This window comes from Motacilla alba, chromosome 13 (genome assembly GCF_015832195.1).
Source record: "Motacilla alba alba isolate MOTALB_02 chromosome 13, Motacilla_alba_V1.0_pri, whole genome shotgun sequence".
NCBI classification, from domain to species: domain Eukaryota; kingdom Metazoa; phylum Chordata; class Aves; order Passeriformes; family Motacillidae; genus Motacilla; species Motacilla alba.
Window position 1 is genome coordinate 6,524,587 of NC_052028.1, and position 111,659 is coordinate 6,636,245.

The 111,659-nt window shown below is 37.0% G+C and overlaps 1 protein-coding gene and 1 long non-coding RNA gene across 2 annotated transcripts; one reads left to right on the top strand and one right to left on the bottom strand.

The window, feature by feature from the left end:
- Nucleotides 1-4,321: 4,321 nt before the first annotated feature.
- On the bottom strand, nucleotides 4,322-69,280 carry GABRG2 (gamma-aminobutyric acid type A receptor subunit gamma2). The gene is made up of 10 exons (XM_038149801.1): nucleotides 68,392-69,280; nucleotides 44,200-44,348; nucleotides 42,520-42,587; nucleotides 41,542-41,762; nucleotides 38,926-39,008; nucleotides 38,112-38,249; nucleotides 11,399-11,551; nucleotides 9,560-9,765; nucleotides 7,733-7,756; nucleotides 4,322-6,291 (listed from the first exon to the last, which is right to left on the bottom strand). The coding sequence occupies exons 1-10, from the start codon at nucleotides 68,496-68,498 to the stop codon at nucleotides 6,016-6,018; spliced, it is 1,425 nt and encodes a 474-aa protein (XP_038005729.1). The 5' UTR covers nucleotides 68,499-69,280; the 3' UTR covers nucleotides 4,322-6,015.
- A 1,545-nt stretch (nucleotides 69,281-70,825) lies between these two features.
- On the top strand, nucleotides 70,826-87,551 carry LOC119706316. Its single transcript, XR_005258505.1, has 3 exons — nucleotides 70,826-70,901; nucleotides 72,773-72,838; nucleotides 87,440-87,551. It is a non-coding gene; the product is annotated as an uncharacterized LOC119706316 (long non-coding RNA).
- The last annotated feature ends 24,108 nt before the right edge of the window (nucleotides 87,552-111,659 follow it).

A 111,659-nucleotide genomic window follows, 5' to 3' on the forward strand; every position in this document is an offset into this window, starting at 1 on the left:
CAGCATAGAGGGGTGGGCCTTAACATGAGCTGACATCAGCTCTCCTGAAAGCAAGTAAAAGAAAGGTGAGCTTGAAGTTAGCAACTGGTCTGTCTTACAACTTTTGTTTCCTGATATCAAGTCCATTAACTTTATTGTTCCATTTATAGCTTCTTTACAGTAATAGTTTTCAAATTGCAATAGGTTTTCAGGGTTGAAGTGGAATCACCGATTTAGGTGAAACTGTGGGGTGGTGATTTTTGGGACAGAAGCATTTGTGCAAGAAAGATGCAGCACTGCTAAATCAGCAGGAAGCCATCAAATTCAGGTGAATGTAACTGAGGGCCAAGGAATTGGAAAGAGCACAAGGAAAGTGCTCTCCTCTATAAAAAAATCTCACTATGGCAGCAGATTAAGGAGTTGTGATAGAAGTAGAACAAGAATGAGAAGGAGAAAAGCTTTTGAAATCACAATAGGTTTGTTAGATAGTAGAAGTGCTAAAACTGTCTGTCTAATTGTTCCCTTCTAGTCCTAAAGGAAGCACTGAAATGAATTCTGAGAGTTGATGGATCTGCATTGTTTTGTCAATACAAACATGGAGACTTTTTTTTTAATCTCAGTAAAAGCTTGGTAAATTGGAGGGTTTTGTTCTTTAATACAGCATACAGCAAAGTATCCAACTATGTTAAATCCTCTCTATCAGGTCTGTCTGACTTTCAAGCATTTATAGCCTGATTTGCTATTTTTATAGGCATCTTGTAAATATATTAGCTGTGTGGATGTCTCTGTGCTTGTCTCATTTTAGGAATTAAATGAGAAGTCTTGATTTAGAGCCTTTTTGGGGAAGGTTGGTAGAGGTTTTGCGGGGGTTTGGGTTTTGTTCCTCTTTTTTAATGAGTAAATAAGGATTAGACTTCTCACAGCAAAATAACTGAATATGTAGACAGTCTTATAGCCTATACTTGAAAATTCTAAAGAGAGTGATGGCAGATTAAATCTCATCAGATATAGGTTTCAATATACCAGTATTAAAAAGCATGTTTCTGGTGGAAAGATCAATATTTCTAATGTTTTTCATACTGGCTGAATTAAAGCTACCTTAATATTTCCTTATTTCTTGTTTTCTCTTTTCTCATTTTGATAATCAATATGAATTTTATGTGAATCCAAATGAGAATATCTTATTCAGTCTTATATCCTGTTACCTGAGTATTTTTCTTTTAAGAAAGAAAACCTTTTTAAATATATTTTTGTGAAGTAAATTGACATTCTGGAATGAATTATTCAAATGTGTTTGCTGACTTGTAAGCAAGCTTTTAGTTCATGTCTGTTATTCAAGATCTTTTAAAGGTCATGAGCTTTCTTTTACATATTGAGTAGGTATGTTTTTCATTGTAAATCTTGTCTTTTAAAAAAAGCCTCACAATAATGTGTAAGTAGGAAGTCTAAATCTTTTCATCTACAGAATTCTTCTAAATAAGGAGGGAAAAGTGCACTGGCTCATAATTTTTATAAATGGAACAATAGATCTCTCATGGGTATAATAAATGGATTTATCTGTGAAGCTTTTCATAAGATTTAATTAAATTCTCAGCAAAGTAACTGAAATTTTGTTTGAAAGACAACACTTGCTTTTTAAAATGTTATTTTGTCCCCTGGGCTGTAATTAGATTGCATTCAGATGGATTCTTCATATTTTACTTTTCTTCTTTTCTTCACTCTTACTGCTGGGTTCTGCCCTGGATGCTCCCTTAGGTTAAAAGAAGAGGCTTCAGTCCCTCAACTGCAGAAGCCCCCAAGCAGACTTTATTTTTCATTAAGACCTCGTCTTGTAGCTATTAATTTCCAAATAATATTACCTTTCTACTATGGCTACACTAAATGCGATCCTTCATGCATGTAGATGAAGCCTGAATCCCAAGGGTACTCTATTAAAAGTCCAGAGAACTGCAACCTTCATTATTTTAGCCTTGAAAATTTTCTGTAGATCATTTTGCCTCTAATTTGCCTTAGCTTGTTGTTCTGGGCTGCCTCTTTAGTTCATTAATGTGCAAATTCTTTTGCTTGCTTGTCTAATTCAGTTCTCAGCTGCAGCCTGGATCGAGCAGATCAGCTTAATATTGACTTCAACCTCTGTGTCATATCCAAGCCTCAGTTTCTCTCTTTAACTACCAAATTCTCCTACAAATTCTTTTTTTTTTTTCTCATTGTCCTGCCTTTTCTCTGAAGTACGAGAAACTCTTCAGCAAACCTGGAAAAGTCCTTGCTTACTATCTTCCAATCCTTTTTTGCAGCTCATCTCTCCCATGGTCTTACAAAACCCAGATTTGGTGGTAAGGCAAATAATCCAAACCCTTTTTTGTTCTGTATAAAACAATGCTATCCACTCCAATTTCTGCAGTTAACAGAGCTTTCTTGCTCCTTTTCTGACATTATTCACTTGCCTAATTATTTTATAAGTATGCTTTTTTCTTTTTCTACCTGTTTTAATACTGAAGGGCTTTGGACTCACAGGTGGCAGGAGGTCTAAGTATTTGGATCTCTAATAGTTGTTGTAATAGCTGTGTCATTGAAACTGGCACATTGGTATTAGACCGGTCCAACCATGTTATAGATTTATGTAACTGTGGGAAAATAAGGTAGAGTGGATTTTAAAAAAGACTCCCTGATTATTTTTCCCCTTTTTAGTGTGTGTGTGTATCTTTGGCATTTTTTATTGTACAGAGGTGAAAATTATCCCATACTTGCTTGGCAAAATATGGTTTTTTGGGGCTGGCTAACATAAAAAATAGGAGAACTATTGTTGAGTCATGATCTCCCTGAATTATCAGCTCTTTATTTACAATCTGGGTTTGTAAATGTTATAAATGCTTTGAAGGTGTCCTGTTTTGGTATAATCCCTGGGACAACAGTGTCTTGTCTCAGTCAGGATATTACATCCTCTTGGAATGTAAATAGCAAGTAAATAATTGTGCCACTAGAGTATACTTGATAAAACTTCCAGTGCCACTCTGAACACCCTCAGACACATCCCAGAGCAGTAATACTTATTTGCAGTGTGATGAGCTTGAAAACATCTCAGCAAGCCTGGTGCACCAGGAGTGAGCTTGTTCCCTGGAATACAACTGGGAGAGTTAGTGTGTAGAATGTGTATATTAGCATAATGTTTTTTTCTGATATGTATACATGAACATGTCTCTATAGATAGGTTTCTGGGAAGTTTTCTTCTGAACGATAACCCTTAGTGTTTTGTGTACTGTGATGGCAATCTGGCTTTACAACACACAGTTTTTTTTCTGTACTGAATCGGTAAATAATCCCTATTAGAGGAACACTTAGATTGCACTTTGATGTCAGTTTCTTGCTGGGAATTACATGTTTCTTCATGAACAATCTTTTAGAATTTCCTCCATTTTCCCCAGAAGGAAATGACAAATCCCCTCAGTAAGTGTGGCAGGAGGGAGGTTTTGGGTAATCGCTGATTGGGGTCTCATTTCCTTTACTTTGTGTCATGATACATGGTGAGAAAAGTTCATTCACCTCCTTAGGGCAGATGTGGCACTCTTTTCCAGTTTCTGTGGCTTGCATTATTGAGGTGGGGATATATAAATTCTTAACTCCTCCCTTGCTGGAAGGAGAAGCCAAACTTGCACAAGTGAGAGATCTGATCATTTGTTGCTCATTATTGCATCTAGTTCATCAGTACTGCAGGTTTGCTTAGGCTCAGCTAACCTGTGAACTAGGATGAACTAGGGTAAAGTGCTTAGTGTCACATTTATTCTGCAGATCATGACAAAAAAAAAAAATTCTATGTATATTAACCAAAATGCGCTTGGACTGAGGGCATTAACGGGCTGGTGTGTTTCATAGCGATTATGTGTAAAACCTATAAGGGAGCAGAGAAAAATTGAAACTTTAAATGTGTAACATTAGTCACTCTTATTAATTGCAAAATGAAAGGAAGCTCTTAAATCACTGACTACTGGGGGAAAAAAAAATTAGAGCTCAGTTTGGTAGCAGTTGAAACACCTTCCTGTATGGAAGGTGATTGACACTCATTCAGATAGTGGAGACTCTCTAAGTAGATAAAGGAAAGTTATTTCTCTTTGGAGTACTTCCAATTCAGTGATTTTAATTTTTTTTATTATAATAAGATAACCTTCAAAAGAGTTTGTCTCCATTCTATAAAGTTATGTGTGAGCCATTTGACTGCAAAATGAGACAATGCAGAGGGTTCTATGGATTACAATCACTTATATTTAGGCAGCGGATGAATCCAACCGGTCAAGTAGTCTAGTTCTCAAAGCATGCTTTTAACAAACTCATCACAGAAAAACTGGAGTTGAGTGCAGTAGTTTTATTGAAAAAGTCCACAGGTGTGTGCAATTCCTTTATTAAAATGTTTTCAAATACATTGGACTAGGAGCAATTGATGATCAAGAGATATTCCTTTTTTTTATACATTTTTATTTCCAAAACTATACAGACATTGGAAAACTCTCCTTTTCCTGCATTTCAATTAATAATAATTCTGTAGTGATAAGCTATAGGTCTCCCTTTTCAAGCTGCAAGCCCACTTTTCTGGAGGTGGTATTTTGCATCTTTGACAAATTAAAAAAAAAAACCAAACCATCAGTCATATTTACATGTGCTTAAGGTTGCATAATTGAGCATCATACAGGTTCTGAAAACCAGTGGTTTTAAATACATACATAACTGCATACATGGGATTTAGTATCCGAGACACCCTCTGTTCCCTTTTGTTTTCAAGGCTATCTATAAGTTCTGTGCTAGCCATGGTAAGGGTTTGTTTTAGTAAAGGTACTCACTGAGTGAAAGCAGCACTGACAACAACTATTGCTGATCGAGGACATAAATGGGCAGAGAATTGTGTGTGTATATACAATAGAAGGACTAATGTTTCAAAATTAACTTGAAGCTCTTATGTAAAAGTAACATCTAGAATTAAAGCTATTCCCTGTACTGGATTAAAGAATAAAAGACTCCCACAAACACTTGAGTAAGGAAAAAAGTGGAGCTCAACATGGGAAAAGAACAATAGAAGCACGTGGATTAAATTCGGAAGCTGATCTTGCAATGTATAATTACTGGAGATTCAGTTGAAATATAGCAACATTAACAATGGGAAATGAAGGCTACAACTGCAGAGGACACATACATTACACTTTATGAGCTATTATATTGGCCAAACAGATTTGTCTATACGTTATTTAGTTGAATCCTTAAGGCTTCTCTAATATCTTGCATGACAGTGCTGTCTGCTTGGATCTTCCATGCATGAGGGAGAGGGGCAATTTTTCAAGAAAAAAGAAAATTAGGTTTGTCCACATTTCAATTACAATAGCACATCCAGAGACACAAAATAAAAGACAAAACTTTATAGTACCTTTTTTCATTTATTTTGGCCCCCAAAAGATGCATGCACTAGGCTTTATGTACTATAAGGTATTGAAATATTTACAGCATTGTACATGTGCTCTTAAAGGGATGGCAAAGGGAAAGGTCTGTTTTCATCTTGGTGGGAGTAGAAGTTCATTTTCCTAGCTTAATAATACCTACTCAAAGTGAGAGATGACTCTTCCAAAAAGAAAAGCCCACAGAGGATAAAGCTATAGCATAATTATAGCCAATGTTAACAAACTGTACAGCACTATACCTGGGAATTCTCCTCTCTCTCACTCCTGTTTGGAATCACAGTATCAACTATTAAGTGATGTTGCTATGCTCCCCTTGTCCTGTCTGCCCTGATTCTCTCTATTCCAGCAGGTATAGGTGTATATTACCTATCGACGTGATTTTATTTTTAAATTATTTTGGCATGTGGAACGGACATGTACTTCACAATAACCTGATGGCAATTTTTGGACAAATGATATGACTGATATTTACGGGATTATGGCACTAAAGAATTCAGATCACTATAAAGCGCGTCATAAATACTTCAAGTGGATTTAGGAAACCATCTCTCTAAGAAATTCAGTGAGTAAGGCTCATATCACTGATTTCCTACTGCTTTTAAAGGTACAGATATGATACCCAATAGACCAGGTTGAACAAGCAGAAGGCAGTTGGGAAGAAGATGCGGGCGTAGGAGTCCATTTTGGCAATGCGGATGTGTATTCTGCCGTGCCTCCACGCCCCCGTCCGACAATCCTCAAAGCAGCAAAAAAAACTGGCACAGTCCTTGCCATCGAGACACTCATAGCCATACTCCTCATCCCTTTCTTGGAGGTGTGTAGCATTGTTCATTTGAATTGTAGCTGATCGGGGACGGATGTCAATAGTAGGTGCCTAAGGTGGAGTAGCAAAAGAAGAAAAAGATGGCAGAGGGAGAAACTTGTTATTGTCACCAGAACAAGCTAGGGGATGATGGTCAACGCGTGCGTGATGGTTCTGGGCGGGGCACATGGGAAATTGCTGAGGTGTTCTAGTGACAAAATTACCTTGAGCTTATTAAAAGCAGTTACATCATACCCTTTAGAGGAAAGCAGCACAAACCAATCTAAAGTTAACAGCCATGGGAAATTAGCTTCAAAGCTAAACTGAGTAAACATGAGAGGTTAAATGAAACATCCAGGAATGTAATTGATGGGATTTTGAGTTTTTGTTTTATAGTTTATGTAGCTGCTTGATATCTGAAGGCAATTTGTGTATTGCACATGAAAGGAACTGAATCAGTTGGAAATGCAGGATTTTAAAAGGAATGGTTCATGTTGAGAAAAAAGGATATGTGTACACAGGAAAAAGGCAAAACCTAGATTTTTTTGAATAAGATTAGGAGAATCTCTATAAGACTCTCCAATTATTTGAATATTTGCAGCTCACCACCTACTAATGTTCACCAAGTAGAAGGTTCAGCATGTTCTGAATTTTATATAGTAGCTGTACATGTATATCTGCATACATATAGTTAGAATTAATTGAGCAAGTTAAGTATTTAAAATGCATTCACTGAGTGAATGTTGGTAGACATCAAAATTCATGCTGATAGTTGTTAGGGAAACATAAAAATTCCATTCTGTAAGTATGTAAATTCAATGTCATTTATTTTATGTGGTTTCTACCCCCCTGCCCACACCCCTCCCCCCTTTAAATTTTTTTTTAATAAAATCTCTGCATTTCTGAATGGAGATAAGGTTTCAATGTGGAACACAACTAGATATATTAGGTAATTTTCTAAGTGTGTTGATCCAGTGACAACATTAAAAAAATCTATATGCATCTTAAACCCTTTCAAAACTCTGACTGGTTTTTTTGCACAGTGAACAGCATTTGAGTGACTGATGGTCACATTGAGTTTTTTTCAGGTCAACATCAGAACAGATTTGGCTTTATAATTAGGAGTGAATCACAAAGGTTAAAAATCCAGGGTCAGAGTTGAGTTCTAAAAGGGTGTGCTGCAGATTTTAGGCTAGCTGGTGCTATTGGATCCCATGGCAAATTGAGAGAGAGTAGCAGAAATGTTTTAATGTTAAACTCTCTTAATTCATGCAATCCAATAATGTTGGTCACTCCTGAACTTAGGTAAGTTCAGAACCATAATGTTATATGGGCTGCTGAATCAACTCTACAAATTTTTTAGGAATTTATAATCATTCTACTTAATTAGGAAGTAGCTTGAGTAGTTTTCTCATTAATTAAAAGACCAAACAAAACACCACTCTCATCTAAGCTCTACTAGTTAAATTCAGCAGTCGCATGCAGTGAATTTCCATTCCAAAAAACATTATACCTTGAAGGAAAACATCCGAAGAAGCTTTCATTTTGTAGACAGAAAAGAGAATCAGAGGGTTTTGTTTTAAATTAAAAAAAGGAAAGAAAGAGACAAAAATAATGTAAATTAAAAATATGTTTCTAAAACACGGTAAGTCAAAAAGAACTAAATTTATAGAGAGATTGGGATTACAGCAATTGAAACAAGTATCTGTAACATAAAATCCCCCACATTTTCAACTTGTCACTGCCTTGTTTACAACTGGGCCAAAGACACAAGATATCAAACTCCTGTTAGATTTTCAATTCCTGAGGGAATTCTAGTCTTTTATGCTGAACAGTTTTGAAAGAGACCATTCACAGTTCATAGAAGCACCTTTTAGAAAGAAGATTTTTTACCTGCAGACTGTGCCCTGAATACTCTACTTTTACAGTTTTTAGACTCTGTGATTAGGATTCTGGCAAGCATTTATAGTTCTGTTTCTTCCAAGATGCTCACAGCTAAGCAATGTAAAGAACAAGTTGTTCCTCCTCATGTGGATGTCTTAAAGTGAAATAATTAAATCTGAAGTACATTTAGTTTTGCTCCTTTACCTGACTGCATAAGACTCACACACACACAGATATTTTATTTCCGTCTAACACAGGACACATCACTTGATCATTTCACTTTTTTTTACAGTCTATCTCTCAGAAGCTTGAAATTATAGGAAGAGTATGTAGTTAAATGTTCCTTAATTCCATCTGTTTTTTCTATATCCATTTTTGTGATACATTTAAAAACTAAAAAGAGAATATCTTCAAAAGTCTTTGAATATGTTAGCAGAGCAAATAAAAATTACTTCATTCTTTGTTAGAGGCCTGCCTGAAAAGGAGATGAAAATACTCTTTATTAATGTAAAACATTTTTCCTTCACGTTTTTCACTTTTTTCTTTTGTTTGTTTGGTTTAAGGGTTCGTGGAGATTTTTTGGTTTTTTGTTTGGTTGGTTTTTTGTTTTATGGGGGTATTTTTTTAGTTCAAGGGTTTGTGTTGTTTTTTCGGGTTTTTTTTTTTTTTTTTTTGATAGATGATTAGGCTAAATGTTTCAGAGATTCTAGACAACGCATTTGTCAACTCAGTTGCCAAAGGCAAGGAGAAATCTGTCCTGGACAAAATAAGCATTAAATTCTTCCCCTGTCTGGGCAAAAGCCCAAATCACTATTGAGGGTGTTTCCAGGATTTTTTTGCTGTTGTTATTATATACATTATTTTTACTATTGGGTAGCATATATCCCTAAGTATCATTATAAACTACTGCAAAATCACTTTCTAAGGCAGAGAAGTAGGTAAATAAGGTAAGAAATATACAAAAAAAAAAAAATATAATTTAAGGAAACAATGGAAAGGAAACAGATGCTAAGGGGAAGTTGGGAAAAGCACAACAAAGTTTGAATATAAAAGTTTAACAGTTTAACTGTAGTCCTGATAAGCAAGGTAGTCACGTCAGTAATGTGGACGTAAGTTAATGGCATAGAATATTGCTAATACTAATACAGAAAAACTGAGATCTTTTCTATAAAGAGATCTATATATAGCATAAATAATGGCTTTGGTAGTTGTGGCTTGCAGAACACTTTGGTTAAAAAGATCTTTATCCTAAGAAATTAGTTCATCTGGCATCCAGAAAGCTCTAATATATGAGCTTTTGATTCTCAAAGTGAATGTTTGCATTCCTGTTTTACAAAGGATGGGTGTATAGGTAATAGAAAAGTATGGAAAATAGGGACAGTTATAAAGAGGGATTTAAATGCTCTCTCAGAAAAATTAATTAAATTTTAGGCCTTGCTGGTAAAAAGATACATACTGGGTTTTTCTTCTTTTTATCTTTATCCTTGCTTGGCTTTCTGTTGCTGACAAAGTAATGCAAAGTTCCATATTCCACCAGTGCAGAGAACACAAAAATAAAGCAGACTGACACAAAAAGATCCATGGCTGTCACATAGGAGACCTTGGGAAGAGATTTACGAGCAATTGTACTTAGGGTGGTCATTGTCAGGACAGTTGTAATTCCTGGTAAATAGAGAGAAAAAAACAGAAATAACATTACTTAAAGTAGAAAATTGATTTTGCCAGTTATCTCTCAGTGATTGGTTTTGAAGTGTGCCTGGAGTTCAAATGCACAGCAAAGGTATTCAGTAGCAGTGAAATGCCAATTCAATGGGAGCTTAGAGGATTAACAGAAGTAATGCAACATTTTTGCATGGTCACTGCCAGTGCTGCTCTGTAGCGTACTTTGGTTAGATGAATTCTAAGAAATTTAATTTAAGGTTTTGGTTTTGTAGTTTACTTCTGGGGAGTTTTTATTTTTATTGAAAGTTGAATGCATAAACAATAAAAAATGCACTCAAATGCATAAACAGAGCAAGAGAAACATCTACAAAATAGAACTACTGTGACGTGCCTCACCATCCCTTCCCTTTTAGAACATTATTGCATGTTCTGTGATATGAAAAATGTTAAAAATGCATCAGAACAGTTAAAATCTACCACATTTTTTATTGCAGTGTTGTTTTTAATTTCTTACTCATGCAAATAGATTAATTCTCACCAGAGGGACAAGTCTGTTTTGTGTATCTAGGTAAAATTTACAGTAATTTTACATTACTGTATTTTTAATACAGTATTTACATTACAGTAAATTTTACATTACTGTATTTTTAATAATGTAAAATTACATACTGTAATTTTACATTATTAAATTTACAGCTGAATGCCTTTATTCATTTTGTACTTCTTTAAATCAGATTTTATAACCTCTTTTTAAAGAGGATGTGAAAAAAACAATAAAATGCTTAAAGCTTTCTTTTATGGAAGCCACTGGTCCTCTGTTATGTTCTTTCTAGGGAGTCTGGAATTAAAATTGTGTACCCTATTTTACACTCCAGTGCTCTGTGCTGTGGTTCTGTGAAGAAATGAAAATGCAGAAGGAAAAACTGAAATAATTCTCACTTGTGTGGTTTTAATGTAGAAGTAGAAAATGTGTTAAAGTTTCTCTAGCTGAATGTTTCTGCTTTGTTATTTCTTACTGTTTCAGCTGCTTTGCAGAAGCAAGATTAATTTGGTCTCTTAGTTTATTTGTTGAGCAGTTGCTAAATGTGTAGAAATTTCTAATTCTGATTAATTACATGTCACATTTTCATGTATAAGGTTTTGGTTACCACCAAATTCAGTTGATTTTTTCCCCTGAAGTCTATACTTGAAAAATTGGTTTCTAAAGTAGTCATGGTGCTGCATTCTCCTCTTGTTAGCACTTGGACACACAGCCAGAAAGGTGGATTCCTTCTGGGTAATTATTTAATTTGTGTTGCCAGTCACGTAATATGAAAGTAGAACAAGTGAAACTAATGCATCCTGCCTCTAATCCCGCTGTGTGTCCCCATCCTCTTGATGTTTATAAAAAATAATTCTGTAATCAGTAAAAAGCTTTGATTGTTGACAATCTACAATAGTCAGAATCTGACACGGTAAAAAGGAAGAGATGCAAATATAGGTCAGTCTGTGCTGTTCCTTGGAAATTACTGCATTCCTCTAAATGAGGAGAGCTCGTGTGAAGTTGTCTGTTCTCATTTTTACAAACTGGTGATCTGTAGAGGTGTCAATTAAACATGATAAAGCTTGAAGGAAACAGGGAAGATAAACTCACCCAGTGATGTTCTGGCTGGAACTGCATCCTTATTAATCCAGAAAGAGACCCAGGACAAGACAACAATAAGTGTGCAGGGAATGTAGGTCTGAATAGTGAAATAACCCATTCTCCTGCTCAGGTTAAAGAAGACAGACATGACTACATAGTCTCCTGTAAAACAAGAGCAGAACAAAAAGAATAATATGGTAGAAAACCAACATAAAATTTGTATGTAAGAGCTAGGACTTTTCTATTCCACATCTGGGGTGTGTGTGCATAAATATTAAACTGATTCACCAGATGTACTGATGGCAAATACTACACACATCTTCAACACAGCTCTAGCTCAAGAACCAGTGGATTTTGCACACTAGGAAAATTAAGTCGTGCAGATTCACTCAGGGAACTTTGCTGTATGATTTCAAGGGTAGCCTGCCTTGCATGGCAGGACTTCTACCCGAGTAATTCCTCATAACCACACCTGCCTGGTGTGATCCTCTTGCAGCAGCCCAGGGTGTGGTGAGGGTCCAGCCTTCCTCCAGTCTCTGTGTCCCCGTAAGTGTGCTCCCAGCTCCACTCTCAAGTGTTGCATGCTTTCAGATTTACTTCCTAAATTTTTTGTGTTCTTAACTCTTCTTCAGGGCTGTGCTGCGTCAGTAATTAATTTTTTTTTTATTTGCCTGCTGATCTTCTGCTGTATTTTCTTTTCTAAAATGATTTGAACCCATATTTCCTAAGTGACTCCAAAAGCTGGGCTAGAAGTTACTCAGGTATACACAGAATCACACAGAATCACAGAATTTTTAGGTTGGAAGAGACCTTTAAGATCATCGAGTCCAACCCATGTTCTAACACCTCAACTAGATCACGGCACCAAGTGCCACATCCAGTCTTTTTTTAAACACATCCAGGGATGGTGACTCCACCACCTCCCTGGGCAGAAGATTCCAGTATTTGACCACTCTTTCTGTAAAAAACTTCCTCCTTAATTCCAGCCTGGATCTCCCTTGGCACAGCTTGAGACTGTGTCCTCTTGTTCTTTCTGTTGTTGCCCGGAGAAAGAGACCAACCCCAGCTCAGCACAGCCACCCTTCAGGAAGCTGAAGAGAGTGATAAGGTCACCTCTGAGTCTCCTTTTCTCCAGGCTAAACAACCTCAGCTCCCTCAGTCGTTCTTCACACGGCTTGTGTTCCAAGCCCCTCACCAGCCTCGTTGCTCTCCTTTGGACACGATACATAACACATCATTCTTATTCAGTAGTTTTTGACTGTCTTTCCAGGTTGTTTTCCTCTCTCAAATTAAGTAAATTCCATCTGGGTTCAGGAACACAGCCAAGCTTCAGTTTTTTATGTGGTTTGTTTATTGTTGTTTTGGGTGGGTTTTCTTGGTGTTTTTTGGTTGGTTGATAGTTTTTGTGGGGCTTTTTGTTATTGTTTGTTGTTGCCATTGTTGTTTTTTGTTGTGTTTTTTTTTCCTAAACTAAAAAAAAAAAACCTAGTTCTTTACTTCAGATTACAGCACTCCTGGGAAAAATCTTGATTGCAAAGGAACTACAGAACCCCAGGGTACACAGACTTCATTGCAATTCAGTGAAATGCAGCCCAGAGAAGTTTCTAATGGAAACAGGATATGATTTGCAAAAATAGAGTGAGCCAGTTTTCCAGCATTATCAAAGAGTCTCTGTGGCTAATGCAAGTTCTGCTTAGATCAGTACCTTTAGTTAATATTGAGTTTCTTCTTTTCTGGCATAAAAAATTTAAATTTCTCCCAGAAAAATCCCTTTGAACCTGACCACAGAAGAAACATCAGAGATGTTTTTCAACTGGTGCTTCTTTGTTTTGTTTTTTTTGTTTGTTTTTTTTTTTTAATTTGAATGTCCGTATTCCTGGGATTGACTGGCTTTAGTTTAATTATATTATGTTATAATTAAACCAAAAACATAAAGCTCCCAAATTTTTGATCTGCCGTTTTTAAGTAATACATCTGAATATAAGCAAACAAGTGTAATAAGTACAGTCTTATGATTTCCTTAGGTCACAGATAATTTTGCATTGTATGTTCATGTCCTTCATATACCAGAAAAGTCCAACCAACCTATCAAAAAAACAGCACTCATCAGCAGCACTGCAAAGCTGAAGCCATAAAATTACAGTATGACTCATTCTTCATCTCTCTGGATCATACATTAACTTCCTAAGGAGTGATTATTTTTCAGTTTTTAAAATTATCCCTTTATTCATTCACCTTCATATATGCTATTAATAGCATTGCTATTTCAATTTTATTCTGCTATGATATGGCAGCGATCACTTCCATGCAAACATTTTTAAAGAGAAAGATTTTGTGATCACTGTTATAATGTCAATTTAATGGGACAAAGAATTTCCAGAAGTAAGAGATGAACTATGAACCCAAATACAGATTAGAACATAAAAAGGTACAAAAGGCCTAGAATTGAAGTTTAAGAATTAGATGTTTTATTGCTGTTCTTGTTTCTTTCTACTGAAGTTCCAGCTGCTGTGGGCTCTTTTGGAGTAGATGAGTGAGGTACCAGATCCCAGGTAGCTACGTGCTCCTTATTTTTTGTCCTATACTTGCATGGGTCTTGTTGCTCAATTGTTTGGCAGCTGTAGCATTTCTGCCTTGTACTCAAAGGAACAGAAAACATCACACTTCAGTACACAAGCCATAATTTTCCTATAGGTATTAGATTTAAATCCAAAACTCAGCACCTGTGCTGAGAAAAGCTAAATCGAGATGATCTGGGCCAAGGCATAGTGCAAGCCATCCCCTCACACAGCTGTGTGTGCAAACCCAGCCCGGGGGTGCTGTGGATAACATATGAATATACATCTCTGTGTGTAGAGAGAGAGCATCCTTAGTCTTCTATTTTATAGACCATTTCCAAATACTTCTTTTTTTGTTTGGTTTTAGTGGTGATCCCCTGGTGTCCATGGAGACTTGGCTGGATTTTTCCCTTAATCCAAGGAATGCTCTTAATACAGTAAACTATTACAGTCATATTTTTACAATATTGTATGCGTTATTTTAATTTTTTTGTTGCTGTTCATAACATAATCCATAAGACCTTTGAAAACATAAACCAAACTTGTAAAGGCCTTAGTCCAGCCACAGGCAGTGAAACACAGCTTTGAATTCTCTGTCCTCTCCAAGGTGCACTTCAGAGGGCAGGTCATTCCCATAGAGCATTAACAGTGTCCACAGGACATTTGCTACACAAACTGGAAACACTGTAGGTGCAATTGTTTCCTATCTATTCAAATAAAATTCCCTCTGCTTTTCTTTTTTCTTTTCCTTCTATTTTTTTAATACACAATTCATAAGCAAATATGCTAAGAAACATCTCTCTGATAACAGGTTCCCAAAGTTCAAAAGTGATATGATTTTTGTAGGACTTTTCAACCCTCACCAATATTGTTGCCCATTCCTTTATGCAAAGACTTTCTCCCCTAACTGATACTTGCATTTAAAAAATCCAAACTACTGCAGAATTATATTTGTAGGAAACTCTATCAGTTTGTTATTTAAAGGTCCACAGTATTGTTCTGACAGACCTTATTTCTCATGCATTGTAGAATTGGAAATGTTTACCTGAAAGCTCAAGGAAATAAGACACCATATATATTTTATATGGGTTTTAAGGTTTCTACTAATGGAGAAGTTAAATCAGGAGATGTAAAAACTTCAATGTCAACTGTAACTTGCCAGGCAGTGTGGAATTGACCAATATGAAGTGTCATTCAAGGATGCATAAATTCTTTTAAATTACATCTTACTTTCTAATCTGAAAACCTGTTGATGCTGCAGGCACTGTTGTGTTATGGAATGTTTCAGATCCTTACAAAAGAAAGGAATAATGTTTATATTTTACCTTGCTTTCTTGGGGTTTCAGGAAGTGGGATGTACAGATGACTTCCTTCTTTTTTTTTTTTTTTTTTTGAGGTAAAAGTAAGAAAAACAAACGAAGTTTAAGAATTGCCAAGACAAAGCAAGTCAATAATTCTGTAATGACCTTAAATCTCTTCTAGCCTTGAAGTAATACATTCTGGTTTTGTCTGGGACAGGGTGCATTTTCTTCAGAGTAGCTGGCACAGGGCTGTGTTTGCATTTAGCATGGAATGATGTTGATGCCACTGATGTTTGTTGGTGCTAAGCAGTTCTCCCCCCAAGTTCAGGAGCTTTCTGTCTCATGCTCGGCAGGTGAGCAGCTGCAGAAAAAGCTGGGAGGGTGCACAGCCAGGACATCTGACCCAAACTGGCCAAAGGGATAGTGCACACCCTGGGATGCCTTGCCCAGTACATGAACTGGGGGAGTGGGCTGGGAGCTGCCAGTCACTGCCTGGGGATGGGCTGGGCATATCAGTCTTTGGAGGTGACCAACTTCATCCCCTGCTTCTCTTGGGTTCTGTCACTTTCTCCCCTTGTTATTGCAGTTATAACTAGTGCTATTGGCATATTTCTGATAGTAGTAATATTTTGTTTTAATTATTAAGTTGTTCCTGTCTCAGCCCATGAGGTTTACCTTTTCTTTTTGATTTTCCTTCAGCTGGGGAGGGATGGTAGGTGGGGAATGACTGGAAAGCCACGTGTACTCAATTGCCAGCCAGGGAAAACTGTGACAACAATGAGATAAGGAAAAGAGGACTAAGTGGTGGAATGCTCCAGAGAGGTATCTTGCTGGGACTGCCAAGTTTACTTAAGTGATGTTGGAATGATATAACAGCAGATCTTCTGAGATTTTGAATAAAAAAAGATCTCTGAACATACAAAATAATGCAAGACTTAGGATGTGAAGTTTAGGACTCAGTTTCAGTTGTCGCAACACATACATCCAAAACGTCAAATGCTTTAAGTCCCCTGTGGAACGTGGACTTGACAGTGCTTTGCTTTAATCACACCTTTCTTGATGGAATCTTGCCCCAGCCCTGTTTTTATTCAGATTTGGTTTATTTTCTGGCTTTATTTATGCATTTCTCAGCTCTTTAGCTGAGACCAGCTTAAATACCCTGCTATTTTCAGATTATCTCTGTGCCTCAGGTGATTTTTCACTCCTGGTGTGATGCCTGCATGAAGCTGTCAAACTAAGACATTAGTTTAGCACAAAATGGCTAGACTTGATCCTCAGCACAATGTCATTTATTAGTCCTTGCTTGGCAAATTTATAATCTTTTCATTATTATTTCATCCTCTTTCCCTGAGCTCTGTCTCTTGTTTGTCCAATATTGTTTGCTGCAGCCAGAAAGCTTCTCAGACTGCCAGATTGCTGTTTGGAGCATTAATATACTTTTGGAGTTTTCTAGAAATGAATGATAGTGCAACCTGACTGTATCTTTGTAAGACAACACACTTCAGCACTCAACATTTGGCATTGTAATTAGAAGATTTTGGATTGCTTAGCCATTCCCCAGAGACCTTACATTCCTATTGTCCATTCTGAGGTATATTTCTATTACATGTGTCTAGAAAATAACACTTCTATAATTTTCAATTTTTAAAGAAATACAAAATTTCCCTGGAAAAATAATCTTATTATACTGAGGAGCATAATAACTGTTCCTTCATACATTTACACCCTTCCTCTCTTTCTCTGAATGTACACATTTCTCCTATTCCTTTGTAGTAATCTGTGTTTGTAAATGCATATAGACAGACATACTCTCCTTCACCTGAAGATACAAGCTAACCAGTTTCTTCAATGACATATATTTAAACCAGAATGCACTCCCTCAGGAAAATGGTATCCAGGTCATATTTATCCTCATATATAAATGCTCGTATTTTCTACTAAGTGCATATTCTTCCCCAATTATGTTTGGAAGATCAAGAGATGCCAAGCAGTGTTCTGACTTGAGACACAGCATCTTCATGCTGCCACACTGAATGGGAAATTGAATATTTCTCTTGGGGCACACAGAGGAAGTACATGAACCTTAAGTCATTTCCAGAGTAGGAGATAATTTGAAAATTAGATTAATGCATCAATATTCAGTGCTTGTGACCTTAGTAAACCCTTGCAAGAGGTTTTATTTTTAACGGTGCTGTTCCATCCTAATTTACACAGGCTCATAGCAGTCTGTATGAACTTTGGAAATTGTTGTCTTCCTCCTACCCTACACGTGTGATTTGAATACCAGGATTCTGTTCTACAGCAGGGGAAGTGAATTCCTGATTGGAGGAACCATCTGTGCATATGTGCTGGCCTAGGTCCCAAAGGTTCCATAGAAGGAATTAGTCGTGCCAGGAAGCACAGCCAGAGGGAATGTACACCGTACTTAAGTGATTTAATCAGCTCAGTGGGTGTGATCCTTCATTGCTCCCTGGTTGAAGAGTCATTTGTACCTGTGCAAAGCGAATGGGGAATTACACCCATTAGTGTTCTCTTTATGCATGTTTAAGTGACTGTGCAAAGTGTAAGGTACTGGGGAAAAAAGCCTCTAATTTATACTCAGAAGTGATTTGGAATCTAGTGCAAATGCAAGAGAAAAGAACACCCTTATAACAGCACAAGAAATTGTTGTCTTAATTATAGTTCGGGTAACAGAACTTAGAGCTAAGATTATCTCACACTTAGCATTATGAGATTCTTTCTGTTGTTTAAAACATTGCTGGATTTAAATTATTAAAAGAACTGCAGAAAAGCTTCAAAAATCATATATTGGCCACACAGTCAAGTTACTTGTATGTGTTACTTCAGTTCATTCTCAGATGGTTTTTGACTGGGGAAAATTCAGTGTTTCATTTCTGCTAAGTTTTGAACAGGGAAATTCAATTAGGTGAAGGGCTGGTCTTTATATGTGTTCACATTATTAAGTCATTCATGGCTAACTTAAAGGCTTTGGAAAACAGTGAATGTGTGCACAGACATGTCCATATGAATAAGGTTTTTGGGAGTTTTTGAGACTTTATTTCTCTCTGTTTCTTACAAAGCTACACACCATTCTGAATGGCAGAAACAGAGGGATGGTAGATCTGGCTCTTTTCTCAAACTGTGTTTGTTCCTTTATATATTCCACTACCTAAAATCTCCAGAATTTCTCTGTGCTGCTGAGGGTTTACAGCGCATGAGCTCATCACCTCATGCTGGCTCCAGGGTGTCAGGAGTTTCATCGTGGAGATCTTCTCCCCAAGTAATGACAAGTCTTCTATCCCATGGTCTTAACAGGATTTTCTTTCAGTGTTTGGTTACCTTAAATATTTTTGTCAATGCTTAGTAGTATAAAAATCAATCTCTGTTTTAGTAATTCTGACAATGTTTATAATCTAGAGCTTTTTGTGTTTAAAGTTTTAAAATCTGTGGAGAAAACAAATTATGTAGGAGAACATTGGTAATGAACCAATAATTGCCAACAAAAGCTACCAAATACCTTTATTATATCCTTTTAAAATCGGAAGTTTTTCTTCCCTACATGAATTTGTTAAACTGCCAAAAAAAGATCAGATAGAAGAGTAATGCATTATCCAAACTGTCCCAGAAATTCTAGCCATTATTTGCTCCTTAAGGACAGATCAAATGACTAAAAAATACTAGGATTGGTGTAGATTACAGATTATATGGTATGTAATAGGCACAATTTTGTTTGTGCAGCAAATGCCAACCACCTGGTCCCTGCAGACAGAGATGCACCCACTGTTCAGATTCCCAATGGGCTTTTATCCCCCAAATTTATGCAGAAACCATACAGAGTGGAGCAAGCACTTTTTAAAATATTTGTTTAAAGGGATATGTGAAAATATAGATGGAAATGGAATCTTTTATCAAAATTACTTCATATAAACAACTATATACATAAATGATGTACTTCTAGATGCAAAACTCTATCCAGTTCATTTTTCTGGATGGAGTATATATAGGGGAAAAGCAAAAACAAAACCTTGTGCCACAGGAGGGCACTGTCACCTCAGAATAGAAATGAGAAAAGCTTGCAAGTCTGCCAGTGGAAAACCATATCTTAAACATTTCTATTTTTTCTTGCCTTCGAGTGTTTATACAAACACTGAAATGGCACAACTGACTTGTGTGGGCCTGGTATTGGAGGAGCACTTTTAAAGACCAAACCAAGTCTCGTGTGATAGAAATATCCCCAAAGTAGCATCACCTTTATGCTACAAGTAATGAATATAAACTGAATCAATTGTTAATGAAGAACAACTGTGGCAGCAGAATTTATCTTCTTTTCCTCATAAATACCTAATAGATACATCCTTCTTCTCTCTCTCTTTTGCTGTCAGCATGGCCAGCAGTCTCCTTTTCTGTTAGATAACACAGTTAGTGCTCTTGGTTTGTTTTAATAGAAGGAATGGTAAATGGTAGTTTGATGGAATAGATGTGTTTTCTTGGGTTTAGTCATGGTACCTGGAAATACCATTAAAACAGTGGTGCATGATGTCTATGAACATCTCCTGTAGGAGCTTCTAAATCTCTCTAGTTTTAAAAAGTTGCTGGATTAATACAGATTATGAAAATAATAGTAAATGGGACCAAAAGGATTCAAAATTCATCCCTCATAAACAAGTTAGACTTGGTGCCATTTTTAGAAAGATATTCTGCAATAAAAGAAAATAACTAATTGGTAAACTTGTGGGGTATTGCCTGCAAAGCAGCAGATTTCCTTCCCACTGTGTGCCCTGCTGGCATGCTGGAGGGCAGCAAGGTTACCCAAAAGCTGCTGCAACTGGAGAGAAGATGAAAGAAAAAGAAAAGAATATGGACAAAGCCTTTTCTCTTTCGTGTCAGTCAGGTGTTGGTACCACAGTGCTGGTGTATGTTCTGCTCAGCAGGGGCTGAGGCAGATCCCTGCCCCCAGAAAAGGCAGGAAAAGGGGAGAAGGTGGAAGTCAGGAATCAGATCTCTCTACCACATCAAGCAACTATCAGAGTATGGATTACATTGTACAGTGCAGCTCTAAACTAGGATGAAAAATCACATAAATAGCTTTAGATTGGTATTAGTATTTGTCCTGATGAATCTTCATTTGGCTTTTATGCCCATCTCTTTTCTTGCCTTGACAGGGTCTATATTTGTAGTTTTGCTGGCATTTACTGTCCTGGTGGGGGTACTGAGTCAGCCTGCAGATACAGTTCAGTGAGATGTCTTACACTGCTACAGTGGCATAAAGAAAACATGATATTTGTTCTAAACACACAGTTTTCTATGAGGATTCAGATTTAACCTATTCTAATAATTATCTTGAGTGAAACCTAAAGTGACCTATTTTTTTTTTTCATTTTCTAACAGACAAGTTCATTAGTCTGTCAAGTTCAGTACCGATGTCCTTCTAAAACTGGTCTTTTGTCATGTGGAAAAATTATATTCTCTCTTACAGTGCAATGTTTTTACATATATGGCACAAAAATAATTTTGGCCGAAGTATTTGATTGCTGGGCACATGACTGAATTCATTTTCCTAAAGACAGGACAGAAACTTGATCACAGTAGTAATTATATGCTGATATGTATGACGTCTTTTTGTTCCCACAGCCAGAAATGAGAAGTCTGGGGAAAAGGTAAAACCAGAGGGAACACTGTTCCCCAGGTATCTGACCTCGAGACCTTCTCCTTATCTCATTCTTTGCCAAATGCCCTTTTCATTGGTTCTGTCCTTCACAACTTTTTGTTCTTTCATTGACAGATTTTTAGACTGCATAAGGGCCAGAGTGTTAAAAAAAATAAGTCTCTTCCTTTCCAAAAATGCTCAATAATCTCTTTTCCTCTGAAGTTTAGCTGCAAAATACCACTAATTGTGTTATAGAGAAGTCATGATGTGAAGTGAAAAAAAAATGGTGTAAATAATTAACCTTTAGGACAAAGAAAGAAAATGTGCCATGGCATTGCAGGTATCTGCTTTGAACAGACTTGTATATGGAAGCAGTGCCATTCCCTACCTGACAGCTGGCATTACATAAAAATGGGGTGAGCCATGGTCACTGCTGGTACAGCACAGCAACTGTACTGAGTGATTTCCCCCAAAAAAATCTAATAATAGAAAATCTTAATATCCATTTCTAAGCTGTGATTATAGTTTGATTATGCAATGAGGTAAAACAATACTAAGATTTTGACAAAGCTTGCACAGTAGTCCATTTATATAAGATTATCTCTGGGATTCAGATAGCTGCAAGCCTGGTTTTCAATTTACATTCCAAAGGATGAATCCTAACTGCATTGCACAGCTGGATGGAGGGCAGGAGATGGGAGGAGATCTGCTTTTTTTTTTTTTTTTTTGGTGCAGTTTTTAAAAAGTGAGGCAGTAAGGTGTATGTCTGTGTGGTAATATGTCTGACATTAAACACCTTGCTTTCCTGTGGGAGCAGGCAGAAGAGAACTGCAATTAATTTATGTTTGTGGAATGACAATCTCAGTGGATGAAAATTCTGCAAAAAGAGATGAATCATTACACTCATCCAAGCAAATGAAATTTCTTTATGTATGGCATGACTTTCTGCCCAACAGTTCTGGATTTTGTTTGGTCCTTGGCCACTCATTCCACTTCAAGTGGAATGTTTTCTCAGTTCATTTGACAGAATGTGTTCCGTTTCTCATTAGTTTCTAATTATAGGAGGAAATAATGTAATGACACTAGGCAGTAATTAAAATCTATTACTGCTGTCTGCACCTTCTCTTTGGAATCACAGAGACAAGATTTAGCCTGAGAATTTTTAGTTGCTGAAAAATGTCAGTATGTGGAAATGTATTGAAAGGAAACTTAGGTGTGTTTGTTTCTAAGGTTTTATCTGTGAGTGCCAGAATTCTGAAAGGAAAATGAACATTACTCACTGTGTGTGTTTGCCCATGATATGACTTTTTTTTTTCTAGTTTGTGACATAATTAAAAACAGCTCTTTTTTTTTTCTTGTCTGTGAAGGTGAATAGGCTATTACATTGGCATTAGCAAACACAGGAGGGTTTTTAGTGTGCAGGATTAGTATTCAGATGTGACAGCAGCAGCTTGCAACTTCTGTGAGTGAACCATTATGCTCCAGTGTGCAAATAATCTTCAAATTATAGTGCCTTCTGCTCTCTTGCCCATTCCTCCTTGCCTAGGAAGAATCAACCAAGAATGAGAGCTCAGTGTCTCATCTCTGAATACTCAGGAGTTGTTCAGGTTCTAAAGAACCTCTTTGCCTCACTGTGATAAAAAGTCCATCCAGTTCAGAGGTTAGAAAATATGAGGATTACAGGAAATCTCAAGTAAGGAGAGAAAGTAGGAGAGTCACCCTTTCCAGGCAGCAGCAGCAGCTGGTGTGCTGTTCTGTCAGGAATTTTGCTCTTCCTGACACATCCTGTGTCCTTGGCTTCTTTGGATGTCTGGTTGCTATCTGAATACCTCAAGAAAAGCTGTCTGCTTCAAGAAATTTATGCACCTCTAGAAGGGATCTCTGCATGTTTAAAATAATCAAAATTAAGCAAGTCATTATTTAACCTATTGCCATAATAATACAGATTTTTATATAATGCAGTCATCAATGTAAACAACTAAGAAATATGTTTCATTATAATAAAACTTTATATTACTTATATTACATTTCTTTTATATTACATATTTAATTCATTTCAAGGTATCCAGATGGTGCAACCACTTTCTGACAGCATCCAAACCTGCCTGCTGCAGGGAGAACTGGAAATAACTTCTGTTTCTGTGCTTCAAAGCATGAAGTACAACACATCCCTGGTACTTTAGATCAAACACACTATCAGAATTATGAAATGGCATGGAATAAGGATTGTCAAAACGATGGAAGTTTTATCATGTTGAAATTTTCAGCAGTTTGTGTCTGAGAAAGAAAGCACAAAATGGTGATTGTTTTTGTTTTATGGGGTGGCAGAGCACAAGATTGATACCATACCATGGGTCTACATATTTGGACTTTCTAGGTGACTCTGCTAAGGATTTGTCTGAAAAGAGAGTCTGGGCAGGTCCAGGGATAATAAGAGAAATATAAGATGCAAAAATGGGAATTAAATAAATGTGACACCTTGAGGTCTAGGTTAAAAACTGCTAATAAAAATTAGATGCAGGCCTATTTGGTGAGTGCAATGAGGCAAAAAAAAATCAAGTATTTAATAATGTTGGTCTAAATAACAGCAGTCCTACAGACACGTTGGAGAACTCCCTTGAAATTAGTACTGTTTCATGAGCTGTGTGCAAGTCCTGGTTGCTAAAATAACTGCAAATGACTAATATAGTTCACAAACATCCCTTCTCAGATTTGCTTTTATATCTTTGTGAATTGTCTTGCACAGCAGAGGTCATTCTTGAATTCCTCTGAATGCCTTTCATTTGGGGAGAAGAGGAATTTGAGGATACAGTACATTTAATCTCTAGTTTTGATATTTCCAGTTATTTTCAAGGCCAGGAGACAGTAGTACATAACCTGGGGCTGCAATAAAACTTGATGTTTCCTTCTACTTCCTCTCCAGAGGAGAGAAGGCACAACTGCATGGAGGCAACGTTCTGCAGGGGAGCCACAGATTTCACAGATTCATTCTGTCTGAACGCCCCAGCAGAAGAAATATTTATACAAGGAAATACCACTCAAACACCAGCATCTCACTTCCAGTGGGTGCACAGGGAGATGACTGGGAAGACAGCACCATAAACAAAGAGCCCAAGGGGTGCTTGGAGGAAGGGATTCATCTGTCTTTATTGCTCAGCTTCCAGTATTAGACAGACTTTTTTTTCCTTTTTTAAGTGTTTCAATTCCATTTATTTTTAGCTTCCATTTAATATTTTAGGATACTTCATCAGTGGATATTTAGTTTTAAACCTCCAGGAAACCAATTCAACTAACCAAAAAAAGACTAAATTTTACTTGAGTATGAGAAGCCTGGAAGACAAAACATCAAAGAGCAAAAATTATAGAGATCAGATCCAAATCAGGGTGGTCACCTACCAAATGTCCAGGGCTTCAGAGAGCTCAGTAAGAAAATAATGTATTATTAGAGCATCTTTGAGCACAAGAACCTAACAAAGATGCATGGTAAAATGGAAATAGTCCTCTTGGAAAACACTGTGCGCTCACTCCCACGTGAGCTGTGCTTTTCTCCTGCTGGACATGGGAAAGACTATACAGGAGCAGGCTGCTCCCATTGGTAGGCACGTTTCAAGAAGGGTGCCTGCCTCGTAGGGTTTAGAGCTGTAGTTACATTTTTCCTTGAACTGAGCTCAATGAAAGGAATATATAAATTGCATGAAGTCATATGTGTTACAGAAATAAGAAATGTGTTACAGATATACATACGCATGACTACTGCTTTTAAAATACCACAAGTCCTGCATACGAAAGCTCAGAATGAAAAATATTTTCACTAGACACATCTGGGTCTGTGTTTAGGTTCACTTGTTTGAGAGTAACTCATTTATTGTCAACATTTTGTAAGCATCTAAAATCTGTTAAAACCATAACATATAAAGGGATTACCAAATTCAGTAGAAGAAAGTGCTCCAGATTTCACATCTCTCTTAAAAATACAACGTTCTTATTGTTGGTGTTTAGAACTACTTAGAACAATTTTTTATAAAAATATGATATATTTTTCAATTTGAGATGTTCTAGAAGAAACTATTATGGACTGGTATTTGAGAGGAAAACACGATTTTCATTCTCCTGCTATCAGTTTGCCTGAGGACAAGGCCTGCTCTGTGTGCAGATTCCAAATTGTTTCTCATTTATTAAGTGTTTTGTCTTGCAGAAGCCAGGTGCACACCTTCAGCAATGTGCAAATTAATCTTGTTCACAATCAGAGGTAGCAGCAGAAACATCCGCTGAAAAAGCAGGTGTTGCAAAATTTTCTAAGGTGTGATTGGTGAGGAAATGAAATGGGGAAAAAACTCTAGGTCTAATGGAACAGTTATTTATAAGCTAAGAAAGGAGATGGCAAATGTGTTTGAGTATGTTTTTAACCTCTTTAAGCTTTCTAGGAGGATGTTACTGACATCAGGTAGAAAATAAAAATGTTGAAGGAAAGAAAAAGCCTTTAAAACCACTATCTCTTTAGCTGTTAGAAGGGGGAGAGAAAGGATTTTTTTTTTTAAATCAGAGAAGAAATAAAGATACTGAAGTAGAAGGAACTAGGGTATTATTAAAATAGTAAATAAATGTAGAGTTTAAAAAAACATAGAAGATGTTCAAGAAACTAAGAAAGAAAGAAAGAGTGAGAAACTATGAAAAATGGCAAACAATGAGATGATGTTCTAAAACTGTACTAATACCAAGAGTAAGGCCACAGGCCTGAAGGGAGGAACAGAAATAAAGAGGAAGCTTGGTTTGAAGATCATGCCTCAAAAGAGACAGCTATGAATCATGAATAATTTATACCCAGTATTGCCATTTGAAGTCAAATAGATCAAGCTTAGGACGTGAAAAAATCTTTAAAGACTACAGATCACCATCTTGAAGCTTCAGTTAGCAACTTCACAGATAGAGGTAGATCTTCTAGGTGTATGTAATCACCCCAGTCCAAATCCTACAAGGTATTTAAATGGCTCACTCTTTTCAAGAGGAGACCTTTGAAGAAGTATTTGTTTCTCAGACAGACATATTCAGGATAAAAGTTCACAGCTACTACAAACCTGGTTCCCCTGAGAGTCTCCATTCCATGTCACAGTGTGTATTGCCATCACATTGTATGTTTTCAGGCCCAAAAGTGCAACGTGTTAATATCTGCCTAAAAGCGAGATTACAAAAATGTGAACCCCATGGGTGTCTTTTTAAGACTTTTTTTTCTTTTAACATTTGAAAATGTTATGTCCTGGAAAGCTTTTAAAACTGAACTGACAATTGTGGATCCAAAGCACTGAGACAAACAGAGAAGGATGCATCTGGAGTCCCACAGGACTGGTGAGGGAGCTGTGGATTGAGCTGTACCACGTAGGCTGGGCTGCACCCTACACGTGAAAATGTGGTGTGATGGCCCTGGAAGCCAGATCTCTGGGGGCTCTCCTATGTTATTTTTTTAGAAGTTTGGGTGCTGTGTTTGTAAAAGAGAGGTAAGGTTACAACAAGTGACAGGCATCAGAAAAGGCTCCAAACAGTCTTTCAAAGCATTTCGCATTTGTCTTTCTACAGAGATTGCCAGACTTCAGGGTGGAGTGAGAGGTTGGATGCAGAAATGATGCAGTGGTCATTTACGTTCTCTGGGACAGTCATGAGGTTACCTCAGATGCCATAAAGAGAGAAGGATACTCAAAGCCCAAGGTAAAGCAATAAAATTGCAAACATTAACTTCTCACACCCAACAAAATATTTTCTTTGAAGGGGCTCATGAGTTTCCTAGAAGTGATGTAGGTATGGAAAAACCATCCGGTGTTCTTCAGGGGTCAGAGATCCCCACCACCAAATGCAGCACTGCTCTTCCATGGTGCCATGCCCAGCAGCAGGGGCTGCTCCTGGCCCGGCTCTGCTGGCCACAGTCCCTAGGAAGCACTTTGCTGTTGATGTGCAAATACTGCAGGTGGGAGAGAAGGAGTAACCAAAAGAGCATTGAAAACACTGCCTTACTCTCTTTCATTCTCCTGAACTCAGAGGCTTAATTTGTAACGTGACTTTCAGTTTTTAATGTATCAATGATAGTGGTGTTTTCAAATTGCATCCCAGCAGCTCCCAACCAGATCAATTTTAAACATTTTATTATTTCTAGAAGTTCAAAAGAAGCTGACTGATGGTAGTCTTTGAAAAATACATGTTTTACTGATGTAGTTTCCCTCTTGTTTTTTGATCCTAACGTCTCTATGTGAACACATTTTTAAGTCAAATGAATGTTGGAAAACATGAATACAGGTATAAACAAAGTTCTTCAAGCAGCTCTCACTGTGAAACAATTTATCTGTTGTTCATTTGTATTACCTTGAGCAAGCAACCTTGATTTTGGAATACAATTCCACTATCATGGGAATTTTATCTCAAAGAAAAAAGAGTTTGGATCTCCCAAGTTTACATTTCCAGAGTAAATGAATTAAATGTCATAAAATTAATGCTCCTCTTTGTGCTTTTCTGAAAAGCTACTTTTTTCCTTTAAATTTGTTTTTATATTGTATTGTAAGATTTCTTTTCCATGGGTAGTCTCTGATATTCTCTAATAATAAATTCTTTTGATGAAGTTTTTACTTTTCTTGTCACCAAAGGTTTTTTTTTTCTCTCAAAATGAAAGGGTATCCAAAGATTTTCCTATACCTATGCTTGACTTTATGCTAATTTTTCTCTAAATATTGTCATAGAGTTGTTGACAATCCTTGTTTTTTTCAAAATAACAATGGGAAGAAAATTAATTTTTTCCCATTTTCAGTAATATTTTTGCTTTTTCTAGGATGAAATCAAATAATTTAATTAATCAAGAGTGTTTTTTTCTTAGCTCAAACCCTTAGCACTAGAGCAAAATGTAGTGACAATATGCTGTCATGAGTTCCCTGGTTATTGCTCTTGCATTTGTATAACCAAAATCAATAAGTGCAGTTCCAGGATTTTGCTGTTTCACCTTAGGATTTTGTAATCCTCAGGGGGACGATCCACCAGCTCAGTTTCAGACCAGACATTTGCTATCATAAGACAAAAAAGGAAATTTTGCTGAACTACTAGAATGGTTGAAAACATTCAAAGTTGTTTTCTTCTGGTTTTGCATAAGTATTACTGGGTAGCAGCAGAAGTTAATCAAATCAATGCTTTTTCTTTGTTGACTGTGTGTTTTTGCATTTTGCATTAGTAGAGAAGGAGTATTAAGAAAGGTCAAATAGTTACTGCTCTTTGTGATTTGAATTGGCAGAGTGTGAACTCACTGCAGGACTTTTGGAGGGAGGCGAAGGAAGTGAGGTGTGGGGAGTATTTTTTAACCTGTGCACTGAGAATGGAAGCAAGTTTGTAGGATGGGTTGTTACATGACTCTACATCCTCTTCAAAGTCATGCTCTCAGATTAAAATAGAAGAAATTGAACTCAAATCAACAAGATAACATTATTTGCATTAGTAAATTTTTTTCATCATTTTCTCAATTTTTGGAACAACAGACAAGAAAGAAAAAATAACAATTACTGACCAGTTTCATAAACATTTCTAGTCTCTAGCATTAAGACACACAAGGGGTGTTGTGGCACTTTACGCATTAAATCTTGAAAAATATTTTCAAATTCTCCTATATAGGGCATGATACAAGAAAGTATTATTACATAAATTTTATCCTGCAGCTCTTTAGCCTTAATTATGCAATCTTCTCGAGAGTAGCAAAGAACTCACTTAATAGACTGTATCACTTTTCCAGATAAGTGGCATATTTTTAGCTTCAGTAATGTACATTGAAATGAGGGCAATTATGCCTTGTTTCAAAAGGCAACGTTAAAACACACAGTATTTACAATTCAGAATTTGTTTTAACAATACTAAATGAGGGAGTTAATGTTTGAGAATATACAATGATGATGATGATAGCTATTTGAACATTAGACCATGCTTAGTGTTAGGCTACTATATTCCTCTGTGCAAATGTGTTGACAGCCTTGTAGGATGGGATTTGGAATTGTAGGTAACATATATCTAAAAATGTAAATAGAATATTTTGTAGTCACAAAGTACAGCAGAGAGTTTCAGTAGTTTGTACATCTTGTACACATTTTCATTTAACACCCTAGTGTATTCTCTTTTTGTTTCTCCCAATTTATTTGATAAAAGTAATTAACAATTACTTTTAAAGTCTCTTCAAAGTTAGTGATGTTAACTTAGTTTTATTTCCTTTTTCCATGTCTTTTTTTAACATATGGCTGAATTTGAGTATTATTAGCTCCCATGGATGCTGCCTGGCTCTTTTTACATGTGACACAGGCTTGTATGTTTTATTTCCAACGAGCCTTTCAATTATATCTATTCAGATACAGTGACAACAAAACAGCATCTTAGCTAAGTAGGTTACTAAAAATGCAGTGTAATGACAGGGGTTTGAGAAACTAGAAATTGCACTTGCAAAGTGAAGGGATTTACTGTGTAAGAACAGCCTTAGAGGAATATGTTTATTATTTAGGACATATATGTGCCCCAGGCAAAACGAAACCTATTTCAAATGAACTATCCCTGCTCTATGCACATTATGAACACTAAGCTGTCCTCATCTTCACACATCCTAATGAATTAATTTTTCTCCACTGAGAAATGAGGAAGATGGTGAATAACTAAATCAGGCCAAGGGAAGAAAATATCCAAGATGTTATCTTATCATCATTGTACTACAAACATGGTTTTTTGACATTAAAATGGTCTGGAAGTGAAACATCAGTACAGAAATTGATCATCAGTACTGCACTGATCAGTTTACAGGCTACAGAGATTATCTAGTACTCTGCAGATGAAAGGATAAAGTGGTCAGGAACCTTATCACAGGATTGCTTGAACTTTAGTTATTTGAACAGTCCACTAAAAAAGTATTTATTTATATCAGTGATTTAAACATGCTCATTACTTATTGCAAAAGTGCTTAATACTCAGACTTATTTTAATTCTAAGTTAATTGTGACTGTACATTGTTCTTTCACTGCTATGTCACCTGGTCTGATCCTTTTGAACCAAAGATTTCTGCCTGCAATTCATTATAATTAGATTTAGCTGCAACTGCAAGAGTGACATTGCAATTTTCTCTTGTGATGTTTCTGAAAAAACACTCAGTGTGAGCGTTTGGCAATGATTTCATTGCCAAACAGGAATTATAGGAGGGAGCTGGGACAATATGCTTTGTCTCAAGGAGTCACCAGCACTTATGAAAATATAGTCATAGGGCATATAAGGCATCACAAGAATTTTTATGCTTGGTTATGTCCAGGAAGTGTTTTCAGATATAGACTCACCCTCTTAACTTGCTGACTTTATCATAAAATTAGAAACATTCAAAATTCTGTTTTTTCTTTCTTTTTAATAATTCAAATATCCTAAAAAAATCTAATTATTTTCTTGCTATTAAATGAACAAATATTATTTAAAGGCAGTGTTCTATCATATCTACACAAGCGTATTTAATGCAAAACCAATCTTGCTTGTAACATGTGTGTTTTTGTAATTACCTAGCAATAAGTTCAGTGAAAATGCTTGTAAGATGCCACATTATCCCTTATTCTCTGGTTACTTGTATATTAATTCTTTTTATCCTTATCTGACCTTTCTGAAGCTCAGTTTAAGCTCTCGCAGGCCATGCTTTTAGATATAGAAACTCTTATGAAGGACAGACTCAGAATGAAACCTTGACCCTCAAGAATCTTTGTTCAGTTGGGGAGTTATTAGGAGGAGGATTTCAAGCCCCAGCAACTCTTTTCCTCAGGAACAGTCATAATTTTGTTTTGCTGAGGTAAGTCAGTTGCCGTTGAGTCTAGGAAAATCTGAGAGAAAAAAAAAGAGGCTGAAATAATGTCACTGGAATTGGAAGAAATTCTTTAACCTGTCTCAAAAAAAAGAAAAGTAATCATCAAAGAGCCTTTCAAGTCTTTATATGATTAGGTAGAAGCAGGTGGATTTCAATGCCTGAATCTCTGTAGATACAAACCTGAACAGAAAAGTCAGATTCTCTCAGTTTCTGAGATTTTTAAACCTACTGATTCCCTAGGAGTAGTGTTTGGTTTTTTTCCTGCCTATTAAACAAAAAAAATCTAGTCTGTCACTGTGAAAGAGATGGCAAAGTGGAGGAGTTTTGGCTCTGGGCGCTCTCTGCACCACCTCCAAGGGTGATGTCCCTGCAGTGCCAGTCCTGGCTGCCGTGGCCAGATCTCTCTACTCTCCATCCAGACCTTTCCCAGGAGTCCCACAGGGTGATGGCAGTGGCTGTGCCACTACCCCTGCCACAGAAACTGGCAACACCATTTCTGTTGTGGTCACAGCTGAACACAGAGCTGAAACCAGGCAAACCCTGGCTATTAATTACCTGTATTGCTTGGATCCACTGGGTTTTTGTTGGATTTGGTATTTGTGTTAAATTCCATGGCCTCAGCCCGTGCTGTTAAGATGCTCTTGTTTCCTATTGCTCTGCTACCACAGGGTGGGTCCCCAGTGATTTGAAAAGAAACTACAGAGCAGAGGATGAGCAGAGGGGTGCTTCAATGACTAAAGAAGTGGGAAGCCAACTGTAGATTTTTAGCCAAGGGCTGAAGCAGCGAGTACAGAAGAGACTCAAATGTATCTGCCCTGAGCCCTTCCCAGCCATTCCAGGTCAGGCCTCTGTCCTTCTTGTCTGCTATTCATTCTCTGTCCTGGGAAGTCTTTGGTTTGTCCCTTTTGTCCTGTCCATCTCTACAGGGATGATATAAGGATAAATGGCACTAGGGAGTTCTGATTTTGCAGTTCTAAAAAAAAAAAAAAAATGCATTCATAGATCTTGGAAGTCTGCATGACAGGAAGGATTCAAAATGCCAGTTTACTGAGTTAGTTTGTTTATTTAATCATGCACATTTTAATGGAAATTCTTTTTTGCCACACAACTAACCAACTGGAAAAAAATGTAGAACATACAAAAGTTAGGGATTGGAGGGAATTGTTTTTCAGTTTTACTCTTTGAAGACGCAATCTTGAAATTTAGATTACTTTCAGTAAGCCAATTATTCAACAGTTAAACTTTAATAAATTTTCATTGATTAATATGATTTGATGCATGAGGGACCAGCAGGAGTATGTGGATTATTTTAGGAAAAATTCATTGTTCAAATTTTAGAAATATCTCTTATCCATTATTCTCCAAAATATGCAAGTGTACTTATCTTAGGCTGGTTTTGATCCCATAAGAGCAAAATCAAACTGATGTCAGCTGCCACCATGGCTGAATTCCTACTCACAGAAGTGTCTGTGACCCTTTTTGAAGGTATTATACAAAAGTCAAATAATTCAACTCCTCCCGTGTTTTCTTTTCAAATTATGATATTTGAATGCCGTAATGTGGTGGTTCATGCAAGTTGAAATAAGGGAGAGTTTGAATAAAAAACAAAAAAAGAATTTATAAGCAAAAATATTCCATGTTGACTCTTTTACTAGGATATGTTGCTATTCATAATGGGAGTAAAATCTTAAGGTGTAGCTATTAATGTGTTTTAGGGTTGTCTTAAAGATATTGGCTTAGAATTGAGGATTTCCATTGAGGCAGCAAACACAAAAATTGGCTTTTCAGTTTATTGTGTCTGCCTTCTGTTTTAAGTGTTTCACTGTCCTACAGAGACAGTATTCTTTTAGCAAGCATGTTTAAGGTAATAATTTAATATAGCTTCTTCAAAACAAGGATATTGAGATAAATACCTTCCCATACCATAAAGAGATCAATAACAACACACAGAACACTTTAATAGTCATCTGGGTTTCCTAACTTCCAGCTTATGTCATTATTTGATCCTCTGTGAAGTGGATACAAACGTGTTCAACTTCTGCCAAAAGCAAGATGCAGGTAGTAGTACCCTGTACCCATTCAGTAGATCAGCATCTTCAGACAGGAAATGTTTGGAGCTCTCAGACAGAACTCCCTGGCAATGCCATATGCTACAGTCAACCCATGCTAGAGCCTGAGGCTGTGTGTGGGGCTGCCAGGGATTTCTAGGTGCAGTGGAGATCCACTTATGCCCATTATTAATTTCAGGACTATTTCCCAATGCAGATTTACAAATCTGATTGCAGCTGTCATATTTTACCTTAATAAAGAAACAGAAGATGACTCCTGGGTTTTTTTGAGCATTATGAAACCTCTGGGGACTGCATATCTGCCAACAGTTCAATTCATTAGGAAACAACATTGAAATAAAGTATAAAAGCCTGAAAATACATCCTCTTCCACAAACTAATAGCCCTGACTATATTTTCCAGATAAAACAGAAACCAGACCCAGATTTACTTATGTGGTTTAACAGATGCACAGCAAGAGGAATATTTAATTATCCATTTATCAGTTCTGAGCAATGCACTGTCTCTATTGCATAGCTCCCATTAGCTCTCTAAAACATGGAAAAGGAAGAAAATAAAAGCTATTTACAAATATTGCCTGACCAGTCTTGTGGCTCCTCTGCAGCTTGTTGAATTGCTATTTATTAGTCTTCTAATGCCTTTGTATCTAATTAAAAATTCAGGACAGGCTCTGTAAATAAGCAGTAGACAATATCTGGTCTAAAAAAAGGAACTACCCAGTCATAGAAATGAACTGGGAATACCAGGAACTCCATCTGTCCTGAATAATTACACACTTACCAACTGTTTTGCATATTACAATGTTTTATATGTTCAAAAAAACTGGAATAGTGAGTAGAAGTGCAATTTATGTAGGACTTGTATGAAATTAATGGAAACCTATTGATAGAATTTCAAGATTTAAGCTACTTATTTCCTCTTGGTCTGCAGAAAGATTTCATAAACTCTCTGATTTTAGGGTTTCCACTATTTTCCTCTCTACCAGCAGTGATCATTGTTATGATTCAAAAATGGTATGGTTGTTCTACTCCTTTGGTCATCAATAATCTTTTCTTCCAGACTAGTTCCATATTTCCTAGTATTTCTATAGGTCATGTTTTCTGAGCATTAACACTGTTACATTCCCCTGCACTATACTGTGTTTCTCAAAATATTGCACTTAAAAGTGTTTTTTTTATTAACCAAGCAGAATGCAACAACCTTTTGATGTAAATTTTTCACAGAGCAACACAGTGAATATCTCTCCCAAGTTTACACACAACACTGAGTAACACCTCCCAGGGGCAGGGTTTTGCAAAAATATCACATTCTCTGTCCTTTGTGGACTACTACAGCTCCCCAATTATTTTTTTTTTTTTGCAAAACTAGTGATGTTTTTTTGTATTTGTGCAGTTGATTATTTCCTTCCTACAATCTTTCCCTCCTAAAGTAACTAATTACAAATTTTGAAATGTCCTTTTTTTCCCGTTCCCAAAGTGCAACATATCCTTCTTGATATAATCCATGTGTGCATTCTATTTGACAAATCTTATACCACTGTATCACTTGTTGCTTTCTTTGTAAGAACTACTCATTAGTTTGTGTATTAGTTTGTTTTAGCAGTGTGTATCCAAATTTTGCAAATTGGTGAATTTTTGTTCTCAAGACTTTTCCATCAGTTCATCCCTTTTTTATTGGATAACCTCATTGCCATTCACTGGATGGGGCCTTATACTGTGAGCAAAAATATCCCATACAAGAAGTGGTGGTTTCTTAATAAGATATGCAGTCTTTGAGCACTGATTATTGACATACATCGATAGTAAAAAAGATCTTACACCCATCTCAGTTTTTAAGTGTGTGAAGCCAACTGTAGTAGTTTATATAACTCAGATGATATCAAGTCTCAACATGTTCTCTATTGGAAATAATCTAAACTAAACCAATACTGTTTGCATAAGGTAGATTTTAGTGAAAAAGCAAAAAAATAAAACCCATACAAATAATGTATATGGACTATTTAGTTATTTTAATGAAATGTCCATAAGGCAGAAGGTTTATAGTTAACTTGTTTTTAAGAGTCTCCACTATTACTGGACTCTTAAATTGGATTCCATTTGCTAAGTTATTTCTTACTGCTCGGTGAGTGACTTTCGAAGAAAATTAAAGTTGCATGTAAACGTTCAGTTTGGAGAGAAACAAGCTGGTAATTCAGGATGACTTACTGCAGATAAGAGAAACAGAGGGACGGCTTGTAATATTCCAGTTGGGTTTTTTCAGCTGTTTCTGGGATTTGCTGGGATTTGCTAACTAAGGGACAGAATTCTGACATCTGGCCCTTTGAGTTAATCTTGTATTTCTGCAGTGCGTGCAAAGGAAGAGCAGCAGATAAATGTATTAATTTCAGCAAGAGCCATCAGGTCTTAGGAAGCTTACACTCAAGCCTTGTTCTTCTCTGCCCATAACCCAGCCCACAGCTCAAATGTTCAGCTTTGACACGACAGGAAGAGAGTAGTGGAGTTTGTAATGGCCAAATCTCAGCCATCCTGATTCTCTCTCCAGACACAAAGCAAGTATTGTCTTCAGGGACCAGAAGGTGTTGATTGCTGGGAGGTATAAAGCTGGAAACAAGAATTTGTTTTGAAATTGTGTAGATAGAGACACTGAAGGTTTACTCCAGTTTCAAATGCCTTAACACTAGCCCCAAGATCCTTTTGTTCTCTAGCTGTTCAATTTTGTATCTCTAACACTCCTTCTTTCATTCTGGTTTCTCTGGGTTTTTTGGTTTTTTTTTCAACTAAATTTAATTTTGGAGAAGAGTTTGTGGCAGTATAGTATAGCCCTCTTTCCAACACCTCATTAATTTTTCCATTGCCTCCTCCACTGTACCTCAGATTCTATCTCCACCAAAGCATCGGCATTAGTTTGTACTGAAATTCTGCACTGAAAGTAACTGCATAAAGTGTCAAGATTATTTTAGCTCTATGGGTACTCAAACATTTAACCAGGGTACTCTGGCTGTACCTAGTTTGCTATTAATCTTGGAATTTTTTTTTTTTTTTTTTTTTTTTTTTTTGGTCCTTGCTGTTCATAAAACTTTTGAAAATATGTGCATGCTAAGGGTGTGTGGTGGAGTGTGGGCCTGCCTGAGGAGTACTGGACTTAATGTAGTTTCCAGCATGCTAATAAGTCACTTAAGGAAGCCATGAAGATCCTTTAGGATCTGCTGGCTTTAAGAAAATATTTTAGGAAATAGACCAGATTCACGTCAACTGCTATGTTATTGGGTTTTTTTCCTACCTTCTATTATTTAGATGCCACAGCTAGATCAAAACAAAATCTAGTTTTGCATATCTGTGGTTATGAAAACAAGAGGAGCGATGAGCAATGAAAATCAAGCACATGGTCACTGCAGCAAAAGAAATACATACACAGGACATTTTTCCAAATTTTTATACACAGCAGGTTTGTGAATGCAGCAGCAGGCTGAGTAGCTTTCATGTGCCTTTTAACTTAGGAATTGAGTGACAACTTTTTACTGCTTTAAAGTGCATGCTGGCTGCTAATTACTTTATTTTAATGCAAACAAAATGGACTGGTGTGTGGTCATATTAAAAATTATGCCAAATTATGGGAGTACTGCAGGTGAGTACTAACAGCTTGAATGACTATACACTGAAAAAAGAAAGGGATATTTTGCTCTTTTGTGTTTTACTGTTTATTTCCCAGTACGCACCTCGTTCACATTAACAGAACATTAGAGAATGTTTCTGAGTCACCAGTGCACTCAATCAGGGTATAGGAAGCTTGTAGCATGTCAAGATTTTATTATTTTCTATCTCTGGTCAAAAATAAAAAGAGTTGATTAGAGAATGGCTCAAGCAGAAAATTAAAGAAAATAGCAAATAGAAGAAACTCAAATTAAGGCTGAAATATAGATAGTTTTCAATGTGGGCAGGATGAGACTGGAAGCACACTTGGGTGCAATGCTGCCATTTGTGCTGTCTGAGGGGAGATGTTTTTATCGCTGCTGATATTTTTGCTTTGAGAGCCCTGTGTAATGGTGGTTATTAGCAGCTATGGCTGGCAAGCATGCTGCTCTCCTGTCCTCTTTTGCACCTTTATGTTTGTTTTCCTGAGAAAATGAGAAAAGTTAACTGCTTTCTTCAGTACTTGACTAAATACCTTCCTCGGCTACAATGGCAGAAGACTCCATGAGGCATACATTGCTGCATTCTGCTTTTGCCCTGCTCATGAGCCTGAACACATCGTTGGTGCTTAATGCCCAGAGATTAAGGAGTTGGAACTTGAATTAATTCTCCATCTCTTTGCTTGTTCTCCTGTGTAATGTACAGCAGGCTTCTCTCAACTCTAGCGCATCTCACTTTCCTTTTTGAAAAAAACAGCAATGCTGGCCTTTTAGAAATCAAATGGGTGGGGGTATTTCTGAAGTCAGAATAAACACAGTTGTCTGAATTAAAATTAAGATACTTGCAGAATTATAAAGCAAGGTAAAAATTGGAAGCAGACAGAAAAACCCCCAACCTGCTTACATTTCCCTGTTCTTTTTGAAAGTAAGAAATAAAAGACAAGAGATATCATGCACATACAAGGATATTAATACGCAATTCCTCTTTACATCCCTCCTCAAAGTCACTGGTTTTCTTTCCACTGAGAAATAAAACAATACATATGTCTAGAAAAATATATTTTTCTGTTTAGTTAGTAGGGTTAAAATTGTATTTTTATTAAACACTGAGTACTTCCTCATTTATCATTCTGAATTCTGTTGCTTGTTTCCAAGGAGATAAAAATATGAAAGAAGGCCATCTGAGATTCTGATTTGAAAGGCTGTTCTCTCTAATGAAAGTTGGATATGCCTTATTTCAGGGAACAAAACAAACTTGGAGCTTCTGTAGTAAAGAAGTTGGGACTTTGAGTTTCACTACTGTGCAGGCTTACTTTCTGTGTCTGGCAGTGGGAAGGGTATTGTAACATGTTCAGTGCAGCGTCAGATCATCCTTTAGTGGCTCAGCTCTGCTGATTCTGCACTGAAGCAGCGCAAGTGCCCTCACCCATCCATCCTTTGCAGCAGTGGCTTTCTCCTGACAGAGGTTTTTTATGGAGAATAAGAATGGGCAGTAGGCAACAAGTAGTTTTTCTTCCCGTGAGGAGTTCAGAAATGCCAAAGGCTGGATGGTTCCATAGGTATTGAAAAGCCTGTAATTGTTCAGTGCACTGTAAATGCTAAGTTCCAATCAGAGATATCTTTCTTGGTTTAATTCTGTTAATAATACCCTACCTGAGCCTGGAGGCAAATTCTTCAGCTGTCTTACCTGAAGTAGTCTTCACCACCTCAGTTGTGTTTCTCAGTCCTGTGAAGGCGAACTGGTAAAGCCTCCAGGAGCGGGTGTCCCCCACCTCCACCGAGCTGCGCTTCCACTGGTAAATGATCTCTTCCCTGGGGTAGCCATCTTATTGCAATGGAAAACACACAATGCTTTGTTTCAGTCACTGCTGGGCTTTAGGGTGCTTTGGGCAGCAAAAATACTACTAGCTATTTCTGGAAAAAACTGGGGAAGCATATTGCAAGTAAATTATAGATATGTTTTTTTTAAGTTACTTACTAGTGCCTTTTACTTAATGTCACATTTTATTAATTATAAATTATAATAGCACTTGAGATACATTTTTCAAAAATAGGTTTCCCACTTTTGTGGACCTAATAGGATGCAATTTTGCCCATCTTCCAGATGCATCTGCAGCTGGAACAGGAATTCACACCTTGATCTAACCACAAAATGTCAAAACTAGTGCAATAGTTAAACACCCATGCACAGAGAGAAGGTGGAAGGCCAGGACACCTTGATGCTGAAAGTAAAAACTTTCTTGTTTTATGGTCAGATATAAGCATAAATTAATGAAATAGGGTCCAGAAATGTTATAATTTTTTATAGCAGTCCTTGATGATTTGTGATTTGTGAACATATATGATATGTGAACTGAAAAAAAAATCAAAATAAAAGTAAAAATTGGTAGGGTATGTCTAATTAAGAACATAACCTTCACTGACTCTAAGTACTTGAAAACAAATTTATAATTAGTTCGGTGTGGGTCAGAAAAAGAAATATTTTTAAGCATGTTACTTACAGCTTGAAAATTCCAGTGGGCAGGAGTGGACATCCATTGGGAAGTTGTGTAACTGTAGCTGACACTCAGCATCAATTGTCAGCCTGAGAAGAAAGAGATCAGGAGATATATACATATATGTGAAGTAAACTATTGCTATCTATGTAATTGCTGGAATTTTCCAGTCATAGGAAGACATCATGGTTACTGATAAGCAATATTTCTCTTTTGGTTCCATCGACCCTGATCATGTACTTTCTGGACTGTGTAATGCAAGAAGGTATTAAAGTTCTGTTCCTGTGCATCTGAAATGGCAGCATTACTCACGACTGACAAATCCATAGGTAGGTAGATATACAGGTCATCTCATGAGCAGTGACAAATCTTTGTGTCACAACATGCCATAAAGCATTAAGAAAATGTATTTTATGTGACAAAGATTCTATTTCAGAAATGATGGATAGGAGTCCAAATTTAGACATCTGCATCCAAGACATCCATCTAGACTCCCTTCACAGCTAGTGCAGAGGCACTCTGAGGATACACTTCCTCTCACTCCAAAATAAGACATTCAAATTTAATCAGAATAAAAATGTACCAAAAGTTGTTTGTCTCCACTGATTATTAGGAGAGCCTCCATGATAACGCAGGTAGTGTAGATGCTAAGCTCAGGTAAAGACAATTACTTTCAGAAATCCCAAGTAAGATGAAATGTACTCTCTGGTGTTCCTGCTAAAAATGCCACCATTTTCATTCCCTCCCAGCCCAGCCATGAGCTGCAGGATACTTGGACTTTGGAAGAGAGGGAAGAGGTGGGGTGAGAGATGGAAAAAGGAAAAGGGTGGGGTAAAATGTTTGTTCCATGAGTTGTGTCTAGGAAAGCTGTGGGTTTCTGGTCTTTTCTGATTCTGGTATGTCTAAATGATGAGCCCTGGTTTGTTTCCAGGCCCCTGAATGAAGGTGTTATGAGTCTCATCCTATGGGATGCAGAGGAATGCTGGGACCATCAAGTTAATGGAGTCCAAAGGCAACCTTTCTGTGTTAGGGATTTAAGAAGTAATCTAATTTCCCTGTTCCCCTTCCTCTTCTCATTTTCATCATCTTCAGTACCACAGGTACTTGATCTCCTGCTGGGCAGGGTGGTTCTTAAACCTGGGGGAGGTGACTGAGAAAACTCAACCAGCCCTTCTGGATCCCTCTTGAGGACAGAATCCCAGCTGTGTGATGCTAACACATTTCATTTCTGGGTTAACTGTGGTTGAATCCTTGGTGCTTTCTGTGATTCACCAGCACAACTAAATATACATTCATAGCAGATACCAGTTTCCAAGTTCTACCAGACACGTCTCCTTCTAGTGAGAGAAACCAAGGAATTTGAAGAGAAAGGTAATAAAACCCAAGCAGACAGTAGTGCAGCCAAGTCCAAATTTAACATTTAGAAAGTTGGTCTAGGCTCATCTTTATCATCTTTATCTTTAACTTTGATTTGCATTGGATTTCAATTCCGACTATTTTATTATCTCTTCTGGAAATGCAATATGCAATAAATGTAAAGTAGCTATGAAATAAAACTCTTTTATAATTCAGACAGTTGGAACATTAAAAGGTTATCTTAACCAAAGCTTCACATCTATTCATTAAAATTATGAGTGTACTTTTCTTAAAAACTTTATTTTTGGATACCAAGAAAGTAAAAGCAAAATAAAACTTTGACAAAATATAGTCTAAAACTCAGATAATTTTATGTCTATCACCTTTGAGTCTAGAATCTCTTTTTAAATTACAAATTCTCTTGAAAAAAAATACTGTGTTTATCTATATTTTATATAAATTCTAACATTATGTCACATGCAAGAAAATATATGTTAAAAAAATCCACAGGGATTTTCACATTTGGGAAGTATCTTATGATCATTTGGGATATGATATTTGAGTTGTTACATATGGCACATGCATAACTTAATTATTGAAAAGGTAATTTGTCTTAGAAGAAAAACTGTACACATGACTGAGGAACCTGGACAGGTTGACCACATCAAGTTCAGATCCATGAAAATTTTGATGGAATGGGGCATATCCATTGTTAAATATTCAATGCTGGGATGGCAAAATCTTATTTGCCTGAGATATTTGAGGAATATTATTTGAGGAATATATTACTTTTTCAGGGTGGAGTTTCATCCTGTTAAATTGTAAGCAATTCAGAATACGAGGCCTTTGAGGTATGTAGTAACTCCTTTTATACCATCTACTTAATTCAAGGATATTTCAAATTTATCAGTTTAATGCAATAAAAAAGTAAAAGGAACAAAACCAAAGGCAAACAATAAAACACATCTGAAAGTGAAGACTAATTGCTATAAAAATGCCTATGTTAATGTTAGTAGAGGAAGGTGACTGTTGTGGAGTAAGACAGTACAATCTATAAGAAATAAAACTTCTTATTGTGCCAATATAAAATAAATTTCATGCAATTGATATCTTGTAAATTCTTCACTTTTTCAGGGTTGTTTGCATAAATATATAGGAAAACTCAATATTTTTTCCCTTCAGGTTAAAGTCAAATGGCCTGAATTCATAGGAATTTTCTCTTTGGCTTCCCTAAGAGAAAATGAAATTAAAGTTAGGTATAAATACCTCAATGTGTACAAGACTCTGCCATCATTCCAGATCCTGAGCATCCTATTAGGAGTTGTTATCCAATGAGCATCAGCCTTCTTGGAATTTCGGAAAAACGTGTCTGGTATCCAGATCTTCCCGACCATGTTGCTGTTTAATCTGAGCACTTTTATAGTGCTGTTGAACTTCAGACGTCTGTCATACCACGTTTGGGCGAAAAATATATCAATTGTATATTCCTGTTGTGTTAACCAGAAATACTGATGAAAACACAGCACTCAGCATTCCACATAACTCCTGATATGCTTTCCTTAATTTCAACTGAACAAACTGTGAGCTACAGAAAGTGGTACTAGAACTGATAAAACCAGTCTCTTTTGGTGAATTTTTGAGGCATGTTTTACCAAAGATTGTTTTAAAACAATTTATCATTTTACCATTGAGGGTAAAATGAAGGTGCAAGTGAGTATTATATGCACCTTTCTAATTGTGTGTCCCCACATCTCAGCACACACCTGCTCAGGTCAGAGAACAATGATTATTTCCTTGGATCTAGGACAGGAAAAGCTTGAGGTGACTAGTTGCCTGTGCCCCCTGGTTGATCTCAGAAATGGTGAAGTCTCTGGAGAAGTTCTAGGCCTTTTACTTATTATCTCATGGCGACAAGAGTGGTAATATCACTCATTAATGGTTTTCCCAATTTTGTAGCAATCTGGAAGATTGGTTTTTCTGGAGTTAAACTGTTGCAAAGCATTTGAGAGCAGAGCACACAAAAAATGTGAGGATATGTTAAAAATATTATTTTTGTGTTTTTAGCATATAGCTCAATTTTCTGACTTGTACAGATTTATAGCTCATAGAGTCCTCCCATCCATAATTATAATGAGATTTAAAAAATAATGTAGGTATGCCACAACCTTAAGAACTAATGGAAGCTTTGTAATGTCAAAATGATGGAGACTTTGTAACAAGGCAAATGGGCAATCCTTTACCTACCATATTGATAGCATTCACAGGGCCAATGCTATTTACGTACATGTCAGTGTGAATTATTGTCGGTTTAACTGCAAGAGAAACAACAAGAATCAGTAACCAGTGAAGGTCAAAATCAACTACGTGAAAGACAAGCAGGAGCATGCTCCTATACTATGGCATCTCTCCTCTGTGGTTGCCTCACATTTAAATGGGCATACAAAATACAAATACAAACCATGTCTTCAGTTCGAAATTAGTTGGAGACGCTGTGGACGAATTCTCATATCATTTATTCTATCAAAACCAATTCCCTTATGCTGTGAGAACAAACACTGAAACCAGTGTTCACAGCCTAGAGAGGCTTGTCTGACTGAGTGGATCTGCATTTTGTCTCAGGTCACAGCAGAGCATCAAAACAAAACGCTATCAACAAAAGCAAACTATTTCTCTTGTGATGCCTTGCATCACTTGTTTTACATTGTAATGCCAAATGCAACATGACTGCTGTGGCCTGCATAGGTGGCTGTAGATATGTAACAATTTTGTGAGCCCAAAGCCAAAATACTTAAGGCTCTAAGGCAGAAATTAAGAATAGTTGTTACAATAATTTATTTTGAGATTACTCCATTTCAGCTTTATTCTTCTTATATATCTTGGCTAACGGCATGATTGTTTTTATCCCAGATGATTTTAGGAATGCTTTACTTCTTTTCTGTTTCTAAAGTCTTGGTTTAAGTGAAGACAAATGCCTCTGCTAATTTACACTGTATACATACACAGAAGGTTAAAGACTCATGTTATCCTTCACTGTGAAAAATTCCTTAGTTTATAAGCCTCTATAAACTTGTTAACTTCCTTCATTAACCTTGCTGCTCTCTGCTTTCCTCTGTCTACCTCATCCATGAAATCTGTGCCTTTTTCTATAATCTTATTACTGCTGTATCCTCTTCTGCAGAGGTATTGTCTGCCTGCTCTGTGCTCTCAAGGGGCTTCTCAAACTGACTTTCAGCAATTCAGGGAGATTTTTGCCTTCGAGTTACCTCAGTAATCAGAGGAAAGGAAGATCTCTCCTAAAGGTGATTGAGTCAAATAAGACTGAGTGCAGGCTTGGCTCTATATACCTACATTGGCTGTGGGAATCAGCTGGGCAGATTGGCTTTGCTTTACTGCAGTTGTCTTTTGTGAACCTCCTCCTCTGTGCCCTATTCTGTCACTTCTGCCCTGCTGGGCAAGTGAGGGCCCAAACTGCATCAGTCTGTGCAGGCCTGCTGCTGTTGGAGGCTCTGTATCCATCACATCATACAAGAATTAGGCTGTATTAGCCTCTTTTTGGCCTTTCTTTCCATTGTAATATTTGTGATTCTCTGACAGAATCTCTTAGGTACAAAAAAAAAGATAAAAACTTGCTTTTTCTTTCCCCAGAAGTTTAATTCTGAACATCATATGCAGGTAAATCATCACAAGCTGCCTGATTCAGCAAATTATAACACTCTTATTAGACGTCTTAGGATTGATTCAGCCATATTAATTTATGCCAGCTTCCAAAATCATGACTAATTTACATGCCTCTGATGTTTTTCTGCATTGCATTTTAGTCTTGTACTTTGAATGGATTCTGCTTTCTGAGTATTATAATATGACATGAAAATTCTTTCTCTTCCCTGCTTAATTGACAGTGGTCTAAAACCAAAACCAACATACCTCCAATGTCAGGTCTCAATTTGTTGTCATATCCTTCCAGCAAACCATTTAAAATAAGAGTCACATCACTCTCATGGACTTTGGGAGTCAAAACCCAAGTCTTATTTGAAGTGTAATCTTCATAATCATCATCTCCCTTTTGTGTGGAGCTATTAAAGAAACAAAAATGAAGAAAAAAAAAAAGCCTTGAAAAATACAAATTTGAAGGTAACTTCTTTGGAAGACAACACAGACACATTTTAGATTTTAATAATACTGTAAAAAAATTGTAAACATTTCTCATTTTCAAAATTAGACTCCCAGTACAGATGCCAAATAACAGTTGAGGTTACAGTTCACTTTATCAGCATTTCCTTTTGGTACGGTTGAGATCACATTCTGTCTGTTCAGAGGAACATCAGTGCTTATCACCTTTGTCATGGCTATTTTTTCTCTCATTGACTCAGGTGGGACCTGTTATGAAACAAATCTGTCACTTAGCTTATGCAACTCTCCACCAAAGCATCACTTATTATGTACACATTGTTGTTGCTTTATTTCTTGGAGTAAAATTCAAATTCATTGGAGAGAATGATTTGATGAAGCACATTACTGACAAGACCAATAATTATATTTATTCAGACAAACTTCTCATGCAGCTTTTCTCCACTCTGATGAACTTGAGTTTATTGTGCATTTGGAAAATTGAGCACAAATTTTTGCCAAGGGTTTTCCTTTTCACTTTTGCTAACCACAACCCACAGAGGATAAAAAGTCTGTCTGCTGGGGTTTTTCTGCTCCTCAGGACTATGACAGCAGGCCTAATTCAACCTGCTTAGTACAGTAAAAAAAGCAAGTTCAGAGTCAGAAATGTGTAGACTAGTCTTAATGGATGTTTTGTTTTCCCAAAATCAGTGCCTCCAGTTCTAGAGGAGAACATTGAAACTACTTTAGAATATGACATAAACAGATATTTTCACTTCAGAATCATAGTGGTAATCAGCTGAACAGTGCTAGGCAAATGTCTGGTTTTTTGCATAATATGCCAGTGCCCTTCTTTCCTGCCCTGCTTCAGTGACAAAGTTTAAGCACTGCTGGCTAGATATGGAAAATCTTAATGATACTACAAATGTCTTAAGCCAGTGGATAGAGTGATAGGATGAAAAGCAGAAAAATTAATTATTTTCCAGTTGCAGCTGGAATCTGGAGTGAAAAAGAGCTCAGAGAAGCAGATTCTCCTGGGGGCTGGATCTTCTGCGTGGCACACAAGATTGAAAGAGGCCCAGCTGGCCATGGCCATGGGTGCAGGAGGGAAGGGACCAGTCCTCCCAGAGCCTGAGAGCACCATTTTGTTAACAGTGATCTTTGCTCAGCTGAGGTCGTGCCTGCCCTTCCCTGTAGGGCTCTCCTGCTGCGTCCAGCTTGTACCACCCAGAGTGGCCCAAAGGCTTTCCAGTGTTGGTGTTTGGGAGCTGTAAGCCAGCTGCACAAATACAATCTCATTAGGAAAGAGGCTTTGGGTTCTTTCTTCCCCTGGCACAGCCTGACAGGGAAGAGCTGTAGCCCTTTCTGTCCCTCAGGGTAGGACACTGCCTCCCAGGAGGTGCTGCAGGCACAGGGACAATTGAAGCAGCCTGAGATTGCATAGGGCAGTAGCAACTAGGCCTGTGCAGCATGGAGAGAGAGCTGGTCTTGCTCTGAGTTGGGCTTGGAAGCTGCTAATGAATCTGATCTACACCTTTGTAATGTGTGCTGGGTACCAGGCACCGAGTGCAGCCTCCAGCCACCGCCTCACCCATGCTGCACCAGCCATGGGGGTCTGGGAGCTTCCCGGGTCAGGAATTGCCAGTGCAGCCTCTTCATTCTGCCTGCACAAGCCTGGACTTGTAGTGTTTTATTAGGAATCAAAAGCAAAGTTTTAATTGGCAACATGGTCCATAGTATTCTGCTGGTACTGACAAACAGGCCAATTTAATTAAATTGGGAGGTTTTTATTTTTTTATTCAGTTGTCTGGAGTTCAAAGATCTAATTGTAATTCAGAGAAACATAATTGAAGCCAAGTTCTGTCTCCTGGAGGAAAGGAAATACTTCTAAATAAAGTCCTTGCAAACAGAAGGCACTAGATTATATGTTTTCAAACTATGCAAAGTGAATGAAGAAAAATAACTTTATTTATAAAAAACCTTATTCCTGTTTTATAACCAATTAAACAACCATTCTCTCAAAAGAATATGTTTTTTCTGAATGGAAAAGAAAAATAAATCAAATGCATTCTTTCACAAAGGCAGTGTGTTACTGAATATCAGTGCAATGAGAAAGCTTCAAAACTCAAACCTGCTGAGTGGTAGAGTCTGGTACACTAGAAAGTGCACGATTAGAAGTGTGTTTGGCTAGAAGTTTTCTCAGATGTAGAACAACCTAATTGAACAGCAGCCCACAGTAACTGAAACTTCTATTCCTTCTTGGAAATTATTTGTATGACAGAAAAATAGAACAGCTGTTTGTTTGCTCATCTCTCATCTCGAGCCATTTTGACAGTCCACATCTCCAAAACCAGCTAATACTTTATGAAATTAGCAGGAGACAGAGGAGGGAAAACACAGCCACTGTAGCTGGGGAAAAATGCTACTGAATTCCAGCTTTTATGAGAATTCCACAAGGATCATAAGTGAGCATGGATATGCAATTGTCTGTCTGTGTAAACCTTCATTTCAGCCAGAAAAATCAGAGGTGCTTCTCTACCCAAATGAGCAGAGCTTTAGCCATACAATGCCATTAATACAATGAAAATTATAATGACAAAACCCTTTTCATCTCCTTAAGATTTTCAGATCAGTCCTTCTGATTATATGGCTGAAATTTTGCAAGTGCTTTTATTGTCCAACCCAAATTTGTTAAAGCCTAGATTATACCCAAATGCATATTGAAATCTATTTTTATTTTTCTGACTGCTAGAAGTTTTCAAATCTAGTAACATAGATATGAATAGAAACACGTATTTACCTATTTGAAGATTAAAATTTAATTTTTTGAAGGTTCATCTTTTCAATACTGATACAAAATCTCACCACTTGAGATATTCCCAGCGATATTAATGGTACTGCAAGATGTCTGCAACACTGCTTTACATAAATCCATAAATCCATACATTTCCTTACTGAAAAAGAGATTACTTAAGAGGTTCATAACCCAAGCTTGAAACTTCAAGCCCTAGAGTAATTAAAGTTGAAGGCACTTTTGGAGGTCATCTGGTCCAATCCCTTCTCCGTTCGCCTGCTGAGTCTGCATGGGATGGCTCTGATGATAATCACTTACAAACACATATATATGTGCGTAACCACAAGTGTTTAATATTCAGGGGGATATTTGTATGTCTCAATCTACTTAAAATATATCTTCACAAAGCAGGAAGAGGGCAGAAATTACTGGTGGTAATAATCATTTATTAATTTAGATCTGATTTTCCTAATAATATATGCAAAGATCTATAAAATGGCTTCTAACTCTACAATTCTATAAAAATCTCATTCTGCCAATGAAGTCTTTACCATGTCAGGGGCTAAACAAATGTTTTTTATCTTCCTTCCTAAAACAAACACATGCTAATCTTAATCCTGCATTGAAGTTGTTGCTGGATTTATAACATTTATAAAGCTCTTTCTAGCGCTCATTGGTGAGGAGCAACTTTAGCACAAACTGAGGTTGATGCAAACTAAGCGTTCAGGAACTTATTCTTCAGATCTTTGCCAGTGCATTTGATCCATTCTTTGCAATACTGTCTGGGCAACATTTAATCATTTTTGGTGTAAGTGTAATCCCTGTGGGCAGAGGTACCCACTGCAGGTGGAGCTGGGGTCACCAACCAAGGGAAAAAGAATTAATGAAATGATGCTCTCTTCCATTGTTATAGCTTCCTTTATGGGCACCTTAGCACTAAAGGCATTATTTCTATATTGGAAATGCATTAAAATTGTAGAAAAGGGTATCTCTGCAGGGAAATCATTGATACATTAGGAAAACAATTTTTTTCCACCTTCTTTATTGATCTTTCTTCAGAAGACATGGTCAAACCCATTACTTAAATGTTTCATTAATGTGCTGATACACCATTCTCTTAGCAACCCAAAGCCACAGAAGTCCACATTATAGTTTGGGAATCTTTTTTTTTTTTTCAATTAGAATCAGCATGAGTTCTTTTCTTTTATGCTTTCATTTTCCTGGAAGTTAGTTTGATGCTTATGTAAGAATAATCTTCACTTTAGTAAAACTTAATGAATAATTATATTAATGGTATATAACTGTCCTACATTATTATGCTTTTAAGCCTATTGGCTTAAGTTCTTTAGTTCAAAAATTGATATAGGTTACCCATTTCAAAACTACTGTGTTTTAGTTAATTCCTAACTTAAAGTCAACATTATAACTTTGGATGACCTCTGCTGTCATCTCTATATCAGAGACACTCTAATGTGATCTCCAGGAGAATCATATGTAATGCTTCTTGGAAAGACACTACCATGTGTTGGTAGAGATAGGCCACTATTTAAACAGTGAGCAGCAACTCTCAAAGGATAGCCCTTTGAAATAAGGTGTTGTTTCCTAATCCACAAAAATGTGATTTTTCACAACTTGTTACAAGGAGTAGAAGGGAAAGGATGCTCTTGTCTGGCAAAAAACTTTCCATGGCTGGTCAGTCTTTCAGCCTTCAGATATGAGGTCATGCATTGACTCATCAAAATCTCTGTAGTTCCAGTGACTTTAAATGAGTTATTCCAGCTTGTACCAGCTGTGGATCTGTCCTTTAATTTTTCTAAATATGCAAAATTAATTTGAACCATAACCAAGAATTCTGTTCTGAAACTTCACTTAATTATATGCTAATATTGCATTGTTTTTTACAAGCAGAATCAGAGTAGCCACTAAGTGCTTAAAGGGAAAGATCTGTAGCAGTACTGAATAGCTAATGACTAAATAATTTTAATCTAATTAAAAATTCAAGTTTATTTATCAAAAAATCTGGGCAATTTCATCTTTTATACTAATTATGCTATAGAGCTTTCAGCAAAGATTTAATAAACTACTTGAACATAAACTGAATGTTCCATTGAAAACACCAATGTTTTATACCTCTCAGGGAAGACCTGAAACAAGGCTTGCCAGTTCACCTAACTGTTCAACAAGCACTGTTTAATTTAAGGAAGAGTCAAGTTCGATTCATTCTCTGATGTGCATAAAAAATTACCTTAATCTATAGGTCATGCATTATTCATGGTGGTGACAGGGTCCGTGGGAAGGCAAGCTGTATTCCAGGGTCCCACTGTGGGTACAGAGATGCTGTGTGCAGATGTGATGTATTAGGATGTGGAGATAGGAGATGTGGAAGAGAATACAGTGTCTCTGGAAATCTAACCGTGTCCAAATTCTCCCTTGCTGACTCACATTTTTTGATTGAAGCAGAAAATGTTTTCACAAAGCTGTGCCATGGATTCTCTTGTCCTGTTTGTGTTTCTGTTCTGTCCATTTCTGTTGTTTAAATCCTAAGGCTGAGTACAGGGCTGAGTTTCTGTTCTAGCCATAAAAATAGCACCTATTTTCTCTTTTACTACTAAATGTTCATCACAAATACCCACCCTTCCATTTTATTAGGACTGCAAATCATGTAATGCAAAAATTAATCTCTTCCCAAATAATTTCCCACAACAAAGATGGAAACTCAGATGCTTTTCTTAGAGGGGATGAGATCCAGTCAGTTATTAGAAGCTCCATAACAGAAAATGAATTTGAAAAATTTGGGCTAAGAAATCACTGAGAAATTGTCTTGTAGTCCTACTCCCTTCACCTAGATTTTTGGTGCTGCTACGACTACAAATCTGGATGAAGCTGTAATGTTCCAGAGGAGCCTGAAATCCTGGATTCACAGAGTTTTCAGCAAAGGCTACGAGGGTATATAAGCTGTATTTTGGCCATTTTTTGTAGTCATGTAGTAAGAGAGGCTGAGGAAGTTCACAGGAGGAAAGAAAATAATTTTTACTTCTATTCAGTGGTTTGGGTGGGGTGGATTTTAGGTAGGTCACCTGTAGAAGATAGTTTATTTCCTAGGCACTGCTTCTGCTGCAGCTATCATTCCATGTACTACTCAAATTATGTAATGTAGTTAAAATCTTGACATGAAATGATTATTTAAAACAAAGCAAAGCTAAATTTTTCTGTCATACCTAAGTCACAGAGGGACTGAAGCACATACGAAAATAATTATTAAAAGAATATTGCAGTTCTCATAAAGAAATAGGTGCAACTGAAACATTTAGATTGTGGGACTGAGCACACAAGTCTCAAAATGTTTTTTTAAGACCCAGAAATTACTAGAGGAGCACAAATGAATGCTCCCAGCAATGACTTCTCCATCATCTTTACTGAACATGAAGGCCCCAAACTGCCAGCAATCAGTCATTCCTGAAAACTGTGCCTGCCCTGAGATTTAAAGGCTGTCTGGATTCCTGGGAGCATTTACACTCTGTTCCCCTGAAGGGATGATACCTGGCAGCACAGCACCTATGGATCTTGCTGTGGATTTTACAAGCTTTCCTGTACTCATTCAGCAGCTCCCAGCAACCTCACTGGTGCTTCTCAGCCATTTTGAGTAAAGCAGTCAGTTCTTAAACCTCTTCACAGACTTCTAAAATATTATATGGCAGTGCTGGTTTTGTATCAGTGTCTATAAAACTGTCAGTCATAGCAGAGTGGTTTAGCTTCCAGTCCTTTCATCTCTTGCCCAAGACACACACTCACATTAACTACTGCACTTAAGATGCAATAAGTTTTAGCTATTTGTAACTATTGTGAATGCATCTATTTTCCATATTTTCAGATTCAGCTGAATTTGGCTGCAGCAAGTGTTTATAATGAAGGGTTTAAAATGAAAAATTTAACTTGGTTTATGTTTTGTTTCATTTCTGTCAGTTCATGAAAACACTTTAAAAAAAAACCCTTTAGAGTGCATTTATTGAGAGTGCTAACAATAAACCTTCTGCTTTGCAGTATTTACAGTGTTTTCTAGCTCACTGTGCTGAAAAATTGTAGGGCAATTCTTGCATTGCACAACTGATTGGATTCAAGTCGTGAGTGACCATGAGGGTTATTGTCTCTTTTAAAATATTTCTAGTTGCAACAATATGGGCTCACAGCCAGTTGTCACAAAAATTACCAGAAACAGAGACCAGTGTTAGCAGCTCTGGCAAAGAAGCAAAGGCTGAAATGTAGCACTCAGTCTAGAATCTGTTTCTCCAGCAGACCATTGAGGTATATTGTTAAATAAACTGATAATAGATATACATTTCCAGGTCTGGATGAACAGATTGGTGTTATTAACCAAAGCTGAATTACACCACAATATAAAACTCGTGGGTATGGAGAGGAATTGTATTGTACCCCGAGGGAGGATAGCAAAGTGTAAAGAGATGAAGGAAACTTCAGGCCAGTAAGGAATAGAAAGATAATTATAGAAACAAGCATACATCATTCATTTTGAACAGCCTGAGCTTGAAGTGCAACATTTATAGTTACTAGAGCTCTGGAGGAGTCTCAGATGTGATCAGATGATTCAGATAAGCCTCCATAACTTAAGATGATTATTTCAAATTTTCTTGTTTTTTGAGCTGGAATTTTGTATGACTATGTTTCTTTATATTTTATTTAGTGGAGGTTATATAATCTACTTCTGTATCTGTTTTCACAGTGGTTATGGATATTCGTGTTAGCAGTGAGCAAAAGCTTTAGAAACAAACAGAAAAGGGAGAAATAGCTGCAGCTATTCTTCTGCATCAGTCATAGGGTTAGCTTGAGTTGATCTGCTTTAATTGAGAGTATCTAGCTGTATCTAAGTGTAAAGGATTTAATCTCTGAATTATGTGAACCTCAGAAGGTTTCTCTTCTGTTTCACTTTCATTTTTTGCCATTCCTCTCCCATCCCATCTCCTTCTCTACCTTTTCAAATTTTTGAAATAATTCTATGCATCTCTGAATGTGAACTCTAAGGCACTTGGAGCATGATTTTTGTCTGTTGCTATTACTCATCTCCTGGAGATTGCCACTATAACTAACAAATCTCAAGACAAGGAGTAAACAACCATTACTGAAATGTGATTGGACTAGGTTGGTTTTAGCTTGAGCTCACTTCATTTTTTCTGGCTGTGTTTTATTGTATTTAATTGTCATCTGTTAGTATTCCATGTGATATCTCTTCCCCAATCATGTACATTGGTTTTATAAATGATCACTCTAAAATCTCACTATAAATTAAAAAGCTCAATTCTCTTCTCAGTGAGTAAGATTAGGAAAACATGGATGCCCTCCAGCCATCTATTTAAAAAAACATTAACTCAAAACCCCCAATCCTATTGCTCAATTAGACTTGAGAAATGAAAAAATAGGTTCTTGTTCTGTAGTACCCTATGAGGCACTCTTATTTGTGTTTTTTCAAAATTCTTGCACAATTTTTTTCTGTATTTTGTCTGCATGGAAATTTCACCCAGAAGGAAGTCACTTCTGGAATCAGTCACTCATGATGTAGTCATCTTCTCATCACTATCTGTCAATGTTTAAAAACAAACATGTGAGGTGCTAGAAATGTCAGCCGTTTTGCTTGTTGAGTAGCATCCTGAGCATTTTTTTTCAAATTTAAAGTACTTTATTTTTTTCCATTGGTCTACTAGCACGAGCTATAAATTCAAGTTAGGCTGAACGTAAATTCATGTTAAGCTGAATATAAATCCTTACTAGAATTAAATCTATCAGGGAGTGTTTTCATTCTCATCTTCTCCTTCTCAGTACACAGAAGAGCTCCATAATGAAGTGTTCCTGGCGTTGGGCTGGGAGCCAGGAACATGGAATGCTTACCCCAGCTAAAGGACTAGTGTCCTACTTGCTGTGCTAAGCCAAGTGATATCTTCTAAGCATGTGAGTGTAAACCTTTCTTGAGACATTAATAAGCACATAAATGTCCCTTATGATTTGTGTTTGATGAAGACTGGCAATGATGCTGAACTATCTCATGATGGAGGAGGAAACAATCCCTAACCTTTCCTTAGGGAATGACTTTGCTTACCAGCACAAAAGCCCTTATTGTTGGTAAAGCCCTTATTGTTGGTATTAAAGCCCTTATTGTTGGTAAAGCAAGTAGGTCAGGTAAGTCCTCAAAGTTTAGGGAGCCAGTCAAAAATAAATGAAACTAGTATAGGTTTATTCTGAGTATATTAATAATTCTTATTTCTCTCAGATCATGGAAGTATCATTACTGAAACATTTTTAGATAGAAATGCATCTGAATAAAGAGCTGAATGAACAGAAAATAGCTGCTCAATACACATGTCTGCAATTACATCATGATGTAGCTAACTCATTCACAAAATAAGAGTAAGCAAATGGTGAAAATTAAACTGGTTTTTGTTGTTTCGTTTTAAAACAATGCTTCTGATTTAACTTCATTTTTAATGCATGGTAACCAATAGTAACCCATGTGTTCCCACATAAACCAACTTATATCATGCAAGACGCTGTTTGCACTCATGCTCATAAAACAGACTGTGCAGAGGTGGATGTGGAATTTAGTTCTGATAACAGGGTAGATGTGTGATACATTAAGAATGTAAGTGGCAAACTAATGTCTCTATGTCAGCTGAGTAGGAAAATCGTCAACAAGTGTTCTGCAATTCCCCTATGGAATTTATTTGTTTTGATGGAATTTCTTTGGTGGTTGGTACCATCAGGATGGCTTCATGTCAGGGTCTCCTTAATCCCATGGGACACATAAGCATGCCAGCTTCTGGGTAAGGACTGTCAGCACCTGTGCTCTAAAATGCACCCAGGCAGGGTTTCTCAACTCACCCCATACCCTGGAGAAAAGGAGGCTTAGCGGGGGCCTTATCCATCCCTGCATCTCCCTGACAGGAGGTTGTAGCCAGCTGGGGCTCAGTCTCCTCTGCCAGGTAACAAGGGACAGTACAAGAGGGAACAGGCTCAGGTTGCAGCAGGGTAGGATTAGGTTGGATGTTAGGAAAAATTTCTTCACTAGAAGGGTTGTCGGGCGTTGGAACAGACTGCCAGGGAAGGGCTGGAGTCACCAGCCCAGAAGTATACAAGCCATGTGGCTGTGATGCTTGGGGACATACTTTAGAGTTGAATGTGGCAGTGTGGGGTTAATGACAGGACTCAATGATTTTAGAAGCCTTTTCCAGCCCTAATGATTCCATGATCCTGTGCCTTTACCCTGCCATGCTGCATTCCAAGTCCACTTCTCAGTGCCTCTGCTGTTGTAGTAGCCTTGTATTTCTCTGCACTGCTCAGTGATGTCAGTAACTCATTTTCCATGGAGTCATGGCTTGTTATTATTGTCTAAATAAAACTCTCGTTGTACCACACAAAAAGTCAAATAAATTAGCCATAGATGCCTGGTCAATTAGATAAATGGCTGTGGCAGCTAAACCAAGGAAAACGGAGCTGTGGGCAGGTCAAGAGGAGTTCAGACCCTGACGAGCCTCTGTCCTGAGGCCCTGCAGGCTCAGTGCAAAGCATGCCTGTGGTGTGTTGCTGGGCTGCAGCTGCAGATCACACATGGTGCTTCCCAAAATCATCACATAAATCGTGATGCAAAGCTGCTACATCTTACTTGCCTATTTATGTCCCACTTTTCCAGACACAATTTCAAAAAGAAATGCTGGGGTCCTGAAAATTTTCTAAAAAGCTTATTTTGGATATGTAGTCTATAGAACAAAAATCTCACTATCCAACTATATTCAGCCATCTCACTATATTCAGCTTTTTATGCAAGAATTTCAGAACCTTTTGTCTGAAAAAACTGTGAATTGTTTTAAAGGTCCTAACTAATAAATATGATGGTGAATCTGTCATTTAATTTTAGTGAGAAGAAACTGTGTATGGGCTCAGTCAGTGTCTTATCTTTCTTCTTTTTTTATCAATCTCCAGTAAGTAAAATGTAAGGCACATAACATGCAAATTCTACCTAGCTCTGAAGTTTTTGACGTTTGAGTGGGCTAGGCATAATGATTGCTGCAAAGCCAATCTTCCCATCCCTTGCATTTGAATGTGACTATTAAGGCTCGTCAAAACACCAGGAAAGTAGGAGCAATTTCTATTCCATACACATACAAACATGTATCTCCCAGAATTCTTTTTCTCCTCCACAAATATTTTGGCATACCTTTTTTTACTCTCGTCAGCATTATAGAATTTTACTTTATAAATTGTCACTGCTCTGATTGTGGTTGGAGAATTTTTTCCTTATAAACAGGAATGAAAATTTTACAGAGAAAGATACTAGAAACTTCTTTTACAAGCAGATGTTATTCAGGGCTAGAGAAAGCTGGATGCCTCATAACTGGAAAAGAGTACAAGAACAAGAACAAGGACAAAAACCAAGTAAAAGCAGAAGCTATGAGTGGGTTTGATTAATGTGTATAACTGGCTACAAGGGTCAGTAGTAGTATGGATGTAACCATAGACACATTTCAAAAGCATTATTTTGAAACACTGCATTGAGAGCCAAGTTTATCCAGCATTATTACCAATTTATTTCTGAAATTTCTGGAGAGAAGAAACCATGTTAAGGTCTAAGAGAGGTAGACTCATGTAGCTAGAATTTCAAAATGTGTTTAGCAATGGAATAATACAGGGTGCTGAAGATGCTACAGAGAATGATGCAAAGCTCAGAAAAACATCCAGTGACGAAAATATTTCCTTCAGTTTGAGAGATTATATAAGAGGATTTTCTTTTCTCTTTGTCTCCTCATCTCCTGCAGCTCTGTACTGTGGCTAAAGTCGAAGGATCCACTAAATGTGCTGCAAGACTGTTTCAGTTGAAAACCCAAGTGTCCCTGTATTCAGGCCACAATGTCCAGTTCCCGTCAGGTTTCCTTGGCTCCACCAGAGCTCTGTAGAGCAGCCGCTGTGGCACAACAGCAAGGAGCTTTAAAGACCAAGCAAGGATAGACAGATGTTATCATCTGGCATTACCAGGTCATGTTGGATTAGTCCATGGCCAGCTGTGGAGTGTCCTTGGAAGAAATGTAAGCACTAGCTACATGTGGGGTCATTTGTGGAGATTGTACTTGTCAGCATTGAAGCAAGGTCCACAAAGGAATGTAGGGTAGCTGCAGAAAGCACCATGGCAACTCAGAAAGGGCTCATTGGCAAAATGCAGAGGGCTTCAGACCCCATTTCCTATGATACTGAGGAGGCACCATGAGGCTTCAGAGATTTTGTTGGTTGTTTGAGGATCTTACCCAAACTTACCAAAAACAAGAGTCTTTCCATGACTTAAGCAGATGCTGACGGGACCGCAAGGTGAGGATGGACACTTGCAAACCCCTAAAATTAATGGGAGATGAGCAGAAGCTAAGGATGAAGATGTTTTACTAATCATAGCATATCTCCCATATGGATAAATCCATCTTCAGTTTTCCCTTGCTAAAGATCCAGCAGCTTTTTATGAGCCACAGGCTTATGCAGACTAACTGACAGTGTATTGATAAGAAGAAATTCCACTGGAAGCCACTGAAGTAAAACTCTGCATGCAATTTATCCTCCTGAGATCCTGGGGAATTTGGCAAACACACCTCAGGATAATTTGTTTAATAAAAAACAGGTGCTATTCTAAGCTCTACAGTTTTTCCAGGACAGATTACCAAAGAAATAATTTAGAAGAGAGGACATAAGTGGAATACATTTGCTGGCAAATGTTGCATTTTTAGCTTATATCTGTCAGATTTTCCAGGATTATGCTTTCCATACTGCCAGCTGCTCAGTATTCCAATCCTTGTGCAGAAAACCATGTTGGTAAACATTTAAACACAAATGAAAGTGTTTTCCTGAATAAAAGCTTGAATGCTTAAAACCTTGCAAAACTGAAGCCCAGCTTAGCTGCCTCAGCCTGTTTTCCAAGGTGTCATTGCAGACATGACATCTTTGTTAAAGAAATACATTGTTTACCTACCACTTGGAATTGCTGCTCGTTAACTAAAATGAGAGGTCCTATTTAAAGTATGCACTATTTATGATTGGCTGTATTTTGACTAATAAACTTCTGGGCTTTTCATTAAATCCTTTCATTACTATTTTATTGAGGAGCTCAGAACATTGCATATGCAGGTAATGATTGCAGGTAACAAATGTTTCTCATTTTTTAGTCTGAATATATGTTGCATTGAATTTAATCACGTCTGTGCTTATCTACTCTAGAGAGATGAAGAGAGATAGAGCCTTGGGGATGGTAAGAGAAGAATTTATTTTACAGATATAGTACCTTTCCTCTTTCTTTTTTTTTCCCTTCCTTAATAAATTGTATAATTAAAGCTGCTCACAATTTTCCCTTCTAGTATTCACCATAAGCCTTCACATGCTCAGAACTTTTTCAAAGGTACCATAAGAGCTGAATTTCTTGGTTTCTGGCCAAAGATTAATTTTATTTCAAAGCCTGAAATAAAATCCACTTTTTGAAATCAGTAAGGCTAAAATTATTCCTATTCCCTTTTAATATCAATCTATATATGGGTTGTTTTTGCACATATAATCCCTAGATGACAGAATAGTAAATTTTGGAACTCATTATAGAAATAATCCTTATTAAGAGGTATACCACAGTAAAAGTTCTTGGCTATTAAGTGGTTAAAATGCATTAAATGGGTAAAACAGTGGTTGAAAATGGTCAGATATTAATAGGAGGTAATTTGGAATTGCTTAATTTAATTTCAGAGCAATGAACTGTCCCTGGAGGTGCTGTTGGCCTGTGGTGAGAGGAAAGATAACTGTCCTCTCCCGAACAAAAGAGCAGAACCTTAGATTTACAACCTTTTGACATAAAGGAGGCAGAGCTGTGGGTCTGGATCACAATAACCAGTGCAGAAAAGAATATTTTTATGTTATTCACCATTTAAATATGGCTTTCAGAGCCTTGTTAGTTGTGCTGGACATGGAATTTAGGAATTTGGCCCAAAAGATTTGTCATGACTTTAATCTCATGTGCTACATTAGAGCCTTATTAAGGTTTTAGGTAATTTTAAGTGCATGCAATAAGTCCTTAAAGCAGCTTAGTGAGGTTTTTTAGCATTTCCTTTAGAAACCAGGAAATAAAATGAGAAAAGGCATTATTAATGTATTGTTGATTGTTCCTGCCCCAAAGAACTTACAAATATCCAATATGTTTATTCAATAAAACATGGTCTGTGATAGCAGTTAATTATTTAGCTTCGTTAACAGAGTAGTAATATTTGTAATTGAATTCTAAGGACCTCCAAGTATTTTACTGCTAGTAATCTTCCCCTCTTCCAAATCCTCACCTTGCCAGAAAATAGTGTCTTCTTTACTCCATTACAAAACAAAATTTTAATACTCAAACATGTTTGATCCCTCACAGGTTCAAGGAGCAGAATGCATCATTTAAGTTACATATAGATAAGCCAAAAGGTGTCTTTTCAGTATTCAAGTTCAGCTACTCAGACGGTTCTTGGCAGTGTAAGTATGATTACGTGGGTCACACTCCCCATCTTCCTTCTGAAGCCACTACCAGCTTTCTCTCTTGTGCTCTTCAAGTGTGGAATGGCTCTGACTCCCAACACGTATACCCAGGCTGTTTGCACTTCATGCAAATGGTTGCTCTGCATTTCTCATCTTTGTTAATTTGAACATAATAACTCATCTTCCCAAATCCCTGCACTTGTTTTCTGTTTGAAGCACAGCAGGCTTCTTGTTGCTATATTATAAATGTTATATAATTCTGGTCTTCATAACTCACTTCCAGACCAGGTTCAGTTCTGCCTCCTATTCATACACAGCAAGTGTATAACCCTCCTGGATTCATAGCTGAAGTCCTTACTCCTTGAATTAGGTAACTCTAAGGGCTATCAGCAATTCATCTAAGAAGGTCAAGCTGACTGTAATTTTAATTATATATCAATTATTTGTTGGCATTTGTCATTCACTGACATTTGTGTGCCTGTTTGCCTTTCCTGTTTTATCTGTGTGGGCCATGGTATCACACTTGTCTTGAAAATATTGTCCATTCCCAAAAATAAGAATGAGTGGACGATTTAGAATACAGAATTATGTTATTGATTTTTGGGGATCAGGTGATTATTATTCTGCACAGAGAGTCAGTTCAAAAGCTACAGTTTTGGAAGAATGTCTCTTAGGGCTACAAAAGTAGAAACATTTGGCATTGATCAGGGTAGCAGAGGGAAAAAGTCAGTGCAGACTTCTTGATGAACTGTTTTCCCTTGCCTGTTTCAGTATTTCCCATCCACCTGATTGAAGCCCTTTTAGTGTTGTGGTGTGAAGTCTCTTGTGTCTTCATCAGTTTTTGGAGAGGAAAAGCAGAGTACAAACTCTGCCACCCTTCCGTGGGATGTACACAAAATGTCCAAGAGATAACTGATCTTGGTACCTGGTTATCATGGGCACATTTCAGTCTGCTTTGGTGACACCCTTCTCCACCTCTAGCAAACACGTGTGGTTCAGTAGGTCCCAGAAGTGCATCACTTAATAACACATTGACTAATACATTGATTAGTTTAGTAAAGCTTTCTAGCATTATCTGATTAATTGCTCTTAATGTTTGTGGTTTTTTTTCATTCTTCCTCCTGCTATCTCTTTTTCTCTCTCTTGGAAAATAATCTAAGGGAATTAAATAAAAGTAGAATTAAGTGGATAATCCTCAGTCTGTTGCAGCAGGCAGAGTTCTGTTTGGATCTGAAGATATCTTGCTGTGGATTAACAAAAGCTTCATATGACCAGAACAAGCTATTTGTGTTACACAATATAACATTGAGCCACTAGTGAAGGAAAACACTCATTTTCTCATATCATCCACTTTTTTGGGGGCAGGAATTCTGGCAGAAGTTTATTTGAGGGTATGTATAAGATCCCCTTTAAGGTCCATTTCTCGTCAATGCATAGAACCAGAAGTATTTTTCAGCAGAACATGGAGCATCCAAAAAGTTGAAGAAGATAAATAGCTCAGAAAGAAAGGTGGCCTTTTATCTCAAAGGTTCACATCAAAGTCCAAGATGACATTCAGTAAAAAATACAATTTCATACATGACTACCTGCATCATTTAGAAGGAGCTTATGCAAGCATAAAAAGTAAATAACTTCTTATTCCATCCCTTCCAAAAGATCATTATTATCCTTCATTTATTTTAAATGGCTTTTTTACATATATTGATCTTTTATTTCTGGTAATAATCTGTGTATGTTGGTTTAGGTATGGTAAAAATGCTATTTCTTTAATGTTTTGCTGGCTGTCTGCAAACAGATGAAAGTTTTATCTTGTAAGACTAATATTTAGTTTCATACACAATGGCCAGATTTCACAACTAGGCCTACACATTGTATGGCTCTTTACTGCATGTGTGAAAATGTCCTTCCACCAAACCTGGAAAAAATAGAACTGATCCTCAAGATATGAGAATCTGTTTTAAACAATAGTGATTTTCTGTTTTAGTGGTGATCAGCTGTTCCAATTTTTGTATGATTTACTGATATGATTGCGTGCTATCACTATGCAGTAACCATAATGTAGTAATTGTTCTGGGTCAAATCAGTGGTACTTTGTGCCATGTATTTTGCATCTGGCAGCTGGCAATAGCAGAGGATAAGAGCAAAAGATAAGGGCAGAACTATCCCTGGTAAAATCTCTCCTCTTCCAGAAACATGCTGCTAGAGATTTCCTAGAATGAAGTGCTACCACTGACTTTAATGGATTTTAAAATATTTTTCTTCTCTTTGAATCTATATAAATATTTGGGCTCTGCATCACCCCACTTATTAAAAAGAAAAACATTTTTTTAAGTTTTCAGGGATAATATCGTTGCATGCTCTATGTCCTTTATATAAGAGAGAACAAGTAAAGCTGCTGTAGTCAACTTTTTCTGTGTTGCTTAGGACATCACATGAAAAAACATTATGCAGCTGAGGTAGTCATTTACATGGGAAGGTATTTGTTACATTTCTCTTCTGCTTATGCAGTCACTGGTGGTTTTCATCAGCATTAAAGCCTCCTTTTTTGACAGCAGTTGTGTTAAAAATATTACTGTTATATAAATAAGAGGATATCACCGTGTGTCAGACTGAATACTCAATATTCAGTCTGACAAGACTCGCATATTAATTTTTGTTGCTACTGAACAAATACCCCAGAATCACACTAGATATAATCCTCACTATTCTCTCAAGAGTTTTCTTCAACCTACCGCCATCACCCCTCTTTTACCTCAGTTTGTCTGAGCCAGTTGGCAGGTGTTGGAACTTGTGAAAATATGTATCTCCCTCTACCCACTCTTTTTTCATATGGAAGAAAAAAAATGTACAGTCCTTTTGTAAATTTCTCACATTGAAGGAGATGGTTACACATTATGATATAAATTATGTTCTAACCACTTCAGATGAAAAATTTAAAAGCAATTAATGATATTTTCTATTTTGCTGTTTTCTTCACTTCTTGACTTATTGCAAAGCTAAACTTCTTCTTAATTAGAAGAATCAAATAAGCAGGTTACTTCTGGACATTAAAATGGGAAACCTGACCCAATTCAAATAGCAAAGCTCCTGCTTACTGCACCAGAGCTCTTCTGAGGTAGGTGCTCACCTAAATAAAATGCCCTTAAAGACATTACACCTCCACAAGAATACACTCTAGGTGAATTCAGATTCACACTCTGCTCCTTACAGCACCATGACAATTTAGGCCATAATGCTTTATCACAAGGAAACATGCAGTGAATGCCAAGTTTAAAGCCATCTAAAGTCACTCACCAAATAGAGTCTAGAAAGATCAGCACATCTACAATGGACATTTATACTGTTCCTTTCTCAGCTCTCCATCGTCTAAAATATCTCTTCACCCTGGTTTTTGTGTGTTGGATATTTTCCCTAGGGGCAGTTGTAGTCCCTAATTTCCCTGGTGCTCAATGAGTTTAGTCTCATTCTATGAGAAAGGATCTTCCTTACCCAATAATAATTATAGATACCTGACTATGGTTCTTTCCTGGTACTTTCTGAAGTCTTTTTATTCATTGTATAAGAAATGTATCTTGTTCTAAGTAAAGACCTTCCTGGTTTGAGCCCAGGAAGTTTATATCTACCTCCAGTGAAGTTATCTGGACGTCCTTTTCTATCATCAGCTGTAATATCTTTTCTAAAAAGAAAATGAATACATCTCTTTCTCCTATATTCTCAAAAAGCCTCCCTGGTTCTTGTTCAGAAGTTCCATTCAGAGAACACAGTTCATTTTCTGGAATGGAGAAATTCCTTTTTGTCCAGAAGGCCAGGGAAAGACTTATGTGCCACTTAAGATCAATTTACATTACAGTCTGTGGTCTGAAGTGGAGTATTAGCTGATCATATGTATAGAATAAAAAAGAAGAAATGAAGGAAAAAATATTTAGAGGTATTGTAAATCAGCTGGAATGTAGGTTGAGAGCTTTCTGCAAAAGCATTATGCAGTGCAAGAAACAGTTTTTGAAGATCCTCGCTGAGTTATAATTTAACTTTGGGTGATTTCCCAGTTCTTAGGTAAACACCAAATACATGTATGAATCTATAGTGGATATGCCCTGGCTTTTCTCAGCAATGGACTGACTTCAGTGGAACAGGAATTACTGAGAAGATAAAATGAGGCCTGTCATGTGAGAAGATTCCCAGAACTGCTGAGATTTTCAGCATTAGATGTTGGATAGGATGTTGATTTCTTAGTAGGCAAAATTGGTAAAATGGACAATTATATCTTATCATTCATGTTAAAAGAAATTTGCATTGCAATAGAAATCTGTTTTAAAAAGTACAATATGAAATAGGCTATGAACCATGACAGTGGAAAAAAAAAACCCTCTTCAGCTCTGACATCCTGTATCAGGTTTTTGGAGGTTTTTTCTTAATCTCTGTGTTTATAGGTACGTGTCCAGACTCTTTTTAGTGGTGCCCAGCAATAGGATGAGGAGTTATGGCCATAAACAGAAACACAAGAAGTTCCACTTCAACATGAGGAAGAACTTCTTTATGTTAAGGGTGGCAGAGCTCTGGAACAGCTGCCCAGGGAGGTTCCTGGAGTGTCCCTCTCAGGAGACATCCCAAACCCACCTGGACAAGTTCCTGTGTCACCTGCTCCACGTGACCCTACCTTGGCAGGGAGGGTTGGACTGGATGATCTCCAGAGGTCCTTTCCAGCCCTGATGGTTCAGTGATTCTGTGGTTTTCTGAGCTTGAATTCACATCAATCCACCCTCCAGCTTCCACTTTGTTCTTCACTAGCAGTCTTACACAACTGCCAGTCTCACACACGCCACCTCTCCCTCTGCATTAAAGGTTTCTGTGAGTGGGGCTGCAGGTGCCATGGTCTGCAAAGCTGCAGTTCAGACTGCACCAGCAGAGAACCCCAGAACACTCCAATTAACCCCATGAATGCTAAAAAAATAAGTAATCAAATTATCACCCTAATAGAATGTAGGACTATTCATGTAGGAATAATAATAATAATAATAATAATAAATGTATTTTACAGCTGTAGTGGCTGACACTCCCTGTGACAAGGGGAAGGCTGAAGGGACTGAGCCAGCTCCAAATGAGCCAGTGCATCTCTCTCAGCAGGACAGTGCCAGGCACAGCTAGTGACCTTAAAACTGCCTCTGCTTTGGAGCTCACTGGAATGTGTGTCTGCAAGGTACTGCAAAAAATCAACCATCCTATAAGTATGTGCATCTGTTACTGGTCACCTGTGTCTAATGCTTTATCTAATAATTTAATAATTCATTATTCAATTCACAATTCATTTCTCTATTGGAGAAAGTGGTGGTCATTACTTAAAACACAGAGGAGATTAATTGTACTGGGACTGAGACTTGGAAAGAGTTCCCCTTGACAAGACATTTACTTCTTTCCCTTTCATCCATTCACTTCTCTTCTTCCCTTTTAAATTTTTGTGCAATTTCTACAGAATCTAGTGATATATGTTAATAGAGTGAATATAGCATAAATGAAAACAATGCAAACACAATCCAAATCTACAAGATATTTTTTCCAGATTACCATTAATCATGAATATTTTAAACCCTAAAGCATGGCCATGAAGAAGACATATAATATGAATAATATGGGAAATATTATATTAAAAGAGCAGATTAATTTCCTGGGATATTTTTACTGTAGTTAGTTTCTATAGTTTTTTTATTAGCAGCTTTCACTTTTTAGATTTTGAAAGATTCAAACTTTCTGAAAGATATCTAACATTGCTTTCCGTACTCACTGGAGTATTTTGGAATACATGAGTTTTGGCATGCAGGTTATGTTTAGGTGGTTTAGTCACTACAGCAGAAGTTAGTCAAACATGGGTTTCATCCATGTTTCTGAGTCATATATTTTCAACTAGGGAAATAGTGACTGTAGTCCTTTTTTGCCCCATCAAGTTATTAATAATAGAGTTTAACCTAATTTTCAAATCTACTTTAAGTCAGTGGTTTGGTACCGTTTTTATGACAATAATAGCTGTTCTAAGTTTGTGTCCCAGCATTGCAGCTCCCAGCAGTCAGGAATGCATGGCCATGAAAAACTCATAGGCAGGACTTGCTCCCCCTGCCATGCTCAAGTAGTGCAGGTCCTGTGTCCACACAGCTTTAGCTCTGCTGATACAAGCACTGGAGTGTATAAAATATTCAGTTTCATGGCATCATAGATAAGGACAAAGTGATATTTTAATAGCACTTAGATCCACATCTTCTATCATGATACTTCTTTAAAGGGGACCAATCCTTGTGAGGTGAGAAATTGCCTCTTGCTGAGCAGCTCCTTATTCCAGTAATGGGACCTCTGGCTTGGTGTCAGTGCTACACACTGTAAGAAAGTACTGAAAGTGTATGATTTACTGTAGCTGCATGATTAACACCACCTGATATTGGCAAGTTTTACAGTAATTCCAAGTGACTGTCCATCTGAAGGATATTCTTGTCATTCTTGTTATTGTATCACATCACTTTACAAGAGCAAAATAGTTTTATTTACACCCATGTTCATTAATTTACTAATAAAAATACATGTATTCACATAGGCGCCAGACTACTTTGATTGCTAAAATGATTGCTTTGTTTATGGGGTTTTTTGATCAGTCTTGACAGTCTTCAATTTTAGGCATGTAGTTGCAGAATAAAAATATTGCCATGAAACTACTTGGGCACAAACAAGTGAAAAAAAGTCCAACATTCCCCGTCTGAACATTATTTTCCACTGTATTATGTAGCTTTTAGTGGCAATTTGTTAAAGCTCTGCAAAAATAATTGATAAACCCCATATATAAGTAGTGTGCAGAGGACAGTTTAAATAATTTTGAAACTTTGCTGATAAGTTCTATTACATGCAATGTTTTAAATGCATGTTTTATGTTCAATAAGGAGCATCAAATAATTAGTTCTGATTAAGCCCCATCAGGTGTACATTTTCTTAAATAATTTTAAATTGTCTCTTGATCCGAGGATTTTTTATGTACAGTTTTCAGAAATTGGGAGCTTGATCTGGCTAATTTTCACTGAACAGAGCTCTAAGTCCATGTGGTGGACTGCACACTGCTGTGACACTGATCTGAGGGGTTAGAGGAGGAGGGAACTTTGTGCAAGAAGTTTGCAGTCCAGTTAAGAATGTCGAGAAACCAAGTGGAAAAAAGCACTACCTAAAACTTTAGTGTGCCCAGTTGTAAGGATGTACTTTGTGCATTTGATAAAACTGATAAAAATTCTCCAAAGTTAAAATACCACAGTGTTGTAAAATGACATTTTTTCTGAGTTCATTCATGATTTACTGCAGCCAATGCTAGAATTTTAGCTATTTGCATTAATGCCCGAGTGGTGTCTTAACTTTCCTCTTCTTTCTTCAATCTTCTAAATGCTAATGATTTTGCAGCAATAAATTTCTCTATATAGTATTTTTTTGTATTAACAGGGTTCAAATTTCTGCACTGTAATGGTAATCATTACTTTGATCAAATTCTGCAAATACATCAATTTCTGTGTGTATTCTGATTGATGTCAACACATTTATTGAGATGTTTAACGTGGAGCATCTTTGTTAGTGTTCAATTGGCCTTTCTAAATTTCAGTGTCCAAGAAAAGTGACACACAATACAGTAATAATCCCCTCTTTCTGAAGTGTTGGCTTTTTAACAAAGAAAACCTTTCATCTTGGCTATAAATAAATGGTATCTAAGTTCAACTTTTATAACTCTATCCTGGTCCCTGAGTTTCCAAAACTAATAACAAGGCTTCTTCCACAATGGGAGGAGGAACATGTCCTGATTGTTAGAATTAAAATCGTATATGCATATTGACTCATTTAAAATGTTTCTGTAAAACACTGAGAATAATTTCCCCTTTACTTGTAACTATTATTTCTCGGTCTATGATTTATTTTTCAAAATTATGAGGTTAGGAGCCTGGCAAAAGAAACCATCTTGGCTAACAGATAGCTGTGAACAGAATACAGAACTTTTTGTTGAGATAAAACTGTAAGTTGCATTATGAAGGGTTTCTTTTAAAGCTTATGAAATAATTTTGGCAAAATTCCTCTCCGGCGATGCTTTTCTGAAAGATGAGTGAAAAGAAGGAAGTGTGCTAAAATAAGTATCTGGGATTATTTTAGTGGAAGTTTTATGTCAAAATAATATGAAAACCCATCATAAAATCCTGTAAAAATTGACTTTTCCATTTCTGTATTCAGGCAGTAACCATAACTGGTTCTATAAGGGTCAAAAATACCTCACACCTGTCTTACTCCCAACACCAAGTACCCTCATGGTGGGCTCATCGAGTTTTATCTTATTTTCTACTCAATTTTCAACCACTTTTAGTTTCTTCTCACAGGAATTCTTTACAAAGTCTTTTTTGTGTGGAAAAAAAGTTACTCGAAAACCTAGCAACTTTTCATTTCCCTGGCCAATCTTTTCGGCCTTTTATTTGGCTGAGAACTAAGATCCTACCATTGCAGGTATGAAGTCTGATTTTATTTAAATTAAAAAAAAATAAAATAAAAGTAAGAAACAAAGAGAAAGAACCCACTTTTTGGTATGGTAGTGTCCATGTAAAAGGAAGGAAGGAGAAAGAAGGTAAATTTGAGGAGCCTGTGTGAATTTAGCGTTAGTAGTAGCAAAGAGTGGGCGCTAACTTCTCGAAGGCATTAGTGACAACATGGCTTGTGCAGCTGTGGGGAGGGGTCTGTTGCCTCTTGGAAGGCCACACACGGCCGCGCAGAGATTTTTCCTCATCTAACCTGTTAAATGCACAGTCCCCACATTTCTGCAGGAATGCCTGCTCCAGCGCAAAGCTTGGCACTGCAGCAATTCTCCCGCCCTCCACTTTCTGCTCATCCGCACATGAACTCCCGCTTCCTGTGCTGTCGGGATTTTCACCCCTTCCCGTTTCGGTGCACGATGCACACACACGCAGCATGCCCAGTGTCTGCCAGCAGAACGAGTCGGGTGTGCTGCAAACATTCCGCTGCTGCGAGCCCCAAAACTATCGCATCCCCTGGGGAGCCGCGGCCGCCCGCGCCGGAGGGATGCCTGGGGCCGGGGGCTGTGAGGGACCCGGGGGAGCTGTGAGGGAGCCGGGGGAGCTGTGCGGAACCGGGGGAGCTGTGCGGAGCCGGGGGAGCTGTGAGGAACCGGGGGAGCTGTCAGGGAGCCGGGGGAGCTGTGAGGGAGCCGGGAGGAGCCGTGCGGGACCCGCGTCCCTGTCCTTGGTAGCCGGCGCTGCCCGCGCTCGCCGCACAGCCATGATGGGGCTGGCCGCTCCGGGAAAACGAGCAGGGATGCACGGACATTCTGCCCGCAAAACACAGCTCCCGTATGGAGCTCCATGCACCGGAGCAAGCGATAAATTCGGAGATAAAAGGCTTCATTAATATGGCACCAAATTCCATGAACACACCGGCATGTACCACCATCGCACACACCCGCTGCTCACCCTCCCTCTGTCCGTGTCAGAGCGACAACAATTGTAAGAGAAATAAAACATTCTAAGCTGTGAGCTGCTAGAGATAGATGAATGCAATGCCACTATCCAAACCTCTGGCATTCTCACGACAGCTCAGCAAATTCGCAGATTCTTCACCCCCCCCAGCCCTCCCTCTCCCCCCCACCCTCCCAAACAGAATCAGAAAGCACATCTTACCACTGGATGAGAGAGAAGAACAGAAGTGCCCACACCATCATTTTGAGAGAAAATGCAGGATTCAAGAATGCAGTGCTCCCCAGGCTTGTTGGATTTGGAGGAATCATCTCTATTCCAGCCCCCCCCCCACCCCCCCCCAAGCTTTTTTCCCCCTTTCCTCTCGGTTGCAGATGGATCCGTCCCCTTCTTTAATTTTTTTTTTTTTTTTTTGGTAGTAGTTCTCCCTCCTCCCTACCAGGTCCCGTCAGTGGGATGAGACATTGCGCCCAGCTGCGGGAATTAATATGCAGGGGGAGAGAAATTAGATCTGCACAAGCCCTTTGCAGATATAATCAGAAAACGTCAGCTCTGGCAGCAGGCAGCAGCTTCCAAATCTAGGGAAATAATATAATTGGGAGAAAAGGAAAAAAATGAAACCCAAACAAAAAGCGAAAATCACAGACACTCACAGAATAAAAACAGTCAAGGAAAGGAGCACATACACATTTACGGAACCGCCGACACACATGCAGGAAAATCCAATAAAGCAACAAAGAGTAAATGAGAGGGGAAGAAAAAAAAAAAAAAAAAAAAAAAAAAAAAAAAGAAAGACTAAAGCAATGGAGCTTCTGCCTGAATGCAGATTAACTCTGAGGTCAAAGTGGAAATGATGCACTCTGCTGCAGCACAGATTAACACATGCGTGGTGTCAGCCAGGGTGCTTTTTAACCTTTGATTACACATATGCAGGCAGCCTGGATTTTCATTTTGGAGCTGAGAAGGATTTGGCAGGCATAAAAAAGGAGGTTGGAAGGAAAAGCTCGCCCTATGCTGCTGAGCATCCTCATTTTTCTAAACAGCGTGGAAACCGTGATTGCAAAGGGGGAAAAAAATGAAAGGTTGGATGGGGGAGTGGAAAAGGGAGGGATGGTTGTTGCTAAGTAACTCAGGAAATGGGGAAAGCAGCATTGGTGGAGTCAGTATGAATGAGGTGATTTAGTGTGTGATAGGATCAGGGGGAATATGCAAGGTTTTTATCTTCCCTCCCCCTAATAAGAGAGACTACACAGAAACAGGAAACACTTCCTAGCCAGAGGGGAAACACTAGAGGACTATGGAAGATGAATGCTGCCAAATTTTGGAACCGGAATCCCAAATTCCGTTGTCCAAAAATGCAATTTAGCAACTACTAGTTGAGTATATAATTCAGGGAATCTCATGATTTCCTAAAGTAAGCGTGCTTTAGTCTAAAATAGGTACTTGGACTATGATCTACGATAACATTGTTTTACCTCCCCTATTTTTTCTGTCTAGAGCCAAGTAAATATAGACAATAACAAGCCTACCCAATGGCATATATGAACTGGGAGATTGGGCAAACTAAATCACCAGGAACATTTTTTTTCTATCTCAAGCCCACTTTTCTGAAACTTCAGGGAGAAATAAATAAAAAATTATCCTAAAGAAAACTTAAATGATGGGAAAGTGAAATGTTCCCAATAAAACAAAAGATTCAAAATTTCCCACTGGACTTAGTCTTATTGGAGCCAAATTTGACACTTGGATTCTGCTCAAACCTTCTAATACCCTGGACAATCTGTTAGTTCCCAATGTCCAAATGCAGATGACATTTATACATCTGAATTAGATACAGTAGTTGCTTTCTCAGCGTTTCTAAAAACACAGATCCAGCCTTCAGCTATCAAGTTAATTTTTTCTGTTTCCAAACCCAATGCATTTAACTTTAACAATAATCAATAGATTTATATTATTAGTAGAATTAAATACATTTTGGTTCCTGTATAGTTCGATGATTATTGGAGCCACTATCTAACCCAGTCACTGTATTTTTATCAGTGTTTACAAACAAAGTAACAAGTTGCTAACCTGTTACTTAATATTTCTAGTCAATGGTCTTATTGTTAATTAAGTTATTTCATCAACTTGTGAAATACAGCCTCTTCAGTGATAGACAGGTATGAAATATTTTAAATACTCTCCCCATATCTCTCTTCCTCTCAGTGTTTATATATATATATATATATATATATATATATATATATGTATGTATGTATGTATGCATGTTCAAATATCAACATTTGCTCATGGTTCAATTCATTACCTGTAAGGATGACACTTCTGTGATTTTATTGCTGTAATCTCTCTCATCAGTTATCACAACATTCCTTTGAAGGATGAAAAGTTGTGTATATTTTGGTGAGGGAATCAAAATTGTTGAAAGCTAAGAATTTGAACTGTGCAAACACTTATTTATTGTCTTGGCTACTGCAACCGTGTCTGCACAAGCATGGCAGCTTTACTCTGCACTTTTTTCAACTGAAAATCTGTTCCATTAGCAAAGTCTTCTTGTGTGAAAAGAGCTCCTGGATTCCTACAAAATTCTTATGCACTTTTATTCCAGAGGATCAGCTCATTATTCTTTCTAGGAGAGACAAGGGGTCTGCAATAGAAGAAAAACCTGCTGGTGTCAAAGCTTGAGAAAGTTTTCTGAGCTTCCCGTCACACAGATGGTAAGTCAGAAATCAATGGATACTGTAATATTAATCCTGGATTGCTCAGAGATGTGAAAGATGTAGAAGACATTGATGATATTATTCCTGTGGGTACTTTATTAACTGTACCTTCTATTCACATTGTTGATTGGTTATTAGTGGGTTTTGATAGGCAAGCATACTGTGAAGATTGTGTGGAATTTTTTGCATATTAAAACTTGCAGCATTGTATTATGATCAATTTTTCATCCCAGACACATCAGCTTTAATTTTCATTTCAGCTGCCTGCAATTGACATTTAGGCATTGACTAAGGTAGTGGGAATTAGGATCTTTGGCCTCTGTTCCACTCAGTGGACCACAGAATGGCCAAGTCAGGCTTTTGAGTGCTCCTAGATAAGATCATTTCAATGCCAAAATACTTGACCCCCCCATACATAAAACTTATCCACCAATAATCAAGCAATACCAATTTGGCTCTAAGTAATTTTAAATGCAAATTTGTCCTTGCAGTTCTTTGCAACCTCGGTCTGAAGGAAAGGAAAGTAAACCCACACTTTATGTTAAAGAATTTCAACATTATTATATTAGGCTGATAACCTCTGCTAGGAAAAACTTTGTTTATCTGTAGCAGATAGAGCTGCCTAGAAAACAAAAATGTACCAGGCTGTTTTCTCTCTGAACACACATTGTCTTTGAAGCACAGTGTTCTTTTTTCTGTACCCACAAGCTCTATCAGACACTGATATTTTAGGATTCCGTCATAATAAATTATCACAAAGGATCAAATTTACATGAGGACACTGCCTAGTGTGAAATGTTTTCCTGACACCTTTGGTGTGATAAACCAATCCCACATAGTAACTTGTCCCTGGGCACAAATGTGGTATCTTCACAACAAATCATTTCAAGTTTTTGAAAAAATTGTCTCATGAAGAATAATTAAGCACAGAAGTTATTGTTCCAAAAAGATGCATGCTGTATCAGACTAGAATATTATAGGAGTATCTTGGTCAATTTGGCAGACGCCTTGTTCATTTACAAGGGGGCTCTCAGCTCCTATGATTTCCCTATGTGTCCAAGGAAAACATGGCTTTTTCTTACCCTAAAATTATTTATTTTCTGTGTATCAAATATTAGATCACACATCAGAAAGGAAGAAGAAAAAGATACATGTAAGAAAGCAAATGCAAAAGTAGGTGTTGCAAAAGATGCATAAAGTAAAAAAAGGGGCTCTGCCAATGTCAATATCTTGCCAGATTGTTTTTATCACATGTTCCTATCTGGAAATTCTTCCTGTTTCAGCTTGTTTTTCCTTGTGTTGCTTTAGACAAAAACAAAGCAAACCACCAAAAATAAAGTGCTAATTGCACTCTCTCCCAAATGGCACATGATTTGGGTAGAGGTAACTGGTTTATATGGGTCATGCTGAGGATGCTTTCTTAAAGGCATAAGGAGGGAACATCTAGGTAGTTAAATTATCTATTATTATGTTTTATGAGACTATTTATTACATATCAAGTAATGTTTTGATGCCTAGAAAAAAACATTAACTACTGTTTTTATATTATTCTTATTCTGAAATAAAATATCCTAGTTATAAATAAAAAGACTTTTGAACTGCATGAAAACACATACATTTAAAAATAGCTTGTATAAAGCTATATATAAATATATATTTTATAATAGTAGTTATAACATTGATAGCAATTTGCTTTCTTCAAAGAATCTCTTAGCATATTTTAGCTCTGGGTAAATGTCTTAATACTGAACTCCTAAGGACAATAGCATCCAATATAAAGCATTTCTTTGATGGGATTCTAGGATTTGATATAATCTCTCTTTTTTCCCCATGGTCTATCTTCTGACACATTTTCTGTTCATCAATAGGTGTATAAATGCATATTGAAACATGGAAAACCTAAGAATTAATCTTGAAACACTTCTAGGAGAAAGGTAGGTCATGGTTTCATACATTTATTACTGTACATGTGTGTTCATGGTTGTGCATGGGAGGATTTCATTTGGAACACCCAGACACCTAGTTCTCTTTTAATCCATGTGCTCAAAACACAGTCAGTCTGTGAAGTAGGGGTATGGGGGTGGGCTGAACAAAAACTGCACTAGATAAGTGCTAGACTAAAATCATAGTTTGGAGATGGTTATTGACTGAATCAACATAAAATCTGGACCTTTCAAAGAGCTTTGTGAAGCAAGCCCAACACAATTATTGCATCTGCACAGATACATTCATGTCAGTACCAAGTAGATGAACTCAGAAGTATAGTGCACAGTGTATCCAAACATAGTTCTGTCTATTTTTCCAAATGTAACCTAAATATATCTATTTGTTATAGTATTGAAAAAATAGTGCCATCTTAATATTGAATCTCGCTGCTATTTTTCCCTGGTAAATATTGGATGGAGTCAGAAATATTGCCTATCATTTTGTAGAATATGGATGCCACAGAATTTTGAAGTAGGACTCTAAGGTATATTTATTTATTTAACTGGAAAAATATTGTTTAAGCATTGTTTCAGTCTTGTTTATTTGGAAGATGATTCACTTAAACTGTCAGAACAAAAGAAAAAAAAAGGCTAAGTGGGTTAAAAATAGTAATTCTTTCAAGAAACCCTTTGAGCTGAAGCCACCTTCTTAGAGTATTCAACATACTGCATTTTTTAAAAAAGCCAAAATCTTATGCTGCTTGGAAAATTATTTTTAAAGAATTATTTTAGAGCTTAGCGATTAAAATTGAGAAGTGTTTCCTAAGACACTACCACTTACAGTGATACTTCAGGATTTAATGCAAAGTGAACATTTTTACAGATAGATATTATTCAATCTGCATCACCAGGTTTCTATTCAAAGCAATCATTTCCAAGTACTCGACTTAAAAGAAAGAATTCTGGTAGCCTAATACAACCAAAGCACAACCCTAAAATATCTGTTTGCTTACGTGCTTTGATCTTGTGCTAAAACAGTAAAGAAAACAAGTTGTTGGCTAAGAGCTCTCACACTGTGCTTAGATGTACAAGCTCCTGCCAGGAACAGGCTTACCAAATGTTATTTTGTGCTGCAAACATCTAAGATTCTGTTATCATCAAACTCTTGGAGCAAACTGCATTCCCCACCTCCCTGCACCTGACCTGAATAAGCTTCCTTACCCTGTAACCTTACCTAGAGGGCCCAGTTCCTTCACACTAAATCCTTATGTGAAGAAACCATGCTATGGTACTTTCTGAGGAATAAACTAATGGGGGTTTTTCTGAACAGTTTTGTTAATGCCTAGGAGAAGTTTCTGCTTCCCAAGAGTTTCGAAGAAGCACGATTTTCAGGAGTCATTTATTGATATGTATTCACATTCGTCAGTCTTGTGCACAATATTTCACATGTTTATACTAAGAGCTTAGATTTAAACCCTTCGTTCAAAATACAGCTTCCATCCCATGCTTCCCTTGTGCTGAATCTCTACGTTTAAGACCACTTTGAAACCACCCCAAGAAGCCAGACTCTCCTTCCTGTACTCAAGCTCCAGCCAAAGGAGAAAGGAGAATGTTCGAGTTGTCCAGCTCTCACTCCTGGGGTTGAGAGAGGGTGGCAGTGCTGGGCTCCTTTCTGAGGTGATGGCAGAATCTCTACATGAAGGAGCAAGGGAACCCTTTTTACATAGTTTGCACTTTCAGTGGGACAAGCTGAATTCTATTGTTCATAAATCTGATTATTACCCATGACCACTCAACATACTTGCACCTTGTTTTGGATATCTACCCGCATGTAAATTGTAATTGTATATATTGTCTATTTAGCAATGAGAAAGGAAGAAATACCCTGTGCACAGTCAGCACTGAATACCAAAGGGAAAAACACATTCGAAATTTTGAAAGGGTGCTTTTCCATAACTGTGTTCTAGTACTTGAATATGTGTGTATTGGAATGAAATGAAACAGGTCATCTTCAAACCAGCATCTTCAAATCAGCTATGTAGCAGCACATTTCATGGACCAATATGCTTGCAAATGTGATTTCATCAGTGTATACTCACATTTGGCAGGATTTATGTGTTCTGTAAATGATATGTTTTTGTTCTAAGTCATTATATGTATATTTTTTCTTATTTACTACTACAAAGAAATAGTGCTCTTGAGGCTGCTGCATCTGTTCATTTAAACTGTGCACATCTACAGTATTATTTTTATTCCCACATGAAGAATGAAAATTCTCATAGACCAGGAAATCATTGTTCATTCATTTATTAGTTTTTCGCAATATATAATGCATCAAGAAAATCAAAGTCAGATGCTTGGTTTCTGACTGATAAAAATAACTTGGCTACCTTAAGAGAATGATTACTTCTTTCAAAAAGAAGTGAATTATCAGTTTTCCTACAAATAGATATAATTTTTTTTCAGAAAAATAATCTAGAAATCCTGACAAGAGGCCAAAGGAAGCAGTTTGAAATGCATGCTTAGGAAGTCTCAACAAACCTTGATGCAATTTAGGAGTACATTTAACTGCTGTCTGAGCCCAGGGCTTTGCACAAGGAGGTGCAACCTTCTTTTTCATTATTGCAGGAAAAGGCCACTACTTGACAGAAAACTTAAGCCTCAGAATGTCACTTTTCACAATTGTAATCTCTATATTTTCAGTAAAGATATTTTTGCTGTTTCTGCTTTTCACTCTTACCAAGAAAGTGAGATCTAAAAGTGAAAAAGGTGAGATTTGGCAATATAAATCCTGAATTTGTTCAGCAGTGAATATTTTAAAACATCAGCCTCCAAAGCCTGCGTGATAGCAGACACTCAGGGATGCCACTCCTATCAGACACAGCATCCCTGACGTTCTGTAGTTGTTATCCCTTTTGTATAGAAAATCTGATTTGATATGTGTTGTTAGTCTGGCATTTTGCTTAGTATTCACTAACACTGATCCAAAAGCTCTGTATTTCCAGGCCAGATTTGATATTTCCTTTAGACAGTTTACATAATCTTAAGATCTATTTTGGTGTGTCATTATTTCCTATGATTGCAATATTCAAAGTCTATTTCCAGCGGCAAAGTAGAATCTCCTCCCAAAGTAACTGTGAGGAAATCTTCCTGCCATTTGTGTAGGACCACATTGGGACACAAATATGGTTCCATACAGGCTGAGTGGAGCAGGAATGGCTCCGTGGGAATGGATCCAGGGTGCTGAGGTCTGTGAAAGCCTTACAGCTAGCCCTGCCAAGGGAATGTTATGCCCATTCTGTATAATCATTGCAAATGGTTTTCGATTCTTCCTCCAAAAAACAGGAAGGAATGAAAGTAAAAGGCCATAAAGGATGTTTTCTTCATGCAGAAGGAGGCAGCCCATTGTGTCTGTTTGAGCAAGAAGATAAAACAGAAAAGAATGTATGCTAACTCATTACACTAATTCTGCAATGCAAGGATACACAAGAGCAGAGTTTTCAATACAGTATTAAACATCTATTTTTCATGTCTGCATTTGAGCTATAAGTTTGGTTTATTTTGGATTAATCTTTTTAACTTTCCCTAAAGCTGAAGAAGAAATCTCACAGTTTGGCCATGTTTCTGTTCAGAGTAAGCTCTTTTGATCTTGCAGCATTGGGAAGGATCACTTTCTGTGCAGTGGATGTAAATGCACTTTGGGAAGGATAGCAGATAACAGTACACGTGTGCTAGCAGGAATACATTTTTTGACTCTGGACTTTTGATGTCATGCTATGACAGTCTTATGGGCAAACTGAGGATATTTGTTCTAGTTCTAGAAATTTCTCCTCATTAATTTTCAGTGGTTTGCTTTTCAGTGCAGTTTGGTACTGAATAGGATTATTCCTTTTACTACTAAATATATTAAATAATGATCTGGTAGTATGGTAGTATGAATAGTATCCTTACCATATTCAGTAAGGATGCCAAGCCACAGGCAGAAGGGTGGAGGGAATAAGATTAGACCTGAAAAACAAAAGCTGAAAAAAAAAATTCAGAACATTCAGAAAGAATGGCCAGAAGTCTTGAAAAGTGTTGTCAAAGGAAACATGAGAAAAGGGGGTAAATGCAGTTTAGTCTGAGGAATTATGTCAAGTTTTCAAATATGTGCAGGTATAATTAGGCATAAATAGCTGGTATTTCTGCTTTGTAGGGTGATTGAGATTTATCACAGCTTCTTAGATTAATTATCTTTGGATAAGTCAAAAGAATGCTCTATGGTGGGAATCTCTGAGCACTGAAATAGTTTTCTGACGTAAAATATGAGGTTCATTCAGCGTTGCTTTCTATAACTCATAGGTAAATGCTCTGTATAAGCTAAAAATGGGCTGAAATTAAACAGAGAACTGTTCAGTTAAGCTTTTAAACAAAAAAGAAAAAAAGGCAGTCTCATACATATATTTTTATCTGAAAGAACTAATGGAAATTAATTCATTTGATAGGGGCAACAAAAGCTTTTGTTGCCACAAAAATAAAGGTTTGCAACATTCATGATTTAGATGAGAAAAAAAAAAGTATATTGCTTGCAAGATCAAAAGAAAATGGAATGGGAAAAAGTGATTTCCAAGGATGTTATATAAAGTTCATTGTCGCTTTCCATCTCTGTCTCTTAAGTTCAGTTTTGTGATATGAAAGTTCACCACTAAGTAATGACTTTCAGGAAAATATTCCTAAGAAGAACTTGAACTCTGTTACTTTTCGTGTTATTTGATCTTGTATAACTTACAACATACTCAGAACAGTAACTGCAATGAAAATCTCTTCAAGCTGCTTGGACTACAAGAGACATGTCTTTTATTCTTCTTTCCTGTTTGCATATGGAGTGGATTTTTTTGCATCTCTAAGTGACGTGGCCCATATACTCATGACAACAAAAAATGAGCCTGAATCATCCCTTCTCCTCTGAAATGTAGATTGTGTGATGATCTCAGTTGCAGACCAGATTGTAGCTTTTACCTATGTTAACAGATTTCTGCTGCAATGTCTCTCTATGGTTTTAAGCTTTCAAGAATCCTATAGCCCCAAAATATAAATTTCCTAATATAAGCAGTGACACATCAAGGGAAAAGTGCTGAAGTGATGTAGTTCCATATATTCCACTTAATAAGTCAAACTCATATTGAAAGAAAGTGTGAAGGGTTATACTCACTTCTATGCCCCTACCTGGCTACCACAGTTTATTTTTTCAGATGAAATAAGGCTTCAGAAGCTGCTCTGGGACTGTACAGTGACAGGAAGTATAGAAATTGTAGGAATTTACTATTTGACACTTTTCAGTACTATAAAGCTCTCAGAACTGGGACAGAGAACACGAAATCTCTCTAAAAACCTGTCATAGAAAAATGTAACATCACCAGGCTGAAGCCTGAGGTCTGGGTTGGGATGTACACAGGGACTCAGGCAGGCAGGAAGGGAGGGCATTGTATCCCTCATCCAGCTCCTACTCAAAAGAGCTGTCAGTGCTGATTGAATTTAAACCAGACCTTGCTGTTCAGGTCTAGAAAAGTATCAGGGTTAGAGATTTCACAGCCTCTCTGTGCAATTCATTCTAATCTTTAATTGTGCTGACAGTGAATCATTTGTTCTCCCCCTTTGATTAACAACCCTTATCTCTGGCACTGCCTTCTGACCCCAGAGAGCTGCTCCATGTGCAGCCCCATCCATGATGCTCTGGGTGCTCACTCTGGCTGTTTATCAGTTGAATAACTGTACAATTTCTTGTCTTGAAGCCCCCAAAAAGGACACAATGGTCCAGATGTGGCCTGATGAAGGCCAGGTAAAGGTGAGTGATGACTTCCTCAGGTTTGCCTTCATCCCTGCCATGACTCCTGTTTCCCTGCCAGTCGGTCCCCAGCACTCCTTGGGGAGGGATTATTCCATCCCATTGCAGAATTTTACAGGTATTCTTACTGAATTTCATTTTATTCCTTCAGCCAAATGCAGCCTCTCTGAATGGCAGCCCTTCTCACAAGCACATTGACACCATGCCCTAGCTGCTGTCATCCACAAACTTGATGGGGCTGCATCCAGTTTCTTTTAGTGCCCAATTTTATAAACAACAAAATGCAAAATCTAAAGGCTCTAGCTAAACTAGAGGGATAACAACTATGTTGGTTTTCCTTTTACACTAAAAAATTAAAATTAAAAAATTACTGTAAAATACCATCCCTGGGAGCTTCCCAAGAGTATATTTTAGTTTATTTGTGCCTGCTTTGAATGCTACCTGTTGTGCATCTTCTCATGGAAAAATTATTTTAAATAATTAATCTTAAATACCTTTATTTTCAACGGGTGCTCATTTAGTTTCCTGGTTCTTTTACACTAAGGGCTGTATTATCAGAGGGGCTGTTACAGCTAATGAGACTATACAGTGCTATGCTCATGTTTCAACACAATCCCATTAGCACTTCAGTAAATTAAACTGCATTTTGAAGAGAAAATAACTGAAAAAAATTTCAAAGAAGTTGAAACATATCAAACATTGTAATGCATAATCAAGTAAAGTTACATATTAATATTGCAATGATAATTATTAAACAGTTGTGGTATTATTAAAGTTGATCATGTGATTATCATGATGAGGCAGCCTTGTCTACTTTGAAATTATGTGTGTGCTATCATTCCAGGGGCTTGGACTAAACTAAATATTAATGTGTATATTAATAACAAAACAAATTTAAAAAAATAATTAAACCAAATACTATGAGAAAGCTTGATTTTGAATATCCTTCTATCTATTGTCACTCTCAGATACATAGAACCAGGTAGAAATTAAATCAGGAGAATCCAAAATGTATCCACTTGAAAATGAAATGTCCTCTCTGACATAGCAGTGAATCTACAAGTGAATTAATACAGCAAGAGATCATTCAAAAGAGGCTTTCAAGTGCTTTTTAATTATTGGTTAGATGTTACACATTCCTCTCTATTTAGAATAGTGTCTCAGGAGCTGTAAACCAAGATTTATTTTACTGAAACTTTTGATCTTTTTCCATTCAGCAAATATTGATTTAATCTTTCATACTTCTCCCAAAGAACAAGCCAAGAAACTAATGGACTGCACATTTTGATCTTTGTCAGATGATGTCAACAGCAGCGAATGTCAGGGTGAATCAGAAACAGAGATTAACCTGCTGCTTTCTGCCTGGAAGTCTAGCAGTAGGCACCTGCACCATCATTTAAGCCAGAAGTCAAATGAAGATTAAATTGGTTGGGTTTTTAAAAGGATACTACTTAACTCAGTTTTGTATTGTTTAATAGCAATCCTGAGAAAAAAATGGAATCAGCTTTTTGTACCTCTGAGTTAGCAAGTTTGCATGAGCAAAACGTTTCTTTATTATGCGTTATTCACCACAGGTCAGGTTATAGGAATATAGAGATGTGTGGTGAATATTACACATTGAGAATCAAAACTGAAATTTCACAGACCTCCTTACAGGAGATATGGGAAATCAAAAATTCAGAAATTTTAACTTGTTTAAAGCTGATTATCCTACTGGCCATCTTGAAATAGAGGAGCTCACTCCACTGTGCAGAGTTTGGCTATGAAATACCCAGGAAGGGAAGGATGCACCTGCCCCAGGGTTGTGCATCTTTGGGGTGTGGAAAGATTGCAGGCACAGGGTTCAGGCACTCTTTAAGTTTGTGAGTATCATGTTCTGTGATGTCAGACCACCCTTACCTTCTGTTGAACAAATGCTGTTCTTTGAACCTGCTCCACTCAGTTGCACTTCCCAGGTGTTCATTCCAGGCTGCTGCTGCCGAACAGCAGGAATGGGATATGTGGACATTTTTTTTCCAGGGAGGCAAAATACTACTTAACAGCATTTAAAAGAGACAACAGATGGGGAGACTGTTTCTCAAAATAATCCTCCCTAATGGACATTGCAGTGACAATCCTGCAGAAAGAGGGAGGAGAAAAAATCTCTGCAGCATCTGTGAAAGGAAATCCTGGGAAAACAAATAAATTAGGCTCTTTTGAACAGGCAAATGACTGCCTGAAGTTATTTATGCACAACAACATTTGCTTAGTTTCTTCCTTCCATTTTGTTTATGGATGGTTTAACTGAAATTTCAGATGGGTTCTGTCAGATCATATTCCCAGCCCTGGTTCTTTTGCACTGTTGCAAAATATGGGCAAGAAATTTGCTTAATCAGCTGGGGAATTCCTGGCATCAGGATCCCAAAGGTAATGCCAGCCAAGGTGATGCCATGTGTTTTGCCACTTTTTCTCGTCCTTCTCACCAACATGGAAAGCAAAATGTTGAAAGAATTCTCCCTTTTCTTGCTTTCAATGCCATCCACATATGCAAATGTATATCGTCACTTCTCCTTTTGGCAGTGAATAAACTATTAATATGTAAAACTTCACAGAGATCTAGTGCATTTCTCAAACTTTTTTAGTGTAACTAAATCATATTTTCTCTATTCTATTTATTGATGTGGGCAGTGACTCTTGCATTCCTTTGCATGGTCTAGAGCCTAATCATACTCCTTTTGTTCTCTGTGGTAACATCCATTACAACTGCTCGCTAACATTTTGGTTCTGTTTTTATAAGTCAATATTTTCCTCTTTTTTCACAGCTATTTTTCAAAAATCTTGCTATTTTTAGAATTTGCATATTTATTGTTTGATTTGGTCTATTAAATTGTTTGGAAATAAACATGGATTTTCCCTGTAGCAAAATGTCACAGAATGAGCTCCAGTGCTGCTAAAATCAGTTTAACTAGGGGAATGAAACAGAAAAAAAAAAAAAAAAAGGAGTGGGCTGGAAATAGGAATAAGAACAGATGGCCTAAGTTAGCATTTTTAGATATTATATTACATAAAGTGGTAGGAGGGAAACTAAAAAAGGTAAATACCAACCTTTTTAATAGTAGAAGTTTTCTGTTGATACTCTCTCTGTATTGTATGGATATGAAAACTGAAAACCACACTGCTAAATAGTACAAGTTTCAACATTAAACTGGGTAATTGGTTAAATTGGAATTGTAAGGATACCTAGTACAATTATGAGTATCTCTGTGGTTTTTTGAGACTTTTGCATTTCTTTGAAAGGAAACATTTATTGTTTTTTGTGATCTGATCTGCACAGCTGATATGCAAATTAAGTCATAATAATATTCTTCAGAGACGCTCTGCCACAATGTGTCTTCAAAGGAGTGTCTGCAGTTTCTGGCTTGAAGCTGTCTACCACACTTCATGTGTGACTTCTCCGATGCCTGACTCTTTATTTAGGAGCTCAGTTACCACCCAAATTTTTGTAACATTGTCAGGAAACTTTCAGGTGAATGCTGGCAGCACTTCTTATTTTATTGTGTGAAAAGAAATACAGAGTAGAGCACTTGCATATTTCATTTTTTTGCAGAGAAAGATTGTTGGACATACTGGCTGGAATGAGACAAAAGCTTTTTTTTGTTTTTGTGTGAGTATGTGGAACCTGGAACAATCCTCAGGGGATTGTTAAATTGTCATATTAGACCACATATTAGAACACAACTATTTATATATAAGACTAAAGAATGTAGGTCATGTCTAAAAGTATAAAGAAGAGTCACAGAGATGCAATGTTGCTGAAAATGATCTGGGAGAGTGATTAATCATCCCATCAGTGCTGAGAAAGTGGCAATCCAAAACCCTGAGGTATTTTGAAGTACTCAGCATTTAGACAACAGGTTAGGATATGCTCTTTGGAAGTATGCAGTGTGGATTTTAATTTATTTAGGTATAAGAGGCCTTGAACCTGTAACAGAAATGAATTGTGAAAGCTGGAGTATTTTAATGTCAGAGAAGAAATCAGCCATATCTGAGATTTGTCAAAACACCCTTCCAAACTCACTCAGCAGTGTGATCACCCAGGATGGGACTGGGAGCAGGACACAAAGTGCTGCTTCTGGTGAGGCTGAGGAAGAGCAGGGGCAGCCTGGTCAGCGTGGTCCCAACAGGCACTGGGAGCAAAAGCAGAAGCATCAGGAGTCTCCTGCTGACAGGATCTGAGCCCCCTCCCAGTGACACAGGAGCAGAATGACTGCTGTCAGAGTCCAAAATATTGGTGCCTCCACCTAAAATCAAAGCTCCTTCAAGGTCCTTGAATCCTTTCATGAGTCTGGCAAAATACACAGAATGGAAGACAAAGAAAAGGCAAATTTTTTTTAAAAATTCTATGATAAGCATATACCTACCAATAGTTGAGCATTTTAGTGAATCCTTTAAGGCCCAAACACATTATAAGTTACATCTTTAGATGGTAAACTTAGTCATGAAGTCAGATGTTCTTCACTAATTTATTAGCTAAGAAACTTTTTCTACTTATTAATTTAAGACATCCTATCTCTCTATTCCTGTCTAAAGCAATTCTTGATACAAGTATTAAACACATTTCACTGAACCATTTAGTTTGGCCACAATGCATCTTTCCAGTTAGAGAACACCTGAATAGCTGGTCAGAATTTGGCCATAAACCTCTTTATGACTCTACCTATTTCATATAAAAATCAGATAGTGTCATTATATTCATGGCTTTGAACAAAGTAATGCTCTCCTACATTATAAAAAGTCATTTTCCTTTACCTTTTGATGTCTTTGCCTTTCCAAGAATTTGTCATTTGCAATGGTAGTCAGAATGTCGTGGGAATCAAAGTTCTTCTGTGAGCAGCTCTGTTCATCTGTGCAGTGAGAATGAATGCATAAATTATTTGTGTCATTTTACATTTTGTTTTTGAATTATGTTTAATATCATGTGCTTATTATATATTTCCAAGAAGTATTTTCAAATAGAAAATGGGTAATAAAATTACATAATTTCTTAAGATAACATTATTTTAATGAGTGCTGTGAATGAGGCTCATCATTAACATTTCTTGCTGCCTGAAGAAACCATCTCTTCTTTTAGAAGCTTTGTCTATACCAGGAAAAAAAAAAAAATTAAAATAATTTCCTCTGTTTGCTTCCATTTATGCCACTTGTGTAAAGCATAGGCAAACATTGATAACAGCATGATTCAGATAAAACATAAACATGTATGTTTATCTAGATTAAGTATATATATTCATATATATTCATTAAGTATATATATTAAGAATATATTCATATTCTTAATATATATTTTATTTAACACGTATATGTATATATATATATATATATAAATTATATATAACCAATATATATTCATTGGTTTATTTAGTAGATATGTTAAGAACTAAAATTAAATACATTATGAAACAAAGCTTTACTGTAGCAGGCTAAAGCCAGGGCCTTGCTTCAGCTGAACCTTGTGTTTCTAAGCTCTAGCACAATAAGAGCAGGATGTTTCAGATTTTCAAGCAGTTTTTAGCTGTCTTTCACATTATCCATAATCTTTCTTGTAGACTTTTCATTGGCCTACTTCCCTACTCACTGAAAGAGTTCTGCTGGTAAATTCAGTGCCAGAGCTACACTTTCACCTGTGATTTTCAGGCCTTATACTGGATCATAATTCTGCAATAAATTCTGACTTTCTCCCTAAAGCTTTTTCTGAATATTCTACTGTCTCAAGACCAGGCAAGAATCTGTAAAAAGTAGCCATCAAGATAAAATCCTGCACACCATCAATTTTTGGGGGGATTTACATTGCATCAGAGGCCTCATATGAAGAAAGACCTTAGGAAATGAACCTGTCAAAGCACACCACTCACTACCTAAACTGAACCAATAGTTTTTTATTCTTTGCAGCTTTTTGGAAAGCTTCTCTTTCTATACTCAGTCTCACTTTGTTAGACAATACTGTACTGTAGCATTTAAATATCTTTTCTTTATCAGTGATGTCTCAGAGTGATCAAATTTAATCAAATGCTAGATAAATCTATAAACAAATCTGATCATAATAAATTGTTGCAGGAATTAAATGTATTTTCACATCTGGACTGATTTATTAGCTGTGTGCCGTATTTGTTTCATTTTATTGTTGATACTATTTTATAACACTAAGAGGAGAAATATATCATAATTAAAACAAATATGCATATTTTCAACTATTCTTTTATCTACATGTGCTCCCCTCCTAGAAGGCCATAATAATGGTAATGACTTATTTCCAGGGATGGTAATTTTAATTTGTTGCAAAATAATTCCTATTTAGGCTAGGGGTAGAGGAGAAAAACTGAAGTCAAGAGATAATCAATATTTTTCCCATAGCAATTGAAAAAAATAACATTATCTGTTCAATATAACTGGTTTTTATTTAAATGTTCCCATAAACTTTGTTCAGGCTCTGCTGAGCCTGCAATATATGTTAATGCTATCAGAGGGAGGAAAACACTTGTGGAAATACAATAGACAAGCCTTAAGGCAAGGTGAAGAATTTACCATTATATTATTGATCCAGCAGTGGGTCTGAGAGGAAAAAGAGCTTTAACTGGTCAGATATCACCCATAGAGTCTTCATCTGAATTTTTTTTAGTTATTGTAGGTGTATTTTTGAGAAGAGTGCCTCACTGCCATAGACCATTCATATAATATTATTAAAATAATATTCAAATTTATTTTATGAACTCTCTTATAGTCTAGGAACCATACTCTCTATTCTTTAATTTTAGTTAAGTTTATTCCCTTTGATTGGATCGGCTTTGCAAGAAAACTGGTGGAATTAAGCTGGGTAAAAAGCATGCCACGAAAGTTTTCAGTACTGAGCATATTTGGTTCCTGTGGTTCTAGGAACTTTTAAAACTTCTTGCTGTGTGCGAATCTATCCCACAGCTGCTGCAGTCACAAATCTCTCTTGTGCCAAATCAACTCCTTTCTTCTTTTCAGTCGTGGTTAAAGGGTTTGTAACACAGAGACAATAAATATGCACATCTCTATATCCAGTGTTTAAATATGCACATCTCTATATCCATTGTTTGATGATGAGGCCACAGCAGCAAGAAATGTGAGGCTGATGTATCGAGTCTTTGCATATTGCTGGATATCAATAGGACAACACTGGTTACATTTTTCTTCTCTAGTTGCTTTTGAATTCCTACTTGCATTTTAGCTTTATTTTCACTCTTGTGTTTTTTATTTCCCTTGGTAAAAATTCAGGTTTGTTAGCAATAGCTTCTTTTCTGCTGTTTTGCATAGTTATTTTCAATAATGAAAACAAAGGAGATGTGGATTAACTACAAGGTTTTTTTTTTAGACAGCTATAATGGAACTCAGCAATAACACAATTTTTTCCCATGACTACCTACCATTCTCACATGAATTCTGTTAGCAATTGCAGTGCCAATGACAGATTCTGTGCAGGAGGGTAAGAATGGAAAGTTTCAAAACATTTCAAAGTAAACTAAATCACAATTTAAAAAGAATTAGTAATGTGAATAAACTTGTACTGTGAATAAACTTGCAATAAATAAACTTTTTTGTGAATGGGAAGAGAAATTTGCTACAGAAATTTTCATGACAAGTCATATGCTTCAAGAAAAAATATTCCAACCTATTGCTAGGATTTTAGACATCAGAATACTTTATGAGCCAAATCTAAATCAATATTAACATGAAACATTCACAATGAGTACAAGGAAACACGTGAGTTGATATAAAACATTCATCTGTTAAATAATTTACAGCACGTTTTTTCCTTGTTCATCTATCCTACTTTCACATTATGCTTATGGTTTTTTAAGCATCACTTTTTCTCAGCAATGAATGGAGAGCACCTCTGTATACAGGTTTTGTATTAAAACTGCATAAAAAATGATGGTTTCAGTTCAGATATCTAACAGAAAAAGAAATGTGAATTAGTGCAAACCTTCATATAACTCAAATGTTTCCTTTTTTTTTTTTTTTAAATTATCCAACACTTGAAGCAATAGCAAGGCAACAATTGACAAATTGCCAAAAGCACAGGGAAGAACCTTCTTCTGTTTGCTTGGGAAAAAAAAAAAAAAAAAAAAGGAGAAATAAAAAAAAATTAAAAATAGGATCTCAACGACCTCAACCTATGACACCTACAAAATCCTTCTGCTCAGCACGTTGTGGGGTACAGAGAGAACGATGCTCACCATTTTCCCTGTGTTATGTTACTGATTGTGAAATATTCTTTTAAACAAGGAAGAACTAAGGAAGAGCAGATCTGCAGTGTTGCCATCAGGCTCTTTACTTCTAATCGCCATTCTAAGCCAGATAAAACTAGAAAAATTAATATAGCTTCATCTACCTCTTATGAAAGAATCTGGTAAACACCAGTTTATTATATTAATCAATAGAAACAAAAACGATGTACTTTTATATCAAAAGATGGAGGAGGGTTTACAAGTAGGGAGATAATTTGGGTTACCTCTTCTGCCACCAGCTTTGTATCTCTCATTTCCCCCTCTGTAAAGACAGTTAAAGATCACATGTGTTTCTCTGTTTTTTCAAAGTATATTGTAAGATCTCAGAAGGAATATTCAGATCATGATATACATGTGAACTACATGTGCCAGTTCTGTTCTCAGTTGTGAGTCCTGTTGCAGTAGAGATAAATTAAATAGCAGGAATTTAAATCAGATTAGGCTTATAAATGCCACGGAAATCTTTGTTAACCATTTGAGTTTTCTTCCTCTGCATAGGATCACACTGGCTCTCCCTGAAGCTCAAAACCAAACTGGATCCTGTTAACTACACTGTGACATCATGACAGGAGTTACTGTATGCAGGTTTGCCACTTATAATCAAATCACCATTTCCTCTATCAGTTTGCTTGCATTATTAAGTGACACTTAAAAGTAATTTTGATGATTAAATGAGCTGTTCTTCACAACAAGCATGTAATTTTATTTTTTCCATGAAGCTTTCAAATCAAGACATAATATTCTGCACTTGGCACATCTATGCCAGGTGTAAGAAAATTGGTCTGGAGTTTTACTTCCTTCTTTACCTGCAAAGAAGATGTTTCCATCACTTGTAGTATGTATTTCTCTGTGGTTTTATTTCTTAGGGAGGAATTATTTTGCTCCCAGAGGCAATTCTGACAATAACTGTGAATAATTATTTTTGCAATTCAGACCAGAAGAAAATAAAGGTGAATATGCTGAGAAAGTTGGTGATATTGTGATATCAGGTGGTATCTAAATTTCTAAAAACTTATTTTAAAAGCCTTATGTGAACAAACAGTAGCATTTTTCTTTTCACTCAGGTCTCAGATGTTTCTCACACTAAATTAAATGCCATTCAGTGTAAGAAAATTCTATCTTGTTACCCCTCTTGTTCAATCTGATTGAAGATCTTAGGAAACATAAGAGGCAATTGATATTATGCCACCTCTGATAAATCTTTGTATTACTAATTTTAATTAAATACAAAATATGTGGCCTCTTAACCCTCTTAGTAGCAGGCACGTGTGAGAAATAGCAGCAACTCAGACTATGAAGGACATTTCAAGCACAAATTTATTTGTTTTCCTCTGATGCAAGAGAGCTGAATTTTACTCTCTGCAAATAAACAGCTGTAGCTGCTACAATGATAAATTCTCTTTATTAATTTGACAGGTAAGATTTAATCAAAGAAGGAAGGAAACCAGACATTTATTTTATTAGCAGAGAACAGCTTCATCTGTGTCCATTTTATATTATTTGAGCACTATATTCTATGTTTTGTATGGTTTTATTTTCTTCTTTGCTGGAAAGGCTGGAATTTCTGGTTTTGTAAGAAGTTATTTCAAATTCTCAATCCAAATTCTTACTAAGGAACCTCATACTGGAACACATGGAGGAAAATTCTGGCCTTGTTTGCCCTAGCAGGAGTTTGACTTTGATGACATTTGTTGCCCCTTTTCTAGATGTCTGGCACAGCAGTCACATCCTGCAGGAGCATTTCCAAAGGCAGCTGTGATGATGACAGCAGAACTAACTCCCAGTACCTGCAGCAGGTGGCCAGAGAGTTCCCAACCCACTAGCTCCTGCACCCTCCAGGGTAGATGGGTGAGATGCTCCCCTGTGGGTCTGTGGGTCTGCAGGGTGGGTGAGCAAAGCTGGGAGTGGAGCTGTCCTAGCCCAGTACAGCCAGGAGGAATTCCAGCTCTACCAAGTCAAAGGCTTGCACAAATTGCAGCAGTGCAGCCAGCCTGAGGAACTGAAAAAAGTGCATGCCATGCTGTAAATTACATAAAAAAATGATGAATTTAAGGAAAGAAATGATGTATTCTATTTATCAGTGAGATTTTGCTTTTACATCACATAATCCTGAATTATGCATTAGTCTGAATATTTTTACTCCTGTTTATACATTTCAATTACAGCATGTTTGTATTTCTATTGCTTACTCAGCCTCTGTTGCTTTTTGCCTTAAAGTCTATTTAATTTTATTTTTAATAATGTAATTCAACACAAGCTTTTGGAAAAGTCCAAAAATTATGGAAGGAATTTCTAAAATGACAAGTACTGTCATACTCATCAAAGAAAATTTCTATCCGTTCTAACTACTCTATTATGTCTGTGTCTTCAGAACTGACTGAAGTCAATATCTGATTTCATCAGTTCTTTTAAAAATTAGAGAAACATATACATATTAAAAATTCTGTTCTGTTGGCTGAAAACATAGTATTATTGTTCAAATGTCTGCAGCAGTCTGTTACTTGATTGTTCTTTTTGTAGCTCAATTTCAATTTTAGATTATGTTTAAAATTATCTGCTGTATTCTTGATATCAACTGCCAAGCACATGATATTCTGGAAACTGAAACTGCTAAACTGCTTATACATTTTTTTTCTAAATGTTATACCTAATTTTAGCAATGTTGACATTGTCATCTTGCAATTATATAGGGGCATATACATCATGACCTGCAAATAATGTATCAGCAAAGGGTTTTCCCTCCTACAGGCTTCTATTCCAAATGCTTCATGAAATCAGAAGGTATGTAAAAGTTATTCTGAGCCACTAGCCCACCTACAGCATGTCACTGTGGATTGCTGAAAAGTACTATTTAAAAATAAATTTAAGATGGTGAACAAGATAGGAGCTGCTACATTTGTTGTGACGGAATTTGTAACATGTTCAGTTTTATGTGTCAGTTAAAAGCAAAAGAAATCAAGAATGTCATATTTCAATCCACAGCTTCCCTAAAGTAGTTTCTTGAGTTATTACATTGCCAGCTGCCAGATGGTCAGTGACTTATCTGAGGGCTCAGATAATTTATCGACAACGACATTCATTCATTTCCATCAAAATTTTTATTTAGGAATAACGTGTAGTTTTTCTGTCTTACTCTTTTTCTTCCTACGGAGTGGGTGAAGAAATGAAGAAATTGGAGATGTTTTTCTTGCTTTGCCCTGTCCTCAGGCAGGAATTCATGGGGGTAGTTTGAGCTTCTTCTGGATGACACGGCAGGATGCCTCAAACGCACAATGGCTTTCCAGTTTTGAGTCATTAGGAGATGTCTAGCTGAGAGTATGGAAAAGACTTGAGCTGGGCCAGCTGGTACAGAATTCAACAGCACATCAGTCAGTGTGTATTGACAAGATCCCACATTTGCAGTTCAATAAGGAAAACATTCTTATTTGCAAGAACAGTTACAGTGTCCAGGTGATCATGTGAAGGATGGAGGGGACAAAGAGGTTTTATATGACAGCTGGCCTTATTTTTCCCTTCTGCCAACTTCCCCCTTTTTTTTTTTTTCCTAATTTCACAGCTCTTGTTGTTGAAATTGTTTGTTTTAATTCCTAAGTATGGGATCAGCACTATTCCACAGATGCCAGAGTTCTGACACAATGGTGTAGTAAAAGGTGGCACTTTTGAAATTTTACATGGCTGAGATTTAAAATCCTGGACTATGGATAAGCTTTGAAGACTTGTGTACAGCTGTGACAGAATTGGCAAAACTCCTTAACTTTAATTGCTTCAGAGATTACTCACGAGTTCTTTCTTAAAAATCCCACTCTACAGTAATAAAGGAGTGAACTATTCTACCTGAATACCCTGAGGTACTGTACCCCTTTAACTGGAGGGTTTGAAACAGAAATTATTTTCACAATGCTCTGAGGCAAGTCCAGCCTGCAGAAAGTGTAATTTCACCAGCCCCTACATAGTTTTTCTCTCTCTGTGTAATGTCCTTGTTGCCTGAATAACTTGCCCAGCTGTACTGCACTCACATGATCTTGCTGGAACTTGGGAGGTGATGTACAAGGAAGGCAAGCGTAGCTTTTGGTAATGGTCTTTAAATTGAAGACAGTTTCTATTAACTGCTTGCTTTAGGATTCCACTGGGTAAATAATAATTCTTTTTCTCATTAAGAAGAGGGAGAGGGGAAAAAAAAGAAAATACTAAAACGGTATTATCAGGATTTAAAAAAATAAAAAAAAGCAGCTAAGAAAATAAAAAGGAAGGCTGAATAGTCAAGGGATACGAGATAAGCCACATTAATGAGGAAGGTGAACCTGATTGATTTAGAGCCATTATTTATAGCTGGGGAGGAAGGGAAATTAGAAATAGACCCTATTTTTATATCATTGCATAATAATCTCAATGAACAAAGTGATTCACTAGAAGTTACTTAGGAAATCTAAGAATTTGAGGCACTTAAAGGTCTTAAAGCCTAGTAAAGGCATTTCAGAGCACGCTATCTTCCTGTTAAGGCAGAACCTGTCTTTTGTTATGCACTACTTTGGATTTGAGATTAAGATTTGAACCTAGGTCCCAAGTGCTAATGGAACATGGAAAAAAATAAAGAACTGAGAAAGTAACTATCTACAACATTCACTGGGGCTCCAGAACTCTAATAAATTGTGTGTCTGGGTGGCATGTACTGTCTGTCACAAGAAAAATGGGATATTTTAAAGTGTAAATCCATATTAATGCAGACACCATCATCTGGTAGTCTATTAATCTGTTGAAATCAATAGGAGCTAGACAACAGACTGGGTTTTGATGCCTATGTGTTGCCTTCAGTCACCAGCAATTCAATAGCAGAGAATGTAGTTGAGATCAGGCTCCTCAAGGAATAAACTGATATCCTGCCTGCCAGCCCCTTCCTCTGAATTTGAACAGTGACACTGGAGGGAAGCAGCATGGAGAGATGCTACACACCGTTAGTGACAACAGAGACAACATGTAAATATTCAAGTGTGGTGGTTTATTTATTTTAGAGCCTGTTACTTGCCTCAGTGGGGTTGTCATTCCCTGGGACTCTCGTTGGGCTTGCACATGTGGCAGCGAGGGTAAGAAACCTGCTTATGCTCTAGAAAATTAAATCCTTACTTAGCACAATCGGGAACCAAATGAAAGTGGAATGGTTGAATTTGATGAGCTCCATTGAAGATTTCATATCTTGGTAGAAACATACAAGTAACCAGGAGAAGAATCCTGCAACCTTGACTTTAATAGAAAAAGATAAGAGTGAAAAATGAGATGGCTCTAAAATTATTTTTCTAAGGGCAGGGGGTATAAATGGAAATTGTAGGGTGTTCCATAGCAATTTTACATCCTGTGTGACAGTATTGTGCCCAAGGTTAACAGCACATACTAGTGATTAGTGGGACACACTGATAATGCTGATCTGTCTATCATATAAAAGGGAAAAATATTAAAATAAAGTTATGGAAATGAATGAAGAAAAATAAGTTTAAAAAAATCAGCTCAGAATAATGTATTAATGTACCATTCTGTTTAATTTGTATTCTAGTACTGCTCTTAGAAGAGCACTCTCCTAGTTTGGGGTATTTAGTGTAATATTTAATTTAAAGCTGTGATTGAATTCTGGAAAATCTAACAAGCATTTAGCTTCATTTATTAATATCTAAAGATGCAGTACTTATTCATCATCAGTGATTTTGATTAATGTTCCCCTTCAGCAACGATACACAACAGTGAGATGACCTTGATGAGAGAACATTCCATGCTATTAAATAATAGACATCCAAAAGATTATTTTGATTCCTGTGTCTGCCTGATTCATTCATTCCTTTGGCAAAAGTTGTTCTCGGTAGAATAAAGCCATGCATGCAATGAGACAATTCTTTAAATTTTAATTCATTTTTCTTTAACTTTTAAAGTGAAGTTTAGCTTCCTTTGGGGGCTATCATCACTAGGCATTAAAGGTCACTTGCTGATGAATTGGTTTTTTTTTCCAGCGACTGGCTTATGCTTTGGAATTTTTCTTGTATTTTCTGGATAATTCCGGATAATACATAACCATAAACTTTAAATTATTAAATACTACATATTTATAAGACAAGTTGCATAAGTGCTCCTCTAGGATAATTTGGATGTAATTATTCACTGAACTTAATGAAAAGACTTGAGGGAAAAATATTTTTTACCTGCTACTTAACATAGAAATGATCCAAAGGTAGGGAAAAGTTCAACAAGACTGAGAAACAAGAAATACATTTTTATGGATATGGATTTGATTTAATAAATAATGTTTAATAATACAGAACTTTAAGGAGGCATAAATTATTAAATACTATAAGAAGAAAACAATTTTTCTTGAAAATCTGTATTTTAATTGAACATTGAAATGTTCTACAATTTCAGTGCAGGATCAGTTCCAGTCATGAATAGTATGGGACAAGTCAAGTTCAGTTATGATTGCTGTGATAGTCACATGGAAGAGAGAAATCTTATTCTGGACACAAATACATTGGGCATAACTTTCTTAGAGTGGACTCTCTTGTGCATCTTAGTTCTTTGAAAGGCCTGCAATAACAATACCACAAATGTGCTACCCCCTCCTTCTCGTTGAACTATAAGGTCAGTATAAAATAAATATGAACAGGTTTTGCTTCTAAGCTCCTGATAAGTACCTTTCATTAGTATCACTTGTATGCATTAGCTGCACATCAGTCCTTGAATTTGCTGATGGCTCAAGTGATCGTGCACCACGTGAGGGGAAGTGCTTTGGAAAGTGCACTAAATGTATATTTATGTTCAGACTCCTAAATACCTTTGAAATCCAACCTCTGGTCTTCTGCAACAAAACTAATTCTTGTAGAGGTTTGGTTTATGGGAATACTTGTGGCAGAGACCTCTCCCCTAAGGAGTAGTTTGTATTCAGAAGGTCACATCTGCAGGTGGTTGGTTGTGTCCTTGGTGAAAGTGGGCTCAGGTGTGGGCACTTCGGTGAACCACCAGAGTCTATAAAAGACTGGTACCATAACAAAGAGGTTCAAGATACCTTAAAAAAATGTTTGAAATACTCTTGAAAAATAGAAATACTCTTGAAAACTTGTGACTAAAATACTTGACTCTTGAATACTTGTGACTAAAAAGCTTAAGACCAAAGCAGCTAAACTTTAGCATCAAGACCATAAATCAAAGAATGCTTAGAAAGGAAAATCACATTGGAGAATTCCTTATCCTGTGGTTGAAAACAGTATTGCCAAACATTTTTGCTAAAGAGAAGGGAAATAGAAAACTATCATAGAAACCAATGCAAATTAGACTTATGATGTTACTTCAGAAATTTAACAGCACAATTTTGTAGGCACAGAGTTTGAGGTAACTGGGAGTGGGGCTGGGGCCCAGCCTCATACCCAATGGGCACAGCTGTGAGGAGCAGGTGACAGCACTGACAGCAATGAGCCATGGAGTGCTCAGGGGCACTGAAACCACCAAAGGGAGCAGAGGGCACACAGGTGCACTGCATCAACATGAGGGGATAAAAGGCTGGGCTGAAGAACAAGAAAGGACAAATGTTTGTAGTCTTCTGAATTGACATGATGTTACTTTGTGTGGAAGATGCTTGAAGCCTTCTGAGATTGTGTGGTGATGCTCTGTGGATTGTGGCCGTCTTGACTGCGACACAATTCAACACAAAGTAAGCAAAATTTTGCTTCTGACTTTTACAGGTGATTCATTTTCTATGGTTGGTTTGAAATATCTTTTGTTCTGGCTATAAGAATAGTGATTTCTAGTCTTACCAACCTTTGCAGGTTTGGTGAAATGCATTATATTATAAAACCCTTTTCTTCTACTTAAAAAAAATTACAGAAAAAAAACCAAGTTTGCTGTAGATTTAAGAATTCCTTGAACTCTAATGTCTGTAAGTAGTCTAGCACTGGTGCTGTGTCTGTTATGCTGACTACCCTGAAGCCACCCAAATTTATGAATGTTGAAGTCAATCTGTAATTTTGCTGTCAGTCTTAATGTAAACACCATGGGCGAGATTTCCTTTTAAACCAACACCCTTCCTGCTCCTGTTCCTATAATTGCTCTCTCTTTCATGTCTTATTTGAGTGTAGGTATCTCACTAAAATGTGCTTAGAGTCCAGCCTTTTCACTGCCAAAAGCTCTGAAGTTGAATGCTTGAAGGACATGTATGAGCTTTTTCTCTCTCATAACTTATATACTTAGAAAACTTAAATAATTTTCTGTATAGCACAAACTAACCATCTTTTTAAAGAAAGTCTGAGGAAAAAAGCAAACTTAAAAAATATATCTTCTGATGAGTAGATAATTTTTGAGTTTTGTAAATTATGTAGATTTGGAAACCAGAGTTGTTGAAAACTTGGTTCCCATATAATGCTAATCATGGCGGTCTTCAAAATTTGTAGAACTGCACCTGTTTTCCTTTTTGACTGCTTTCTGCCCATGGTTTTGTTATCACTCTTAATTTCTTTTTCTGAATCCATATGGTCCTTTCTGGACCCTGCAGTAAGACTTGTGTCTCCAAGTTGCACAGTGTCATGGTATTACACTTTCTAAAGCTTTGTGTTGCTGTCAGAGTTAAGTTTAGGATGAGGGAAATTCAAAATACAGGCAGGGTCAGAAAATTCCTACTGCTCCATCACTGCTGTCTAAGGATAGCAGTGGCTGAGGCAGATGCAACTCAGCTGCATCTGATCTGATCCTCTTCATCTCCTTTAGGTTTATAGAGGATTATATTTTGCCACTAGATCACCTATCATTCCTTTTGCAAAACTATCTCAGTGTCTGAAGAAATCTATATTCATGTTTAAGAGAGAGAACAGCATTTTGCAACCTCATTCAAATAGGCTTGTTCTAAGATGGTAACAAAAGGGATTGCTGGGAGATTTCAAGTTTTTTGTTTGGCTTTAAGTGCTCTTTATTTGCCTTTCCATATTTTTTTATAATGTGATTCAGTTCTTCATAAGAGCTTCTTGAAGTATTAATGGGTTTTCTTTTATTTTAGCTTAACTTGGCAATTGAATTTATCAACATTGTTTTTAAAGGAAGAAAAAAAATAATTCTTAGGGTGTAAAAATATTTTTCAAGGGATTAGTTGTTCTAGTAGACTTTCATGAAAACTGGTTCTTGAGTTCTCATCTAATTTGACTAATGAACCCTTTCTACCAAATGCTGATGTTGTCATGTGGGGTTTTTTAAGAAATGTGAAATCACTAAATATGAGTATATGTTAATACCCTCTGTGACTATCCCTTTGGATGAACAGATTTGGAGGTTTTTTTTGAAAGCCTGGCCTGCCACTGCCATTTCCATTTAATTTGCAATGTATGTCCCTTTGGCCATGTCCCTTCACTTCTACTTGAAGACAAACACTTCATAGAATAATCAGACAATTATTTCTTGTAGATGTTTAGGATTAGTGAAATGTTTTGAAATTATTAGTGTGAAGGTTTCTGTGTATTTCTCATGTTCATGTCTGCTTATGTCATATAGGTGTTAAGTTGCTTGTGCACACATCTACGGGAATAAATGTTGATAGTGTGAATGGTCACACAGGGACTGATGATGCATTTTACATCACTGTTTCCTGTAAAAGCACAGCATAAAATGTTTAATGTCACAAAAGAAGGTCAAGTCAATGGCTTAATTAGATTTTTGCAGAAATTGGATAGTCTGGCTTGGAATCAGTGTCATTCAGTAATAATTAAAGAGTGTGGAAAAATTAAGTCATTCGGCAAGAAGCAACTTGTCTTATAGTCAGCAGAAGTAAGCATCCCTTTAGTAAAGGAATGTTAGAGAAAATTTTCTATTTGTTTCTGGTTTTCTAGATACTAAAAATGCATTATGCTATTTGTCATTGTCATCTTTTCTTGACCTTTGATCTCTTGCCACTCATTTCCTCAACATCTTTTTCACATTTCCCAGAACTTTTGCCATTTTATTTTCTAGTCTCATGCCAGATTTATGGAGGTTCTTATTTACAAGCACAGATGTTTCAACCCACCTCTAGAATGACAGTGTGACATGATTCCACCTGTTCAATGGAAAATCATGACATGTTTTTTTGACTTCTCCTCACACACAACTCTATCTCCTCTTTAGACAAAAACACCCATGTTTTCCTTTTGCTGTCTCCTTTCTCAAAGACAGCAGCTCTTTGATTTGTCTCCTGTGCATCACTGCGTTGCTCAGGCTTTTATCAGGGCATTTGCATCTAGGTTGTTATGATTATCATGAACCAAGATCTGTTTGATAGGCTTTCTTATCTGTGCAATCAGTAGGACTTTTCTCCAGTCTCTTCTTCTGGCCTCTAGTTGCTGTAATTTACATTACTGTTGGTCTAAAACACTTTATGGAGTTATCCAGAATACCACTGTGAAAAGTAATTTGCCTCACAAATGTTTTTCCTTACCTTGTAACTTTATTGATGTGCCTTTCCTTACCTCTCACATCAAACACAAGCTGATTATCTCTACTTTCATTTTACAGTCAACTTCTCCATAAGCAGTCAGCCAGAACCAAGTGATCAGTCATCACAGCCTGCACTAGATGTCAGCCTCTAATCTACATATTCAAGCAAAGAAATATCTGTTGATTGTTGGGTGTGATCATATTGCACAAGTACTTCAGGCAGACCTTTCTGGGCCTCTAAGCTCAGATTTTTGTTTGCATGATTTTTCAAGTTTTTTTATAGAATGGTCATAACAGACTTATCTGTCATATACCCATTTTTAAATTTTACCAGAAGAGCTCTGAGGTATCACAACTTTTGTAAAGTAAGCTGTCATGGCTAAATATTCAGAATTTACTTCTAGAATTTCTATAAGAATTTCTATTTCTGGTTAACAGGTATGGTTTTCTAAAACACTGTGGCTACTGATGAACTTGCAGGGTAATATTATCTCATTGTTAGTTTGTCTTCCAGCATTTCACACTCAGACCCCCTGAAATATGATGCATAGTTATGTTAACATTTTTTTTTAATTATGCTTCAGAAGATTGTCTGCAACCACCTCTACCTTTGCTCTTTGAGACAAGGATTGTCTTAATATTTCCAGTTAGTTGTTAAATTGTTGTTATTTACTTATATTAGGTAACAAAACCTTATGGCACAACTGGATTAAAATTTTGCTTTGAACCAACGGGAGTAAATTAACTCAATAGGAGGGTTAGAGTTTGAATCATTCTTTGTCTTGTCAGCCAAATAGTTGTTGCCCTTTGGAAAAGATTTCGTTTTATTGTTTTTCAAATTTTGGTATGTGTTCTGCAGGGTTGTTTATAGGTATTTGAGAGAAACTATGAAAACTCTCGCCTTTGAAAGTAGACTTTCAGTATTGCAGACTTTGTTTTTACAAATTCCTTGAGGTAAATCTCACTTTCTCTTTAGTCTGTAGGAGATGAAGAAATGTGTTTAAAATAGCTTTTAAAATGGTGTAAATACAGAAAAAAAAAAATCCCACAGCTTTCTTACTACATATCCATATGTCCATCAGAAAAAAGAACAATATAGTCAGAGATTGGGAGAAGCTGTTGACACAAATTTTGCCCTCCATCACATTCCTTTTTGAAATAAAGCATTGAGATTTGTGAGCTCTGTGGAGGTTTTGTGTAATACAGCAGATGGCAGGAGCTGAAGAGGGTGAAAACTGCTGAGAGACACTTGATCTAATTTTTCCTTCCCTAGCTTAGCCTGTAGATCTTTCCCAGTAACTGTGTAAGACATCAGTTTGAGGTGCTGTGCAAGGGCTGCTGGCTAGAATAAAGGACAGTAAACCTTTCTGCATTGCACAGAGAGAAGGATTTTATGTATCCCAAGGTGATATTGTACAATGTCTAAGCCAATAACTTCTGAGAAGAAAGTGTCCAGAGCAAGTAGCTTTAGGTGTTTGTCCCTTCATCAGGTGGCAGTTTTTTCTTTATCAGATTATACTTCTGCAATTTGGGAGAAATATGAATAATACTAGAAGTCTTTTCCGTAGAATTAGAATAAAAAATCTAGTGCAAATGAATCAGATATTACCAATGGGAACTCCTCACTGCTGAACTGCTAAATTAAGTTTAACCCTCAGTTTTCCCCACTTATGCAGAATTCTGCTAATTTAGTTGAAGTCATTGTTTCAGTATCTATGATGTGGAAAGAGAATCCTGATCCCGAGACTGAAATTAAACTGTCTATTGCCTTAAAAATTATATTTTTATATATATATATATATATATTTATATGGCCTTGGATACATTATCAGGGTTGAATAAAAAAGAAAGACAAAGAGAAAAAGAAAAGGCTTGAGCAGTTAGACTTATGTAATGCTTTCCAGAACTGACAAATGTTTATTTCACACTATTCTTTGTTACTATTGATCCTTATTTTGGCAGACTTTAAATGTAAGCTTCTTCAAATGAGATACTTTGGAAAAACAAGCACTAGCTGAAACATCCTCTTATTAAATATTTTCATCAGACAGGAAGGTTTATGACACACTGTATCCTACCTTTCTCCAAAAAGTACAATAAATGTTATTTTACTGAAGAAGCTAATGGTTAATTTCTGTCAAGTGGAGTTACATAAAAAGAATCACCATGTCATTGAATGTTAGCACAGCCAAATCTGAAATTTTTATGAAAACTACTGTTAAAATATTAAATCAAATTTACCTTTGAGTTCCCTTGCATCTAGAGATTTTCTAGATTGGACTCAGGAAGAGGTTTACACTGCTCTGATAATATATTTAATAGCATCTAAGCATGTGATTTGACATTTACATATCTCCTCTCCCCCATCCTTTCTCATTTGATTTACACACAGTTCTGCATCTGAAGCAACTTGCAGTAGGTGCTCAGCAGCTGAATATTTTTTTTTGGGGGGGGGGGAGTGTTTCCTTCTTCAAGAAGGGTCAGATTCTCTGTCAGTCAAATAAGAAGAAACATACATTCAGGGCAGCAATACCGATTAGTCAACAATTTAAGTCTGCTGAAGTCAGTAGTGCTGAAATCATCAGTTTTGGAACTGGATGTTGTCTCACCAACCCATCAACATGTAGAGATCCTATGTTCTGGTGATAGTGTGTGAAGAAATCAGTTTTCACATTAGTTCCTTATCTTTGTGTCGTAGGAGCTGGATGAATTCCATTTCATCTCTCAGAGAGATTTCATGTCTCTCAACCTTTAGAGTGTTGTCCATCGAGTTTTAGCAAATATACCAGAAATGGGACCACACAGTGCCATAGTATTTGTTGCAATACCAGAATGTCATGCTACCTTTCTGTGAAGATATATTTTCACTGCTGTCATGCAGAGGGTCTGCTTAATGAGTGACTGTTTCTGTATTTCATGATTTAGAATTTATCTATGTTTCCAGAATATATTTACATATCTATAGAATAGATCTGTGATGCTGCTGTAAGGCTGATGTGTTGTGGGAATGTCTGAAGGTGTGCATATGCCCTGAAACACAAAAACATTAGCACTGGCTTTTTGCTTTTTACTGGCCAGTCTGCTGTCTTTAGGTAATGTTAGTGAAAGCTGTATGGTTAAAGTCATACTTCTTGCAGTTCATTTTGTATTTTAAACTTCAGTGTGTCCCTTCCTACTAGGTGGTGATAAATTTGGATGATACTAGATAAACCAGAATCCCATCCAGGCCAAATACTGCAAGAGCTCCTCCTAATGGAGCTAACAGAAAGAGAAAAAAAAAACAAACCCAAAGGTGGGGGAGAGGGGGGGATGTATGTAGTGGGGGGACAGGGGGGAGAAAAAAAAAGAGAGGAAAAAGAAATGTTGGAAAAGGAATATGGGAAAAATTTCCTGCATTTGCTGCTGTGTGTCTCCTAATTTGAATGGTCTCACCCTGTCACTGAAAGGCTTTGGTACACCTTTGTCTGAAACAATCACGTTTGGAATGTTTCAGAGCCAAGGACACATTTCTTCTGCAGATTATTTTACAGTGCAGTCTGTACTTAGATAGTGGAAAAAAGTGTTCTAGTACTCTTCAGGTGCATGCCAAAGCTGGTGTATTTTTCTTTTGAGGGAGTGTGTCTGGAAGCACTGAGTGCCATACTAAGCTGCTCACAAATGCATCCTCTCTCTGCCTGCATTAGCATGCAGGAACTCGTGTGCAAAGCTGCTCTTTTAGCAAAGTCAAATCTGTATGCAGGGAGCATTTACACAAGGAAAAGATGGCTGGACTAAATCGAATATTTGGCTTACAATAAAGACTTCTAGATTCCAGTCATATAGGTCCCAGTGCTTTTTCAATTCAGCTGAATGTGTGTCTCTACTCACTGGTCTGGGTAAGGAGGACAAAACAGAATCTTAATTTAAGATGACAAAATGTTCTCCACAAACATGGAGAACGTGTTTTAATTCAAGCTGTCACCAGTAAAAGAATGGGCTGGCTGAGTACAACAGCCTGGAGCAGGTTGATAGGGAGAGACTGTTGTGCTTCTCTATTTCTTTGTTTTATTTATTTTTAACAGAGCAGAGTCACCTTGAAACAAATTTGAAATAATCACATCTTGTTAAAATAAATAGTTATTGTAATCTAATGAATTATGATTAAGTGATTTCTACAAGCTGTGACTAAAGACTCATATTTTGTACAAAAGTGTGGTAAGTTTTAGGGCCATTTGAATCAGTGGGACTACGTTTGGCAAAGAAACAGATGGCAGTTATGGCAAAGGCAGTTTTCTATCACAATCTTACTGCTGGGCACTTCAATCACAGGTGTAAATAAGAGCTCCCCGGTGACTGCTGTTTCACATCCAGCTGTGATAATCTCTGAGGGGCTATTTAACAGATGGACACCATCACAAGCCTGCTCATACCTGATGTCTTTCTGCTGAAAGCTGTCAAAAGAACCGTGTATGGCTTTATATTGAGTTCCTCCACCCTTTGGAGTCCTGTGATGTATATCGTTATTTAGATAATCATTACCTAATTTGCATAGTGAGAGGACTGCAAGGTAAAAAGCAGGTTTAACACAAGCCAAATCTGTTCACTAACTTCTTCCATGAGTGTTTTTAGTTTCCTGGCCAAAATGTGTACATATGTTTGGTTCTTACATATTCCAGAAGGGTGTCTGTGATAAATAAAAATGGCATATGTTCCTAACGTCAGAGTTTGAAGACAGCTGGTGATTTTGAGCTAAATCACAGTAGGCCAAATTCTATTTTCAGTCTTCTTTGAAATCCAAAGCACTGACTGAACTAGAGCAATGTATGAGGATCTCTAATGGTCTAATATTTAAATAAATAAATTAGTGGACAAGGTAAGAAAGGGACTAAATCCAGACCAGGCAGACTACAGCATTGCATTTGAATGTGGCTGCTCAGCAGCCATGCTTCTGTGTCTCTGAGAAGTGGTGGTAAAACATTCTTCACAATCTGAGTCAGAAATGAGTTAGAGGGTAGTCATGAAGTATCAGTTTTCTGGCATTGAACAGGGGTGTGTTACAGCTAATATGCATTTCCTGGATGTTTATTCATACGAAGTTTTAGGTCTTACAACTTGTTAGATCTCATACCTGCTGTCTATAAAGAGAGAGGCTCTTCATTCTTCAATCTCCATTCATGAAGAGAGGGTCTTAGAGTAGAATTCATTTATCTAATTATCTCAGTTTGGAAAATGTATAATCTTCCTCTTTAGTAATTTTAGGAAAAGGCCACTTAGAACAGTCAGGGTACATTTGTGTCATTCTGTTTACACAGTCAATATGTTCAAGGTATCTAGATGATGAACTTAAATATTTACCTTTTATTCATGATAATTATGGTGCATAAATCATTCACTAAATAATTTTAAATGAGCAAATTTGCATAGCTTAGAAGTCAGTTCAACTAATTAGTCTGTTAAAATAATTTAAAAGAATGAATTAAACTAATGTTTGCTACAATTAACTTGTCCAATTCTAGTATGAAAAGGGTCACTTAAATTCTAGAATCATGCAGTAGATGACTTATTTTGATTTCTAAATTAATCATAGTAGGACCTACTAATTACATACTTCCATCAATGCTTAATTACTATGTGCTTCTCACTTGCCAGTTTATCCTATGTACTTGGTATCTTCTATTGAGCAGCATGAAAAGTAAGAGGTTTTGTTGTTTTTTTTTTGATTTCCTGTTAGGACAGTTTACTTTATCCTATTCTGCTCTCTTCTTGGGCACTGGACCTTTTTCTAGTCTGCTCTTTTCACTTGTTTGTGTCTTTGTTCTCCCTTTGTCATGCTCCTCTTCATCAAACATTAATTATATCTCCCTATTTTCAAAGCACTAGTACAACTGATTCTTAGAACCTTGCAGCATAATTTTGGGGGAAAATATTTGATTTTCTGCAAATGTCACTCCAGACTTTGCATTAAGAACTACATAATCGAGAGAAAACAGTTGATGACTGTTCCAACAACAGCTAACATTCCGGAAGTAAAATAAGATCCTTTCCAGTGCACCCTATAGGTGATGGTGTCTTTTCTCAACTGGTGTCCTAATTGCAGAGGAACTAGCTTTAGGCTTTTCTGTTCTTTAAAGAATAGAATTCCACTGGAAAGAAGCTGAGACAAGCAAAATCTTTCAATTCCCACAAGCAGTGTCAAGACAAGGTGTGCTGCAGAATAACTTCCTGCAAGACAATAAACAACGTTTAATGTCTAAAAGTCACTGCTGTGCCATTTTATAAACAGTGGCCTGAAGCAGGCTGGTCCTTGTCTCAGTTTTCAATACAGTTGAAATAAAGCTTCAAATTTGGACTCGGAGAATCTTTGCCAAATGATTCTGTGCAGTGTGGTTTCTACCAAATGCCTTCTTTTCCTCATTTAATTTAGTAGAAATGTCTGCAATAATTAATTTAGGTGGGTCTGGTTTATAAAGGGCAGTGCAATTACACTGGTTTAGACATATGAACAAAGATCAAATTAGCTGATTGATTTTCAAAAAACAAAAGCTGATTAATGCAATTGCAAGTTTCATTGCTATAAAAACACCTTTATTTAACATGTGTGCCATTAGCTTGAGCCTTTTAAAGACTCCAGGTCTGTGTTAACAACTCTTTTCATGAGTCTGCAGTTTACCATATACTCATATCATATACATTATTTTGCACTATTTCATATCATTTTTGTTCTTTCACTTTTGAAGATGACCCCTCCTCACACCCTGGCCCTGTTTAAAGAAGCCCTGCTTCACCCAAAATTATCTAAAAGGGAGGTGTACAGGACAGAGTTTTTACAGAACTGTCAGCTGAATATTTTTTCCCTAAACCTAGCAGAAAGTGCCAAAAACAGAGAATTAAAAGAATACTAGGAAGCTGCTGAAGTTGTTGCTTGAGACAGCCTGTCAGACTTCATGGTTTTGCTGCTGGTTTTTGTCCATCGTGTAAAAGGCAGTACAGTTTAAAGAGCAGTGAATGGTGATAAAGACACCACACACTGAATTCTCACTTGTCACTTAATATACTGACAGCTGTCCAGATATCTCAGTTTTCTGTCCATTTATTGAGACACACCCATTGCTCCTACCTATTTAGACAGTCACAAGCTGGACCTCTTTAACCATGTGATTAGCTAGCAAGTAGTGTGTTATTCTAGTTTCCTTCAGTTTTTAGTTTTTAATTTATTCTCTAGATGCTTGTGCTGCACTTTCATAAGCATGGTGTGTCCCCATATTTCCATAGATATATCTCAGTTATCCCACAGCAGAAGGTCTCATGAACATTAAATTTTACAAGATTGCCTTGTTTTGAAAGTGTCTGTGCTGAGATTCAGTTTGGGCAGAGCTTGAGTGGGAGTCCCTAGACTTTTTTTGCAGTGAGAAACTTGGAATGTCCAAAGAGGTGTGTAGGCTTCAAAAGAGAGATTTATGAATACTGAATAGCTCTTTTGGAAGCTGAGAGCTTGGAGTAAGGCATGGCACATCCTTTTTTGCACACACCCTCCCTTGTGTCTCCTTTAAATGTCTTCATCAGACTCACACTGCTAAATCAGTGGTTTTCTTGGTTAAAGCAATTCTCTCAGTCTCCTCTGAGGTCCCCAGGGAAATTCTAACCCTTTAAAGGTAGGCCACATGTCTTTTCTTTTCTTTCCATGGCACACTTTGAGCTTTTGAGCTCACTGAGCCTTTTTTCAGAGTCTCAAGAGCTCAAACCAGCACCAAGCTGACTTCAAGCCAGTCCCGCACCCGTCCCACAGCTTGGCTGGGAAGGAGATCATGGTGTGCCAGTTTTCTCTAAACACAGCAGCAATTTGTAGCTGAAGAACAAGTATGGCCTGCAAGATGCAGGCTCCTCAGTGCTGTGCATGATGATTGGGGCTACTCCAAACAAAAATTCTGTTTTGTTGTTGTACTTCGACGTTGGGAAGAATTTTCTTTAAATATCTGTGCACACTTATTTAAAATAAGTGGTTTATAGCAATGAAACTTGAAGAAAAACTATGAATTATAAAGCAAGGTTATACATTAAATACAAATTATATTAAAATATGAAATATAATTTTGAAATAAATTCTAATAATTTGTGACTTGATCCTGTTCTTGGGCATTCCCAACACTTCTGTGCAGCACCACTGCCAGGGCAAACCTGTTTCTGATCCCAGTTAGCAGCTCACATGTGATTTAGCAGTTACTTCTGTTTGTAAAATAAATGAAGATATGATCAAAATATATTGATATACCCCTTCTCAGACCAGCTTCTTTAGTTTTAGAAGTAACATGTTTACAGAAGAGCCAGGCATGCCTACAGAAAAGTATGTCTTGGAAATCATTGGCAAGCAACAGCAATAGCTATTTCTGGAGTGCCACACTGTAAGATTCCTGGTTTAATCTAGGGGGTTTGGAGTATGTGATCCAAAAAGAATGGTATTTTAGAAGCTCATCTACTCTTCTGCAAAAGTAAAAACTTCCTCTTCCTGCCAAATTCTGCTTTTTTGTCAGGTTCTGCTTCCATTTCACTCGACTAAGGAAGGTGAGCCAGTCTGGTTTTAAAAATTAATTTCAAGACTGCATTCAGCAGAAGAAACTGCTGTCTTTTTAGCCAACTTCAGATACTTCAAAGGGACAAATTAGCGCAGCAAGAGTGGTGATTTTGTCTGAAGGTGGTGATAGCTCCTAGCCAATTAGCAGTGCAGAGATGAGCTGTGAGGGCCAGCTCTGCTGCAGCCCGTGGGCAGGCACCCCACAGTCACGCTGGGCGTGGGAGCAGGTGCTGTGTCTGTGCAGAGCACTGAAACAGTCATATGGAGGTGACTGTCACATCAGCTAAAACCCACAAAATCAGGATTAGTCATTGCTGGTTTTTAGCACAGCTCGCTCTTTTCTCGGTCCGTGAGACAACAGGTGTTTGTTGTTCGAGGCAAGCTCTGCTCCTGCTGGGTGCCAGAGAACAGAAAGCCCTAAGAATAACAATTTTTCACCATGAGGAACATGTCAACACTTCTGTAAATAGAGGAGCTCTAGTTCAGGTGTGTTCTGGCCTTGACCATGGCTCCCCCAAAGTGTGGAAAGAGCACAGGGACTCAAATGGGGAACTATCAGCGAACTAAGGGATCTAAAGGGATCCTAAAGGTTGTTCAGTGTCATTAGCAGGCAGAAGCATTTGGCATTTCATTTGGTGAAATAACCCCACTTCAGTGGGGTTAGACACCTAATATTGAGATGGCAAAAATGCAGACACTGTACCAAGATTTATATCCGGTCCTTTTATCACACACACCTCTCGTGTCTAAAATTTAGGATGAGAATATTAAAGTATATACCTGTCCCCAGAAAGTCTGATCTGTGATATAACGTAGGATGGTGCCAAATAGGGTTGTTGCTGGTTGTATTTTCCTTCCAAATGGCAATAACTTCCTATTACAGGCTTAGGAAAGTATACATGAAACGTAAAGGCTGGATTTCTTTTTTTAACACTAGCAGCTGGCTGCCATTTGAGTGCTTGACTCGTTTCTTTAAAAATGTGATTTATTTGGAGGAGATTTTTCTGTGGCACATTGTTTCCCCTCAGGCTATCTCTGAGTCCATAGCACTGGAGATGGTGGTTAATGAAGACAGATGACGTTCCCAGCCCCCAGGCTACTGTTTTCATTTTTCAATACCAGCCCTTGCATCAAGGAGCGAGCAGCAGCAGAGACATTGTCTGCCAAGAGCCAGGTCTTTGTTTTGTTTCCCAAGGTTCTTCCTTAATGGGAATATAAAAATTGTGTTTCTATTATTATATGTTGTAGAAACTTTAAGGAACAGTATTAGTTGTAAATGCAATGTTGAGAACAACCATGACCAGCCAAACTGATGGGTGTTACTGTGCCATTTCCTCCTCTCCTGTTCCATTCCTATCATTATTTAATAGAGAGTGATGGAGTAGAGACAGGAGCGAGTAAATGAGTTTTGCTTCTTTGAAATCAGTGAAACTATACAAATGGATTTTTTTTCCTCTTGTGTGAATGTTGGTAAAGTCTTTTGTAATTTTTTGAGGAAGGCTGACAATATTTGTGTTTGCACAGGAAAAGCTTTGGGTGTTAAGTGAATGGCTGGAATGTGCCTTATGTGATTTTCATGATTTCAATATTGGCCACTTAACTAGGTCATTTGGGTCTCTCACACAGCATGTTTACCATTATTTAGCACCTAAGCTGAGCTCAGATGAAACTGTGTTAGACTTTATTTTAAAATAACAAGAATAGTGGTTTTCAAAAAATTACACAAACATGTAGGACTCACTTGAATTCTACTTACTTTGTAACCTGACTGATTTAACCTCAGATACTTATAGATATTTCTCTTTTAATGGGGAAAATACAAAAAAAAAAATTATTTTAACAGATATGTGCCTTTGCTTTCATGAGTGCATTTTTGTAAATACTTTGTAACTTTGATATTAACATTGCAGCTTGTAATTTTTCTCATTTTAGGCTATTTACTAAAATATTAATGAAAAGCAAACTTTTCAGTTAATTAATTTAGAATATACATGTATATTCATTTATGCTTACTTGGCAAAGTTAAATTATATAATTGTTTTATACAATGCAGGGTTTAAAAGATTAGGACTGAAAGATGGAACTCTGTATTCAAAAATAGTTAAGCTTTCATTTTATTATGATTTAGTAGCTTTCTATCAGCTTCTCATTTTCTGAGACTTTTGCTGTGTTCTAATTGCATATAATTAGTTTACTGCTATAAGTAGAACACTTCAAGAAAAAAAATCTTAAGATGGTTAAAGTCTCCCAGAGAATAATCATATTTGCTGCCTTGAATCTAAGCACTTCAAAGTTCAAAATTCAAAGATATAAGAATCTTTGAAGAAGGACCATCTGAGAAATGTGGAGATCAGTCTACCTGTTTATACCTTCTTCCTAGTCCTATAGAGATAGAGGAAATTCAGGGATAACATTACATATATGCATGCAATCATCTTTGGAGCTTGAAATCCTCTCAAAGTCAATAATAATTTGTAGCTGACTTCAATAGAATCACAATTTGATTCACTTTATGAACTTTCTAGTTGATAAAAAGGTCCATAAAATGGGGAGAGTAAGGGAAAGCCCACTGGATTCTCTGTGGGGCAGTAAAAGCACCTAGTACTATTTTATACTAAAGGAGATGAACTATTTAAATAGTAATTTAAATACTAGATAAAACCCAGCATGGTTTGGAACTTTGGTTGCTTTGGTCTTTCTGCAATGGTGAGCTATCTACATTTGCTCAAAATTACTAAAACTGAAAAGGCTTTTTGCTGGTGATTTCTATAAGCTGCTGAATTCCATAGGATTGCCATGCTGGATCTCTTCTCTAGTACATAATTCTTTAAGGGAACTGGTGAGGAACAAGAAGCTTCTTTCTGCTCTGTTTGTAATATCACAAGACAAAATCAGTTAAAAGAAAAGATATATTTTGGAAAGGGTCACATCTGGTTGGAGCATGGTAAAAGTAGCAAAATCCACAGTCATCTTACAGGGTTTTTCTCCACTCCTGAGAAGTCTCAATTTAGCAAGGTTACCTACTCAAGTGACTTATTAACTATTGGCAAACACATTTTAAAAATAATTCTTTTCTTCCCTTCTTTTATACCCCAACATCCCCCTCTCACATTTGGAGGATGGGGATGACACTTCACAGCTAAAATCAGGAAACCAGCAAGGCTTTTGTCATGCTGAGATCACTGCTATTTGGGATGGTTGTTTTAAATTCAGAAAATTATTTGCAAATGAATTAATAGGAAAATTAAAGCATTTATGAATCAAAATGTTAGGTAGGTTGTTCTTAAGTGGTGTGCATGAATAAACTTCCCATTTATAAGATGTATTGTAGAGCTTTTTTGGAAGTTCCTTATCATTCTTTTAGACAGTTTCCCACCATTTTCCAGTTCATCTATCCCCAACATGGGTTAACTCTTCTCTGACTCTCTTCTGGCCCGTCAGAGAGAGTGGAGACAGTAATTGTGAGGTTCAACATGACCTTTGCAAGCTGGTGTTCTTGAGCAAGCTGGAAAGGGGACAAGGAGGTCCCTTCATCCTGAGTGGAGCTGAAAATAAATCATGTTTTAAAAAGTTCCTTTCATGGAACAATCAGAGTCCAGCTATATTCATTCAAGAGATAAGGCTGAATGAGATTTTTAAGTCAATGAAACTTCTCCTGCATTGGAATTTTCAGGGAACAGACAAGCATCAGCAGAGAGTAAAAAGCAGTAAAAAGTTTGAAAAGAGACCCTGGTTGCTCAGCTTTTTCTGATGGGTTCTACTTCAGATTATTCTGTTTTCCACATTAAACACTTGAAACTATGGCCATCAATTCTTCAGGGCTTCTGGACAGGGAAAGATCACAAGAGATAGCCTTGAATATATCTCAACCTTTTCCAAATTCACTAAATTAATTTTTTATTATTTCCTCTCCTCTCCAAAGAATGGAAGTACAGAAATAATGTGTAATGCTTCTTTGAGATCTAATCATTAAAAAAGACAGATATATTTAAGCCTATATATATATATACACACACAGTGCTATCCTAAAAATATGGCCAAGCTAATAGAAATATTCCAGTTCTTCATTTTTCTTCGATTTGTCTCCTGTGTAGCTATTTGATACTCAAACAAGTTGGTTGAGGTTTCTTCCTTTTGGTCATTGACCTCCACCCACTCAGCCTCTGACCTTTCAGGCTTCCACTTCTGAGCCTGCCGTGGTTTTGTGAAGGTTCTGTGAAACTTAATGTTCAGTGGGCACAGTGCTGGCTGCCAGGCACAGGAGCCTTAGTGAATTGCACACGGAAGCACTGCATTTATTTCAATTCACTTATCAGTGATAACTTCGTTCCATGACATGCAGCTAAGTAAAAGTGGAAGGAAAGCAATTCCTTCTGCAGAGATAAAATAGTGGCTAGAACAAAAGGAGGTAAAAAAAAGAGAAAAGGCCAAAAAATGTATATATCTAAGAACTTCCCCCAGAGAAGAGCGGGCCTTTCATTACAATACAAGGGAAACTGAGGGTATTTCTTGATAACACTTCCAACTCCTCCCCTTTTCACAAAAATACAGTGGCCTCTGAGGAGAGGCTGGTGCTTTGTGTCCTCTTCCATCAAGTTGAGTTTCTCATTTTTCCTTACGAGTCCTGGTCTTTTAAATTATTCCAGAGGGTATAATTCCTTTTGTTAAAGAAAAGTCTCACTGAAAATTTCTGTGTATATTAGTAAAAATTTTTCTAAAACCACCAGCAGCAAAAAAATTCTATGCATGCTTTCTGAACTTTTTTCTGTGCATAAAACCTTGTTTTGGCAAAAGCTTTTTGAGCACCCTTGTTTTAATTCAGTGAGATGTGGGAAGCTTTGCCTCAGCTGCATTTTCTTTTGAAATCTATAAGCATTCTCAAAGTTTTGCTTTTTTGACCTTGGGTTGACTTTAAGCCGATTGCTGTAGTAGTTGCTCATGTTTCAAATGAGGTACAAGTGCAAGTGTGCCCAAGCACAGAGTTCATGCTCTGAGGGCTTTCAGGTGAGCACTCATCACTTCAGGAGCAAACTCTCACAGCTTCCTCTCATCTGCCACTGCAGTTCAGCAATTTCCTCACTCCCAGAAAGAAACATAAGCAATTAATCAAAGTTCACACTGAGATGCTTGATGAAGAGATCAATAATTTGTCTGGTTGCCTTAAGTGACAAGTTCAAAATAAACAGGGACATGGTGACACTGTTTAGGCTTGAGCAGAATAGATGATGACAGATTATTTATGAATTGGATTGAAACAGCTCCTTTGCCTTGTCTGTCCCATTTTCCAGTGGAGCAAAACATAATTTTTAAGTAGTTCTTATGACCATTGCTGCAATGCAACTGGTACTGAGTTTTATCTCAGGGGAAACTGCACATCTTTGCAGGGAATCATGGACTGTGACCCACAGGGATCATTGAAATCCAGCTACTGGCCCTTCACAGGAAAACCCCAAGAATCCCACCATGAGAGCTTTGCCAAGCGTGGAAGCTGTATAAATTTTATGAAGTTGTGTTATCCCTGCACTGGCACTGTTACACCATTTGTTACCCTAGATGAAGTTCTGTTTTTAGTGAAACAATAAAATGCAGGTGGCAAATGAAGGAAAAGGAAATTTCACCAATACAGATTCACCTGAATTCTTTAGGCAAATGGTACAAAAGAGCAGGAAGCATTTCATTAGATTTAGATAGTTAATAACAAAATATGTTGAATTTTAAAAGAATGGGGGACTCTCTCTGAGAAGTCCC

What these genes read in the sequence shown, in the direction of transcription:
- GABRG2 (XM_038149801.1), bottom strand. Translation starts at nt 68,498, where the DNA reads ATGATTCCTCCAAATCCAACAAGCCTGGGGAGCACTGCATTCTTGAAT. An exon ending in GGTGGTGAAGACTACTTCAG is followed by an intron (nt 11,552 to 38,111) that starts GTAAGACAGCTG and finishes CTTGTTTTACAG; the next exon opens with GAGACTATGTAGTCATGTCT. An exon ending in TTCGGATGTTTTCCTTCAAG is followed by an intron (nt 6,292 to 7,732) that starts GTATAATGTTTT and finishes ACTCCACCTTAG; the next exon opens with GCACCTACTATTGACATCCG.